Source organism: Pipistrellus hanaki (assembly GCF_964339955.1).
Source record: "Pipistrellus hanaki genome assembly, chromosome: 19".
Taxonomy (NCBI): Eukaryota; Metazoa; Chordata; class Mammalia; order Chiroptera; family Vespertilionidae; genus Pipistrellus; species Pipistrellus hanaki.
The window spans coordinates 19,808,235-19,930,130 of record NC_140521.1 but is presented as its reverse complement, the minus strand read 5'-3'; the positions used below and the strand labels follow the sequence as shown (position 1 = coordinate 19,930,130).

Sequence of the window (121,896 nt, the reverse complement as noted above, 5' to 3'; positions counted from 1 at the left end):
AACATCGGAGAAGGTCTTCCCCTGTCCCCCCCAGCCTCCCCCCCAATAATCCTAGAGACCCCCCCGTTCATCCCCCCAGCAGGACCATGCCACACTTTCTGGTCCGGAGAGGGGCTGGAGTCCCTATGGACACCCTCGCCCTGGCCCCCGCCGACCCCTTAGGGTCTGCACTGCCATGGATTGGGGTCGCCACTAGCCCTGTAGCCCAGCAGCAGAACAGTATCCACCAAGGATGCGGACAAAACAAGTAACTTCCAGAGGCTCCCGGTGAGGGCACTGGGGGCGCGAGCACGGGGCGCCCAGAACACTCGTCTCCGCGCCCCGCGGGGACCAAGGACCGGCCCGCGCACCCCCATCCCGCCGCCTCCCCGGGTTCCCAGCTGCACGGGGGTGGGGGGGGGGAGGGGAAGGGGGAGGGAAGGGGTGCGTTCAGCTCTGCCCGTTCGGCCGCAGAGTGCTGAGAGGGGTGGGGGCCGCATCGGTGTGCCCAAACCCCAGCCTACAGGTGCCGAGCCAGACCTGGACGTAGGCAAGTTGGGTTGCATCTGGCTCTCTCCTCAGCTTCCGAACCAACCTACCTCCCTCAGACACAACAATGGCCCCGGTATATGTTTTTAATAATACAGCCGAATCCTATTCTGCTTCATCCTGCTTCCCCTGGCCACATCGGAACCGGAGCTGGATTTTGGGGGGGTGGGGGGAGGAATGAAGGACAAAACCTTTCCTGGAGCTCCACGCCTCTGCGGGGGTCCTCCACAACCCCCCCCTAAAACCTGGGACCCCCGCGGCGGGGCGCCCGGTGGCCTCCTAGCGCGCCCCGATCCGCCGCTCCAAACCGCCCCCCCCCCCCTCGGCGGGTGCCGGCGCCGCTAGGGTTAAAAGTTACCTCTCGGTTCCTTCTGCCGGCAGCCCCCCCCCCCTCCCGGGGCCGGATGATGTAACCCCCCTCCCGGCCCTCCCCGCCCCCTCCACCATGTGACACTTTAATTAATAATAGCGCCGTCAGCACAACAAACGCGCACAACACACAGGGAGAAACTTGGTGTCCAGGGGAGGCCCCGGCGGCGGGAGCGCGGCGGCTGCAGCGCGGAGGAGGCCGGAGGGAGCGGAGGGAGAGCGGCGAGGGCGGCCCGAGCCCGGAGGGAGCGCGCGCTGCGGGCGGCCATGTGCCCGTGCCCCCTGCACCGCGGCCGCGGGCCCCCGGCCGTGTGCGCCTGCCCCGCGGGCCGCCTGGCGCTGCGCTCGGCCGCCGCGCAGCTCACGGCCGCCCGGCTGCAGGCGCTGGGCGACGAGCTGCACCGGCGAACCATGTGGCGGCGCCGCGCGCGGAGCCGGGGGCCGCGGGCGCCCGGCGCGCCCCCCGCCTTCTGGCCCTGGCTGTGCGCGGCCGCGCAGGTGGCGGCGCTGGCGGCCTGGCTGCTCGGCAGGCGGAGCCTGTAGGAACGCGGGGCTTCTTGGTGGGGCCGGAGCCGAGACCCAGCCAGAGCGGAGCAACAGGTACGCGAGCCCCAGCCCGCCCGCCCGCGAGCGAGCGAGCGCCGGGGCGCGGCCGCCGGGGGGCTGGAGGCGCGGGGCTGGCCTGGGAGCGGGAGGACCCCAAGTTTAGCTTTCATTCCCTTCCCCTCTCCTTCTCCCCCTGCTGCCTTCTCTGCTGGAGAACCCCAAGTTTAGCCTTTTCCCCTTCCCATCTCCTTCTCCCCCTGCTTCCTCCTCTCGCAGGGACCTACGGGTCCCTCCTACCCAGTCCCCATCTCTCTTCCCGCGCGCCAGGCCCGCCGTTTCGGTCCCCTTCCTCCTCTCGGACTCCTTTTACGCATCTGGCCACTGACCACCTCCAGAGGGAGGACTGGGGCCTCCGCATCCCCCTCCAGCCGCCCAAATACACACACCATCCGCGTAAAAAAGTGTGCTTGCCGTGACAACGCCGTTCCCAGCCCCGCCAGATAATCACAATCTAGCGCTGTTTCAAGACAAGTTCCCCGTCCCCTCCCAGGCCGCCGGGCGGTCCTGAGTCTCCGTCCACAGCCCCCCTCCCCTCCGCGCCAAACCCGGTCCTTCCCAGTGTCCCTTCTCCGGCCTCTGGGCCCCGTCCTCCATCCTCCCCCCCTCCCGGCCTCTCTCTGCCGCTCTGTCCCCCCGGGGCCCCCGCGCTCCGCGGTTTCCCTTCGCGCCCGCAACTTCTCCGCTCCTTCCCCAGCTGGGTGTCCCGTCTGAGGACCGTGGCCCACCCTTCCTCCATCAGACGGCTGGAGCTGAGATGTCCCCCGAAGTTGGATCGGAGGCTCTTAGGGAAGGCCCCCTGGGGGAAGGAACCTTAACGAAAGCGCACTGAGTGAGCGCCTCTGGGGGTGCCGTGCCCAGATCAGGAGGGGGATCTTGGAGACCTTGCCCAGCGCTCGGCTCTGCGCAGTGGTGGAGGGCGGGGAGTGAGTATTGAGCACCTAGTGTGCTTGGTGCTGGTGGGATAGGGGTACTGACCACCTACTGTGCGCTAGGCCCGCGGGGTTGGGAAGTTACTGGGGACCAGCTGTGCGCCTGGCACTGACTTAGGCACTTTGGGGCGGGGGGGGGGGGGAGACAAGGGTGTAAGGAACGTCTTCTTTTCAGATTCTGGAGTAGAGGGGGGGAGCTGCAGAGAATGGGGCGGGGTAATCAGGCCGAGCCCACCAGAGGGGAGCCTAGAGCCAGAAGGTGAAGGTGGAAGGTGAGAAAGCCAGCGGCTCTGGGATGCCGCGCCCCGCGCCCCGCGCCCCGCCGCGCGCTGGCACTCCGGGAGCTGGCGCGGCGCCCTCAGCGAGGCTGAGCGGCTGCGCCCTCGGGGGGAGGCGGGGAGAGGCGGCAGCCGGAGCGTGGGGGGCGGCAGCGCCCCGGGGGCTGCGGGGGCGCGCGGGGTGTGAGCCGGGAGCGCGGGCGACAGATGCCCCGTGGGCCGCGCCGCCCGGGCGGGCGCTGGGGAAGAGGGGTGCGCACTTCGGGGCGCGCCCTGCCCGGCTCCCCGAGGTCCCGTCCGCTGTTTCTCCTCCGGGGAGAGGGGCTCCCTCAGCCCGCAGCAGCCAGGCCGGGGCTGCCCACTCCCGGGGGATGGGGGGAGGGAGAAACAACATTTTGGGACTGGACGCAGGGAGCAAGTCAACACATAAATAAGTAATGGAGTGGAGAGAGGAGAGAGAGAGACCCGGAGCTGTGAAGCCCAGAGCGTGGAGTTTGGGAAAAGGTGGGCAGGAGGGTGGAGAAGGGAACAAAACTGGCGGCGAGACGGGGAGGGAAAGGCAGGTTGGGGAGCGGGGGAGCGAGTGGGAGCTGGTGGGAAAGTGGGTTAGCGGAAAGGTGGGAGGACCGCTGTCCAGGAGGGAGGGGAGGAGGGCTAGGACACGGCTTCCCCTTGGGGTCCGGGTGAGGTTCTGGAAGGCGCTTCCTTCCCTGGACGAGGCGGTGCCGGATGCTGGGGGCCCCCCAAGGGGCGGTGAACCCCGGAGCTGGGCCTCTGGCTGTGAGCCTAGGGCCGGGGTGCCCCCAGGACTCCACAGAGGAGGCTGCGGGAGCTGTGGCCTCCTCGGGCTGCAGGCGAGGGGCGGAGAGGGGTTTCGCTGGTGCAGCGGGTTAGAGTTTATTTCCCCTCCTCGCCCCGCTTCTGCCCCAGAGTTCCCTGCTGCGTCCTGACTCCAGGCCACCCTCTGCCTGTCCCCCAGCTTCCGCAGCCTCCAGGGATCTCACGCCTGGGGTGCCCTGGCCCCAAGACGCCCCTTTCCCCCAGCTCCATCCCGGCCTTGGATCCTGACCAAGGGACTGGAGCTCTGTGCAGCGCAGACTTTTTTGTGTGCTTCTGGCTGGGGGAACCCAGCCTTTCCCAGCCTCGGGTCAGTTAGGAGAAGTGGAAGGAAATCCATAGGAGAAAGACCGTTGGCTGAGTTCTGGTTGTGGTCCTCTCCACTTTTCCTACCCTCTGGAGAAGTGGGGGCCCTCCTAGGATAGTGTCGGGGGTTCAGGGCGCCTGAGCCAACCATATGAGGCAGACACGCCTTCTCTCAGGCGTTAAGGGTGGGCTTAGGCTTAGCTGTGTTCGGGACAACCGTTTCAACGGTCTTGTTTTGGGTCTGTACTGTGACCCGGCAGTACTTTCCTCAGAAGTCATTATAAAAATGAATCCTGGGGGGAAAAAAACAACAACCCTGAGACTCAGTTTTCCCATATGTAAGATGGGGACAATTATAGAACTTAATGCATAGATGTTGTCAAGAGGGTAAAATGAATCCAGACATAGAAAGGTCTAGAACAGTGCCTGGGGCATAGGAAGGGGATATAAATGTGAGCTAGCGTGATTATGATTGTGTATTCAATTCCCCCTCCCCCCCCCAAAGTACACAACATTTTGCCATAGTCATTGCTGCCAATTCCACCCCATTCCTGCTTACCCCTTTGAAGAATTAGGGCCGGGTGGGGCCAGGGTAGGACAGAGAATTAAGAGCGTGGACTTGGGGATCAGAAGGAATGTGATGTAAGTCCCAGCCCAGGAACTTGCTGGCAGTGTGACCTTGGGTAAGAATCCTAACCTCTCTGAGCCTTTTAAATGGGAGCTGTTCTCTGGGGCTGTGGGGGGGATGGTAGGAAAGCGCCGGCTTCTAGAGCCCAGTGCAGTGCCTGGAGCTTCCATCACTGGACAGGGGACGCTCTGAAATGGTTCAAGCCATCCTGATTGTTTCAAAGGGGAAACTGAGGCAGAGAGAGTCCGCCTGAGTCATTCCAAAGGATCAGAGGCAAAGCCAGAAGTGGAACTGGAGTTTCTATCTTTGAGGGCTCCCCTTCTCCCTCCCCCCCCCCCCACCTCCAAGAGGACGTGTGGGTTGCAGGGGATGAGGAGACACTGGGGAGCAAGTGGAGGGGGTAGTGAGCCTTGAACTCCTGCAGTAGAGAGAGACCCCTTTCCGAGGGAGCCTGGGTGGGGGGGTGCTCCTGGGAGGCCTGGGAGGCCAGGATGAGGGGGGTGTGACTTAACCAGTCGTGGCTCTAAGATACAGGAAGGGGAACAAAGGGTGCTTTATGGTGAGCACCGGCTGGGGGTGTGGGAGGGGAAGAAGCGGGCCCAGGAGGGGGCAGGGGTGGAGAGAGTGAAGCCCAGGGCTCTGCCTAGGAGAGGGGCCAGTGGAATCTTGCCTTGGGACTAAGGAGGAGGGGAGAAAGATGGATTTTGCAGGCCCAGGAGGCAACAGGGTCAGCTGCAAAGATGATAAGGGGCCAGCAGGAGCCGGCTTTTATGAACCAATGAGGGCCTAGCCCACCAGCCAGATTTGCTAACTGGTTCTTGGCAGGTGCTTTGGTCATTAAGTGGTTAACCCCGCAGGCACACCCCTCAGGCCTCCCTCCTGGCGGGCTGCACCTCTGCCAGCAGTACTTTGAGAGCTTGAAAGCTTAGGAGTGGAGGGAGAGGGCAGAGCTGGAAGAGACAGCTGTTGGGGAGGAACCCCTGGACGGGGCCAGATGTTCAGCCTTCCCGCCCTCATGCTCTCTTGTCTGGTGTCGCCCGCTTGCCTGGTGAGAGGCCAGGACACAAGCGACTGAGCTGTGCCTGTGAGAACAGCCAGGCCCTGGATAATTAAATGCACACTCCCACCCCTATGTGGGCTGGGGGCACCTGGTGACCACACCTCTGGTTTTTGAAAAGTCATCTACATTGGGGGTAGGGAGGAGTGAGTAGAGGCTTCTATTTCCCCTCTGGTCATCATCTTACGTGATGGTAGGATCGCCCCACAGTGTCCCCTAGCCCCCAACGACCTGCTTGTCACATAGTAGGTACGCAAAATATGTAACGAACCCATGAGTCCGTGAGAAACTATGCAAGACAGGTATCATTTTTTCCCAAATTCAGCTCCTCTCACTTATTCACCTCGTGGTTATCGAGTGCCTACTGTGTGCAGGGCGCTGTGGACACAGGAAGGGCCAGGACACAGAAGCCCCTGCAGCACTCCGGAAGCCCACATTTTAGTGGAAATAAACAAGTGAGTCCATAAAGATTTCTTTGGTTACTATTGCTGTGCAACCCACTGCCCCAAAACTGAATGGCCTACAACTACTGCTTGATTATGCTCATAACATATGATTATGCCCATATATTCTTTGGGGTAGGAAATGATAAGGGCATAGCTGGGGTGACTTCTCTCTGCTCCAGGCTGGCTGGGGGCTGGAGCCCTGGGCTGGGGAGGGATCGTCATTTACAGATATGGCCGTTGATGCTGGCTGCTAGCTGGGCCTGCCAGCCACGGCACCTGCACCCAGCCTCCTCTTGTGGCCTGGGCTTCCACACAGTATGGCAGCCTCGTAGTTAGTAGTTGTTGGATTCGACACGGTGATTCTGAGCTCCAGCAGCAAACGTCTTGGGGAGCAAATGGAAGCTGCATGGCCCTTTCAGACCCAGACTCAGAGGTCACAAGCCTGCCCATCGGGGAGCGGCAGAGTTCAGGAAGTGTGTGAGCAGGAGATGCTGCTGAGGCCATCTTTGGATCATGCGGTCTAACACAGAGATCATTTCAGGAAGTGCCGAAGGCTCTGAAGGGGATGTAATAGGGAGGGCCCAGGGGACCCCCACCCGCAGTGGTTAGGGGTGGTCTCTTTGAGGAGGAGCTAGGGTTCCACTTATTTATGCATTCACCGGTTGATTTTTGTAAGTGACCTGACTGGGGATCGAACCTGCAACCTTGGTGTATTGGGACGACACTCTAGCCAACTGAGCTACCCAGCCAGGGCCCAGTCTGCTCTTGTTGGATGTTGAGATGATTTCCAACCTGATGAAGAGCATCCTCATGCGTAACTCTCTGGGCACACCACCGATGATTTCCCAATAAGCCCACCAGTGGGACTTTGCTGTCAAAGTTTATGGGAACATCCTTTTAGCATGAAGGTTGTCTAGAGAGCAAGTTGTGTGCTAACGGTGCCGGAGGGCTTACTAGACACACATGGTCCTTTGTTCCCCTTTCTCATTCGTGTCACCGGCCTCTCGGCGTACTGTGGTTATCGGCTTGGCTCTCGAGTTGGCTGTTACCGTCCTCAGCTAAGCCCGTGCTGTCCTTCTGTAGAACGTTCTCTCTAGACACGGTTGCCGTGCAGATGAGTCAGAGGACTCCTGGCATTCCTGTCCCCACGTCAGCGACAGGCTCCACGCCACAGCCATGTCACTAGGGTTCGCAGAGCATCCCCGCCCGCCTGGCCATACCTGTCATCATGGGACAGCCATGGGCCACGTTCACCTGATGGCCTTGGCCCCGGCACCTGGTACTTAATAAATACTACAGGATGCCAACCTGCTGCTGAGGGGGAAAACTCAGACAAGGAGGGCGCGTCTTCAGAGTGGGGATGTGTCAGGGGCAATGTGATGGATTCAAGAATTGATACCATTTGCTAAGACAGCCCGATTGAAAATGTGTAGCCTGTTGGCACACCAGGAGGGCTAATTATTTTATTTCATTTTATTTTATTTTATTTTATTTATTTTTTAAAATATATTTTTATTGATTTTTTACAGAGAGGAAGGGAGAGAGATAGAGATCTAGAAACGTCAATGGAAGAGAAACATCAACCAGCTGCCTCTTGCACACCCCCCACTGGGGATGTGCCCGCAACCAATGTACATGCCCTTGACCGGAATCGAACCGGAACCTTTTAGTCTGCAGACCGACGCTCTACCACTGAGCCAAACCAGTTTCGGCTATTTTATTTTATTTTATTTATTTTTTACCATTTTCCCCATCTTATGGGTGGAAAAACTGAAAAAGAGAGAAGAGGCCTAATTCTTTTTTTTTTTTTTTTAATATATTTTATTGATTTTTTACAGAGAGGAAGGGAGAGGGACAGAGAGCTAGAAACATCGATGAGGGAGAAACATAGACCAGCTGCCTCCTGCACACCCCCTACTGGGGATGTGCCCACAACCAAGGTACATGCCCTTGACCCGAATCCAACCTGGGACCCTTCAGTCCCCAGGCCGATGCTCTATCCAATGAGCCATACCAGTTTCAGCGAGGCCTAATTCTTGATTCAGGGTTGGAAGTGTTTTAGCCTGTTGGTACACCACGGGGCCCAATTTTTGATTCAGGAAATTGAACCACTGGTAACTTATTATTTATCTTACCCAGAGTGTACGCTGAGGCAGGGTCTCTGGGTGGGAGGGACATGCACTTTGGAGTCAGGCTGACTTTTGGACTAGGCCCTGCCTGCCCTTTCCCAGCTGTGTGACCTGAGGCCTGGCCCTTCGCTTTCTCAGCAGCTTGAGGGACATCACTGATGCTCAGGAAATAGCCAATGATAGCGTTGTTCTTATTCGGTGTGAAATTCAGTCCACGGGTCCAAAGGGACAGTGTGGTGGGAGCTCATAGGAGACTTTTCTGGACCTTTTGCATGAAGCAGTTGCTAATTCTGCTGCTCCCACTCCGGGGCTGACCAGCAGCCTGGCTAAGCCACTGATCCAGGGCTGCAGACCCTCCAGGACAGCACTCCTACACTGGGAGACTGGCCTCCGGTCCCATCCCAGCACTCAGCGTGGTGACCAGCACAGTGCGGCCATTCACTAACCGCTGGATGAAGGGGTGGATGGATGTATTTGGGGAGGCCTCAGGGAATTGGGGAAATTACACATAAACTTGGCTAATTTCACATTCCTCTGTTTGCCCTCACTTGAGAGAGAACCATGGCTGTGGTCTGATTCCTAAAAGATCTATGACCCAAAAGGTCACCATTCTACAAACACAGCCGGAGCTACACAGGACTTTAGAGACCAGCTGGCCCCACTCCCTTCCCTTACAGGTGGGGAAACCAATGCACAGAGATAGCTGCTGAGGGGAAGAGGAGGTAATTTAACTCTACAAGTGTCTGAGTAGAAGCAAGGGTCTGTACCTGCCGATCCCCCAACTGAATTGGACCTGCAGTTGAATTTTGTTCAACTTGCAAATTCCACCCCCCAACTCCCTGCCAACTCTTACAAACCAGGCAGGTGTCCAGTACGGATTTTCATGGAGAACACTGTACTTCCAGTTTTTCTTGGAGAAATGGAAAGATCTGACAACTGTGCTACGTGGCAACAGAAGACTGGAGATGATGTCCCTTTAAATGGGACATCAGCGCCCCAGTTGTCCCGGTCTCTCCTGGTGCACGTTACTGGGCCCAAGGCATCCCAATGTGCCACCTGACTTAGGTACCACCCTGCTGGACATCCCTTGATGGCACCCACACCCACACAGGTATCCTGTTTTAAAGAAATGAGATCATCCTGCTTATGTTTGGTCACCTGCTTTCCACCCTCCACTGATAGTAGGTTGCTGAGATCTTCCCATGTCAACAAGGAAAGGTGATCACCGTCCCTTTTCATGGCAGCATGGTGTTCCATTGTTGGCCACACCCTTAGGGATATTTGCCTGTTTCCCATTTTCTGATAGTGTAAACGAGGTGTAGTGAACATTGTTGTTTTGGCAACATTGCCAAAAAGAAGAAGAAGGAGGAGGAGGAGGAGGAAGAGGAGAAAGAGGAGGAGGAGGAGGAGGAGGGCGAGAGGGAGGAGGAGGGCGAGAGGGAGGAGGAGGGGAAGAAGAAGTAGTAGTAGTGAGGTTCCTAGAAGTGAAATTGTTGGGTCAAAGAATGTGCATGTGATGTGATACGGATGGCAAGATGACTTTAGGAAGGGTCTGCCCGCTGGACCTGGTGCCCATTCTGTGCTGAGCTGCTGCCTCCCCTCTCCCCTCTCTCAGTGCTTACCCTCCAGAGTCAAGTGTGTTTGGCATTCAAGGCCCATCTGCCATAGCCTCCTATGGGCGGGAGCCATGAGTTCTCTCCATAGACTTTACGTAATCAATAGCTATTCATGATAGCATTGACAACTATTTACTGATAGCACTGATAACCACTCACTGAAAGTATTGATAACTGTTTATGATAGCACTGCTAGCTACTCATTGATGGCATTGATAATTAATGAGATGGCAGGGGGCTGGGCAGAGGGGAGCAAATACTTCTTCCAGGAACTGCCGAACGGCTCCCCCCCACCCCCCTTACACACCTGGCTTCCGCTCCTCCGGTCCCCTCGCCACAGCCTTCGCAGGCCCAGCTTCCTGACTGGACAGCATGAGCTGCACAATGGAGATGGAAGCAATGACACAGGCCCGGGCAACTTCTTCCCTCCAGAAGATTCTACATGGAGAGCTCTGTCCCCCTGAGTCTTAGGACCAGGACCCACCCCTGGTGCCGTCAGAACTCTATGGCAAAATCAACCCACCGAAACCAGAAGGGAGAGGGGGGAGTTGCCACCATTAGTCATGTGCTCACTTACTCTCATTCTACGGGTTGAATTGAACACCTACTACATGCGGGCATTATGCTGGGCTCTGGGGAATTATCAATGGGGTGGGGAGGGACATGGTGTCTGTAAAAGCTCAGAAAATACTCTGGGAAGATTAGAATGAAGGGGACTTCCTTTTATTTCTATCTCCTCTATTGTTTGAATGTGCAACAAGTATTATTGTGCAAAAAATAGTATTTTTTTTTTAATTAAAAATTGTGGCCTCTTAGTGGGGAATGCAGAGTCCTGACTCTTCTCAGGTACAGGGAAAGGGGAGTGAGCCTCCTGCCGGGGGGTTCACAGATCTGGGCTTCACAGATCATTGCTGTCAGCGCCCAAATGCAGTCCAGGGAGGCAGGACCTCGAGGCTCCCCCCGACTCCCACCCTCTGCCCGCCCACTCCCTCCGTACTGTGGTGAAAAGTGGAAATGGGGACACTTTTTAAAGGGGTGTCATGAATGTCCTCAGTCATGAGCTTTGGTTGTGAGTCAGCATTGGGGAAAGTTCTTTATGAGCCAAGTTTAAGGGAAAACATCCCAGGGGCAGGACAGTGGTTCACAGGGGGCAGTGGACTGCATATTTTGAAAATAGTTTCAAATTGTATAATTATTATTTGTTCCTTGCAACAAACAAACAAAAATAACAGAAAACCCAAAACAAACAATACAGAAATATAGAAAGTAAAACTCTCTTTACTCTCCTGGGGTCACTTACAGTCCAGATTATATAATAACAGTGACAACAAAGGCAGGCCTACTATGTGCACAGTTTCATATATATATATATATATATATATATATATATATATATATATATATATATTTTTTTTTTTTTTTTTTTTTTTTTTCAGAGAGGAAGGGAGAGGGAGAGAAAGATAGAAACATCAGTGATGAGAGGGAATCATTGATCGGCTGCCTCCTGCATGCCCCACGCTGAGGATTGAGCCCACAACCCGGTCATGTGCCTCAACCTTAAATCTAAACATGACCTCCTGGCTCATAGGTCGATGATCAGCCACTGAGCCATGCAGGCCGAGCTAGCCTCACATGTGCTAATACTTTCAGTCCTCACATCAACACAATGAGATGTGCTATTATTCTCTCCCCTTTTCCATAAAAGAAAACAGAGTCCCAGAGAGGTTAAATAATGGGCCAAAGTCACACAGTTTTTCTGGGTCTGAATCAAAACTCCAACTTGGGCGTCAGACTCCAGTCTGTGCTCTTAACCATTACAGGATTCTGTGTCTCTGCCACACCTTTTTTATGTGGACACACACACACACACACACACACAGTAAACCCGTTTTTCTCACCTCTCCTGGTGCCATTGTAATGATCCCTTCATCATATGCATTTAACTCACACTTGCCTCTTCTGGACATTTCATTGAATGGAACCATACAACCTTTGTCTTCTCCTGTCTGGCTTCTTTCCTTTAGCGCATTGTCCTCAAGGTTCATCCATGCTGTCGCGTGTGTCAGGACCTCATTCCTTTCAGTGGCTGCGTCATATTCCGCTGTATGGACATACCCCAATCTATGTGTGCATTCCTCAGCCGATGGACCCTTAGGGTGTCTCCACTTTGGGGCCGGGGGTGTCTCCACTTTGGGGCTGGTGTGGATAGTGTTATGAATGGTTGTATACAGGTCTTGGTGGGGCACATGTTTTCCATTCTCTTGCGTATGTGCTGGTTTTTTTAAGGTTCGAAGTTGCTGACTTGGACCCCCGTGATGGTCAGCTCATGTAGATAGTGAGGCCCACTGCTGCTCATGTAGATGGTGGGGTCTGTGTTTAGGACTCATCTCTTATGTGCAGTCACATGTATTTGGTTGGGGTCCAAGGAAAAGGCAGAGAGCACCCCCCACATGGAGTAATCAGAGGAGAATTGACCCACGTGTGGGCAGAGGTAAGAAACCAATGACGGGTAATGCAGTGCTCACGGCTGAGCTGGCAACACCCCTGACTGAAGGGGGAAGGAAGGTGAGGGAATAGGACTTGGAGCCTGGAGAGGGGTTGGGGATGAACCTGAGAACCACCTGGCAGGCAGGCACTGCACCTGCTGCCCCGTCACTGCCTTCTGCTGGCGAGACCTGGCAGGAAGCCAGAGGCCAGGGCGCCTGGAGGTGCAGTCCTAGAGTCCGTATCCCAGACTTCTTCCAATTGGGAGAACACGGGTGATCTCTCTCCCACTCTCTCTTCTAAACCACTTGCTTGGCATGGCTCACATGGCAGTTCTTATTCCACCTGCTTTAGAGTAATGTGTGAAATGTGCTTTTTTAAAAATGTTTTTATTGATTTCAGAGAGGAAGGGAAAAGGAAAGAGAGATGGAAACATCAATGATGAGAGAGAATCATTGACCGGTTGCCTCCTGCATGCCCCCCCCTCCCCTTCCCAGCCTACTGGGGATCAAGTCCACCACCCAGGCATGTGCCCTCACTGGGAATCGAACCAGGACCTCGTAGTTCATAGGTCAACTCTCTGCCACTGAGCCACAGCGGCCCAGCTGTATGAAATGTTTTTATCTCCTCTGTTAATTCGAAGCTCCTGCTAACTCTCCAAGCTCTTCTCTCCTCTTCTTCCTCTCCTCCTGCTCCTCCTTCTAATATCATTCACCTACCACAAAACCCACCCCTTCAAAGTACACAAGTCAGTGGTTTTGTTATATTCACGGAGTTGTACAACCATCTCCATAATCAATTTTAAAGCATTTTTGTTTCCCCAACAAAAACCCTGTACCCATTAACAGTCACTCCCAATTCTTCCCACTCCCCCCAGCCCTGGGCAACCACTAACCTACTTTCTGTCTCTAAACACTTGCCTCTCCAGGACATTTCATTTCATGGAATCGTGCAATCTTTGTCTTCTCCTGTCTGGCTTCTTTCTTTTAGTGTCACGTCCTCAAGGTTCATCCATGCTGTCGCGTGTGTCAGGACCTCATTCCTTTCAATGGCTGTGTCATATTCCACTGTATGGACATACCCCAATCTGTGTGTGCATTCCTCAGCCGGTGGACCCTTAGGGTGTCTCCACTTTGGGGCTGGTGTGGATAATGCTCCTGCGAATATTTGTGTACAGGTCTTTGTGGGGCACCTGTTTTCAGTTCTCTTGCTTATGTGCTATTTTGTCTGCCCTGCCTGGCGTGCCTCATCTCATCCTGGCCAATTCCCTGGCCTCCTTCAGTGCTCAGCATGCGCCTGCCTCTTTCCCTAAGGAGCTTTCTCTGGTGTGTCTTACATGGACACACACACACACACACACACACACACACACACACACACTCATGCACACATACATATTAATGGAAAACCAATATGGGATTGTGCCTTTTGGCCATTTGCTCTTTTCAATGAAGAATCATAACCCTGTTTCTGTCTGGGCACATTTATTAATTTACTTTTAAAATTTCTACTTATTGATTCCTCCCTCCCTCTCTTCCTCCCTTCCTCCCTATGAGCTCCCTCTCCTCCGGGCTCCTACGTTTACCCAGATTGCATGCTCTTCACATGCACATGACATTCATTATCAGCATCTTCCCATCTCCATCTGTGGGCCTCTGAGCCCCTCAAGGGCAGGAACTGTCACTGGATCTGTAACACTTAGTATGGTGCTTGGCCTGTTTAGCAATGAAAGAATGGGTGGATGAACGAATGAGTGAGTGAGTGAGAGCAGACAGTCCTACCAGTCTGCCTTGAATATGGATCTGTGAAATGAATAGGAGACCCTGTTCCCCATCTGGAGCAGCACAAAGGTAGCCCGACAAAGCGGCCTCTCTTTGAATCCCAGTAGATACCTGTCTAAACGTTTAGTCTGAAAACGAGGGATGTGTGCGCGCAGACGTGTGTTTAGGGAAGGCTGCTATGTGGACAGAGCATGGCGGGGGCTGGGGGGGAGCACCAAGACTAGCTTTTGGGGAGCCTTTCCTCCAAACACAGAGCCTTGCATCTAGCAGCTCTCACCCCTCCCCCTCCCCACATCCAGGCTGGCTGAGCAGCAGCCCAGGGCGCTGACGTCATCCCCAGTGGCTGGCTGCACGTGCCTGCTGACCCACATGCCCATCTCTGTTTCTGCAGGTTGGCGAAAACCCTGTGTCCTTGGAGAAAGCTGGTTCCCGTTTTCCTGAGGGGGAGCCCAGCCCTGAGAGGCTGCGCGCGCGGTTGGCACTTCGAGAAGGAAGTGGGGAATAAAGACAGCGCCTGGAGCACTAGAGCATCGCGCGGAATGGGACGGGGAAGAAGCCCTTTGGGGATCCAGCTGCAGAAAAGACACCCCAACGCTATTTACATACAGCTCTCTCTCTCTCTCTACATATATATATATATAAAAAGAAAATATGAATATTGCTACTCAGTGCATGCCGTGTCGAGGACGTGGTCCCCTCCCTTCTCTGCACCTTCCGATGTGAACGTGACTCTTCCATGTCTGGGGCACCGGAAGAGAGATGCCCACCGTGTGCCGAGGAAAAACTGCCAAGACTGGTGGGAAGGAGCCTCGGCGCCAACCCACCGCCTGGGGAGGGATGCTGGTGGAGTCAGAGGTGAAATGGCAGAAGGCAAAAGAGAAAGGCAATAATAATAATTTTAAAAAGTGAGGAGGACCGGAGGCCAGTGGGTATGGGGCAGTCTGGGATACATCCACTTCCCAGTCGTGACAAGCCCTTGCCCCTCTCTCTGTCCCTACGATAGAGAGCGAGCCCCCTGTCTCATCAGGACAGCTGGGGTTTCCCGCTCTGCCCCTGGGCCTCTGGTGCTTCGCCTGAACCTGGCTGGTGCTAAGCGTGCGTTCTTGCTGGTGCTGCTTGGTTTTCTGTCGCCAGACCTGCGAGGCCAGGGGACAAGAGGGGTTTCTTTTTTTGCTGTTTCGGATTTTTTTTTTTTTTTTTTTTTTTTTTTTTTTTTTTTTAAAAAGGACGAGGGGAAAGTGCAACTTGAGAGTCCCTTTCTGTTTGCAGGGACCACTATCCTTGAGGTCAGGGCAGGAGGGAGGGAGGGAGGAGGGGAGGGACGGGCTGGCAAGGAGTGGCCTGCCGGGCTCCGGGTGGAAAGCTGACCTCATCTATTAGGACTTGTTTGCTGTCCCCTCCACCCCGGGAAAAGGATCCTGGCAGTTCAGCCCACGGTCTCCCCCACTCCCCGAGGGGATTTCCAGGCTTGGGCTTTATGGGTTCAAAAGCCAAGAAAATGGCTACATTCTAGTCAAGGATAACTTATAATAAGCAAGGCGCGTTGGGGAAGGGTGCGGGTCATGTAAATGCAATGCACCAGCATCTCACTGCAGACTGACAGAGGGTCTAATCTCACCCCCACCCACCCCATAAGCTCCTATTTTCAGAAGTTTCTAGAAGGGCTAAAAAAAAAATAATGTGTGCTGGACTGAGACTTGGCTGCAAAGACTCTTCAGGAAACAATGCTTGTTTTTTTTTGCTTTCATTTAAAAAAAAAAAAATCCAACAAAAACAGGTGTTCTTCCTCTGTGTATCACACGGCCGATTTCAAAGCTGAGACGGCGAGGGGCCAGGCTGCCGGCGGAGGCATTCTCCGAGGCTGGGTTTGTAGGTCACCACCCAGGGCCCGCGGATGGGGTGCGCCGGGCCGGTTCACAGACACGCTTCCGGTTCGAAGCCGCCGGCAGAGGGACCAGCCCTTGTTCACGTTGACACGGGCTGAAAGGGAATCACCCCCCATAGACTTTGCTGAAAGTCACCAGCTCTTTAGCAAGGCGGGACCTTTGCCCGCTGCTGCAAGCTGGGAGCTGTCTTTCTTTAAATAAGAATTTTTTATTTTATTTTTTAAAAATCCACATCTGATGTTTTCCTAAACTCTTTAAAGAAAGATCAAGGCGAATTGCTGAAGGGGAGGGCCCCTCCCACCCTCACCCCAGACCTGTTTGCTTCCAGGGCTGGAGCCCTGGAATTCTTTACAGGATGGGTATGGCTGTGGGCATGGTCCGCAGAGAGTGGCAGGCGACGCTTCCACCAAGCCGCCACCTCAGGGAAGGCAAACGCATGAGAACGAGGGGAAACACGGCCTCTGCTTTTGTGAGGACACCAGGGTCTGTCCCGCTCATCCCTGTGGCGGAGGGGTTTTTCATTATTCTAGTCACAGTCAGTGCAGCTCTCTGCCGTTTTCTATGCTGTCCCAGAGAGGGGGCGTGTGACCACCTAGGCACAGGGGGAAGGTCAGAGGGTCCCCTTTTCAACCCTGACTCGCCTCCTAGCTGACGGCATGTCCGCTGGAGGATCCGCACTCTTAAGTGCCGGGGCCGGCCATCCGGGCCGCTTTGATTTCGATGAAGCCACATTGCTGAGAGAACGGGGCACCCATTGCCTCCTGCTGGAACTTTTGCAACCAAGTCCCTTGTACATACTCTCCTGTATTATGAGAAGCCGTGTATTTACCGAATCCTGGCTTTTTTCTTGCATATCATCCATCCATTGGAGTGCACTTCTCCGCGGCCCCGGCTTTTGACAAGGGGTTGTTTTTAATGCTTGTTTTTTTTTATATGAGATTGTACTTCTCGATGGACATTTGTATTAGGACATTGAAGCATGGCCTGTGTGTATATATTGTCTCCACCGTCTCTCCTGTTGCATTACTGGGATTGCATGAGATAGTGGGGTGGTGTTTTGTGTGTGTGTTTTTTTTTTATTTCTTCTTTAAATATTTCCACAGTGCGCAAAGTGCTGGCACCATTTCTCCCTCTCCCCCGCCCCCCTTTTCTCTGGCTGCCAAGGAGTCATTGATTTTGATTAGTTTCACTGTAGAGCGTCTGTGAAGAGAGAGGGAGGGAGGGAGGCTTTGGAATAAATTTTGAAAAAGACCTCATATCGGGTTTCAGCAGACAGCAGTGTGTGTGTGTGTGTGTGTGTGTGTGTGTGTCCAGGCAAAGCAGAGGGAGGCCTGTGAGATCATTGTTTAGGTAGCTAACTGCATAATGAGGTGAGGAGCCGGTGGTGGGGCCTCCTCCCTCCTGGCGGTGGCTGGGTGCTCTCCGAGGGTGGGGGCCAGGAGCCACGGGGATCGGAGCCTGCTGGGACTTCAACGTCCCAAAGCTGTTCCATTCCCTTCTGGAAGGTTCTCTCCCCTACCCCTCCCGCCTCAATACAATAAGACCTCTTTCCCCCTTTTCAGATTTGGGGTTCCTTCCGTTCCGAATTCCCTTTGGCATAGATGTGGCTGGAGTAACAGGTTTCTTGGTGCCCATGTGCCTCGTTGGCCGCTGTCCATGGTCCTGCGCCATCAGCGGCTCGCAGAACCCAATCCCCCCCCCCCGCCGCCCCCCACACCTCTTTCATTGGGATACTGAAGACTCCTTTTCCACGTCTTCCAGTGGTCTCGTTTTAAAATTCTTTTCTGTTTGGGTGAAAATGGTGGTGGAAAAGAATAGTGTCACAGAACAATGGAGCTGTGACTCTGATTTCACAATTGATGTATCTGATCTCAGGCACTCCTGGCTCTCTCTCTCTCATCGCTTCTCACAGTGACAAAGCATGACACCCCCTCGCTTGTGGCCTTGGGGGGGTCCTTCCCTGACCCCACACAAGCATCTTCTGGGGACACTGGCTTGCCACTGTGGACTTTCTGAGTGTCCAGCGGGTATCAGAAGCCGCAGTGATCAGAGTATATGGGCTTTGTTCCCTTGTGTTGATAAGAATTCTTCTTCTAAATGTTCCCTTAAGTCCCCCCCTGGACCAATCAGAGGGTCAGAAGCTTTGGGGGTCAAAGAGGGGACAGACTAGACACCCTGTCCTAGTCCCATGGGAACTGGTAGAAAGAGGACGTTGATGTCCAAGTGTCCTTTTAAAACTTAAACCTAAGGTTTCTTTTTGTAATTTTAATCTGTTCACTCAACACCTATGTATCGAGCACCTACGATGTGCCAGGTGGTAGCAGCCCTCCATCTGGGAGGGGACTTAACTCATCACGGAGGGGCAGCCCTGCTTGGAACGGATGATGTTCCATGTCCCTTCCCAGCCTGGTCCACAGCCTTTAACAGATTTGTCGGGTCGTCATTGTGATCCCGAGCCTCGCTGGCAGATTGTCCTATAGTATTTTTATTTACCGAGCGGCCACACCATCACGGAGGCAATTAAAAAGCCCGTGGTCTCAACTCACTCTCAGTGCAGAGAGATTGGTTCTGGCTGCTTCGCTCAGCAATGAAGTGAGAGCCACCATTTATAGATTGCTGAGTGCTTTACACATTCCCCCCTCGGCGATGCCTCACTCTGGGAGTCAGTGGTCATCATTCCCATTTTACAGGTGAGGAAACTGAGCCTCAGAGAGGTTACACTGAGAGTGAAACGGCTGAGCCAGAATTTGGACTCAGGTCTGTGTGACGCCCCCTTAGGCCTGTGAGCTGAGTGCAGGTCCCAAGGTATTGCTAGTTCAAGGGCAAGCCGAAGCTGGGGCCTGTGCAGGGAGCGGGGAGCCTGACGTAGGCCCATGGTAAAGTGATGCATTTGGGGACCCTGCAGGGCAGGCTGGGTGGCTTAACCGGGGTTTTATGCATTTGTCCCCTGCTTTTTGCGTTCCTGGTTTCTGTCAGGTCGCTGGGAGGAGCATCTGATTTGCAAACAGGGCCTGACTTATTTCCTAGGACGTGGGAAGCTTTTCTTACCTCCTTTCTGCCCCCACCCCTACCCGACCCCCAAGTTCCTCCCAAGGTCCTTTGCACTATGAGCGCCGGAGCCTGCGTGTGTGGAGGGGACGGCTGTGGGGTGTGGGAACCTCGGTGAGGCCTGCGGCTCGGCCGGAGAGGCAATAAGCTTGGGGGTGTTCCCTTCTGGGTTCTGACCTTGCTGGTTCGTTTGCTCTTTTGTAAGAGGAATTTCGTACCTTGGAGACGCTTTGTACATATTTGTAATGACTTTATTAAAAAACTGGTTGTGCGCTTCCAGCCAAAGGCCTCTGCGTTTTCATTTCCTGTGGAAGGCTGGTCCCCAGAGACGATGGGAGGACCGGGCTGCACACCCCAACCTCCCCAGGGGCGGAGGGAAGGTCACAGTCACTTCCCTTCTCTGCCTCACATTCCTGAGAACCCACCCAGGGGAGGGTTGGCCCAAACAGTACCCCTGGGCTGAGCAACGGGTTGGGGGAACTTGCCCGGTGGTTCATGTTCAAGGTCACGCACAGAACCATCACTAAGCATGTCATCATGTAGATACACTAATGAGCCTGCACACTGGTATCTCTAACGATGGCCAAATGGGGCCCCTCTGGTGGGGCACTTCCCCCTGCATTTACCTGGTCTGAGTGAGATGTACCAAGAGACCAAGTTCGAGTCTCTTCCTAGGAATGGTGGGCTGGGGACAGGTTGTTTTCTAGATACCAGACCCTCTCTTTTCCTTTAGGGACCTACCCCTCTCCCACTCTCAGCCAATGTGACTTAGAGCCACAGCCTCCATCCTCCCGCCCACCTCTGTCCCCACCTCCTGGGCTCACAACCCTGGCCAACCCTCCAAGTCCCAAAGGCTAGAGTGACAGGTGTGGAGTCAAGTTCACTAGTCAACCTTGGACTGGAGACTTGGGAAGCTGGTAGAACATGAGCACAAAGCCGCTGGAGGTCATTCTACTGCCACGTGGGACTGTACTGCCTGCAAATCCAACACTTCTGAGGAAAACAGCATGGAGGGCCCGGGAGACATGATTTTATTTTTAAAAATACATTTTTTATTGATTTCAGAGAGGAAGGGAGAGGGAGAGAGAAAGAAACATCGATGATGAGAGAGAATCATTGATTGGCTGCTTCCTGCACGCCCCCCACTGGGGACTGAGCCCGAAACTTGGTCATGTGACCTGACCGGGATCAAACCGTGACCTCCTGGTTCAGAGGTCGAAGCTCAACCACTGAGCCACGCTCGTTGAGCCGGAAAGACATGATTTTAATATTGTCACCTGAGTCTCTGAATCTCGCTGTACCTGAAGCCCATATTGTTATAGGAACCAAATTAAGTCCTTTTATTGAAGCCACATTGGAGTTCGTTTTCAAGTAACTGCAACCAGAAAGTTCTGCCTGGTGATGTGTTATGGTGGCTTCGCAATGTTGCCCAGAGAGGCGTGAGCTGTCACCTATTACCACTGACCCTTGAACAACTCGGGTTTGAACCGAGCTGGTATACCTATACACAGAAGTTTTTCCCCCCAATATTTTAAATGTACATTCTCTTCCTTATGATTTTCTTAATAACTGTCTTTTTTTCTGGCTTACTTTAAGAAAAAAGTATATAACACATATAATGGGCAAAATATGTGTTAATCGGTTATCTACATTATCAGTAAAGCTTCTAGTCAATAGACTAGTAGTAGTAGTTAAGTTTTATGGGGGGATCAAAAGTTACAGGTAGATTTTCTACTGCACAGGGGGAGGGTTGGCACCCTAAACTGCCATGTTGTTTAATGGTCAGCTGTAATTTACAATGTAAATATCCATCACAATCCATCAATGGAAAAACTCTTCTTAAATCAGCCTACACTGAGTGACCAGGTTATTGTGATCTCTGAACGCATAATAATTTGGTCACTCAGTGTGTATATTAGAGGCCCGATGCATGAATTCATGCATGGTTGGTATCTGGCCAGCCTGGCCAGGGGAAGGGGACACGGGTGATTGGCCGGTCTGCCTGTTGGTCGAACTTCTGGTCGAGGGGACAATTTGCATATTAGCCTTTTATTCTATGGGATATACACTGAGTGGCCAGATTATTATGCGTTCAGAGATCATAATAATCTGGCCATTCAGTGTGTATGTTCTAGGTCCATACAGCCTATATATCAATAGCTAACTGCTATTGGGCACATCCATATCCCTTCTACCAGTTCTGTGTTCCGTCCTGTTCCTTTGTGGCACCTGGCACCTTCAGAGGGTTGGGGCCTCCTTTTGGAGACGGAAAGGTTCCCCCTGCCCCTAATCAACCCATTGCCAAGGACTGAGTGTGGATCGCAAAGACCTCAGGGTGGGACGACTCTTGAGATGCACCTGGTACTCTTAAGGCCCCGCCCCAAACCGGGAGCCGGGCCTCCTTGTAAGGCGCCTTCTTGCTTGGCCTCTCCCCGTTCCCTCTCCTGTTCCGCTCATTCCCTTACTGCTTTCTCCGGAAGCGCTTCCTTAATACATCATGTGTCACTCAATGGGGCTGCTCTGGAGAGACCAACGTCCGATGCCACCCACTGCACCAAGTGCTTCTCTGCGTTTCTCCCAACACAGTCCCACCTGGCTCAACAGGCGGACCGGAGACTCAAGACCGGGAAGGTAAGTTTGGCCGACAGACGTTATTTATTGGCAGAAGGGAACGTAGGAGGACATTCAAAACACCAAAGGCGGCTCTGTTTGGCCCAGAGCAAAAGCACGGAAAGACTCCAGCATCGCGTTACAAGTCCTGCTCGGACTGCCGCTCAGCAGCCTGGAGGTCTCCCGGGCCTCCCCCTCTCCTCTGCGGAAGGTCTGGGACACCCGGGCCCAAAGCTTGCCTTCTCGTCCCCTCATTCCTTATGCCCGAGAGTGTGCCTCAAGAGGCCCGTCTCCGAGGACTTCCTGGGGCTCCAGTCAGTGAGTCCTCAGAAAGAAGAGCAGGTGCTCCCATCTGACTCAGGTGAGTTCCGTTCAAAGTGAAGGAGTTGCAGAGCAAAGACGGGAAGGCAGAAGCACTGCTCTTCTCTGCCGAGAGCGATGTGTGCCAGGTTTACTCTGGTGCCGGGCAGCACATGTGGCCTGACATTTGGAAAACCCTGCCCTGCCACTCTTCCTCCCAAGGGCTGAAGTGAAATCCGCGCCCCCCTCCCCCCACAAAGGAAACCTGAGACAGGGTTTTCCCTGGAGGGTAGGGGATGAATAAATAAAATCCTACGCTCAGTCATCCCACCTGCCCCTGAATGTCCCCCACATGTGTCTGACACTTAAAAAAATTTTTTTTAAATTGATTTTTAGAGAGAGAGGAAGGGAGAATGAAAAACACCGACTTGAGAAACATCGATCGGCTACCTCTTACATGCCCGCCCCCCGGGGATCGAGCCTGCAATCCCAGGCATGTGCCTTGGCTGGGAATCGAACCTCTCAGTGCACGGGGTGATGCCCAACCAACTGAGCCACACTGGCCAGGGCCACAGGTGACTCTTTACAGCGTCAGGGGTGTGGCTGGTTATTTGCAGACTGTCAGAGAAGCTTTGTGTGTGCGTGGCAGGAGTGTAAGTGACAAACCAGTGTTGTATTCACCAGCTATCGGCATCATCAGTTTCCCTGGTCCTGGTAGATGATACACTAGGCCAGTGGTCGGCAAACTCATTCGTCAACAGAGCCAAATACCAACAGTACAATGACTGAAATTTCTTTTGAGAGCCACATCTTTTAAACTTAAACTTCTTCTAATGCTACTTCTTCAACATAGACTCGCCGGGGCCGTGGTATTTTGTGGAAGAGCCACCTACACTCAAGGGGCCAAAGAGCTGCATGTGGCTCGAGAGCCGCAGTTTGCCGACCATGGGGCAAGGCTTACTCACTCTGGAGATGGCTACAGGGAGAGAAAGTGATTTCCCAAAGGCATGCAGAGCTTAGTAAGTAAACTAGCAAACAACATAGAAACAGACTCTGAGGCAGACAACAGACTGACAGCTGCTAGAGGGGAGGGGCTGGAGGCTGGGCGAACAAGGTGAAGGGATTAAGCAGACACCAAAAAATCAACTCCCAGACACAGACGACAGAATGGCGATCACCAGCGGGAGAGGGGCAAGGAAGGCAGAAGAGGGTGCAGGGAGCTAAATGGTGATGGGAGGAGATGTGGTTCAGGGTAGTGAACACACAACACGATATACAGATGACGTACAATATTATAGGACCGTACAAGGGAAACCCACATAATTTTATTAACCAACCCACCCAATAAATTAAAAATAAAATATAATAAAATAAAATGAACAGACGGCTCTGTCTGCTCTGTCACATGCTATCACTTTAACACCTCCTCCAGCTCCCGTTTCCCGAGCCTCTGTGCTGGCACCTGCAGACAGGGACCTCCTCCCGATAAAAACCAGCTGCAGAAGACTGTGTTCCTTCCCCATGGTCCCTCCTCCAGGCGGAGGGAACAGAGAGGCCGCCTCCACTGGGCTCTGCTGCCCTCCACTTCCCTTTCTGACTTGATTATCCAGGCAAGTGGGATTGGAGCAGCGTGGCCATCGCCATAGTAACAGAGCTTGAAAGATGCCATGCTCTGTTACTGGAAGGGATGTCTCGCTGGCTAACAGGAAAGAGCCGGGCACGTCAGGGAGAAGAGGGTGCTGGCTCCACAGCGCCCAGGGCCCCGTGCCCGGAATCTGCTGGGGACGGGGTGGGCACGCTCACACTGGCCGAGGTCAGGGGGCAGCAAGGTTCCCACCAGCTCCCCTCCGGCTTTCTTGCTAGTCTGCCCCCTAGCCACCCAGATGGCTTGCTCTGAAATGCCGCTGGCACCAGCCCGCTGGGCTGGGGTGGCCAGTGAGAGGATAGGGGTGGGAGAAGGGTAGGACAGGCCGGGTTCCAGTGGCATCTACATGACCGCCCGGGCCGCCTCCTCCCAGACCTCCAAGCAGGGAGGGAAGTGGCTCTGCTACACAGATTGGGAGCCCTCACTTAGAGATTGCGGGAGCCCGGTGGCCGCCATGCTCTCCGCCGCCACCCTGGCTGTGTACAGATCCATAACATGGATTGTCCCTTTTGCTCTGGAGGCGACCAGGGGAGAGGGAATGTCCTCAGGGGCTGTTGACAGGTCTGAGGCGGGAGGGAGGGAGGGAAAGAGGGAGGGTACAAGACTGGGAGGGAGAGGAGAGAAATACAGATGGGTGCAGAGACCCAGCTCGGGAAGGAAGCAATTTCAGGACCAAGTCTTTCCTTCTCAATGCAGTCCAAGTTAAATAGGCTACGCACCTGGGCCACCCGTGCCCATCAAAATCTCCTCTTGTGGCTTTAAGGAACCTTGTCTGCTGGGCCCCACGCCGCAGGGTCTGAGCAGCGGGTCACGTGGTGGGTAAGCGCAGGCGCTGACGCCAGGCGGTGACCACGCCGAGCCCTGTGCCGCGTCTCCTCCGCGGTGCCATGGAAGCCGTCCCGGCGGGATGCTTGACGCCATGCCTGGCTCACTCGAGGCGGGGCTGGGCATCTGAGTTTGGGAAAGACTTCACCGTGCCCCTCACCTAGACCTGGGCCACTGTGGGCAGGCGGTGACCTCTAGGCCCCTCCTTAGCGTGCAGCTTCAGGCGCTTGGTTCTCTTGAGTAAAATAACCCACAGGCGGGACCTTGTCTAGTCCCGGTTCCCTGAGGAGGAGGGGATGGGAGGCCTACCTGGGCAGAGACAGTCTGAGTTCGGGGGCTTCCCCATGTGAAGGGACGGATGCACGCACTGAGCCAGGGAACACAGGAGGCCGGGGAGGGCGGGGAGAACGGAAAGCTTTAGGGGAAGACGGGGAGGAAGGCAGGGGGCAGGACGCTGAGAGCCTGCGGCCTGTTTTCCAGGAAGGTCCCGGAGCCGGACCCGCCGTCCTCTCCCTGGGCGCGCCGGAGCTCCGGGGCTAGTACACCTGGAAGTGCGCCGACGTGGCCCCGTCCTTCCAGCAGCGCACGGTGTCCACGGCCACGGAGCGGCAGAGCGGGCAGGTGCGCTCGCGGTCCAGCCAGAGGCAGAGGCACTCCTCACAGAACACGTGCTGCGGGAACAGCAATCGGGGCCACCGGGGCGCTTACCCGGGCGCCCCCCCCCCCCCCAACTCCGTGCCCACCTCGGTCCGAGGCGCGGGGGACCCAGCAGCCAGCGAAACAGACAGCTCTGCCCTCCCGGAGCTCGCACTCCGGCTGAGGAGACAGCTGGCAAAATGAATCTTTAAAACGTAGAGAACGTCAGTTTCCAGTGCTAGGATGGAGACGCAGGGAAGGGGGCCTAGGGTAGGCTTGGGGGGTGGGCGTGGGGGTGGGGTATGCAATGTTAACCAGGGTCCCCTGGGAGGGCGGCACTGAGGTGCTGACATTGGGGTAAACCTTGCAGGAGGGTGAGGCGTTAGCCCCGGTGGCATCTGGGAAAAGAGCGCACCAGGCAGAGGAAACAGCCGTGCAAAGGCCCTGAGGCAGGAGTGCCCGGAGTGCTGGAGGGCCAGCGAGGGCGGTGGGGCTGAGCTTGGCGGCGGGAGGTGGGAGGGGGAGATGAAATCAGAGAGCTGATGGGGTGGTGCAGATTATACAGGGCCTTGTGAGCCAATTCGAGGACTTGGGCTTTTCCTCTGAGAGAATCAGGGAGCCATGGCAGGGCCCTGAGCAGAGGAGTGACTTGATATGATTGGAATTTTTAAAAAGATCCTTTTGGAAGGCAGTCAGAGAAAGATAAATATCACCACATGATGCCACTCATATGTGAGATATAATGATCTACATAATTTGATGAACAAAAATAGGCCCAGAGACAAATGGCAGAGAGGTGGGCGGGTTAGAGAGCAACCAAAGGACTTGTATGTGTGCAGATCAGCATAACCAGGGGACACAGACACTGGGGCAGGTGGGGGCTTACCTGGGTAGGAATAGTTGTGGGAGAGGGGGTGTCAATTGGGGGAAAAAGGGGACATATGTAAAAGTTAAGATAATAAAAAAATACAGCTGGGTGGAGAACAGACCACAGAGGTGAAGGGAAACACAGGGATACTGGAAACTTAACAAGTTCCGCTACTTTCTGGCTTTAACTTGGACCAGTGATTTAACCTCCTGTGCCTCAGTTTCCTCATCTGTAAGATGGGGATAACAGTGCTCCCCCCTTAGGAAGATTGAAAACACTTAGATGTGAGAATCAAATGCAGTATATGATTCTTGATTGGATCCTGAGTGGGGGAAGGAAAGGGGAACCCTAACTATGAAGAATGTTTTGAAGACAAATGGGAAAGTTTGAATATTGGGATTTTATATCAATTTAAAATTTCTGGGATGTGCTAGTGGAATTGTGGTTATGGGACAGAATGTCCTTGTTCTTGGGAGATGTATGCTGAAATATTTAGGGATGAAGAATCAAGATGTCAGCAACTTATTCTCAACAGGTTTAGGGGGATAAATTTATATCAAGAAAAGCAAACATAGTAAAATGTTAATGGTTAGTAAATCTAGGTGAAGGATAAAAGGGTGTTCATTGCCTTATCCTTCAACTTTTCTGTAGGCTTAAAATGTTCAAAATAAAGAGTGTAGGGGCAATAATATAAAAATCTTAACAAAATGTTCTGTAAAAAGAGAAGAAAAAATAAGGCACTTAGAACAGTGCCTGGCCAATAATAAGTATTTTATAAGTGCTGGCGAATATTCAGTAATCGTTATGATTATGTTCAATTTTTTATTCTCTGTCTCGCGATGCCAGGCTGGAAGGGGAGACAGGATCATCCTTTAGCCTAGTGGGCTCTTCATCCAACTGTCCCTGGATCCATCCATCCATCTAGCCAACTATCCGTCCTGCCACCCATCTAGTTCCCCATCCACCTACCTATTCCCCCATCCATCCACTCACCTATTCCCCCATCTGTCTATCCATTTCCCCAATCACCCAGCTACCTACACACTTTTAACTCTATCCACCCATCTTTGCATACTCACTCACCTACCCCCACACCTGGTCACCATCCATGTCCATTCCAATCATCCATCACATTTCATCTACCCCATCCATCCATCCACCCACCCACCTATCCATCCATCCATCCATCCATCCATCCAATATTTACTAAGTCAGTACTGTGACTGCATTTGCAAAAGATAGGCATGGTTACCACTCTCAAGTTGCTTATAATTTGACAAAGAGGAGACAGACCTTGCACAGCCAGCAGCCTAATCAGCTACTAGCTGACAACTGGGATAGTAAGTGCTACAAAGGAAAAACATAGGGATCTATGAAGCCATAAATCCAAAGCATGAACTAGTCTAGGGAAGGGAAGTCAGGGAAGCATTTATTAAGAAAGAAACATTTCACTCAGACATTCAATGCATTTGGGAATTAACAAGGCCCTTTCAAAAAAAAAACAAAACAAAACAAAACAAAAAAACAAGGCCCTTTCACCAGCAAAGCAAGCCTAAACCATGTGCTCAACCTGACCGGCCGTGCTGGTGGGCTCCAACCACCACTAGCTGTGGTGTGGCTCCCGGATCCCGGGCAATGGTTTTTTTGTCTCTCTTCCGGGAATTCTCACCCAGCTTCAGGAATTCTCACCCAACTTCGGGGAGACAGCAGGGTACCAGGAGAAGAAAGGGAGAGAGACAAACAGCCTAGGGCCTGGAGAGATTGCCAGAGCGGAAGAAGGAAGCCTTTCACCTTGACATCAGGCCCAAACACTCACTGTGGCTGCTGCGAAGGCAATGCAGATGGCTCAGCAGCACATGAAAAGATGCTCATAATTAGGGAAATGCAAATTAAACCTGCTCCGAGACAGTGTGAGTCACCTGTCAGATTGGCAAAGTGGGGAGGGGTTTGGGATGGGAATGGGGGGATGAGGACAATTATGTGATACCATAATCAATAAAGAAGTTAAAAAAAAAAAAAAGCTTGATAACACAGCGGGGTGGTGCGAGAGATCAAGTCACACTCGGCCCTCGGATACTCTCTATGGAGGGCAATGCAGCAATAACCTCTGCCCTAGTGAGGCCGCCACCAGGAACCTATCCCACCGAGAGCTCGCACATGTGGGAAAGGGAAGGCGTGCCAATAAGAGCTGATATATATTTCCCCCCATTGATTATTAGAGAGTGGAAGGAAGAGGGAGAGAAGCATGGATGTGAGAGAGACACATAAATTGGTTGCCTCCTGCACATGCTCCAACCGGGGCCGGGGATTGAGTCTGCCACCAAGGTATGTGCCCTTGACCGAAATGAACCTGGGACTCTCCAGTGTGGGCTGATGCTCTAACCACTGAGCCACCTGGCCAGGACAGAGCTATTATTTATTGAACCCTGAGCATGTCCCCGGTGTGATTCTACATGCTTCCCTTGAATTAATTCACTTAGTCATCACCATGGGCCCAGGAAGGTGCTGTGAGTCTCCCCATTTCTGAACTCCCAGGGCAGCCACATTTGTAACAACGAAAGATTATCCGCTACTCAGTGCCCACCCAGAGGAGAAGGGTTAAACACACCGGGGTCTATCCGAAAAGCAGGGTGACAGGCAAATAAGGGGCAATTTCTTAAAACAGAGTATCAAGTCCAAACGGGGAGATGCAGGATGCAGCCTGGGTAGAATATGCTGCAACTTATGTCGTTTTGAAAAAGACGTGTTCAGTGTGTCTATAGGCGCTTACAAAGCACCTCTGGAAAGACAGGGAGGAAACCGGTAACAATACTTGCCTGTGGGGTGTTCAGGGAATTGGGGAGCTGGGGACAAGGGCAGGAGCCGGCAACCACTTTCCTTTTTCCTTCTTGAAAACGTTGTTTAGTGCGGTTTTTGATTTTGGGATAATTTTACACTAACAGACAAGTGGCCACGGGTACAGAAGGCCCTCACCCAGTCCCCGTTTCCCGTAACATGACCTTGCATCTCCACCGTGCATTTGGCGAAGCTAAGAAGCTACAGAGGCACGGCTGTTGCCCACACGCCAGGCCTGATCAGGAGTTCGTCAGACCGCCTTTCCCACCCGTGCCCTTTCTCCGTGCCAGGACCCCGCCCGGGGCCCACATGGCATTCCGTTGTCATGACTCCTCACTCATGAATTCCGTAGTCAAGAATGTTGGATCATGCAAATATATTCTCAATTTTTAAAATAATGACAATGAAAAAAAAAATATTAAAAAACAAACCCGCTACAATGCCCAAAAATCAAAAGCAAAAACAAAAATTTCTACTGATGCCAAAAGAGGACCCCCCCGCCCCCACCTCCTGTCTTTTCACCCCGGAAGGTGGTGGTGGGAGGGGCCATATGCTCCCGATTCCTTCTCGTCTGCAGGCGATGCCTCCTCCCCAAGGCCTTTCCAACCTCGAGCTCATCGCTATCTGCCCCGGTCCCCGGGGACGCTGCATGAATCTCTCTTACACAGCACTTATCCCGGCCTGCTTTGTTTCATAGTTATTTATGTATGTGCCTGTCTCCCCAGGGGGACCCCGAGCTTCCAGAGCAGGGGACAGGGGCTGTGTGCCCTCTGCCTCTCCTCCCTGCTGTCTGGTAGGATGCTTGACTCATACACATTTGCTGAATTGACATCTCAGCCCCTGATGTCGGGGTGGGGGAGAATGGAGGAGGAGGAGGAGGAGGAGGAGAGGGGATACACGAAAGAAATGAAAGGGACTAACTAGTACTTACTGCTATAGGTTGGTGACCACAACTAATCATAATAAAAACAAGTGGTAAGTATAATTTTATATATATATATATATATATGAACAACTTTTATGACTAAGTAATTCAAATTTAGATCTTTCCAGAGATGATCTCATTTAATTGTAATATTAGCTTTACAAAGTGGATGTTGGTGTGATACCCATTTTGTAAATGAGAAAAACCAAGGCTCAGGGAGATGGAATGACCCATCTAGGCTCCAGAGCGCTGCTGGGTTTCACAATTACGATGCCTGAGTGAATTTTTCATTTTCGACACTGAAACTGAGGTTCAGAGAGGCGAGGTAACCTGGTCCAGGTCCCCCAGCGAAGGACAGACAGAGTTGCGATCAGAACCCAGATCGGACTCCGGTCTGGACCGCACTGTTCCCAAAGACCCATCCCAGAGCCTCGAGGTTTGGTGAAGGGAAAGGCACTTGAGACGGATGCCCGGGGCAGGGCCTGCCGGTCCCCCAGCCTCAGACTCCGATGCCCCTGCCCGGCCTGCTCACCTGGCACAAAAGGATGAGCGGCTCCCGGAACTCGGCCTGGCAGATGGCGCAGATGTCACCAGCCTCTGTGCACTGCTGCCCAGTGGCCCGGACTCCGTAATTCTGTGTGTGGGAGGAAGGGAGGGAGAGAGAGAGAAACACAGCTGTGAACCCTGAGAAGCACACTGAGACCTGCTTCTGGCTCTTGGCTCCTAGTTCCTGTGACCTTGGCCAGGACTACATGAAGCCGACTCACCTGAGAGGTACAAAGAAGCTTCAGGGCTTTCCTGACCCCACCCACGCGGCCACAGATGTCGAAGGACTGGAAAGAGAGAAGGGTGATGGTTGAAAAGCATCCAAGGATTGTACAGGATCTCGCTTACCACTCCCGAGCCACCCACTGCCCCCACCCCTCGTCTTTGCCTCTGAGCATTTTCATGGCATGTCCTCCCATTTGAAACCCCTGCCCCCCCCCCCCCCCCACACCAGTTCTGCTTGGCTTCGGACTTCCTGCCTTCCATCAACAGCCTCCCCTGTACCTGGGCCAGGAGAGCATACACATGGCATTGCACACTGCCTCTTCCTCTCCCAAGCCCAGGGCAGGCATTGCTAATCGATCGCAACACTCTTCATCTGAGCCCAGCCAGAGCCCATAATCCTTCTCCATCTAGCACTCCAATCAGCCACTTCCAGTTGATCAGATCAGTAGTCTAGGTAAGCCCCATGGTCTGACACTGCCTGCACTGCCTGACTAGTCCTGCTGGGAAGAAGGACCTAGAAGAATACAAGCATTTCCCCAGGAGCCTCTAAGACAGGGGTCTTCAAACTACGGCCCGCGGGCCACATGCAGCCCGCAGAGGAGTCTGATCTGGCCCGCCAGGTTTTTTGGGCAGTGAGTGCAGCCGAGGTGTTACAGTAGGAATTAGTAGTTCATATAGTCCAGCCCTCCAGCTCTCTGAGGGACCGTGATCTGGCCCTCACTTTAAAAAGTTTGAAGACCCCTGCTAAGATCAAGAAGGGGGAAAGTGATTTGTACTAATGATGAGAAGGACTGAGTACTGACTGCAGAGCTGACGGTGTGCAATGCAGCAGGAACAGAAAGCGCGTGCAGAGGCGGTGAGGGCTGTGGGGTGAGAGTGGCATGGTTTGGAAGCAGGCTGCCTGGGTTGGACGCTCACACTGTTATCTCTAGCTGAGTGACCTGGCAAGTGACTTCTCTCTGAGCCTCCGCTTCCTCGCCCATCAAATGAGAGCAGTGATGGTGCACACTCTGAAGAGTTGTGAAGATTCTGTGTAAGGCTAGCATGTGGGGAGCTTTATGGACAAGAAATTAGGGTGGCCCTGGCCCGTTTGGCTCAGTGGTTGGAGTGCTGGTCCTCGGACTAAAGCGTCGCAGGTTCGATTCCCGGGCAGGGGCACATGCCTCGGTTTTAGGCTCAATCCTCAGCCCCAGTTGGAGTGTGAACAGGAGGCAACCAATCGATGTACGTCTCTCTCTTTCTCTCCCTCCCTCCTACCTCCCTTCTGCTCCATCTGAAATCAATGGAAAAGATATCCTTGGGTGAGAATTACAAAAGACAAGAAAATAAACTAGGGTGGATGTAACCATGAAAAGAATGAAGTCCTGACAGGCCGCAGCCAGGAGGAACCGTGGAAACACGCTGCTTAGTGAGAGAAGCCAGACAGACAAGATCGCACATTGTGCCGAAACCGGTGTGGCTCAGTGGATAGAGTGTCGGCCTGTGAACTGAAAGGCCCTAGGTCCGATTCCGGTCAAGGGCACGTACCTTGGTTGCGGGCACATCCCCAGTGGGGGGTGTGCAGGAGGCAGCTGATTGATGTTTCTCTTTCATCGATGTATCTAACTCTCTATCCCTTTCCTTTCCTCTCTGTAAAAAGTCAATAAAATATATTTAAAAAAAAAATCGCACATTGTGTCCGGAATAGGCAAATCCACACAGGTGGAGAGGCTGGTGATTTCCAGGGGCTGGGGCTGGGGCTGGGGAGGGCAGAGGAATGGGGAGCGACTGCTTCGTGGGTGCAGGGCTCCTTTTTGGGGATGAAAATGTCCTGGAGCCAGACAGAGGTGGTGGTTGCACTCAACACTGCGAATCTGCTCCATGTCACTGAGTTCTGTGTTGTGTGGATTTTGCCTCAATTTGAAAGAGGTGAGGGTAAGCCCCCGCCCTTAGGGGCAGTGAGTGAACAGGGGCTCACCTTGCAGAGGCTGTAGAGGACCATCAGGACGCCGCCCAGGAAGTGGCTGTTGGCGGCGTCGTCGCCCATGATGTACTTGTACCACAGCTGGATGGGGACCAGCGACCGGAACAGCTGGCTCAGCTCCTCGATGACCAGATAGAACTTTCCCTGCAACCACACGAAGAGCATCAGTTATTATTAGCAGTAAAGACCCCAAGGACCCCGCGGGGGCCCCCGGCCCGGGCAGTAATGACATTCCAGGTCACGGGCAGGCCATTAATCAGCTTTGGAAAGCACTCAGGCCCGCTCCTAATGGGCCTGAGATACGGCCGGGGAGACACGGCCCCTGCCCGCTGCCCTCACCCGCTGCCCACCAGCCCCGAGGATCAGGGCTCCGCGGGTCACGTTTCAGGGAGGGAGAAACCAGACACCGCGGCAGAGGGCTGGCGTGTGGGTCCCTCCCCGGGGTCTGCTGTGGCTTGGAGGGCTCAAAGCCCCCTGCGGGGGCACAGTCCCTGGGGCCCCGCACACAGATCACCCTCACCTCTCGAGGGCTGGCCCGGGCATCAGGGACAGCCCTCAGAGCCACGGGCAGGATGGACCACAGGAGGCAGGTTAGGAGGGACGGGGGTAAGATATGTGCTCTCCTTCCCGGCTCATCAGCTGCTGTCACCAGGGGTAAGAACATAGACTCGGGGACTCAGACAGGGCCAGTTTTTTTTTTTTTTTTTAATAATATATTTTATTGAGTTTTTACAGAGAGGGGTAGAGAGTTAGACACATCGATGAGAGAGAAACATGGATCAGCTGCCTCTTGCACACCTCCTACTGGGGATGTGCCCGCAACTAAGGTACATGGCCTTGACCGGAATCAAACCTGCGACCTTTCAGTCCGCAGGCCGACACTCTATCCACTGAGCCAGGCCAGTTTCAGCAGGACCAGGTTTGAATCTTGCCCTGCTGAATGTTTGTGAGCCTCTGTTTTCACATCTGCAGAATGGGAGTCCCACTCCCACCTTCTAAGGCTGCTCTGAGGATTAAAGGGGACACACCCGGAACGCATGCAGCACTGTGCCGGGCGCAGAGCGGTGCTCAACAATTCTGTTTCCCGCCCGCTCTTTGCTCTTGGACAAGGCCCCCGAGCATAGGGCGGCCTGTGCTCCAAAATGGAACTGAAAATAACCCTGCCCTGTCCTGTCTAATAAAGTTAAACTTACATCTACGAATGACCCAGCAATTCCGCTCCTAGGTGTGCACCCGAGGGAAATGAACACGTATGTCCATTGATATGCTAATGATCATAGTAGCTTTATTCATCATATCCCCAACCTGGAGACAGCCCAAATGTCCATCAGTGCGAGAGCAGATAAACAGATTGGGGTGCATTTATACAATAGGGTACTACTCAGCAAGAAACATGAACAAATGGCTGATACATGCAACATTGATGACATTAGTTTGAATCAAAGGAGACAGTTATAAAAGAGGGCGTACTGTATAATTCCGATTTATCGACCATCCTAGAGTAGGTAACACTAACCTGCAGTAATAGAAATCAGGTCAGAAGCTGCCTGGGGTGTGTATAGGGAGAGGACTGACTGCAAGGGGCATCAGGGAACTTGGGGGAGTGACAGAAATCTTTTATCTTGTGACTGGGTTGGCAGTTTCACGGATGTATATATTTGTCAGAACTCACTGAAATATAGCTTCAAATCTGTGCACTTCCCTGTATTTAAATTATACCTCAATAAAATGGATTGAAACAAACGGAGGAACAAACACAGACACAAACAAATAGCCCTGCCCCAGGCATGCCTCGCCTTTACAAAAATGTCAATAATCTTTGCTCTAACAATTCTACTTCTAGGAATTTATCCTAAGAACAATTACAGATGTGTGCTAAGATGTGCCAATAGGAATGGCCAGTGTAGCATTCTTTGTAACAGTACAAACCAAAACCAGTTACACTCCAAATGAGGGACTGATTATAGTAGAGAACTAGGATGCAAAGCCAACAGCCACTCAAGGATTATCCTAAAAAACAGGCCCTTCACAGTGAAGAAATCCAGCCCATAGCACATTCACCAAGTGAGCAAGGTTAACACCCCCAGTCATAAATCAAACGGACAACAGAAACCCCCTGATAGGATGCACTGGGAAGGAATCAGCATCACTTCTGATAAACACACACACACACACACAAAACAAATTCATAACCTCAACAGAATCATGAGGAAACAAGAGACAAATCCAAATCAAGGGACATTCTACAGGGTAACTGTCCAGCCTCTTCAAAAAAGGGTCAAGGTCACAAAAGACAAAGAAAAGACCAAGGAGCTGTCAAGGAAGAAGAGGATTAAGGAGACATGACAGAATAAACGCAACGTGGGAGCTTGGATTCGATCCCAGAGTTAGGAAAACGAGTGAGACCATTGGTGAAATCTGAGTCAGGTCTGTAGTTTAGTTAATAGTAACGGTATCCATGTAAATTTCCTGGTGTTGCTAACGGTAACACGGATCTATTGCACGTTAATGTTAGGGGAAGCTGGATGAAGGATATAAACTCTACTATCAATATATATATATATATTTTTACAACTTTCGAGTCTAAAAGTATTTCAAAATAAAAAAGAAATCATCCTGACCACAAATATTTATTGGCTCAGGGGAATGCTCATATAGGTCTAAGTAGAAAAAATAAGGTATGCAGAAACACTCATTTTCCTTGTGTTTTTGTCTTTTTTTTTTTTTTTTTTTTTTTTGTACTGAGCATGTGATATGAGAGGGGGGAGAAAAAGTTATAAAAACATGCTGTGTATCCAACTACTGGGTGGTGTGCAGGATGTGAACAGAGACTTTTTAGCCATCCTGTTACAGCCTGTCTTGATGGGCTGGGCACTGGTCACACTCGGAAGGGGACTCCTTGAAATGGGTCCACTTCTGCTAAGGCATCCAGTGGTCCACTCATCCCCCAGTCGGACCTCTGTGACTGTTCAGCTCTCTCCCCATGGTGAGGTCATTTCCTTGGGGGCCTTCTTTCCCCCTCTGGACTCCCACCAGCCCGGAAACATCCCCTGGAGGGGAATGCTGGTTTCCTTCTGGAGCCTGTGGGAGGGTGGTGGTGACCACGGAGCAGAGATGTGTGTGGGGGGCAGGGGGCATCATGTTTGACACGCCAAAGGTGCGATCAATGTTGGAGCAAAGTGACGTCTAGGGCTGCCCACACCCTGACAGCAACTCCAGGCTCTGCAGAATACCCAAGCTGTGGGCTCTGCTTTCCTGCACCACCAACCACAGCTGCCCCAGGCCTCCCTCTGCTCTCGGCTACTGCATGTTCCTTCTCATTCTGGACCAATAGCCCAGTCTCTCCCAACATTCAACCTTAACTTGCTTTCATCACTCCTTGAACCTCCAAAGAACTCTCCTTTCTTCCTACTTCTCTGCCTTCCATCCATTCATGCGTCCATCTATCTGTCCCTCCCTCCCTCTCTCCTTCATTCCCTCTGCTCCTTCCATTACTGATGATGGGGACTCCAATACATCCCCAGAATTTCAGAGCAGGCTCAGGTACCAGCATCCTGGCTCTTCTGTCAGTGACTTCTCTATACAGACCCAGCTCTTCCTCTGCAGATGGCACACTGGTCCCCTGATCTTTACCGAGTTAACACCTGTTCCTCTTTTGGGTCTCAGCTATGAGACACCTTTCCCAACTCTTTAATTAAATTAGGTTCTCTTAATACACCCTTAAATCACTCCTTTAGAGTGCTTTTCAAAATATTTAAAAATTTATTTCCTACCTGTCTTTTCCAGTGGACCATGAGCCCCATAAGGGTAAATATAACCTGGCTCCTAGTTGTATCCCTGGCATCTAACACATAGTAGGTGCTCATTTAGTAACTGAAGACTTCTGAAGCTGAAGATCCTTCCCTCCTTAATGTTGAGGGGTCGAACCCTGGGTTCAAAATAAGACCACCAGAGGCTGATGATTTATTTAAAAAAAGCAGGCAAAGATTTATTGAAATATCTGGCCAGGACAGCCGTAAGAGCACCATACGCAGGCGGACTTCACAACAACTGCACTGCTTCAGGGGCAGGTAGTTCTTTTTAAAGGTTCTGAGAAGGAAAACCCCTATTTTGCAACAAACTGTTGTTTGGAATTTTCTGCTGTTCTTCCTAGATAAAATGTTGCTTTAGCCCGTTTGAAGAATGATGAAGATAAACCTAGCTGTCTGACCTTGTAGGCCAGAGACCAAATATGCCCACAATCTTAATACCACGCCAGGTGCACTTTTTCAATTGGATAGAACGGTATTGTTTTCAAGGCCAGCATTGAGATAACCACTAAGTGCACATAGGGCTGGCTCTTTAATTAAAAAAAAAAAAAGGAAGTTCTGCCTGTAACCTTGCTTAGAATTTGAATTCATCCTCCCCAAGCCCATCGCCCGATGAACAAAGCAAGTCTCTCCAAACTCTCCCCCTGCACCGTCCGACTGCTCAGGAACTCTGCAACAGTTCAAACAACAGGAATTTTCCTTTGTTCTAAATTCTAAATCCTAAAGACTATATTCTAAAAACTGGGGTCAGCCCGCAGGGTCGTCCCCAGTCACATCCTGCTGGACATCCTGCTGGCTCTATCTTACAGAAGCAGAACTCAGTGGTCAATCTCCAAAGATTATGGTCCCAAGCACAGGAAAACTGGCTTAGCAGGTTTAAAATTCAAACAGCAGTTTTTGCCAAAGTATGGTTGCCACCATATTTCACTTACTGGCATCAGCCTCCTAGAGTTTGCTGATGAAGAGGGAGAGTTGGAACATCCAAGAGGGAATGTCTCCTTATCGCCAGCACCAATGTCACAGGAAGTAAAGGGAGTGACTGTGTGCGCAGCATCATGCTAAAGGTAGCAATTAGCTGCGGGGGGGCGGGGGTGGGCAGGCCCCTTGGAGAAGGAGATAAACCACGGGGGGGTTGGGGGGGGAAACTGGGCATACCCCAGGGAAACCGTCTCTCTCTAATTAAGCAGTTTGATAATTCTAGGTTTCTTAAGAATGTTATCTCTGATGACCACCAGATGGAATGTGTGGCTCTCCGGGGTGTCAGAGAACAAGGAAAGCCATCAGATTAGGGGCTGTCCGGCCTCCCAGCCACCCGTGAAGGGGGAACGGGGCTGGGGTACCCAGAGTTCTCTCTATATGCGGGGCTCTGGTGAAGGGGGCGGGAGCAGTCAAGGCAGAAGGCAGATCCTGCTCTGACTTCCTTACTGCTAGCTTGGGGGGCGGGACAAAAAGTGAAATGGGAAACAGGGAAATAACAGAGGGCTGACTCGAAGCGGGTGGTAAAAGAACCAGAGAGCGATGCTGAGAAATAGACAAGATGAACAGAGAGGGAGAATGTTCGAGGACGCACCTACATGGGAAAGATGATTGGCAGTATGGGGTGAGGAGCCAGGGAGGGGAGACATCATCAAATCGTGGTGAGCCATGTGAATGGATAAAGAATGGAAAGACGGGGACGGAATCTTATTTCCGCATTAAGATTAACAACAAATATTTATATAGCTTTGCCTGCATCCAGATGCCATTTTAGTCTCTCTGTCTCTCCTCCATGCCCCCATCTTTCAGCTCAGGCTGCCTCTGCTCCTTTTCCTGTCTAAGCTTCATTCGCTCCTGCCAAGGGCAGGCTCCCTCCCGGTCACAATCATGATAATGATGATGCTAACTTACTATGTGCTGGGCACCACTCGGTGCTCCACACTTTGAGGAAGTGGTATCATTGCTCCCATTTTACAGATGAGGAAACCGAGGCACACAGACGACAGGCAACCTGTCCCAGGTGACATGTCTAGAAAGTGCTGGCTCCACCTCCATGTGGCAGGAAAGATGGCCACTGGCAAAAGTCTCAGGCCAACACCCTTATGGCTTGGACTCCAACCTAACAAGTTTGGTTAAAGGGCCTTGTTTCTCCTTAGGCCCTTTAACCAAACTAAATGGCAAGACAAGGCTCAGATGGCCCTACAGGAGTCAAGCCTCCACCCCTGTAATCCAATCAAAGAGGCTAAACGCAGCCTTGGAGGCCTATGATTGGTCGGGCCTGGTGACATAGCCACAGGGATGGGCGGAGCACCGTGACTGGCAGCCTCATCAGAATCACAGGGAGAGGGTGAGGCAGTTCCCCCAAGAAAAGGAGGCCGCAAAGTTTCCTTGACCCAAAGTAGGAAAACAAAGGGAGGTGCCATTGCAAAGGCCTAGGCTGAAAGCGCAGGGACTGCCGTCCAGCCCCCCTGGGTGCGCTTTCCTCATTTGTTTTTCTCCCACCGCCATGACACACACACACACACACACACACACACACACACACACACACACACGGCCTCACTTCCAGCTCCGAAATGGCGGGCTGGAGCAAGGGGCTGAAAACAAAGCCTTGTTTTCCAGGGAAGGCGGCCTGCTGGTCTGTTATGATTGGAGGCTGCAGCTGACAGAGCCCTTCAGAGCAAAACAGCTGGGCAGCGGCTCACTGGTGCTGCGCCCGGCCTCTGAGGGGCCAGCGGGCCAAGCTGGGGCTCCACGTTGGGAAGGAAGGCTGGGGGTGGGGAGCTGGATAGCCGACCTCACAGCAGTGTGGCCAGGAGCGGTGGGAGGAAGTGTGGAGAGGTCTGGAAATAGGAGGCTAGAGGAATTCAGGCAGGGAGAGAAAGAGAGAGACACAAGAAAGGGAAGAAGGAAATGTAGGCAGAAGAGAGGAGAGAGATGACGGAGGAAAAAGCCAGAAGAAAAAGGGCACCCAGGAGTGAGAAACCTGGCAAAGAGGGGGACCAGGAGGAGAGGAAAGAGGAAAGCCACCCCTTTATGGTCACTGTCTAGGGCCAGGGACTGCGTATCAAACGCTCCCCTGGTGGGGTCGTGGTGGCCATTCCCGTGTTTCAGATGAGAAAGCTCAGCAGAAGCATGGGAGAGAGGCATGGGGTGTGGGAGACGCAGGGAGAGAACTAGGGTGGGCCCACAGTTTGCTGATGAAAGTTCTCCGTGTAAGACCTGCCTGCTGTCCCCCCTCCCCCACTCCAACAGCCATAGGAGATGGACATGTTATGAGCTCCAGGTTACAGGTGAGAATAAGAGGCTCAAAGAGGCGAGGCAGGTGGTTTTAAGTCCAGGATTTAAGTCCAGGCTGACTTCCCACCTCGTGCTTTGAGCACTGTGGCAGATAAAGGGAGACTAGGAGATTAAGTGAGATGTGGGGAGAAGGAAAGGCAAAATACAGGTGTGTGTGGGGGGAGAGAAGAGACGTGAGCGAATTCAGAATAATGGGCACCCTTGGCAGAGGTACTGGCCAGAATGGTGCTGATCGTCTAGACATTAGAATGATCTATATCTGCACTGCCCGATCCAATAGGCATTCATCACACGGCTACTGAACACTCGAAATGTGGCTGAATCCCAGTCGAGATGCACCGAAAGCACAAAATACACGGGGAATTTCAAAGTCTTAGAAAAATAATAGCAAAAAGGTGAGATATCTCATTAAAATGCTTCATCTTGATTACATGTTGAAATGATGATACGTTGGACATACTGGGATAAATAAGACATATTCTTAAAATCAATGCCACCTGTTCCCCGTTACTTGCTTAAGGTGGCTACTCGGACATTTTAAACTGCCTATGTGGCTCGCATTACATTTCATCGGAGGGCACTTTTTTATCTTGGAACATATGGACATGCATTGGTAAATATTCATCGATCTCATATACCTATAATTAGAACACTGTACAATATGCAATGTATACCTCCATATTAAAAAAAAAAAAAAAAAAAAAAAAAAAAAAAGGAAAGAGGAGAGCCAGCCTGGAAGGATAGCGGTTGACAGTACAGCAGGTGGGGGGCGGGGCAGGCGGGGGCGGGGCCAGAGGCAGGCGGCCGCCCGTTACCTGGCAACGGACAATGCAGGTGACGTCACCGATAGGCGGGGGCCATTCATCTCCCCGCGGGCGGCGCGGGCGGGCCGGGCTGCCTGCCTCCCCCTCCCCCGGGCCCGGATGAGATCACCGTGGCGGGCGGCCGGCTGTCCCCGCGCTCCCAACAAATCGACTCCGCGGCGAGCGCCGGCATCTCATGATCTCATGGCCCCGCGGGACGGCGCCCGCCGGTGAGGTCACAGTCCCGTCCCCGCCGCTGGGGCTGCGGGCTGCGGGCTGCGGCTGCGGGCGGCCAGCTGCGGGCCAGGGCCTCCGGGAGACCCCCGCGCTGGTACCCAGCACAGGTCCCGGGGCCGCAGATTGTAAGTGGCAAAGCTGCCTCTTCCATTCCTTGGGCCCATCTTCATTCGCCCTCCTCTTTGAACATGGCCCCCCCACCCCAAGCCCACGTGTCCAGCAGAAAGTGACCGCATCGGTTCCCCTGGACCTAAGGTCAGGAGCCCGCGAGGGGACCTGTCTGCAGGGTTTCACGGGCGCGGCGGGGCAGATCTATTCTTAGCTGTCCTACAGCTGCCAGGGACCTGCCCGGGCTGCCCAGGTAGGAAAGAACAGAGCAAGGACCTGGACCCAGACGGTGTGAATTGGCCCTTTGACCCTTTTCTTCATCCCCCGCCTAGCTGTACCCCACACCTTTGCACCTTTCTCCCAGTCTCCCCTTCTGATGGGAACAGGGGGAGTGGCCCATGCTTGTTGGTGCCCATGATGTGCTGAGCAATTTACACATTAAAAGTTACTGTTCCACTGGAGAGGTATGACATGGATTAGTTCAGAGGAGGTGTAGAGAGGGGAAATAATTTGCTGGGATTTGATTGTATAGCACAGCCTTTCTATTACTACCCTCCTCTCCCCCAGTCTCCCCTTCTCCAGAAACTATGAAGGCTTCCTGTTGGCAGAAGACAATAAACAATCTCCCTTAGGGTCAGCCATCAAAAGCCGTCAAAGAGGCCAGTGAGACCCTCTGAGAGGGCTTCACAACCCACTTGCCAGCAGCAAGATTCTCCATCACTCACCAACTGCTCATTAACCCAGCTCCTCCGGCAACGCAAGTCCAAGGTGGAGGGAGAGGGAGGGACATGACATTACTGAGCGGCTGTGATGAGCCAGGCACTGAGTCAGGGCCTATTACCAAGGGCAAAGGGGTCATTTCCAGTTCCATGCTATGGATGAGAAATCTGAATTTATTCTAACCAAAGTCTGGTGGCAAGGAAGCACACGTGTCAACTCAAATGTTCCCACAGAGAAAGCCCTTCCCATTCCCTTCAATGAGTCCTCCATGAATTGTTTTACTTTCTTGCCTAGTGCTCTTCACAGTTTGAAGTGGTATGTATGCTTATTTATTTAATGTGATCTACCCAACAACATGAAAGCAGGAACCCCGGCCATTTCATTCACCACACCTGTGCAGTGCTGGTCACAGCAGTAGACAATGAAATATTTTTGGAGTGAATGCAGAGAATTAGTGGCTTAGGCTGGTGGGCAGTGCTGATACTCAAACCCAAGTTTGTTTGAGCAGGAAGCTTGGGCTTATTCCATACTTTCTAGGAAGTCTAAGCCTGTTGGTACCTGTGCCTTTCAGTAACATCCCTCTCTGCTCACTCAAAGTCTACTAATTTATAAATAAATGTTTTTATAGACTTCAGAGAGAGAGGAAGGGAGAGGGAGAGAAACATTGAGAGAGAATCATTGACCGCCTGCCTCCTGCACACCCCCATGGGAGATTGATGCCCTGGCCAGGGATCAAACCAGGGTCCTCCTGCTGTATGAGATGCCTCTCAACCAACTGAGCCACGCTGGCAGAGCCTGGCAAGTTTACTGCAGTGCCGACCAGCTTAATGTGCTGGTTTCCCAAGCAGCAGTGCCTTTGCTTGATAACCAAGAGGAGAGGGCAGAAGGAGGAACTAGGAAGTTGGGTGCGGAAGGGAAGATGTTATACATGCTTATGCCTGCTCTGTTTTTTAATAACAGCTCAGCAAGGAAGGAAATGTAAAAACTACAAAAAGCAGACTGAAGGAACATGAGGGACTGGAAACCACAAAAACTCCGTGGTTTCTTAGGAGCAAAGAGAGGAAGGGAGATGGCTGGAACTAATTTTTCTACTTTTTAAGCTGGGTATGTATTCGTTATAATTTTTTAAATACATCACTGTGTTTTTTATTTTTGTGTATGTGTTTTGTTTCCATCTTCACCAGAGGGTATTTTTTTTATTGATTTCTAGAGAGAGGGAAAGAGGGAAAGACATCGATTGGTTGCCTCCTGCATGAGCCCTGACCAGGGTCTGGGCCAGGGAGGAGCCTGCAACCGAGGTACGTGCCCTTCATCGGAATCGAACTCAGGACCCTTTGGTCTGCAGGCCAACGCTTTATCCATTGAGCCAAACCAGCTAGGGCCATCACTAGTTACCACAAAATAAACACGAGTTGAAAATTTGCTTGCCCACTTTTTTGTTGTTGCTGTTAAATCCTAGCTTGAGGATATTTTTCTCATTGATTTTTCAGAGAGAGTGGGAGGGAGGAGTAGAAACAGACAGAAACATCATCCATTGGTTGCCTCCCATATATACCCTGACCTAGGCTGGGGATCGAGCCTGCAAATGAGATACGTGTCCTTCACCAGAATCAACCCTGCAACCCGTCAGTCCTCGGGCTGTTGCTCTAACCACTGAGCACATGGCTAGGGTTGCTTGGCCACTTTTTAAAAACGATTATAACAACTCCATGAGCCAGGGGCCAATTAGTACCCCCAATTTGTCTATGAGGTTCAGTTTCCGAGAATTCCATCATTCCATCGAGCCCACAACATAGGCATGTGCCCTGACCGGGAATTGAAACGTGATCTCCTGGTTCATAGATTGACGCTCAACCACTGAGCCGCCACAGCTGGGCTGGATACTCAATTTTAAAGACCAGAGTCGGTGAAGAACCTGCCATCCTCTCCCTCCCACCTCCAATTCCCTGTTAGCTTCCATGCCCAGGACCAGGAGGACGGCAGAGCGCATGCCGTTAGCTGGGATAGGCCTCTGGTGCTGAAGCCCTGGGGACCAGATGGCAGAGTCCTTGGGGCCAGGTGGAGCCCCAAAGGAGTCAGCGGCTGTGAGAAACCTGCCCTTAAACAGCGGCCATCTGGCGCCCAGTTTCAACGGCTGTGGTCCCCTGGATTTCAGGGCCTCGGCCCAATGCACGAGGGCCCAGGCCACGTGTCCCAGCAACAGGTACATCAGGAGCTTCCTTACAAACAGGGCTCCGCTCCCCCGGACCCAGGAGAGGCCTCATTATGCGGTGTTGATGATTCAGCCCGAAGCGGCCTGGGACCCTGTTAGCTGTCCCAGTCCCAGGGGAATAGACGTGCTTATCTGTCCCCATGCCGGCTCCAACCGTAGGCACAAATGCTCGGCCACAGCCGTCCAAGCCTGTCTGTCTCCTAAAGCACTGGGGCGTGGGTGCCAGGGAGAGGGGCAGAAGGCACCTCCTTTCCAGCGGTCTAGAGCCCAGGACAAGTCTGTCCTTTTCCTCGGAGGGGGACTTTGCCCAAGGATATGACTTCTGGGGCCTCAGTTTCCTCACCTGTGAAGTGGGGGAATGTGGTAGGCTGAATCATGACCTCCCAACGATGTCTACATCCTCATCCCCGGAACCTGGGAACATGTTACTTGGCACAGGTTGAATCTTGTGCATGAGCAGGTGTGAGTGAGACAGGACTTGGAGATGGGGAGATTACCTGGGATTATGTGGGCGGGGCTAAGGTCATCATCAGGGTCCTGGGCAGAGGAAGGCAGGCGGGCTGGAGTGAAGGGGGCAGAGGTCCGGGACATGTGCTTTTGTGTCTCCCTCCCCCACCTCTCTGTCAGTCCCCTGAAGGCAGGAAAGGGCTTATCCTTACAGCACAGAGTTAGCGGGCGCCGAACACCCTGTGCTGCCTTCTACATCCATGACCTCGTTCGCTCTCACCGGCTGCCTCCTCGGCATGGTCATATGACCTATAGTTCCACACACAGACGTGGCGATGGAAGCTCGGAACTTTGAACTCACTTACCTGAGGACACACAGCTAGTGGCAGAGCCAGATCCAAACCCAGACCGCTCAGGACCCAGCCCAGGGGCGGGCACGTGCAGGTAATTAGGTCTGACCTTGGCACTTCGGGGCCCCAAAAAGAAGAGCCAGAAGGTCTGCTGAGCCTTAATGAGTTCTCAGCCGCTGAGCAACATGGCCTGGTTTTATCGCCGACACCCAATCTGCAACCTCCAGCAGAGTCCTGACCCTGCGGGTCATGGGGAGGCACAAAAAGAGAAACACCTACGGTAGTTTCCCACCCGCGGACGGGGCATCCATTCCCAGACCCCCAGCGGATGCCTGAACAGTGGACATGATGTCTTCTCCTAACACATATACGTATGATAAAGTTTAATTTAAAAATGAATCAGTCCAGTCAAGGGCACATGCCCGGGTTGTGGGCTTGATCCCCAGTTGGGGGCGTGCAGGAGGCAGCCCATCTGTGGTTCTCTCTCATCTTTGATGTTTCTCTCTCTCTTCCTCTCCCTTCCCTTCTGAAATCAATAAAAAAAAAATTAAATAAAAATAAAAATGAATGAGTTTCTTACTGCGAATGGGGTCTCTCTGTGTGTGGATCTGATAACCAAGACAACTACTGAGAGACTAACGGGCGGGGAGTGTCTACAACACGGACACGCTGGACAGGGGTGACTCACGTCCCAGTTGGTCAGAGCAGGATGGCTTAAGACAGGGGTCCTCAAACTTTTTAAAGTGGGGGCCAGATCACGGTCCCTCAGAGAGCTGGAGGGCCGGACTATATGAACTACTAATCCCTACTGTAACACCTCGGCTGCGCTCACTGCCCAAAAAACCTGGCGGGCCGGATCAGACTCCTCTGCGGGCCGCATGTGGCCCGAGGGCCGTAGTTTGAAGACCCCTGGCTTAAGATTTCATCATGCTGCTCAGAATGGCATACCATCTAAAACTTATGAAGGGTTCATTTCTGGAATTTTCCATTTAATATGTTTGGGCCACACCAACTGCGGGAAACAAACTGCGAAAAGGGAAACCGTGGGGGTGGGGGGCTTCTGTATGCACACGTCACATCTCTGCTGCGCGTCGGGAATTACTGAAAGTGCCTCCATCCGCATTGTCCGAACTTATCTTTTAGCTCACCTCAAATCTCCCCTACAACGCTGAGAGGCAGACATTACCGCCTTTACAGACGAGGAGACCGAGGCACAGAGCGGGGAGGTGACTGGCCAGAGACATCCAGATGGGAAGGGCAGAACTGGGGTTCAAACTGGGATGCGCCTGCCCCTGGAGCTCACACTCTCATCAACTCTGGAACCCTCACGGACAAGCTTGGCAATGTAAGCGGTGGGCTCCCTTGGGCCTAATCTCAGTTCCAAGGCCCTTCCTTCCCCCCAGGGATAAGGGAACTCCTGGGGGAAAGGTGAGACGGGACAGTCCACCCGCAAGCAGTGAAAGAGGAAACCCGCAGAGCGGCCACCCACCCAGCACGACTCCAGCCCCCACTCGGGGGCGAGGAGAGGAAGTGGCCGCCTCCGAGGCCGCCTGGCTGCCTCCCTGACCATTCAGCTGGAGAAGAGCAAATAATCACCGCTTAGATCAGTGATTCCCAAAGTGATCTATATCGACCCCCAGGGGTCTATGACAACCTGCAAGGGGTCTACGTCAGCGAAAAAAAAATTTGGGGGTCCATGAAATGAAAATGGGGGTCCACGATAGTGGATCTCAACATACACTGATAGTACCTATTTACTTACATCATATTATCTTATAATATAAAAACATATAAATTATTTATAAAAGTACCTATGAAGTAAAAAATTTATTATATATGTTTATAAAATTGTGTAAGTTGTAGGATAAAAACCTGCACATAATGATATACCAGTATCATCTTGTTACAAGCATACGCGCAGTAAACATTCTTGCCAATTTTTGTCTCAAAGCTTCGCGAACTTGCACCGACTTGTTCAATTCGTCACTCTATAAATATGAATGTGAGAAAAATACGTTCATTCATTTCCTGAATCTTGAATAGGAAAGTGCTGAGAAAATATTTAAAAAAATATAAACTGGTAGTTTATCATACAAATTATAGTGAATCAGTGTTATTTTGTTTGAGAATGCCGGAGAAAAGTAGGTACATTATTTTTTATTAAATTTTAACACTAAACTTCACTACAGTTAGAAATTTACAAAAAAATCAATATCAGGTAAGTAGGGGGTCTACCCAAAACCGAAAAACATGGCAAGGGGTCTACGGCACAAACAAGTTTGGGAACCTCTGGCTTAGATGATTGGATCCAAAAACTATGGTACATTTACACAATGGAATACTATGCAGCCATAAAAAAGAAAAAATTCTCATCGTTTGCAGCAACTTGGATGGAATTGGAGAACATCATGCTGAGTGAAACAAGCCAGTCAATGAAAGAGAGACACCACATGACCTCACTTATTTATGGATGATAAAGAACATTATAAACTGAAGAACCAAAAGATAGATATAGAGACAGTAAAGCAACAGGCAGACTGTCAAATGACAGCGGGGTGGTTGGGGAGATCTGGGGGAGATAAGAGATCAACCGAAGGACTTGTATACATGCATATAGGTACAACCAATGGACACAAAACTCTGGGGAGGGAGGGTATGTACGGGAGGAGGGGAGCATTGGTATATGTACAAAAATAATAATTTAATAAAAAAAAATAATCACCGCTTAGCTGGCTAATGACTCCCCACGGCACCCAGGGGAGGCGTGGCCACTGCGCTCCCCCAAGGTGGTGGGAACGGTCCAGCTGGGTGGGTCTGTGAGCCAGGAACTGGGGTCTGCCTGCCTTGCCCCGTATGCAAATTTGCACCAATCACTGTTCATTTGAGAATAACCACACACCTACCGGGTGCCACGGTGCCTAAGCAAGAGCACGGCAGACGTCACCGTTGGAGATGTTCAACAGTTGTCATGCACATGCCTAACTGTTTCCCACTCTGTGCTCTGGGCCCGACTTTCCCCTCTTCCTGGTATGTCCGTCTGGCTTTATTTCGCCTGACTAGCTCCCACCCATCCTTTAAAACTCAGTCTCAAGGCTGCCCTATTTGGGAAGACTTCCCTGGAGGCTGGGGTAAGGGCTCCATCTCTTCTCTGTTTTCCTGCAGCCCCACTGGACGTGAGCTCTGAGCTGGGAAGCCATGGGTCTGGGTAGCTCCCATGCCTGGCAGGATGCCTGGCACTCTATTGTTGCCCAATAAATATTTGTAGAATGAACACATGACTGGATTCAATCATGAGACCCGAAACCAGTAACTTTGGGGCTTGACTCTTCGTCGGTAGACTAGGAAGGTCTTGATGGGTCTAACAATCTATGAACAAGAGGGCGGGGGTGTAGCCCCGCCTCTGAGGGATGGAGAGGCCTCTAGAATGTCCAAAGTGGGCATTAATCACCACGGTTCGGCCCCCATCAAAGCCAGGCCAGAGCCTTGTGTGTTTCTCCAGCCTCTGCCCAGGGGCCGGTGTACACATTCAAGGTCTTGACCTGCAGGGAACGTGAACTGACTCTGGCCCCCCTGAGCCCAAAGTGGACTTTGGAAGAATGGCTGGCCTGTTGCAGGCGTCCAAGGCTCTTTGGACCGCCAGGCACCTCACAGCCCGAGTGGGAGACCTCCCCTCTTGTTGGAGCTTCTCCAGCTTTCACATGCACTTGAACCTGGTTACAATGCAGACTGACCCGGATGCTGCTTCCAGGTGCCGAATGAATGAATGAATGAATGAATGAATGCCCTCAACCTCTGTGTTCCTGGGAGAGGTTCCAGGTGTCTTCCTGGATTATCAATGATGGGCAGGGAAGTAGGGGCACTGAGAAGAGCCATGGATCCCTGGGCCTGGTGGGTCCTGGTCCTTCCTATCCATTTATTCCCACAGAAGGGCGGGTCTTGGGATGGGTGGCCACCCTAAGAGGGGTTGAGGGGGGCAGCTCTCCACTGTGACCATCTGAGCTGGTGAAAGGTATCATCTTTCAACCTGGAAAGTGATTTGCAAAGGCCCAGAGCTGGGGAGAGGCGGGCGGCCGGAGAGTCTAAATAGCAGCTGTGTTCCTAATTTCCCCAGGAGGAGGCATGGCCGCCCCTCCTCCGTGCTGAGTGTTTGCCATTAAAAACAAACAGTATCATTTGGTTCAATATAAAATGAATTAAAGGAAATTAAACCGAGGGGGCCATGTGGCAAACCTTGTCTCCCATTGTCTGAAGCCGTTTTTCATCTTTCCCCAGTGGGGAGCAACAGCTTGGGGGGTGTGGACCTGCGCAGAACTCGATAAATAAATAAATAAATAACGCAGAGCCTCCCCGACCCCCTGCCAGGCGGAAGCTGGGGTTTGGGAAATCCCAGGCGCCTGCTCAGGCCCTGTCCCTTCGGTATCCCTTGGAGGCAGAATGTAGCCTTTGAGAGTCTCCCAGGGAACGCAGGAAGGGAAAAACAAAACAAAACAAAACAAAACAAAACAAGATCCACAACAAAAAAATGATGTACGGCCCTGCAACAGACAGGGGCAGAGTAGAGAAGATTCTGGACCGGAGGGCCCTGGAGGCGAGGGCATGTGGCACCTGGATTGGTGAGGAGTGATTCTGACCGTCCCTCAGCCACACAGGGAGTAGTGCTGTTGCCATCTGAGTTGGGGTACATGAGTCGGAAGAGCAGGGGTGGGGAAAGATGGGCAGATAGGACTGCATAGCAGTTCAGAGTAAGGGTTCTGGAACTAGACTGCTGGAGTTCAAATCCCAGCCCAGCCATTTCCCTGCTGTGTGTCCTTGGCAAATCACTTACCCTCTCTGTGCCTCATTGGCAAACTGAAGATAATGGGAATATCTACCTCACAGGGCTCTTGTGAGGATTAAATTAGTTCATGTCTATGAAGCACTTAGAATGGTACCAGGCACATTAGCTATTTGTTATTATTCTATTCCTAGTGGCCCAGTGCATGAATTCATGCACATTGAAAGGAAATTAACTAAAAGAAATATTTTAATATCACTATTTGCTCTTTCTCTATAATAGAAGTGTCAACCAAATTCACGATCGACAATGACAGATGGAAACACACATGTGCAACTGGCACCAGTGAGAGCCTTATATGATCATACATGCACGAGTCAACTTAGCTTCATATATATATATATATATATATATATATATATATATATATATATGTATATATATAAAATAAACTTGCTTAATTAGACCTCTTTCTGATTTAGCTAAACTTTTTCCAGCCCAGTGAAACACCCCAACTTCTCTTTCAGGTAATTGTCAGCAACACAGTAGAAAATATCAACAAGAAGCAGATTATTATTGTAGCTCACGCAGGGAAGACAAAGGATAAAATATTTAACTGCAGCAGTGTTTGACTATATTCTGTGCAGTGAGAAAACCTGAAGTCATTTTTAAGGTCCACCATTTCTTACTTCTTTTTCAGTCGGGTCAGGTTTCTAAATTTTCTAAATCTCCATTTTCTGAATAATGAAAAGAAAATAGGATTCTACCGAGTCTCCTATCTACCTACTCCAGAACTTCTGTCAGGATCAAATGAGAGAGGCATGGGAAAATGCTTCACAGACATTTGGTTAAAGTGTAAAATGTTTCCACCTGGCTATAAAGCAAGTCATGTTCCCAGGCTGAAGAAACTCCAAGGAGGCTAGTTGCTAGGGAAAAAAAGCCAGGCGTTGCTATGTGACGTCATTACCCGGAACGCACGGCCACCATTTCCTGGCTGGGCTGGGCTAGGTGGGCCACATTTTGCACCATGGGGTCTGGGCATCGTTGGCTGCGATTTGGTGACGTGTTGCTCCGGGTGGTAGTGGGGCCTGTATCCCACGTGAGGGAAGCTGAGTGTTGCTTTGTGGGTGCCAAATCTGCGGTGCCATTTCTCTGTAAATGGCCAGTGTGTGTCACTGCAGCTCCTGTGTTGAGCGTCTGCCCCCTGGTAGTCATTGCGTGTCATAGCAGCCAGTCGAACGGACACTTAGCATATTTGGCCTTTTATATGTATAAATAGTATCATAGAATATTTTTTATATTATTATGGGTCCCTTGGCAATCTGGACAACCTAACTTAAGTGAGAGCTCTGGCACAGCCTTGCTGTGTGACCCTGAGTGAGTGAACAAACCTTCCTGGGCCTCTGGTCCCTCATCTACAATCGTCCTGGGATGGAAACTCTTGGTGCTTCCCACATCCATTCTCCCCTTCCTCCTCCAATAGAAGAATCCTGATTTTTGCTCAGGTCCACTTTACACAGCAAAAAAAGCTGCTCCCACCTCTCCATGCAGCCACTGTGACTAAGTGGTGGCCAATGAGATGTAAGTGAAAGTGATAGGAAGTCACGTACCAAGGGAGAGAAGCACTTATAACAGCTGATGCAAAAATCCTCAGTAAAATCATAGCTCAGAATCCAGAAGCCTATCAAAAGGATAATACACCATGATCAAGTAGGGTTTGTTCCAAGAATGAAAAGCTTAATAGAAAATCTAATAATGCAGTTCTTCATATGAAGAGCTCTGAGGGAAAAAAATCAAATGATTTTTGTGAAATTCAACCACCGTTTTTTTCTTTTAAATTTTTCAATAAATTGGACTAAATGAATATTTCCTTGGTCTAGACTCCCAAATCGGCATCTGGTTTAATGGGGGATCATGATGGTTAGTTTCTATTGAGGCTATCCAGTTTTGCAATTCAGGTGTTGCTTCAAAGTTATTTCGTGAATGGGATTAACATCTATAATCTATGGAGTTTAACAGATTATCCTTGATAATCTGGGTGAGTTTCAACCAGCCCACTGAGGCCACAGAGCTCTGCAGATGCCAGAACAGTCCATTTTCTCTACATGGAAGAACTGAAGTTAAGGCTTAGACTTCATCTTACACTCTAACACTGACTGGTAGAGGCTGCCTGGATTGCTGCATTGAGAAGTGAATTTGGGGGAAGCAGGCCCATGATAGATTAGTGATGCCTGCCATAGGCACAAGCTAATAAATGGCTGCTCCTAGACTGTTCGCCATTTCAGACTTCAGCGCTTCTCTAGGGATCAGTTTATATCACCTGGCTACAAACTTCAAACAGAAAATTACAAACAGAAAACAGAAAGAACATCTTCGGGATGAATGTGATCGTAAGAGACCTTGCGGCTTCAGGGCAGGGGTGGGGAACCTTTTTTCTGCCAAGGGCAATCCGTTTGGACATATAAGATCATTCACGAGCCACACAAAATTATCAATTTAAAAATTAGTCTATATTTGGTCAAACATTTAATAACTTACCCCTAATGCCTTGGCAGGGCCAGACCAAATGACTTCCCTGCCTTATATGGCCCATGGGACAGGTGTTCCCCATACCTGCCTTAAGGGGACCTGGAGGATGAAACATCTAAGCTGAGCGCTCCAAAGAGGGAGGTCACCTGTCCAAAGTCCCACAGGAAATAAGGCCAGGAGCCAGGATGTGAACCTAGTTCTGCTGACTCAGGGTGAGGATTTTTCTACTCCGCAGTGCCGTCTCCATTTACTGGGGATCCACCCGAAAGTTCTTAGAGAAGTGCCTGCTTTTATTTCTCTCTGTTGGAGAAATGCACAGAATGACAGGTGCCTGCTACCCCCTCTTTGGGAGGCTGAAGCAACCTTGCCCTGAGAATGTTCTAGAACAGGGCTGGCCAATGGAATGTTCTATGATGATGTTGATGTTCTTTCTCTGTGTTGCCCAGCATGGTAGCCACTAGCCATGTGTGGCTGTTGAGCATGTGAAATGAGGAACTGAAATTTTTATTTTTATATTTTGGTCAATCCTCACCTGGGTATTTTTCCATTGATCTTTTAGAGAGAGTTGAAGAGAGGGAAACAGAGAGAGAAACAATCGATATGAGAGAAACACGTTGACTGGTTGCCTCCTGCATGCACCCTGACCAGGGCCAAGAGCCTACAACCAAGGTACATGCCCTTGATTAGAATCAAACCCGGGACCTTTGGTCCACAGGCCGATGGTCAATCCACTGAGCCGAACCAGCTAGGGCCCAAGGGACTGAATTTTTAATTTAATGAATTTAGACTTAAACAGCCACAGGTGACTGGTGGCTGTTGTACTGAACAGTGCAGCTCTAGAACCCTGCTCCAAGAGTAATTTTCACAAAGGAAGGAGCAATGTGGACGAGTTAAGTTTTTAATTACTACTACCACCATTTAAAGTAGGGGCTGGAGTATATGATTCTGGTACAAGAGATTTGCCTTCTTTAACCAGGTTTGGGTTAGGTTAATATAAAAACAAGCTTTACTCGCAAAGAATAAAGGAAGAGGATGAAGATCAGGATGGCCTCCTGCTCATTTTTACACTCTCAGGGTCTAGCATTGCCCCATAAGCAAACCGGTCCTCAGTGACTTCAGTGGCATTGGTGAGCGAGAGGAGGCCAAGGAGAACTCTACGTGGTGGGGAGCAGCAGGCCTGGCTTTAACCCCTCGATCACTTAACACGAGCCTCTCCATTCAGCCCATCACAACTATTGTGCATTGACTCCTGGGAGTCAAGACCGACCTAACGGTCCTCATTCCCCGGAGTCCACATCCTCGCTGGGAGACAGAAAATAAACACACAACGATCCGGTCATTTCAGATACTGGCACATGCTGATCAAATGGAAGTGTGATAATGCAGGATGGCGACCGCCAGTTTCCTCGGGGTGTTCTGGGAAGGGACAGGGTCTCAGAGGAAATGACACTGGAACGAGGCCTGACTGATGGGCAGGAGACGGCCATGGAGCACAGGGAAGACCTCCCCAGGCAGAGGGAGCAGTAAGTGGACAGGGTCTGAGAAGGAAGGCGCTCTGGGGGGGGGGGGGGAACCAGAAAGCCACCAGCAGCTGGTCCAGCGTAAGCCAGGGATAGAGTCACGGGTTGATGAGATCGGAGACGTGGGCGGAAGCCAGATGAGGCAGGGCCAAGACGTATGGGTTATATACGTTTTCTCGATTTACAATGACAAGTGGCCGCCCTAGACACCTAGCCAGCGTGATGGTTTGGCTCTGAGGTTGAAGATGAGTGGTCACCATTGTTAACCCCGCCCCCATGTTGGCTGGCCAATGGCCATGGCTCTCCTGTGAGGCCCAGATGTGAGAGGACTCGGTGTCCCAAGGCACCTGGGAATAGGGGGCTCGCTCAGCCTTACACATCGGGGACCCTGGGACCATCAAGCAAACCCAAATACCAGGAGCCCTTCCAGGATAATAATTACGTTAAAAACCAACCCACCCTCTCAGAGGCTGGCATGGAGGCGCGGCAAAGAGCATCTGTGCTGTGAGCCATTAGGCATCCCTGACAGATGTGCTCCTCTCCCCCTCGCCCCCCAGCTGCAAATGAAGACCCGTCTTTTCTTCCGCCCCGACAAGGATTGATGAGGATTCGGGAGAGCACTCAGACAGGCAAGGAGAGGCTGTGAACCTTTTCCAAGCCTGCAATTTATCTTGAGAAGACTATTCACATCACTTTCTACAGGCTGGATTATGCTCTGACCTGGCACATTAATCTCGCCGAATAAAATAATAATAATCAGAAAAAGGGAGCTGGACAGTTGCCAAGGGGACATTAATAACTGTCGCCTACACCTCGGTGGATCAGGGGAAAGGTGTCAGGTCCCGTCCCTGCCCCTCGCCCCCCAGAAGTGTCCCCTCGAAGGAGAAGGAAATGAGGTAACCATGGCGTTTTATATAGATGGTGCACGGCCCCCCCCCCCCCCCCCCCCCCGCAGTCTTCAGTCCACTCTGCGGGACTTCCCTAACGAATCCAGGGAACTGAGATGGGAGGGAGGACTGCCTGGTAGCTCAGAGCATGGGTTCTGCAGTTGGACCGCCTGAGTTCAAATCCTCGCTTGGCCACTTACAAGCTGTGTGGCCTTGGGCTGCCTTCTTAATCTCTCATTGTGTTTGTCGTCTCCTCTGAAAAATGGGGATGAAAACAGCACTTGCCAGGAAAAGCAAAATGGCGCAGCTGCTGTGGAAAGCAGATGGGTGGTTCCTCAAAAAAAATGAAACCCTGCATTTCCACAACCCAGAACAATCTTGTTCCAACAGATACTTGTCCACAAATGTTCAAAGCGGCATTATTCACAACAGCCCCAGAATGGAAACAATGAAAACGTTGATTGAGAGATGAATGAATGAACAAGTGGTGGTCTAACCACATAATGGAATATTATTCAGCCCCAAAAAGCTACATGCGAGTGAACCTTAAAAACATGATGCTAAGGGAGGAAGCCAGATACAGAAGATCATATAATATCTGATTCCATTTATATGAAACTAGAGGCCTGGTGAACAAAATTAGTGCACAGTGGTGGGCAGGGGGAAGGGGTCCCCTCAGCCCAGCCTGCACCCTCTCCAATCCAGGACCCCTTGGGGGATGTCCAACTGCCGGTTTAGGCCTGATCCAGGACTGCTGGCTCCTAATTGCTCACCTGCCTGCCTGCCTGGTCACCCCTTACTGCCCCTCCCCCTGCCAGCCTGATTGCCCCCAACTGCCCTCCTCCCCCTGTTGGCCTGGTTGTAGGCAGCCATCTTGTGAGGGTGTGAGGGTTAATTTGCATATTACCTCTTTATTATATAGGATGTCCAGAGCAGGTACATCCATAGAGACAGGAAGGAGATTGATGGTTTCCAGGGGTCATGGGGAGGGCAAGTGACTGTTAATGAGTGCAGGGTTTCCTCTTGGGGTGATGAAAATGTCTTGGAACCGATAGTGGTGATGGCTCCATGATACTGTGTGTTCAGTGAGTGCCACTGCATGGTAACTTTAAAATGACTGCTGGGCCATCTTATGAGAACTTTGCCTCAATAAAGAAACCCACAAAATGGCAGCACGTGCCTTGTGAGACAGTTGTCAGGAGGAAATGAGTCCGAACCTTTCTGCCCCATACACAGGGCTGACTCCATGTTAGCGGCTCCCAGTGCTCTCCATATTGTGACTATGAGGTTTGCAATCTTTGGCAAGTTATTTAACTCAGCTTCTGCTCTCTCAAAAGCGGTATTCCCAGCATCATCTCTCCCGGGTGTGTGAAGATTAAACAACAAATTCCACGAATTCATGGATTTTTGTCTCCATGGTTCGCTGACGCATCCCCAGTTCCCAGGACACTGCTTGGCATATAGGTGGCATCCAGCAAACGTTTCTCAAACAAATGGCATTGCCTCACACTGCCTGGCTCAGGCCACTGCTCAGCAATGCTTAACCTGTATTTATTATTATTGGTTTGGCTGCCAGATCTCTTTGGTCCTTTCTAGCACAGAGAAATTAGTACCACTTTGCCTTGTGGATTTTTGCATCTTTGTGACAGAGGCGTTTGAACACCTACCAAATACAAGAGATTTGAGCTGAGCTGAGAGTAGATATAAGCTTTCCCTGCTGCTACAAGGGGCAATGGTAAGAGTTAGTGTAGCTGACTAGACGATCAATGCATCCATCTATCCATCCATCCATCCATTCATCCATCCATCCATCCATCCATCCATCCATTCATCCATCCATCCAATCACTTACCCACCCATCTATCTTATCCACCAACCTTCCTATTCAGCCTCCTACTTCATCCATCCACCCACCCAACTCTAATGCATACATACAATGAACACTTCCGAGTGCATACCAGATACTGGTGATCCATCAACAAACAAGCTAGATGCATTCATTTCCTGCTGTCACAGAGGTTACACTCAAGCAGAGAAGGCAGACAACTAACAAACAATTACAGTCAGGGTGGTGAGTCCCGGAATAGGGGAGGGTAGGGTGTGGAGTGTCCTCAGTAGGGGCACCATTCCTAGTCTGAAGGGAAGATTTCTAAGAGGCTGTGATCTGCAGGAGCAGGAGTTAGTCAAGACACGTGTAAGGAAAAGGGTCTTTAAGGCAGAAGGATCAGAGGTGTAGTGGGTAGGAGACGGGTAGCCCACTATGGAAGCTGTACAGAGTGTGGTTTGGTCAGATGTCACTCAAGATGAACGGCCAATTCCAAACCTCTTCTTCCACCGACCAAATTCTAAGCTTTCTGAAGTTGAAAAGATGGCATGAAAAGCAGGAGTTTTCAGAGATTGTTGAGTCCCATCTGCCTTCGCTTCGGGTCTTCTTGCAGGCGCATTGGCATTAATTATATCCTAAAGGTGCTGCTCTGTCCTAGTCCTGCTCAGTCCTCTGAATTATGACGGTGGTGCCTGTGTAAGACCTCTTCCACCCAACCTTCATCTACAGGCCTTTCCCAACGGTACTCTGCAAAATATCACTACCTGCATTCCCCATCCTATGCCCACAGCAGACATCACTAATCAATCACAGAGTTCTTTCCTCATGAGCCTTGGTTCCCTTTACAAATCATGCTCCTGATGCCAGAAAGCATCAAAACTTCTGTGAGCCATCCTTCCCTGGGAGAAACACAACCAGGGCATGTCAACATGCTGTCTTTCCTTTCTCAAGCGAAGCTCAGATGAAAACTGCACCCAGGGCAGCTTTGAACCATGAGACTTAGGAAATGCACTTGGAGTAGAGGCGGCACAGGCAGGTGCTGACACCAAAGAACCAGGCTCAGCTTCGAGGCGCCGTAAGAGCTGAGTGACAGGACCTGCCGGCTCAGGCTCTGTCCATTTGATATGATGACATCGGCTCTGCCCAGGCCCACTCTTTCCTCCTCCAAAGCGTGCCCTGAATCCCCCGCATGTGTGATTGGGGCTGCCTGGGGGCCACAGCCAGTGCCTACCTTGGACTTGACGGCTAGGATGATCTTGGGCAGGGCCACGATGAGGCACTTGAGGGCGATAGTGATGTACTTCAGTACGAAGTCTGCGATCCCCACAATCCACAGCAGGTCGAAGAAGTCCAGGGTCTCCAGGTTGGGCTTCAGAAATATGAGGCTGTGGGGAGGACTCAGAGAGTCAGGATGCTCACGTATGACCATGGGCCCACAGCAGCTCCTTCTACTCACTCTGGGACCTTATAAACATGACCAGTAGGAAGGGCACTGAACTGGGAATCAGGCATCTGTGTCCTGTGTCTGAATCTGCTAGTAACTTGCTGTGTGACCTTAGGTGGGTAACTTAACCTCTCTGAGCCTCAGTTCCCTTGAGGGTTAAAAGATGAGATTGGCCCAGAGCATCATTAGTTAAAGTCCCCTCCAGCTTTATGAGTCCATAACAGGCTTCACAGAGGAATCAGAAGAAAGGAACAAAAGCCAACACCATAAAGGAGGGAGGAAGAGAAGGAAGAGGAAAACGGATGGGCCAGACACTGCGCTAAGCTCTTTACTCCCTGTATGTCATTGTCCTGTGCAGTGAGCACTGCTCATCCCCACCTTATAAAGAAGGCTCTAAAGTCTGGAGAGGTAGGATGCTCGAGGTCACACTGCATGCTAACGGGCATTAGTATCAGACAGCCTTGAATTTGAATCCAGGCTTCTTCATTTGTTGAACCCTGGGAAAATAATGTTCTCTTTGTCAGGCTCAGCGTTCTCATTAATAACATGGGAATTGTACTCTCCCTCATCGTGTTATTGGTGGGATTTGATGAGATTATGGACATACTACAGATGTGCCCTGCAGCTGTGACGATGATAACAACAGCAACTCTATGGGGCGGGCACTATCACCTATACCACTTTGCAGATGAGGAAACTGAGGCACAGGAGGGCCTCAGCTCTGTTGCTCCTCTGCTAAGCCTCTCTGTCTTTCTCTTTCTCTCTGTGCTGCAGATTTGACTCGACCCTGGTCTGATGGGGGTGCAGAGGGCTGGGCCCGGGCCTGTGATCATGCCCAGAGGAAGACATGAGCTGGAAATGCACCCCTGGTTCTGGGAAACTCCCCCTCCTACAGCCTCCACCAGGATCTTGATATTCTGGGCCAGACAACAAATGCCGTGTGTGAGATGTGAGCTGATGCCTTGGCACTAACTCCCCAAAACACTTTTACGGAGTGGCACCAGAACGTGGCAAAACGGCTCACTCCTCACCGTCAATGTTCAAAGGAGATGTACACGATCAGAAAGCCTGGCTTGAGTTTTTCTTTTCTTTTTTTAAAAAAATATTGATTTTTTTACAGAGAGGGATAGAGAGAAACATCGATGATAGAGTAACATTAATCAGCTGCCTCCTGCACACCCCCTACTGGGGATGTGCCCACAACCAAGGTACATGCCCTTAGACCGGAATCGAACCTGGGACCTTTCAGTCCGCAGGCCAACGCTCTATCCACTGAGCCAAACTGGTATCGGCTTGGCTTAAGTTTCAACCTTATCCTAGAAGCCCTCACTGGCCAGCCCTCCCGGACTATATGGCTACTAGAAAATTACACAGGCATGTGTGTTTACAACAATGTGACACAGAAGGTTTGTGCATCCTCACCCCACGTCCCCTGCTCACCTGTTGTACAGCTGCTGGGAACTGAACGTGTAGAGCACATACAGGGTGTTCCCCGCCAGAAAGGCCAAGATCCACAGGATGACCAGCACCGACCTCTTCTCCTGCAGATAGAAAACAAACCTGTGCCGAAACCGGTAGGGGGTGTGCAAGAGGCAGCTGGTTGATGTTTCTGTCTCATCGACGTTTCTAGCTCTCTCTCTCTCCCTTCCTCTCTGTAAAAAAATCATCAAAAAATATTTTAAAAATAAAAAGTAAAAAAAAATAATAGTAACGGTGGAAAAAAAAAAAAAAAAAAAGCAAACCCGTGAGGATGCTGCGATGCCAAAGGGGCACCTGGCAGAATATTCCAGAACATTTTATGACAAGTGACAACTTTTCCCTTTCTCAAGGGTCTGGAGGAGCAGGGCAATGGTGAAAGAAGGGCACTGGCCTCTTTCCTTCCCACTGGGACCCAAGAGACGGTTACAGCGAAGGCGACAGAAATGTGGAAACCTGCTCGGAGAACTCCCTGGAAAGGCAGGATAGCAAAGTGGTTAGCAACAGAGTCTGGAGCTAGAAGTCTGAGTTCAAGTCCCCGATCCGCTACCTGGCGACTATCCAACCCCGGGAAAGCTACTTAAACTCTTCGTTTGTCTTTCCTCATCTGAATATGGGTCTATAGTGTATCTGTCTTGTAGGGTTGTGAGAATGAATGTACATACATGCTTAGAACTATGCCTGGCATGTAGTAGATGTTGTTCACATTTACTTTAGGCACTAAGGTAAAGAGAGGTTAAGTAACTCTTTAAATGTTTTTTTTAATTGATTTTTTTTTTTTTTAATAGAGGAAGGAAGGAGAGAAACATCCATGAGAGAGAACCATTCATCGGCTGCCTTCTGCACGCCCCCTACTGGGGATTGAGCTCCTAACCCGGGCATGTGCTCTGACCAGGAATTGAACCTTCAACCTAGCTAAGTAACTCTTACTCATTTAAAAATGGGTGTTTTGTTAAGGATGAGGTAAAATTCACAAATGTCAACATTCAGTCTGGTACGGGCTCAGATTTCAGGCTGGCTGAATGGCAGGACCGAGTGTTCAGACTTTTACAACCCAGTAGGCAATTAACCGCGATACACTGGAAACTCCCGTTCTCACTTCTGCTAGCATGGCCGGCCCTCAGGGCTACTGCCCTAGCCTGCCCGGCCGTTCAATGCAGGGCCACATTTACAGGACTACCTTCAAACCCGTACCCTTGGCCGTGAAGCCCTTCCCCATCCATCCCACCCCCCTTTCTGCAGCCTCACCTCTGCTTAGTCCCCAGGAAGACACGCTGGAAGGCGCACTCGGCTTGCGGTTTCCCAGCAGCCCCCCCCCCCTCCCGGCCCGAGAACAATCCCAGGAAGTTTCTGGAGGAGGCGCCGGGCTGGCGTGTCTCCGCCCAGGACCCCGGGAGACCAGCGCAGACCCCGGTGCTGCTGATTCTCAAAAGCCTGTCTCTTCCTGGCCCGGGCGGCTGCCTTGCTGGAACAGGATGAGGTCATAGCTTTCCCAGTGTAACCTTCCCTGCGGTTTCGGTAAATGCTCCACCGTCTCCAGACACAGCTCCGCGCCCCACACACCCGGACGGGGCTTGCTTCCAGAGTAGAGCAAAATAAATGCATCTCCATCCACCCATTATTCCAGGAGCGGGGTCAAGGTTAACGACCCTAGAAACCACCTCCAACCGACCAGCGGCTCTTATCAGTGTGATTAACCCACTCGGCAGCCCTTTTACGCCGATAAATAATGGATTCCAGTGGAGTCCCTCTGTAAATCTAAACCGAAGGTGGAGGAGAAGGAGGGGATTGGCAATGCCTCGAGAAGCCACACTCTGAAGGTCAAAGCAGGTAGTGCTCTAGCAGTTACGTTGAGATTCCTAAGCTTACGAAGGGTGATGGAGGTTCTCTTTCGCAGAAAATATGTCACCTGTGTCTTCATCTCCTAGGTCTCAGGGCCCCTAGAAGCTTGTCCACGGACACAGGTGTTCTTCTACCCCCTCAGAGTCAGGCCGAGGCACCCTTGGGAGGGTAATGCCTTTGAGAGACAGCCAGCCCCCAAAGTCTGCCATTCTGGTGTCAGCCAACCTGTTGTTCTAAGAGCGGCAGAAAGGGCTCGGCCTGGAGAAGAGGAGACTCAGGCTCAGAAAGGACCTCTGGCTCCATGCCCGGCTCCGGACCTCAGCGGCTTGTGTCAAATGGAGACCGACTGCCCTTCCCGCCTCCTGGAGGCCCAGGAGCTTTTTGAGAAAGCGGATGGCCCCGAAGAAGGACCAGAGAGAGGACGGTGGCTGTCATGGGTCACATGCACAGGACAAAGCCCGGGCTTGTTAAAATAGCTCGGTTTAGCCGAAACTGGTTTGTCTCAGTGGATAGATCGTCGGCCTGAGGACTGAAAGGTCCCGGGTTGGATTTCGGTCAAGGCCATGTACCTTGGTTGCGGGCACATCCCCAGTAGGGGGTGAGCAAGAGGCAGCTCATCGATGTTTCTCTCTATCCCTCTCTCTTCCTCTCTGTAAAAAATCAATAAAATATATTAAAAAAAATAAAAATAAATAGCTCGGTTTAACATTACCTGTATGCCAGGCCCCGCATGCCAAACACCTTCTCGGCGCTATCTCACTCAGTCCCCTCTCTGGGTGTCAGAAGTTCCTTTTCCAGGGGTGGCACCTGAGGCTGAGGTTACCACAGTAACCTATCTAAGAGCTTCTTGGGGGAGAAGCTGGAATTTGAACCAAGGTGAGCACAGCCTGTGGGCCCAATGCCTGGGCGCCTGTCTTGATGCCACCATGGGCACTGGCGGCTATGTGACCTCAGACAAGGAACTTAGTATCTCTGAGCCGCTGTTTCCTATTGGAAGAATGAGATACGAATGATGCTGTGTCCCTCCTCCCCCAGGTCCCTGGGACAGATTTACAGGATGAGCTGAGCAATGGGCCTACCTGTGCTGGGCATGGCGAGTGCTCAGCAAATCTTAGAGGGCAGTTAGGATGGTGGTGGTGAGGCTGTATGGCACCCGGCAGTGCCAGTGGAATGGCCTTCACCATAAGAGTGGGTTGGAAGTGAGCTAACAGGTTGAATGCCAGGAGGGTAAAGGGACTGGGCTGGGAAGGCAGTGCAGATGGCTGGGCTTGGCAGAAGGATGGAGATCAAGGGCTCTGCCCAGGGTGGCAGGCAGAAGAATGACCCCCCCAAAGGTGCCCCCATCCTAATCCCTGCAGCCGGTGACTATGTGAGGTAACATGGCAAAGGGGAATTAAGGCTGCAGGTGGAATTATGGTTGCATATCAGTTGATCTTGAGATGCGGAGCAACTGTGGGTTATCCAGATGGACCCGATATCATCACGAAGGCCCCTAAAAGTGGAAGAGGAGGGTGGGGGGGGGGGGTGACTATGGAAAGATGGTCACAGAGATGCAACAGTGCCTGCCGGCTCCAAGAGGAGGAAGGGGCCCGGAGCCAAAGAATGTGGGTGACCTCCGGAAGCTGGAAAAGGCAAGGAACCCTTCTCCCCCAGACCCGCCAGCAGGAACACAGCCCTGGTATGCCTGGATCTTAGCAAAGAGAGACTCACTTCAGACTTCTGATCGACAAAACTGTAAAATAACCAACAGATGTTGTTTTAAGCCACGAAGTTTGTGGTCCTGTGTTACAGCAGCCACAGAAGACTAATTCACCAGCGGACTCACCTTCAGAGAGACCTGTTCTCGGAGGGTGGAGTTGGCATAGGCGAAGGTGGTGGCCATCCCGATGCACACAGCAATGCCTGCGGGACAGAGGGGGACCCAACACCGCCGCTTAGACTCATCAGGCCTGGCCTGGCTTACTGGGGTCGGTGAGCAACATTAAAAAGACACACCCCTGGCCCTTTGAGTTTACAGACTAACCTTAGAAGAGAGAATATCCCACTTCTGGGGGATGTGGGTCTAGTCCCACTTTAGAGACCTTTGAGCCACTCTCAGTCAAGGCCTCTGCCATAGGGATGTGACTGATGCCTCTCTGGGGTATTTCATAGAACAGAATTAGGAGCACGGGCTGTGCAGCCTGGAAGACCTGGGTTCAAATCATGGCTCCACTACCTCCTCTCTGTATGAGCTATGGCTAGTCATTGTACCTCTCTGAGCCCCCCTTTCCTCATCTATAAAATGGGTAGAATAATAACAGTACTTATCCTATGGAGAGATAATGCTTATAGAGCACCATCTCTAGCAGTGAGACAATGGTACCTATTATTATTTCTACTTTCAATAAGAATCTGAGGTGTGTTACTTGTAATAAAAGCATACATAGAAAAAGACCATGGCACCATCTGACCTAATAATCTAACCTAATAATAGAGTAATATGCAAATTAACCATCACTCTGCTACACAAGCCACGCCCACCAGCCAAACAGAGCAAGTATGCAAATTAACCCAACAAAGATGGCGGCTAATTTGGATATGTGGAGGGAGGGAAGGAGGAGTGAAGACTGAAGACAGCATAGAAGGAAGATGGAGGGAAAGTGGAAAGCAAGGCGGCTGAAGCGTGCGGGGGCGGGGCGAGGTGAGGTGCCCAGTGGCAGCATGCTGCCATGGAGGCAGCAATGGGGGTGGGCATGGTGGGTTGGGTGGGCAGGATGGGGCATGCAGCAGTGGTGTGCGAGGCCCCAGAGGCAGTGGTAGCAGGTGCAGCCACAAGGGCAGTGTTAGTGGCGGGCGCAGTGGGTCGGGTATGCGGGGTGAGACGCACTGCGGTGGTGGCAGCTTGCGTGGCCATGGAGATGGTGGCAGAGGTGAGGTGTATGAGGGAGAGAGGTGGAGGGGTGGGAGAGGTGGGGGTGGCAGGAGGGAAGCCTGCCAGAAGTCTTGCAGGAATATTCCTGCAACAGGTGCCTAGTCTATAATAATAAAAGCATAATATGCTAATTAGACCGGACACCCTTCTGGATGAAGCTGGGGCTGCAGCCATGGGATCCAGGCAGCTGCTGGCTGCAAAGGCCTACTCTTGCAGGAATTTTGTGCATCGGGCCTCTAGTAAGGAATAAAAGTTTAATGTTAAGTCCAGCCGGTGTGGCTCAGTAGTTGAGTGTCGACCCATCAACCAAAAGGCTAACGGTTCAATTCCCAGTCATGGCACATGCCCGGGATGTGTGCTGGGGCGTGCAGGAGGAGCCGATCACTGTTTCTATCTATCCTTCTCCCTTCCTCCCTCTCTCTCTCTCTCTCTCTCTCTCTCTCTCTCTCTCTCTCCTCTCTCTCTCTCTCATCAATAAAAACATTTTCCAAAAAGTTTAATGTTAAAGGGAAAAGAACTCCTGACCCTGGCAGAGGGGGGACTAGAACTGAATTTTACTCCACTTCATTCAATTGCCACTGTTTGCCAAGCCGCCATCCTGGAGTTCTCCCGGAACAGGGATTTGCAAATCCTACTTTTCTTAACCTGCAGACAGGATTCTGCTTTCACATCAAGTGCACAGCTTCTCCTGCTCGAAGCTCACCTTCACTTTTTTTTATATTTTTTTCACTTTTTTAATAGTTCGTGTAATCCAAGTCCTTTTCTGGCTCTACTTTGCCCAAGATGCATTTCTTCACTGGAAACATATAAAATAAAAACTAGTAACCCTACAGTCCCTTCTGTTTTCCTCTTTGAGTAATAAGCAAACCCGCCAAATGAGAAAGACACTGGCCATACTTGAGAATAAAATTGAAGTTGTGATTACGAGGGAACTCAGGATAAAAGGGAAACATGCTGGCTTTCATTTCCAGGAATGAAAAGGGAGGCAGCCATGGGAGCACCCCAACAAGGAAGGTGGGGGGATGTGAGTCAGCTAGGACCTCCAGGAAGGGGCGAGTAGGATACACAGAATGGCCTTCTCTCCTCCAGATACTGTCTATGGGACGCAGTAGGACATGAGATCGTTTGTACCATCATTCCTGCCCAAGGACCAAAACAAGAGCCCAAACTCTCCCAGGCACAGCGACACCATGATGTGTGATAACAATAAGTAATAATAATGATGATGATGATGATGACGACAGTGTACCAGAGACCACTTATTGAATGTGAAGTCCGTGTCTGGTTCAAGGCTAAATCATTATCTCACTTCCTAATATTACTAACCATAGGGAGCATTTATTGAGCACGTGCTCTGTGCCAGATTCTATGTGAAGTATCTTCCATATGTTAATAAGAGAAATAATGAAAGTATAATAACCTATCCTTGCACAGCACTGTCCTAAGTGCTTTAAACATATGAATTCATTTAACCTCACTGCAACCTCATGAAGCGTGTTGTACCGTACCCCTCATTCTATGGATGAGGCACAGAGACGTTAATAACAAATCCAGCGTCACACAGCTAGGCAGGGGCAGAGCCTGAGTCCGGACCCAAGGAGTCTGAGCTCTTTATTACTACTTCACAACCAACCAACCAACCAGCGAGGGAGCTCCTATCACAACTCCCACAGGACAGAGGAGGTAACGGAGGCTCAGAGAAGGTGAGTGACTTGCCTGACGTCACACAGCGAGACTGCCAGGACTCAAACCCAGGTCTGACTCAGAATCCCATACTCTGTCTGTATGGCATGGCGAGGGCCTCTGCTGCCCTTCCCTGGCATTTGGGATGGAGAACCCCCTGCCCGCTGCTGACATCCCCGTGCCCCTGGGACTCACCGAGCTTATGCTGGAAGCACAGTTTGGTCAGGAGGATGAGGATGAAGGGCAGGCCTTTCTGGAGCCAGCAGACCACCGCCTTCAGCTCGGACAGGGCGGGGGCGGGCGTGCCCGGGTGCTCGTCGCCCACCTCATCGGGGTGCCCGCGGTGGTCCCCGCCCACGTGCTGCAGCAGCGAGCTCCCGCGGTGGCCTCCGTGGTGGAAGTGGTGGTGGGGCTGGCGGTGGTGGTAGGCGCCCCCCTCGCCCCGGCCGCCCCCCTCCTCCCTGGACGCCGGCATCTGGAGGAACACGTCCCCGCCGCTGGCAGAGGCCCCCAGCACCAGGCTGGAGGGGAACGGGGCGGCGGGAAGGCTGCCTGCCGGGAGGCCCGAGAGGCCGGAGAAGAGGGCGGGCGGGGAGGCGGCTTCTGCCTTCAGGCTCCCGAAGACGCCCCCTTCATCCACGCTCGCCTCGGGGCTGAGGGCTTGGCTGCGATTTCTAGGCCAGAAGGGGAGAGAAAGCCCCACCAGGTCAGACGGGTGGAAAGACAGTCACCCAGGGGGACTGGGGGCCCCATAACAGCACCAATAATGTCCTACTCTGAATTACGTCCCCCCCAAACTCCCAGGGGGAAGCCCTGACCCCAGGACCGCAGAGGGTGACCGTCCTTTGGAGGCAGGACCTTTGCAGAAGTGACTAAACGGAAACGGGGTCACGTGGGCAGGCCCTCATCCAGTGTGAATGGTGTCCTCACGCGGCCGCACGCAGGAGGGGAAATGATGTGAGGACATCTACAGGCGAAGGAGAGAGGCCTCAGAAGAAACCAGCACTGACAATGTCATCTCCTTGGCCTCGGACTTCTGGCCTCCAGAACCAGGAGGAAGTAAATTTCTGTTGTTTTAAGGCCCCCATTGTGTGGCACCTTGCCACGGCAGGCCTAGCGAACTCAACCAAATAATAACAGCAACAGGGTTGTAATCTTCATAGAAAATTTACTATGAACAAGACCGTTTTCTAAGTGCTTTTCACGGACTAACTCATTAAATCTTACCAACCCTGAGAGTTAAGGTCCTAATAATACCCCCATTTGACAGATCAAGAAACTGAGACTCAGAAAAATAGAGAGAGATATCTTGTCCAAAGCTGCACAGATGGTCAGATAAAGAAACTGAGGCTCAGAGAGATGAGCATGTCAGACACCTGGATCCGTGATCTGCAAACTGAGGCTCTTGAGCCACTTGTGGCTCTTTGGCCCCTTGAGTGTGGCTCTTCCACAAAATACATGGTCTGGGCGAGTCTATTTTGAAGAGGTGGTGTTAGAAGAAGTTTACATTTAAAAAATGTGGCTCTCCAAAGAAATGTCAATCGTCGTACTGTTGATAGTTGGCTCTGTTGACTCATGAGTTTGCCGACCACTGTCCTGGATTGTCTCGCCCCAAACTCCAATCTAACTGTGTGCCCTTCCCTCCCGACCCAAGGCCTCCTACTGCAGGGCCTTTGCACAGGCTGTGCCCTGCACTGGATGTCACCCTCGCCCTGACCCGCCTGGGTACCTGCGCTCACCTTCCTGGGTGGAGCCTGCCCTACCGATTCCCAGAAAATGACATCTTACTCCTCGTTCTCACTGCATCCTGACCTCCGCTGCACGGGAGTGATCGCAAACCATCACTCACTGCTGACCCGTGGCTCTCAACCCCAGCTGGGCATTATAGTCACTCAGGGGAGCTTTTGAAAAATGCCTGGTACAGGTGGCCTGGGACCCAGTGCTGCCCTACTGAACCAAAGTCTCTGAGGGTGGGGCCTGGCCTCTCTCAGGTCTTCAGAGCCCCCTGGTGACTCTCATGTGTAGTACGCACCGAGAGGAGCACTTCAGACTGGGCCCTGTGCCATGAAGTCTGATTGCCCCCACTGTACATCTTTCCTACCTGGCACAATGCACCTGGTACAGAAAACATGCTCAAGAAACAGTGTTTGAAAGAATGAATGAATGAGCTTATTAAAGGCTCTGGCAAGACCTGCAATTGGAAAAATTAATTATGCCTAAACTTAGTGTGTTCTAAGCTTACCTCACCGTGGAATTGTGTGTGTGTGTGTGTGAAACCTATGAATGTCTTAGAGCAGCGGTCACCAACCTTTCGGACCTCACGGACCACCAGTGGCCCGCGGATCACCGGTTGGCGACTGCCGTCTTAGAGAACACCTGTGAAACCCAGCAGGGGTGATGCGGGTCTGGAGAATCTCAGGGTTGATTACTCTGGCTTCACAAACTTGACCCGGGAGTAAGTTATCACAAACCTGGTGCAAGGAAGGGGAGCTTAACGATGGCTACTTACTTCCCTCCCCCCCAACTTGGTGCATCCCTGCTGCCTCCAAAATCCCAGGAAATGTGTGGTCCCACCCCCTTGGGTGTGGCATGATAATAAAGATAATATTGATAATGACAACAACAGCGGGCACCATGGCTATGATCCTCAAGGGATCCTCGAGCTTTTTCTGCACTTTAAGAAGCTAAGAAAGACCGAGTCCTGGCAGGTGCCCACATTGGCCCAGTGGGGGCCACTCTCTCTCCCCCGCCGCCGCCCCATGAGGACCTGGACAGTCTTCCTGGCCTCCTTCAGCTCACCAACACTCTGAATTCGCTGGGCTCATGGGACCTCACGCACAACCAGTGAAGACTCAATCCACCAGGCAGCTTTTTATAGCTGGGCCCTAGCATCCAGCCGAGATTTCAGCCTAAACGGGAAAGAATATTCCTTGGGGAGGTGGAGGCTGTGCTTCTAGCTTAACCACTTACGGGCTAGTGTGGGAAGCAACCCAGGAGAGGAGTGGATCTGCCCACAGAGGAGACGCCAAAATGTGCTGGCTCGAGGGGCAGACTCAGGGTGAGGTTGGGGGAGACAGCTGGCAAGTGGACTGGGATCCCAATCTCAGCCCTGCCGCTTCCTGGCCGAGTGACTTCAGGGAACTCACTTGGACTCTCTGAGCCTCAGTTTCCTCATCTGTAAGAATGGTGATAAAAGCAGTCCTGACCTCAACAATGGCACAGCGTGAGTGCAATACAGGGGGCCCGTTCTCCTGCCCCCAAAAGATCTCTTGGTTCCCTAGAGAGCAGACAGCCATGCGGTCTTCAGAGGCTGGAAAAGCTCCAATGTGCATGCTTATTATCTGGATGTTGTGTTTGTGCATCTTCCTGTCCATTCACTCCTTCACAAGAAACCTGAGGGTCACTATCTGCCATTTAGGGGAGGAGACACTTTCCAAAGGCATCATAGCGGGGAGGTGGCTGAGCTGGGATTTAGCCAAGAGTCGTCTACTTTAAGGCCAGAGCTCTTCCCTGCAGAATAGGCAGGCTTGATGCAAACCTCAGTCCCAATGCTAGGACCGGTAGGTTCTCTGATTTTGCAGCCAATCTCCGAATTGGAATGTGATCCGAGGGAGGAAAAGCTTGGTTGCCTGCCTACTGCATGCATGTGCTAGCATGTTGGGGGTGGGGGAGCAGAGGGGCAGGAGACTGGGGCTGAGATACTGTCACAACCTAAGAACAGGTCGCATGGTGTGTTCTCTCTTGGGCTTAACTAGAGAAATCCTAGCTCAGAGTGTTTTAACTGTGTTTTCTTAGAGTCTGTGTTTGTCTATTTGGCATCCACTCCTTACAGGGGCAACCTCATGGCCAGAGTTGTTCACAACTTCCTTGCAACCCAGAGCCCGTATCCCCGGCCACCTCCTTGATCTAATGCTCATGTATCCAGCCAATATTTCTCCTGCCTTGAATCATCCAGGACCAGGTACCAGACAACCAGGGACCACTCTAGAGCCCAGAGCCCGCTGACATTGCTCAAAGCAGGCCATGCTAAGCTGAGTCCTCTGCCCTGGTCTGATTAGTGTGGAAAACACAACCCAAGCTGTGGCCTAAGCTTTCCCTGTGCTCCTTTCTGCCTCCTGAGCGACCCTGGTGCTTCCCTGTGTGGCCCTAGGTGGTGTAACATGTCCCCTCCTCTTGGAAAATGTAAGTAGCCAAGATCTTCTTTCAACGGCATCAGCCTCTCCATGTTGTCACTCAGTCACCTCCATAAATTAAAATCTCATGGGCACCATCATTGATACAATGAGTCAAGTGCATCACCTGTCACACAGGCTGTGAGAATTACCATAAGAACAACAGCCAGCAGTTATGCATGGAGTAGTATGTGCCATCACTGTGCAAAGCAATTTATAATTCCTCTGCTCCTCAAACACGTAACCCTGAGATGCAGGTGTTATTACTCAGTACAGTTTGGAGCTGCCCCTGAACCCTCAAAGCCCAGAGCCCCCCAATGGGATGGAACCAGAAGATGCCTACCTTTCAGGTGGGATGTTATCCGTGTTACTGCTGTGGCGTCTCTGCATCTTCCTTAACACCTGAAAGCCAACACACGGCATAAGCCAGAGTCTCCCGACATCCCCACTGCCTGTCAGATCGCCATGGTAATCATGAATAAGCACCACTCCTATCCCATGTCCCTAGAGCACTCTGACCTTTTCCAAACCTTGTTTCCATCTGCTGTGCCAGTCAACACTCAGTCCTATTGAGTAAAGTGTTATCACCCCATTTCACAGATGAGGTTGTTGAGACCCGGACGTGGAGGAAGTCCTCATGGGAGAGAGGAAAGCACTGAACTGTGCAGCAAAGAGGTGATGGGTGAGGTGAAGGGAGCAGCAGACTGGCAATAGAAGATGTGGATTCTAGATTGGGGATGCCCCTAATTTGACGTCTGACTTTGGACAAGTCAGTCACCTCTCTGTGGGCCCAGATTCCTCCTCTGTTAAATTGGAGGGGGTGGAGTGGCTGAACCCCAAACTTTTCAGCGCTCGCAAAGAGTAAAGTGGTAATGAATATGTGAATTCTCATGGAGACACGTCACCTTGTTTACCGTGAGGAGCCACATGGACTTCAGAATTCCATGTTCACGACAGCTGAAGCGGGCATTCAGGGATCCAGGTGGGGATGTGATCACCGGATTGCAGCAAGGGCAGGCCTCCCCTGCCTCGTCCTCTCCAGACAGGTGCACAGGTCAGGGGGGTTTACGAGAGACTCCAAACCCTGGTGGAACACAACCCTTACATGAATAGTCCATGGGTGCCCGAACCTCTGAGTAACCTTGGAGCATCATGGGCTATAGCACACGATTCCATCTGCTCCAAATCTCTGACTCGCTCCTCACTGATCCCTCTTTAGGGCTCCTGAGAATGCTCATGATCTCAATGCATTTTGTCCTGTTGTGAAACTCAGTCCTAATCGGGGAACACAGAACATAGGTTTTAGAACCCCCAATGGCTTTCCATTGTAGTCAGGATAAAATCCAACTTCCATGCACAGCCCCACAGGCTCTATCTGATGGAGCTTACTGTTTCCAGCCACATTTCCCTCCACTCTCCGTTTAACCACTCCCCTCCAGCCTCAATAGCTTTTCCGTTCCTCAAACAGGCCAGCGGTCCCTGCCTCAGGCCCTTTGCATTTGCTGTTCCTTGTCCCTGGAACTATTTTCCTTGTGGCTAATTTCTTCAGGTTAAATGTCACCTCCTCCCAGAGGCCTTCTCCTCCAGACCTCCTGTCCCACCAAACATTGTCCAGTCTGACCTTCTTCATAGCACTTGTTTATTTACATGTTTGCTTACTTATTGATGATGTATCCCTTAGTAGAAGGCAAGTGCCACAAAAGCAGGGAGCCCCTCTACCTCAGCATCTAGGATAGCTCCTGGCACAGAGTAGCACTCAGCAGGACTTATTCAAAGAGTAAAACATCCATGGGTTTCTTGGTAGCTTTTCCTGCATCCCTTGCTCCCTCCCAGACTTTTTTCTTTTCTTTTTTTTTTTTAAAAATATATTTTTATTGATTTTTTACAGAGAGAAAGAGAGAGAGGGATAGAGAATTAGAAACATCGATGAGAGTCATCAATCAGCTGCCTCTTGCACACCCCCTACTGGGGATGTGCCTGCAACCACAGTACATGCCTTGCCTGGAATCGAACCCGTGACCTTTCAGTCCGCAGGCCGACGCTCTATCCACTGAGCCAAACCGGTCCCGGCTCCCTCCCAGACTTTTCACCCTAGATGAGAAATAAAAGCGCTAGACTTCCCATTGAAGGTTTAGCCTCCTTCAATGTTTTTTTCTATAACCCAATATGCTCTCTGAGTCTTTTAGTTCAGGCCACCATAATTGGCTGTTGAATGGCTTCTCGTCCTGGACAGCTTTTTCAGAGGTCAGCATTCGCATTACTAGGACCAATGATTAAAGAGAAAACCCACTAGCTTTTGGAAACTCAGTTAAGAAATGGGTCAGTAGTTCCATTTTCATATATGAAGGAAAGCTCATTATGTAAATATTTCTTAACTTTCGCCCTTATCCAATTTGGCTCAGTGGGTCCTGGGTTTGATTCTGGTCAAAGGCACATACCTTGATTGCAGGTTCCCTGGCTCTGATTGCAGGTTGGGGTGCATACAGGAGGCAACCAATCAATGTGTCTCTCTCACACCGGTGTTTCTCTCTGAATCTCCCTCTCCCTTCCATTATCTCTAAAAACCAATGCAAAAATATCCTTGGGTGAGGATTAACAAAAAACAACAACTCAACTTTCAGAACTTGCAATGCCAGCTTAATGTCCTCATCTGAAGATACCCTATCACCGGCGAATCCTTGGGGGAAATAAAATATAGTATCCTAAAGCTTCTATCCATAAATCTGACCCAGCCTCTTAAATGAAATGCCCAAGATTCTACTTTCATATGCTTGCCTTTCCAGGAGCTCCAAGTACTCTGTTGGAAGCAGACCTTAATTATTCCAGTATTGAATTCTGGAATAAATTTTTTTGCACGGTGGGATGCATCAGAATCGTACTACTGCCCTATACAGAATTACAATACATGTCATTTTTTAAAGTCGGGCCTCGACTGCAGCGAAATGCATGCAAGAGAGCATCTCCTGCATTAGTTGCACTGGAAGCTGGCAGGTGCACTGGGTACAATGCCGGGAGCGTTTTTTCATTTCTGCAGCCAACGTTCAACGCAAAATGCCTTAGGGATTGCTAGGGCAGGAGTCTACACGGACCGCAGGGGAAAAACAACAACAACAACAAATAGCAAAAGAAAACAAAACCAACGCTTTATCTTTTTACCTGCCCAGACGATTCAGCAATCACAGCGGCATCATTCATGTCCTTCCAAGCCAATCATTCTTGCAGCCCTGGGAGCACGTGACCTTCGAGGGCTTCCGGCCTCTGACAGGATTCTCTCACGGGTAGACTGGCGGGTCGTACCAGCCCCGCACAGCGCTCACGCCGCACGCACAGGAGTGCCCGCCTCCTTTCAGGGACTCAGCCAATAGGAACCCGCATATCTGCAAGGACCAATGACAATGAGGCCGGGTGAGCTTGCAAGGCTCGTGAAGGCGGGACCGAGGCCGCGGTCACGTGAGGCGGCGCGGGGAGGCTGCCGGGAGCTGGCTGGGCTGGGGGCCGCGGGGCCGGCGCCCGGCGTGAGGAATGGGGCCGCCCGCCGCGTAGGGGCCATGCCGCCCGGGCCCCGGGCCTGCCCCGTTCCGCGCCCCGGCCGCCGCGCCCCGCGTCCGCGCCGGCATGGTGAACCTGGCGGCCATGGTGTGGCGCCGGCTCCTGCGGAAGCGGTGGGTGCTCGCCCTGGTCTTCGGGCTCTCGCTCGTCTACTTCCTCACCAGCACCTTCAAGCAGGTGAGTGGCCGTTCGCCGTCCTGCGCTCGCTCCGGGCGCCGCGGGCCGCTCTCCCGGCCGCCGGCTTCCTCCCCAGGTCGGGGAGCTGCTTGCCTCGTAGCCGCGCTGCTCCCGGGTCCGGCCGGGGAGGCGGGCATGCCTGCCCGGGACCGAGGACGGGCGGGGGGACCTGCTCCCTCCTGGGGACCTGGGTGAGCAGGCGCTGCTGCTAGGCCGGCTCCTGGGACTCGAACCCGGGGCTGTGGCCCTGATTGTCCCCTCCTCCTGCTTCCTGCCTGCCCCGCCGGCGTGCATTTCTCGCTGCATCTTTGGGGCTGTCCTGGGGGATGGAGGGCGGCCCCGTAGCCGAGCCTCCGAGAGCGGTTGTCGGGGCCGGTAACAGCCGAGCTCCGGGGCCAGCGCGGCGTGTCTGCCCAGGAGGTGTCCTCTCGGTGCACAGCTCGAGCGCAATGTTCTTCCCCCCTCCCTCCTCCCCGCCTTAGATTTAAGTCCACGTGCGAATTTATGGGAGAAAAGACAGGGTGCTTTGGTAGGAAATGTTCCCCAAAGCAGTGATTTGTTTAAAAAAGTCCGACTTAAGCGTTAGGGTTTTCAGAAAGGATGAACTTACCCCAAGGTGTTCTGGTTGTCAAAAAAGAACCCCCTTTTCACTCTCCAGGGTCAAGTTCATACATCAAACATAGCAACGAGCCAAAACCTGTTTGGCTCAGTGGATACAGTGTCGGCCTGCGGACTCAAGGGTCCCAGATTCGGTCAAGGGCATGTACCCTGGTTGCGGGCACATCCCCATTAGGGGGTGTGCAAGAGGCAGCTGATGGATGACACTCACTCATCGATGTTTCTAGCTCTCTATCTCTCTCCCTTCCTCTCTGTTAAAAAAAAAAAATCAATAAAATATAAAAAAACACACAAAACAACACATAGCAATGAGCAGAAAGTAAATAAACGTTGTGGGCAGGGGAGCCTGGAAAGGGGGAGACAGGGAAGTGTAGGCAAACAGGCTGGGTGTTTGTTGTGTCTTTTTTTTTTTTTTTTTAAATGTATATTTTATTGATTTTTTACAGAGGGGAAGAGTGAGGGATAGAGAGTTAGAAACATCGATGAGAGAGAAACATTGATCAGCTGTCTCTTGCACACCCCCTATTGGGGATGTGCCCGAAACCAAGGTACATGCCCTTGACCGGAATTGAACCCGGGACCTTTCAGTCTACAGGCCGATGCTCTATCCACTGAGCTAAACCAGTTTCGGCTGTAAGCGTCTTTTGTTGCGGGAGACGTGTGGGTGACATTCGGGTGCACTTAGATGTTTCCTGCCACCTCCTGGCAGCTTCTTATGGTCCAGCGCTGCCCCTTCTCCGGCCGGTGGGCCTCTGAGTGTTGTGAGTGAGCCAGAACTCCGACCTCGGCCTTCCTCCCCACCTGGCCCAGGTGATCTGTGCCATCATTGTTCAAGTACAGGCTGTGTGCTCTTGAGATCCCAGCTCTTGACTCCAGTCTGGATCTGTCCAGAAAACCCCAAATTCTATTACCTTCTGCCACCACGGTGTCTCCTGAATTTATTCGTTTCTCCTAATTGTCACTGCTGCCACCTTAAGTCACGCTACCTTCATCTCTGTCCGGACCATGCTGTAGCCACCAACAGGTCTATGCCTCCTTTCTCGTCCTGCACTCAGTTCTCTACCCAGCAATAGGGGTGATAAGTTCTTTGGGTTCTTACTGCACTCCACAAACCCCAGATGTTCCAGAATAATGGTGACTCTTTTATGTCACTTCAGGTCAGACTAAATATTACTGCCTCAGGTGACACGGGGTGACACAATCTGAATTTCTTCCCTGTTGCCCATAGTCCTGCTTTATTTCCTTTGTGGTAGGAACTGAACATTTCTTGTTCATTTACTTGCTGATCTGTGCCTTTTAAAGTGTAATTTTCTTGAGAACAGAGAATTGTGTTCTTCATAGAATTCCAGCCCATAGACTTCTGCCAGGCACTTCAGGGGGACTCAGATATTGGAACAAATGAGTCTTTTTAAAAAAAATATTTTTATTGATTTCAGAGAGGAAGGGAGAGGGAGAGAGAGGTAGAAACATCAGTGATGAGAGAGAATAATTGATCAACTGCCTCCTACATGCCCCATGCTGGGAATGGAGCCTGCACCACCACCCTTCCTCATCCCCAACCCCAGTTTATGCCCTGACCAGGAATCGAACCATGACCTCCTGGTTCATAGGTTGGCACTGAACCACTGAGCCATGCCGGCCAGGCTGAGTCTTTTTAATTGGGATGACTTTTCCTTTCTTTTCAATCTGGCACATTTTCTACTAGTCAGATGCTGTCCACTCTGACCTTCTTTACAACCTCCTTTTAAGTACTCCGGTGCACCTTGTTCATTTTTGTAAAAATATGTCTTAATTGATTTTAAAGAGAGAGGGAGAGATAGAAAGAGAGACATCAATGTGAGAACACATCAATCACCTATCTCCTACATGCCCACTCCGGGGATCAAGCCCACAACCCTTGCATGTGCCCTGACCAGGAATTGAACCCGGGACCTTTCAATTCATGGGACGACTCTCAACAGAGTCATTCTGGGCTGGAGCCTTGTTCATTTTTTTAAAAAAATTATAATGTGTCTTTTTAAAACCTGTAAATTATGATAAGCTGAGTTTTAAAAAAAAATTTTGATGGGGTGATGATTGTGGTTTCTTTAAAACTATTGGCAAAATTTTTGTTTTGCAGATTTCCCCTGCAGCTTAACAAAAACTAAGTAAAACAAACACGTGTGTGTGTGTGTGTGTGTGTGTGTTTGTTATAAATATAGATTTCAGAGAGAGAAACATCAATGATGAGAGAGAAGCATCAGTTGACTGCTCCTGCACGCCCCCTCCTGGGGATCTGCAACCCTGGATGTGCCCTTGACTGGAATCGAACCTGGGATCTTTCAATCTGTAGGCCTACACTCTATCCACGGAGCCAAACCAGCCAGGACTAAAACAAATACTTGAGCTGTAACCTTCTATGCCTGCCTGTTAGCCCCTGGCAACCACTCAGTCAACTTTCTGTCTCTATGAATTTGCCTGTTCTGGACATTTCACATAAATGCACTCCTACAATCTGTGGTCTTCTGGGCCTCGTTCCTTTCGGTTAGAAGCCTGTGTTTCAGGACTCATCCATGTTGTAGCATGTGCTACTACTTCATTTTTGTGTCCGAATAATATTCCCTGGTATGCATCTACCATATTTTGATTTTTTCCATTTATCAGTTGAAGGACACTTTGGTTGTGTCCACCTTTTGGCTAGTATAAATAATGCTATTATGTGCATCAGTGTACATGGTTTTGTTAGGAAATACGTTCTCAGTTCTCTTGGATTTGGTCCTAGGTCATATGGGATTGCTAGGTCATATGGTGACTTAGTTTAACTTTTTGAAGAACTGTTTTCTAAAGTGGTTGTACCATTTGCAGTGAACTTTTAAGAAGCTACTATGCTTGTCAAGTTCTGATGTAGCATCAAAGAAGATTGTCATATTGTCTGGAAAAGCCATTAAAATGCTCCTCCCATTTCCAGCTGCACAGCTGTGTGAGGTAGGTTTTCCTCAGGTGCTTCAACCTGAATGCACTGCACAGACTGAATGCAGTGCGCCTGTGAGAATCCAGCTGTCTTCCGTTAAGCCAGACCCTGAAAAGGCCTGCAGGAATGTAAAAACATTTTCTCTTCTCACTAAATTTCTTTACACAACCAAAATGGTGGACATGTAATGGGTTCATCGTTATTGTTAAATGAGTAAAAAATAATGTGTTGAAAACACGTATTTTAGGAATTTGTTTTAATTTCCAGTATGATAAATATCAACGGCCATAACCCCTACAAACCCACATATTGGGGGTCCTCAGTCATTTTTAAAAGTATGAATGTTGCTTGGGACCAAAAACTTGACTCACGTTCTCCCATATGCGTTTTCGTGTGTGCTGCTCCTGCTTCGCTCCGCTGCAGTTTCAGTGTCTGCCACCCAGAATTAGGTGACTTGAGGCGGGTCTGCTTCATTTGGCCTCGCCGCAGTGTCTTCGTCTGGAACATGGAGATGGGGCCAGGGAATGAGGGGGTGGGGAGAGGTCAGGACACCTTGAGAAGAGGCCACGGAAAACTTCCGAGCTCCCTAGGATCCGAACTCTGCTTCAGTGAGACCGGGAACTCTGGAGCAGGGGTGGTGCCTGTGCCTAGAGAATCGTTGATTGTCCTCTACTGCTTTGGATTCCTCATTTCTTTGGCTTTCATGTTAATTAATGCTTTGGGGGATAGTTTAAATTATAGAGATGAGAGCGCAGGAGAAATTAGTGACAGTGGCAGGGGTGCCACTGGGGGAGAGGATTGGGAATGGTGAGTGGTGCCGGGTGACTCGGGCCCATTTATTTAACAGATGCCAGTGAACACCAGCCATGCTGCTAAGGCACTGTGAGCAGGATGATGGAGAAAAGCCTGCCTTCCTCTCCAAGAGCCTCTGTTCCGGGTGGGTCAGGGGGAGAAGTGGCAGAAAAGCCAAGTAATTTCAGACAGTGAGGTATGATATGAAGGAAACAAAACAAGATGCCGTGAGAGCAGCAAGGTGGGCCTAATGCTGTGGGGCGTGTGAGCTGGGATGGCAGAAACCCCAATCTTGGAGTCAGAAGGGCCCTTAGGGGTCCTTTCTTGTAAGGAAATGGTCTCAGACTTGTTCAAGCGGCACAGTTTCTGAATATCTCGGCTATTTGTGTAACTCCTTGAAAACATTCATGCTTTCAGCTCGAAAGTAATTAACTGTGTAAATTGGTGCCAAGTTAGATACTTTCTGAAGTGAAGTGGAACAAATCATAAGAGAGAGTTGCTGCTCTGTTTTTTGTTTCCCCCTGATCAGCAGAGCACATACATTTTTCAGGAAGCGTGTGGAGTACTGTGCAGGGCAGGGGAGGAAAACTCGCAGTCTCGACAACCAGAGGCCGTCGCTAATGATATCTGGGCGTATTTTCTCCCTCCATTTTTCATATTTTTAAAATATAATTGGGCATACTGTTTCTTCACTTTACATATATGCACCGTATCCATCTTTAAAAGTGCTTTGTAAGGACAGTTTTTTATAACTAAAATTTTCCTTGATTAGGCCACATCGAGGCATTCATTCCCCAAATATTAGACATTTGGGATGCCTCCTGACCCTTACCCTCCACCCCCACCCCCTTCTTTTCCTTTAAGAATCATAAGCAAATCTTTTAATGGCAATGCCTTCTGTTTAAGTGCTTCACTACTTAAATGGAACATTTATCTCATTTGACCCTATGATGACCCCTGGAAAATAGGACAGTTCTTACTATACCCCCTTTAAAATCAGAGGTTAAGTAACATACATGAGTAATGAAAACATTTCTATAGCTCCTTAACAGGTGATGAAGGAAGTTCTTTGTGTGCATGCTTGTTCCTTTTTGTCCCGCTCTTTTCTTTGTGCCCCAGCGTAGTCCCTGTGGACCTTGGTGGTGGTCGATTACATTGATTTCTAAAACCTCTTTATCAACTGCTCTGGAGGCTCTTTGGGAATAGAGAACCTGGCTACCTTTGTCTCTATTTCCTTAATGCATTGTATGATCTTGAAACCTTTGAATGAATCAAAAAGTGTGTGTGTGTGTGTGTGTGTGTGTGTGTGTGTGTTTGTGTGTATGCATAAAATTGAGACAACCTAATAGAGAAGGTGGAATACTTGGAAAAAGGTCTAAAAGTACTTACCCACTAAAGGAATTCCATCAGTGCCCCTTCACCACACCCTTTGCATGACTAGACTTCCACACACGTGAACATGTACTAATTCATTACCATTGCTATCTTCCACAATCTCTGTGCAATCTTTTTGATTGTACAGCTCTTATCTAATCCTTTTGGCAAGGTCTTGAATATTCATGTTTGAAAACAATTTCAAGTGCTGGGAGCATTGCCTTCCTGTTTACCAGGAACGTAGTTATGTGGAAGAGGTCCTTCTGGGATGCACTTGCCCATGAACTCTTGTGTGTTTTGTTTCCCTTAGGAAGAATAACAGGATAGTTTGAGAGTAATGTTAAGAGCACTTTTAACCTTGTGAGAGCCAGTTTACTGTACTTTTGACCAGCCTCTTAACAGTCCTTACAGCTGTTAATATATCTCGGGCAGCATTTGACGCTCAGTTTAGTTTGCACGTCGCTTGATTATGCAGTTAACTGATAGGTCCCGCAGAGCAGGGGAGTATGAATTCACAGGTAGTTAAGCAGTGTGCACCTAAGTGATTTGCCCTGATTCCCAAGGCTTCTGCACTTAGCTCCTCTTCTTGCAGATGTTGTTTTTGCATAACCCATCCTGTTCCTGCTGGCGCCAGTTCTTTCCTTTAAAAGAAGCAAGAGGGAGGGGCAGAGCAGAAAGGAAAGCCACCTTGAAGGCTTGTTTCACACTAGTAATTTAAAGAACACAGTCCAGTCCTGGTGCGGCGGTGGTAAATTGTGAACATTGTTTTATGTAAACGCAGGCATATTACTAATGGTGTATGTATAACTTCAGGGAAGTTATTTGGCACTGTATGACATGACTACTTACAATAATTACTGCTACAAATTATTCAAGAGAATGAAAGCTATATTTTATTACATTGCTATCTGATAACAAGTCTAGAATGGGCTAAATGTTGATCTGTAGAGGATATGTTTACAAATTATGGCACATCAACATGATGGATTATTATGTAGCCTTAAAATGTGATTCTTGAGATAATGTAGATGCTTGAATGGTTTACCATCTAATTAGTGTCAAGAAGGGCTGAATGCCAAGCATCCTCATTTGTAAGTGTAAATGTTAGGGTCAAAAGGCTAGAAGTTAATATGCAAAAATAGTACTTTATGTAAGTGATGGGATTGTGGGCAATTTTTGTCTTTAATGTTGGTAATTATGTTGTTTGGTTATTTTTGTTGTTAATCCTCACCTGAGGATATTTTTTCATTGATTTTTAGAGAGAGTAGAATGGAATGAGAAAGATAGAGTGAGAGAAAACATTGTGGTGAGAGGGATACATTGATTGGTTGCCTCCGACCAAGGCTGGAGATCAAGCCTGCAATTGAGGAACATGCCCTTGACCACAGTCGAACCCAGGACCCTTCAGTCTACAGGCTGACACTATCCACTGAGCCAAATCAGCTAGGGCAATTATATATTTTTTTTAATAAACTTTTTATTTTGGAATAATTACAGATTTATAGGAAACTTTCAAGGCTAGTATAGTGTTTCTTTAGATCCCTTAGTGTCTCCTATTGTTAATAATAATTATGTTGTTTTTTTTGTGTGCTTTTTATAATTATGTTTTTAAATAATGTTTTTATTTTAAAAACAAAAATATTCCAAAAATGCTAAAAGCTGTTAATAGTCACTTATGTTCCTTCTGTGTTAATAGCTTGTAGTATACCTTGCCATACCATTATCTCAGTTCTAACACTTTTATACCCATTTATAATGTGCACATAATCAAGGGGCATTCATGTAAGAATTCCAGTTCTGAAGCATAGCATAGCCTTAATTTATTTTTCTGCTTTTGATTTTGTGACTTTGGCTCAGATTTTGCTCATACCAGGGGAATGCAAGATTCCGGTGCAAACTTTTTAAAAATTGTGTCTGTCCTATTGCTGTTTCTATGAAAAAATTGGTGAAAATATAAGAAACGATACTCTAACCTTTTCTTTTATGGTCTCTTTGTAGGAGGAGAGGACAGTGAGAGATCGGAATCTCCTCCAGGTTCAAGACCATGATCAGCCCATTCTGTGGAAAGTGCAGTTTAACTTGGGCAATAGCAGTCGGCCCAGCAACCAGTGCCGGAACTCCATCCAAGGAAAGCACCTCATCACCGACGACCTAGGCAAGGCGGCCTCTCCTCCTCCTCCTCCTGCAGTCAGTGAAGTGCTCTGGTGCCACCGGTCCTGGGTTTTTAAATAGGATTTTATATGCTGCCTTTCCCTGCGCTCATTTCCAACATCTCTCACGCCTTCTTTGTCTTTCAGACCTAACTCACTGTTCAAGGTTCCCCTCAGCATCAGAGAAGCTTGGTTTGATAATTCTAACTCTGAAACTCCTTGTGCCTGTAACTTAGAGTTTTAGCATTTTATCACACATCCATGTGTCTGCTACTTCCTGCACACCCGTCTTTTCTTCCCATCTCGGTCACTTCTATAGGCTAGGAGCTCAGTTTTCTTTGGTAACTTGAATAATAATTGGTACTTAGGAAATGCGTTTGTTAATGACTGATTGGGCAATCTCAAGTGAATTATAAGCAAAATGTGTTACTCTTACAGTTAAAATAGAGTCTATCTGTTTTGGTACTTTCTCCCAGAGTTTTCTGTTTCCTTTTAGAGTCTAAAAGGAATTTAGATAAAAAGGTGATTCCTGTGGTGAGGTGGTTGGATTGGACAGCTGCTAAAGTTCTTACAAGGAGATACGCAAGCAGCTGAATATTCAGTCTTCCCACAGCGAGACTCCCACTAATCCTCAGCCTGCCTTAATGAGCTCTTACTCTGTGCTGGGCACTGTGTTAAAGCTTTCCATTTGATTTTAGCAACAGCCTATCAGGTCTAGCTATTGCCGTAATACCTATAAAGGTATTGTCACTTTGTAGGTGAAGACACAGGCACTGAGAGGTTAAGGAACTCAAGGAAAAAGCAAATAATATTGCAAATAACCTGTGTTTTATTTTTTAATAGAATAAGGTTTCTTACACAAGATGACACAGCTAGCCAGCACGCAGACATGGGACTAGGACTAAACTTGGAGTTCAGTGTTTTTTCTCTTATAAACTATTTTTTTGTTTTTTGTTTTTAATTAAATGCTTTTTAGTGTTTAAAATAATATTTACACAGAAGCAGCTCCATTCCTGTCCAGATGCCCTCTGACTTGATACAGTATCTACACCGCAGACACGAGAAGTATCCACATTGCAGATGCAGGCCAGCTCACTGGGAGGAAGTGTGTGTGTGTGTGTGTGTGTGTGTGTGTGTGTGTGTCACACTCATAGGGAGAAAACATGACATCTATGCCTTGGCTTTAATATTTAATATTAGGTTATGTGCTCGCTTCGGCAGCACATATACTAAAATATTTAATATTAGGTTATGAATGACAATTTGTCATTTTGTAGTTAGCCAAAGAAAAATTTTCCTCTGATTATTTTGAGTGAGACTTAATCTCCATGAGTGTAGGGAGAAGGCAGAAACAGTTTAATGAAGAAAACTTGCAGGAATTTATGCCTTTTGGGAAGCAGATGTCACAATGAATATTGCCAGGATAACACCTTATTAAATAAGACAACCAATTAGAATTTCAGACTTCCAGAGGTTAGAAGTTAATTTCTCAGTCAATAGTAACACACTCTGTGGTTGTGACCTTACAGAATTCCTCGTTGGAAATGACGTTTGCATGCTTAGATTTATGATACAAAAGGTGAAATCTTGGTGAGCTTTCTTTCACCAGAAATTAGAAAGATCTGTGGTTTCAAGGCTGCTGGCAGTTAGCACTGGGGAGAGAAAGAAGGCCTGATGTTGACACTGAGAATGTGAAAAAGAGAAAAGGGCAGAAAGATAATTTCAACAAGTGGAGTGTAGGTCACATGATATGTTACAACTTCCTGACCCAGAACTGGTAAGATTGCTGTGTATTTATTATTTGGGGCAGAATTTCAAGAAACATTTTGGGTTCCTTGTTTTTTTGTTGTTGTTGTTCTGTTTTTTTGTATGTTTATAATCCTTGTAATCCCAGAAACATTTGTGATGGCATTGGAATTATCCTCTCTCTCTCTCTCTCTCTCTTCATCTCTTTTTTTGTTAATCTTCACCTGAGGATATTTTTCCATTTGTTTTTTTTTTTTTTAGGGAGAGTGGAAGAGAGGGAAAGACAGAGAAAAACATTGATGTGAGAGAAACACATCAATTGGTTGTCTCCTGCATGTGCCCCAACCAGGGCCCGGGCCAGGGAGGAACCTGCAACCGAGGTATAATACATGCCCTTGACTGGAATTAAACCCGGGACCCTTTGGTCCGCAGGCCGATGATCTATCCATTGAGCCACACTGGGATCATCCTCTCTTAGTTTAGAAGACAGAATGGCACAGTTAAAGTAACAAAAGGCACCAGTTCCCGGGTAAGCCCTAGTTTTCCAAGTGGGAAGGAGGGCTTTTTTAATTTCTTCCATTGTGTTCCCAGTGCCTCCACTTTTGCACTGACTTTGTTTTCCAGAGTATTTCTGAAAACAACAGTATACTTCACCAAGTCTCATTCTCTGAGGATTAAGAAGCTGGGGTATTTGGATGGGCAGCTGCTCTGCACCTGTGGGCCTGGGCATAGATACCTGTGGGCTTGTGCGTGCACCTGTGAGCTGTTTGTACACCTGGGAGCTTCCCAAGGGCCCAGTGGTGTCCCTCAGGCACTTGTTCTCACCTGTTCCTTTCCCACTCCCAGAAAGATGTAGAGAAATGTTTAGCAGCTCTGACAATAAATTAACTTTTGCAAGGCGATTTATTCCTTAAAGTTGAGCATGAATTGGCTGGGTTGGAGGAAGTGTGTGAACAGAGATGATGGGATTTATTTATCATTTTTTTATTTATTTTTAAAATGTATTTTAATTGATTTCAGACAGAAAGGGAGAGGGAGGAAGGGAGAGAGAGAGGGAGAGAAGCATCAGTGATGAGAGAGTCATTGATCGGCTGTCTCCTGCACACCCCCACACTGGGTATCGAGCCCACAACCCATGCATGTGCCCTGACCAGGAATCGAACCATGACCTCCTGGTTCATAGGTTGACACTCAACCACTGAGCCACGCAGGCTGGGCGAGATGATGGGATTTATGAGGAGTGGAGGGAATTACGAGGATTTTTCTTTCTGGGTATTTTTCTTTCTAGAGGGTTTCCTTTTCCTAATGCTGAGGGGAAGTTGAATACTTGGCATGTATACTCGAATACAGCCTAAATCAGTTTGTAAAGGTGAGGTGTGACTACTTCAATTAAAAAAAATCTCCCAGATACTTGCAAAAAGGAGGGGACGGGTTTTTGTTTTTTATCTAGTAGAAGGATTTCACTTTGGGGATTAATGCCTTGGCTTCTTCCATTTTCAGATTTTTGTGTTGAAAAACAAGGCATTTTTCTGCAGGTGTAGAGGGGAAAAATAGCTTTCTTTCCTAGGTGAGAGTAGGAAAGCACAGGCGTGGCTTACCATGGAGATTAAATCAAACACGCAGCAGCAGACTAACAGGTTGTGTTAGGTAGGTAAGGCTGGAGCCTACTTCTAACGTGGGAATTCGTGTGTTTTAAAGGACGGCATGGCCAAAACCGGTTTGGCTCAGTGGATAGAGCGTCGGCCTGCAGACTGAAGGGTCCCGGGTTCAATTTCGGTCAAGGGCATGTACCTTGGTTGCGGGCCCGTACCCAGTGTCGGGGGTGCAAGAGGCAGCTGATCGATGATCTCTCTCATGGATGTTTCTCTCTATCCCTCTCTCTTCTTCTCTGTAAAAAAATAAATATTAAAAAAAAATGATTAAAGGACTGCACGTACGAAGCAAGCCCTCATCACATAGTGCCGATCTACCCCTTTGGTGCTTAGGATTCTCCAGACTCCATCTCTGTTCTCTGCACCCAGTGCATATGGTGCTGGGTCCAGATCACTAGTGAGTTGGGATCCCTGCTGGTTTAATACTCAGGCCAGTCTCTGACTTGCAGGATACGTTTGTGAAAGGAAGGACTTGCTGGTGAACGGCTGCTGTAATGTCAACGTCGCGGGCACCAGGCAGTACTGCTGTGATGGCTGCTTGTCCAACGGCTGCTGCAGCGCTTACGAGCACTGCGTTTCCTGCTGCCTGCAGCCCAACAAGGTACGGAGAGCTGCTCCTCATTCTGCATCTGCTCCTGTCTTTCTTCCTGCCTTTATTTTATGATGAGCATCGGATTCTTCTGAAAATAGAACTCAGAAGGGAGCTTTGTAGGTGTCAGAAATGGCTGCTGTGAAGTAGCCTTTGTCTCAGGGAAGGAGGTGGCTCCCAGTTACTTGAATGGTTCTTTTGCAGAATGGGCCATTGTTTTGCTAATCAGTTATCTAATGAATAAGATACCAGTGCTTTTCCCCCTTTGAGCTGGCTGCCTCCCTCACTCTTCCCCCCACCCCTACCCCCCCCCATCAGCAGTCTCCTAGTTTAGGAGAAATATCCAAGGTTACCTTGTGCTGCTGAGTCTGGAATTTATTATAGGCACTAACTTTTGTTTCCATAGCAACTTCTCCTGGAGCGCTTTCTCAACCGGGCAGCTGTGGCATTCCAGAACCTCTTCATGGCAGTGGAGGACCACTTTGAATTGTGCTTGGCTAAATGCAGGACCTCATCCCAGGTCAGAAGCTCTGCTGTTTCTAGCTGGGGGATGGGTGGGTGGGAAAATACGATAATGGAGGTTTGATTATCATATGTCGTATGATATGAGTGATAATGGAGAAGAGATTCAAATGAAGCTTTGGTGGAATGAGTGTTTAGAATGTCAGCATGAGATTTATACAAGTTAGAGAAGTAAAATGTTTAGATTAAATCAAGGTCTAATCAACTTGCATCTCCCCATCTGATTGGCATGTCTATACTTTTAAGTGGGAGCCTAATCTGGGTGGAATCCTAATAGTCCAGTTTCTGAGAGAAGTTCTTTTGTCAGAACTGAGGCTTTTCAGCAACCACTCACTGAGGATAAATAGTAATTTGTTCTGGGACAGAGTTACGGTTCATTTCAGGATTCAAGGGGAAGGGGCAGGTGGTGTTTAAAAATACATGCGTAATATGTAGGTCGTCAAGCTCTCAGTACTCATCAGCATGCTGTCATTACACGCTTGGCTCTTTGGGCACTGGACGCCGCACCTGCTGCCGAAAGCGTCTGGAAGTCCATCGCTGAGTGCTTGGCTCTCGGCTTCTGTGGTTGGGCTGTGGCGGGGGCTGCCTCTTTAAAATCTCCTGGCCTCTATTCATGGTGTCTCCAAGATTGCACTGGCTTCGTCTGAGATCACTGACTCATTTGTCCTTTTCTGGAACTCTGCACTCTGCCAGATGTCTGTCTGTAGTCCACCTTTTGATTTTACGCCACGTTTTATGTCTCTGGTCTGCTCTTAGAGCACTCGGCGTCACTGGGTACATGTTTCAGGGATGATAATGAGCACTTGAAAACACGAGAAATTCCTGGTGGGCTTGCTTTGTAGGAAGAGCTTTCCACTTGAATGGGCCTTAAAGGAGACGTGGAGGAAGGCCGAGCACGTGACTCACTTTGATTCAGATTCTCTTTCATTCCGAGGGTTGCCAGAAAAGTCGAAATATTTTCTTTCTTTAACTGATGAAACCCAGAAGTTACTTCCAGTTGTGAGTGAAGATGCTAAGCCTTCTGACTTAGTCTTTTTATTGTAAAGAGACATTTCCCAGTTGTCAGTTTGTTTATATAGCAGCATCCCAAGAAAGAGAAGCTTTTGGCTACACGTCTGTAAGTTGGATTAATACTGACAGTGTAGATGTTTAGTATTGGTCTTGGGCTAATTAATGAACTCTAGCCAAAACTCAAGTTGCCTGTATGAAAACAAATTGCTGAAAAATTAGCCATTGGGATGTTTGTCTGTTTTAAATCATACTTTCCATTTCTCCTCCAAATAAGGCTTGTCTGGTATTGTGGGTTTTGGCCTGAGTGCCAAACCAAGAGATACCTAAGACTTTATGAAAGTGATTTGAAATATATCTCCTCCATATTTTCAGGGTTCAGTACCAGCTACTGAAATTTCTTGGAAGCACAGGATCAGATGTAAAACACCCTTTGGACTTTAATCTAAAATAATTTGAGAAAAACTAGTGGTCCCGAGCTGCAGTGAGGTGGTAAAAACTCACCGTGTACATAAAAGAAACAGCCATGCGGTGCTGTTATGTCCAGGTTCATGTTTTTCACTGCATTCTGCGTTGAGCACTCACCTTTGTTCCAGAACATGCCCGGAGCCTGAGAGTGACGTTTGGAGATGGATGTGGCCAGGCTCCTGCAGGGAGTGCCCGACAGCAGCCCTGCTTGGACCCCGGCAGCTCTGAAGGGAGTGTGTGCGACTGCTCTCTCACGGAGCTCTTGTCTTCCCTTTTGCCAACAGAGCGTGCAGCACGAGAACACCTACAGGGACCCCGTAGCCAAGTACTGCTATGGCGAGAGCCCTCCCGAGCTCTTCCCGGCGTGACGGGCGCAGCCACGGGCACAGAAGACTTTCCAAGCGCGTGCGGCTGAAGCACTTAGCCTAAAGCCAGGCCCCGCGGTCACTAGCCCCTGGAGGAAGAGAGCCGCCATGCGGAAACCGTGGCTTTGACCCCTTCTTGGGCTGTCCTCTGGGCTGCTCCCCGCCGGGCTCTACCAGATGGGACTCGTCTATAAAGCAGCTGGGAAACACCAGCGGGTCCCGTTTGGAAAGGACCGAACTGCAGGCGACCTTGCGGAGGGGCTGGTGCTGTGGGCACCTCCGCCACTGCAGCTGCTCGGGGACCCAGGTCACTCAGTGCTCCTCGGGGCCCTTCACTGTACAGTTATTTATTGGATTTCTTTGTAGTAGTGGGGAAATTATAATGTTTTATACTGAAAAATGCCTTGCCTCGATAGTTGAATATATTCAAGGAAACTGTTGTGGTTGTTGTTTTCTTATGTTCTTTAGTCTCATGAGTTAAATCATCCCTTCACCCAGATAAAATGGCCTCTTAGAACATGCCTGTTCCCTCAAGGTAGTTATTTTGGTTTTGTTTTAACAGCATCCTCAGGAGTGGGCCCTGCACACCGTATGCTGACATCTAAAACTGTCTGAGATCTCAGAGATACTGTTCCATTCTAATACAGCGCCAGGTTTCCAGCAGCTGCCACCGAGTGCTCGCAGGTTTTTTCCTAGGTGTTTCTGGGATACGTGTGTGCCTGTGGCAAGCATCGTCTTAACCTGAGAGTCTGACTAACTGGTCCGGAGGATTTTGTTCTCATTTCCTATGAAGTGGCTGGTCGTCTTGGCTGTGGTCCAGGCAGAGCCTCAGAAAAATCCCCACAGCCTCCTCCTCCCCGGTCACGGAAACTCTGTGTTAAGGCGACCTGGCCAGAGCGGGCGTCCTTTATTGCTTTCAGCTCCATGAGATGTAACAGGTACAGACATCCAGGTCCCCCGTGATTCGCAAAGAAGGAGAATAAAACCCAAGTTGCTAGGAAGGAGCTGGGAGAGACTCACATCCGCCCTCAGTGGGGCGAGGGAGTGAACGCAGGGCATGCGGTGGCAGGGCCACACGCTCCAGGGGTGCCCCTGTTTCTAGAACAACACTACACCTCGCTGGCCTCGGCTGGGTGTGTTCGGTGCTCAGACCACAACAGCCCCTGGAGGAGGATCCCTCTTCGCTCTCGGGAGTTCCGTTAACGCACAGCTCTTTCCGGAGTCACTCACTGACCCCCGGAGTGGCCAGGGTTTTTTCATTTTATTGGTTCAAGTTGTTGACCTTGGAGCAGAGCGCTAGTTTTATAATCTGCTTTTGACTTTTTTTTTTTTTCGTTTTTCTTTGGGCCTTGTTTGCCTTCAGTATGTTTCTGCTATATGTAGTGGCCATGTCCCTTCACTCCTTCCTATTACTTCTTATACGTATCTTCCCAAAGTGGCTTGTCCTGATGAATATGTTTTTTTTTGAGGGTAAACTGTGTGTCTGGCATTTGTTTTTAAATGTTAGATCCCAAGAAATGTAATCAATGTGCAGTGGACTTTTTTGTGTTCTCTGTGTATTCGTTGGTGCTAAATCATACTGTACGTGAAAGAAATGGTGCATGTCTGGGTGTTTTACCGTCTTGGGGTGTTTTTTCTGTAACTCAGTGTGAGATTTGAGTTTGTTTTCTGTGGTTACTGGTACCAGCCTCTCCTTTGAGCTTATTTTAACTCTTGAGAAATATAACTTAGATTTAATGTGAAAAGAGTTTCCTCACAGGTTAACCCATGGATGTTGACTTTGTACTTGAATATTGACTTGGCATGCTTTGCATTTTCCATGCTTCCGCAAACAGTATTTATAGCCTTGCGATAGAGAATTAAGCTCACTTGTGTTTGCACCTCCTGGATGAGGCAATAGTCGGGGGTGAAGTGATTTCCCAGGATCCCTGCTGAGATTTAACGACGAAACCAAAACAAGAACTTCATCTGGGGCCAGGGTCCTCCACTGTCCTTCCCACCAACTCTCACCAGCTTCAACGCTGACTCATCTGTAACACCCCCCGAGAGCATATAGATTTCATTCGTCCAGGCCAAAAAAGGGGAGAGGTGGCATAAATAGCCAAATTGGGCTGAGAATCTAAAGGTCATTTTCACTTGGCCTGGAAGATGTTTGTTGTACTTAAGTTCACTGTTTTGGCAACTCCCAGTGCTGTAGAGGACATAATGAAGTCACCCAAAGGACCTGGACTGGCCTTCCGACCCAGGACCTTTCACCTCTCTCCAATCCCTGGTTGGTTTTTGGTTCCCCTGACTGAGGGTTTCTAGAATTAGAGGCCTCATCTTGGCAAAGTGCATGATACATAATGGAATTTTTGGAAAAGATCAAAGAAGGGACAAAAACACCTTTCGTTTAGAAAAATATATTAAATATGGAGTGCTTGGGGCTAAAGGGAATTAGGTAATTTAAAGCTTTCCCCCAATTCTGAATCTTAATTTCTGTGCTCCTTGCTGAGGCCATGAGGATGAGATGTGTCAGCTGGCAAAGAAACAGCCAGTAAAGTGAGGAAGGGCGCTGAGATAGGCGTGTGAGGGGAGAGATGACCTGCCTCCACGGCGCCAGGGACGCTGGGCGGCCCGGGACCCGGCCGGGCTGGGGCTGGCATTGCAGGGTGAGCTCAGTAGCTCTTAGGAAGCAGAGGACAGGGCTTCAGAGCAGGGAGTGTGGCCTTCAAACGGCTGCCCCCAGAAACTGACGTGGAGGGCCTCGGCTGGTGTAGCTGCAGAGGAGCTCTGGGGAGGATTACATAATATACTTTTCCATCGTTGAGATTTATAGATAAACTAGAGGCCTGGTGCATTACATTCCTGCACTCTGGGAAGTAGGGGGGATGGGGCGGGGGAGAGGTCTTTCAGCCTGGCCTGCACCCTCCCTCAGCCTGGTTTCTGGCTGAGTGATACTCGCCCTGTGGGAGCACACTGACCACCAGGGGGCAGCTCTTGTGTTGAACATCTGTCCCCTGGGGGTCAGTGCACGTCATAGCAACCGGTCGTTCCACCATTCAGTCGATTTGCATGTTACCCTTCTATTATGTAGGATTGTAGATGTAGGGTGTGGTGTCCTCACAGGCAGAATTCTGCCTTGTGGTTAGTAACTGCCTCTTACTGATGGCATGACCTTGGGCACTCAGGCCTTTCCTCGTAAAATGGGGTCACATGTGCCTGTCCCAGGGTCACAAGAATTCTGTGTCTGCACCCAGCAGGGAGGGATGTCGCACGTCTGCACAATGGGGATTAATTTGCCCTCCAGGGGGCAGGGTGGCAATGACAGGGCTCTTAGTGTTGATTTTATTTCTGTTTTTTAAAGAACTCTTGGTAAAGATAAAAAATTTCAGATAACTCAGATAAACGTAAAGATGAAAGTAATCTAAAACTATGCTTCCTAGAGATAAGCCCCCGTCTTTTTTCTCTTCCCTCGTGACTTTCTAGGCAGGAGTGAGAGCATTTTTTCCTCTTGAAAACAACCCCATAATGGACATCCTAGAGGGTGACAAAAAGGCCCATATACTAATGTGTAATGACCACATGCGGTCAAGTTCATGGATATGCAGTGATGTTATGAATCCCCTGCTGAGCATGTTTAGCTTATCTTTTTTTCCGCTATTGCGAGCAATACATTGATAAGCTTTTATAGATACGTGTTTATATTTATCTGATAACTTTTCACCAATTTTTTTTTTAAATTATGCATCCCAGTGGCATTTTTTTATTTTTATTTTTTATTTTATTGATTTTGTACAGAGAGGAAGGGAGAGAGATAGAGAGTTAGAAACATCGATGAGAGAGAGTCATCGATCAGCTGCCTCCTGCATACCCCCTACTGGGGATATGCCCGCAACCAAGGTACATGCCCTTGACCGGAATCGAACCCCGGACCTTTCAGTCCCCAAGCCGACGCTCTATCCATTGAGCCAAACCGGTCCCGGCAACTTCTCACCAATTTTTACTTTCACCCGCACTGCCATATCCTTGAGAACCCTGTGTTACCCATTTTTTGACTCTTTGCTAATGGATCTCAGTGTTCTAATTTGTATTTTTTTAGTTTCTAGTGAGGTGAACCCTTTCCCATGCTTTGATTGGTCACTTATCATTCCACGTGAAGTGCCTGTTGGTGACCCTTACAGAGCACCTACATAATAAAAGGCTAATATGCAAATCGACCGAACAGAGGAATGACCGGTTGCTATGATGCGCACCGGTTGCTATGATGCGCACTGACCAGGGGCAGACACTCTATTCAGGAGCCAGAAGCTGGGCTCGTGGCTGGTAAGCGCAGCACGGTGGCGGGAGCCTCTCCTGCGTCCACGCAGCACTAAGGGTGTCCGACTGCTGGTGGGGAGCGGGTGGGGAGCGGGCCTAAGCTGTCAGTCAGACATCTTCCGAGGGCTCCCGGACTTCGAGAGGGCACAGGCCGGGTTGAGGGGACACCCTCCCCCCCCAGCAGTGCACAAATTTTGTGCACCAGACCTCTAGTTTAAAAAAAAAAAAAAGCATACCCCCCTTTCTCTCTCAGCCCTATGATAACCTCCCTACTGCGTGTACGGAAACAATTGGCTCATGTGTCAACAAACTAACTTTTCCAGTTGATTTAGGGCAGTGAACAGGGGCAGTTTTGTCTGGAGATATTTTTGTCACAACTTGGGGAGTGTGGCGCCCTGAGTGGTGGAGGCTACGGATGCTGTCACTCACCCTGCAGTGCCCAGGCGTGCCCCCGTGACACAGTTATCATTCCAGAAGGAGCCCTGTGAGGTGGAGAGGCGCGCTCCGGTCTGCCGTATTTGCCCCTCGGGCTGAGCAGAGAGCTGAGGAGCTGGTGCTGACTTCATTACGCCTCTGCCCTTGCTTTCTGCGGTGCTGAAGTGCCGCTGATTAAATTACCCCGAGTCCCCCGGGACCGCTGCTTCCTCGCCGGCTGGCCTCTCGCAGCCCAGTGCTGCCTCCAGGAGCGAGGTTATTACTCTGCCGCGGTGTCCTTCGCTCGCACTGACAGCCCAGGTGCGGACACCCTCCCCTGTGAGTGACCTGAGGGTATACACAGGCCCTCCCCTCTGTGAGACACCCCCCCTGTGAGTGACCTGAGGGTATACACAGGCCCTCCCCTCTGAGACACCCTCCCCTGTGAGTGACCTGAGGGTATACACAGGCCCTCCCCTCTGTGAGACACCCTCCCCCGTGAGTGACCTGAGGGTATACACAGGCCCTCCCCTCTGAGAGACACCCTCCCCCGTGAGTGACCTGAGGGTATACACAGGCCCTCCCCTCTGAGAGACACCCCCCCTGTGAGTGACCTGAGGGTATACACAGGCCCTCCCCTCTGTGAGACACCCTCCCCCGTGAGTGACCTGAGGGTATACACAGGCCCTCCCCTCTGCAGCAGAGCAGTGGGCCCCCCCGCCCCCCCCTCCCGACCCTGCGGCAGCTCTTTACATGGAGAGGCTGTGGTGATGGTGGTGGTGGTCGTGGTGGTTGTGGTGGTGGTGGTGGTGGTGGTGGTGGTGTGTGTGTGTGGGGGGGGGGGGGGGTGCGGGGGAACACCACAACAGATTCTATTTGGAAAACTAGTGGTTCTGCTATAAAAAGGTGCCACAGAGTACATAGTGATCGTTATTTTAAAGAGCCAGTGGGATTATGGGAGTTCTTTTCCTGTCTCTGTCACGTCAGTGATGCAGTCCCTCCTCGGCCTTTCCCCGGGGCATCTTTCCTGCATAGTTTGTTCATGGCGGGAGTGCAGTGTGGGTACCAGGATCCCTGTTTTCGCCCAGCCAAGTGTCTGTGACGTTCCTTGTCCAGTCTTGCGTTCACACCAAGGGAACAGGTGGCAACTGAACATCTCAGCTGTCTGCTGTGAATGGGAGAACACGTGTGGCGACTCCGTGTTCCAGCAGAAACGTGTCCCTCACCTGTGCGTGTACACCTTGGTTCCTGCCCGATGATAAAGCCTAACTGATGCCAGTACAGCCTTTAACACTGTCATCAGCCAAACAGCGTGACCAGTGACAACCAAAGGGCAGACGGTTGATTCAGGTATTTGGACAGGAGTCCAGTTTTATTATGTCTCGGGACTGTGTGATCTGTGGACCCCCAGGGACCAAAACACATTGCCGCTAGAAATGCATTTTTTGTCAGTGGGTGCCTTTGGAGTTTTTTAATACTGTGAGTAGTTTTTGCCATCTTTTTCATTCATAAACTTTTTATGTAGAGTAGGCTAGCTCTGGTCAGCTTGCATTCAGATTATCACAGAATCGAAGTGGTATTGGCTAAAGGAGTTATCAGTGAAGTTCAAGATTTCAGACTATTGCCCACACCTCCCTATTGCTAAGGAGGGTGTGTGTGTGACAACAGCAATATGAACGAGGTGAGTAGCATTCTGATATCGTTGACAAGAGCACAGGCATTAACCTTGCGCGAATGGACCTCTCCTGGCGTTGGTTTCCTCTCGCTAAGGTATCTTGCAGAGCCCAAATTCTGAGTCTTTGTGACCGGCCAAAGATCCCAGGTGTTAAGGTAAGACCAGGGCCCGTGTCTCCTGGCGGCTGGTCCTTGGCTTTGACTCTCACAGGGTGCACGGAGACCAGCCATCTGGAGCCCGTTTTCCTCAAACCCGAGCTTCCCCTTCTCTCAAAGATTACCACTGGGGCTAGCCATTTTCCGCCTCTTCCTCCTCTAATTTTAAATAGACACCATATTCTTCTCTGCTGGGACCAACTTATCATGTATTGCTGCTCTGCACCTGTGCAAACAGCTGCTGTGTTTTCCATCATGAAAACAGCTGCCTTTTGGCAGGAAAGCACGGAACTGTACTCGGTCGCTGTACCTTCACCCAGTGCTCAGTCGTTTAGATGTGCTTAACCTGAGATGCCGGAGTGTCTTGGAATTCCTTTTGTTTTGTTAATCCTCACCTGAGGATATTTTTCCATTTATTTTTGGGGAGAGTGGAAGAGAAAGGGAAAGAGAAAGAAACATCAATTGGTTGCCTCCTGCACCAGCCCCGACTAGGGCCTGGACCGGGGAGGAGCCTGCCACCAAGGTACATACATGCCTTTGACCAGAATCGAATCCGGGACCCTTTGGTCCGCAGGCTGATGCTCTAGTCCACATGTGTCAAACACAAGGCCCGCGGGCCAAATCCAGCCCGCCAGGCCTTGCAATGTGGCCTGCACCGCGCTGTCATCACTGCACTCTGCTGTCAGTTTATGACATTGTCAGTTTATGACTGTTCAGTAAACCATTCGGCCCACGATTTAGGCTGGATTTTAGATTTTGGCCCCTTCTCTGATTGAGTTCGACACTCCTACTCTAGTCACTGAGCCAAACTGTCAGGGCTGAAATTCCTAATAGGGGCTTCTGTGGCCATTGCTCAGTAAAAGGTCTTCCTTTCATTTGTGATCACAGGTCAAAAACCTTTCAGTGTAGCAGATTACATTTTAAAATGTATGACATTACAAAAGAAAGTAAATTGTGCCAAAACAGATTCCCAGTCCCCTCAGATAACAACCACTAATTAAAGTTTTGATGTCAAGTCTTGCCCATATTTTGTAGATCAACGTGTACTTTGTGTTAGTGCGTAAATCAAGGTAGAATCCTGTGTGGTATTTTTTTAAGTCGACAGTTCTTACTAAATTGACTTAATCCAATTATAGCTAATGAGTTGACAAAGCAGGGAAGTGCACAGACTTATGTCCTCCTGCCTCTAACATTGGAGGTGAAAGCCCTTTCAGAGTTGCACTCGATCTCAGCTTTGCATTTCTGCACCTCGTGCTTGTCTGGTTTTCACTCAGGGAAAGAAGCCCTTTCCTTCACGAATAATTCCACCTCGGCCAGAGCTGATGTGCGTGAGGCACGCCGAGGATAAAGCCGGTCACAGCCGAATTCCACCGGGCTGCGGGAGCCGAGAGAAAGACGGGGAAACCCTGCTCCAAATGTAAGCATGCCGTTCGGTTAGTGAGCCCCTGGACGCAGACATTGGTTTTTAAAAATACGTGAAAAGGGAGGACAGTGGACCGTCTTGCTGGACGGCCGGTGCGGGGAAAGGTCCTGAGCTCAGGCCAGCCAGGTTTCCCCGAAAAGCAGATCGTCTGCCAGGTGTCCGGTTACAAGACGGTGTTTGAGGTTTTGAAAGCTGTGCCCACGTGCTCCGTGGGCCCCCCAGCGGGCACTCTTTAGAAACCCGGGTGCTGTCTCCCTGGAGGCTCAGAGGCCTGGCGTCGCCCTCGCGGCCTGGACTCAGTTTCCCCTGGGAGTTTTCATCTGGGCTGCCGTGCTCCTGGAGCTCGGGCCCTGACACCACCCCACCCTTCCTGAGCGTCGCCTGCAGCCTCCCAAGTGCCAGCGTGGAAGCCCGAGATAAATAATCGTCTTGCAGCAGCTTAGCAGTCAGCTGAGCTTACCTGATTCAGCTCGGGGAGGAACGTCAGAGTGGAGTCAGATGTGATTCTTAAAGCCTGTCCTTTCCCTGCAGCCTCTTCAGACCTGCGAGGTCAGCCGCCTGGTCACGTGATGCCTGTGGGCACTGTGTCAGGCGGAGACGGGGAGGAGGATGGAGCCATAGAAGAATGAGGTGCTGGTGGCACGGGCACCAACAATTGCTTTCTGTGCCACTTGGTGGCACCAATTCCACAGGTTTTTCTGTCCTCGGCCTAGTCCTTGTCAAGAGACTGTGGGACCCCTGCCGGCATGGGTTCTCTCTGCCTAAAACAAGGAAGCTGCTCTATAGATGGTGATGACAAGCCAGACCTCTCCGGGGACCCGTCCAGTTTATGCTCAGGGGCTCCAGGAATAGGCTGCGGCCCTCTGTGGTGCTGTTAGACACCCCGGCGGACCAGGTGTCCACGTCCACCCCTCCCTTCTGCCTCCCGTTCACTGGATGGAGGGAGGGGAGGTCCCTGACCATTCTTGCCCAGAGGAAGGAAAGCTCTCCTGCCGTGCTTACCATGTGCCACGCTGCCACGCGTGGTCACTTACACCGGCCCCTCTCCTGAGGCGGGTGTCCTTCCGCATATTCACTTCAGAGGGAGGCTCTGACGCGCGGGTTAAATCTTGCTCGAGGTTCACCGAGAGATGGGGACCCACATGCAAACTTCAGCGCTCTTGAGGTTCATGGAGGCAGGCCCAGGGGGCAGTTGCCTCTTCACACTGTGATTGACAGTGACCTTCTGCCAATCATGTCCTGTGGGCAGGTGCTGAGCCAAAGGCTTCCTATTTCATCCCACGAGCCATTCTTGGGAGGTAGGTAGGTCTTTTTTATCCTCATTTCAAGGAAACAAACTCATCCGTATATTGCACTGTGTGTTTACCTCCCAAAGTCAAGTCGTCTTCTGTCACCATATATTTGACACCTGAAGACATTCTTTTTAAAAATATATATATTTTATTGATTTTTCACAGAGAGGAAGGGAGAGGGATAGAGAGTTAGAAACATCGATGAGAGAGATACATCGACCAGCTGCCTCCTCCACACCCCCCATTGGGGATGTGCCCGCAACGAATGTACATGCCCTTGACTGGAATCGAACCTGGGACCTTTCAGTCTGCAGACCGACGCTCTATCCACTGAGCCAAACTGGTTTTGAATGAAGACATTCTTGATGGTCACCAGTGTGCTACTGGCATCCTGTGGATCGATGGCAGGCATGCTACTCAGTATGGGACCCCCTTCAGAATGAATTATGTAGCCCCAAATGTCCCTAGTGCTGCGGCGGAGAAACCTGGGTTTAACTCTGTTACCCTTGGATAGCAGTGACACTGAATGACCAGCCTGTGATTCAGTCAGCAAGTTTTTACTTAGCACTTGCTGGGTGCTGGGTGCTGCATGCTGGGAGATAGCGAACTGAACGGTGGCCTTCTGGAATTTAAATGGCATCTGCTCAGTGGCTGTACCACGTTCCCACCAGCAATGTGTGAGGATTCCAGTTTCTCCACGCTCTCACCAACACTCGGTATTGTCCGTCTTTTTTATTGTAGCCATCCCAGTGGTCATGAAGTGCTATGTCACTGTGGCTTTGACTTGCATGTTTCTGATGGCTATGCTGTTGAGCATTCTCACATTCATTGGCTGTTTGTATGTTTTATTTGGAGAGATGTCTATCCTAATCCTTTGCCATTTTTAAATTGCGCTGCCTTTTTTGTTGAATTGTTAGGGTTCTTTATGTATCTTGGATAGAAGCACCTTATTAGATATATGGTTTGCAAATGTGTTCTCCCATTCTGTGGGTTGTTATTTCCCTTTCTTGATAGCATTCTTTGAATCATAAGAGTTACATTTTTGTGAAGGTCAGCTTATCTAATTTTTCTTCGGTGTCTGTGCTTTTGGCGTCATATCTAATGCCACTTAGAATGGCTATAATGTAGGGAGATAATTATTTGGTTGTACATTGCTTAGAGCTCTTTGTTTCAGATGCCTTTGGCACCTTCCTTCCCACCACCACTGATATCTTTATTCTGGGAACATCTGGAATTAGACCAGGAGTCATTTGCAGATTTTGTCAGATCCCTGTGGCCTTTAGAAACACGCCATGTGGGTGTCTGTTTCTCCCCCAACGGATGTGTTTAAAAGCGCTCACACCTCTGCGCATACTTGACAAGGTGCACAAGTGTCCCAGAACCACAGCTTCAGGTGCCTTCTGTCCTTGTCATTTCCCTGTCAACAGTTGCACTAATGCAACCTCGCAGGACCACGTCGCCATCTGCTGGTAACGATGGGAAAGTGCAGTGCCAGGAGCGAAGATTCTGCAGGTATTCTTTTCCTTTTTTTACTTTTCATGGCAGATGGTCAAGTCCCGCCAATTCTTTCCATTCTGGCCTACGCTTGTTGCCTCGAAAAGTCTTTCCCCTTTGAAGCCAGTGTTAGATATTAAGGCACTTACTAAAACTGAATCTCCCTCTACAAGGCAAGGAAGCATGTGGTTCTTGTTCCACGGGCAACTCCTGGTACATGAAAACTGCCCTCCTGGAGAGGAGAGGAAAACGGATACAGGCCGTTCCATGTGCGTGTTGGTATTGTATGGCCTCTGGCCCCGGAACCTCCTTCGGGGTGTCACTACGCCTGCACCGCCCAGCCCGCCCAGGAAATGTGTTGTGATGAGGAGAATGTGGCTCCAGAGAGATAAGTGACGGACCTTTGTTTTCTAAAACTGCATGCACAACAGCTTTATATTTTTATAATGAGTGACAGGACAGTCAGGGTGTGACAGCATTAGTACCTAGCATAAGGTCTTACACTCTGTTCTAATAAGTATTTATTTAGTGGCCCTGGCTCCAAAGCTCGTTTGGTTAGCGTGTCGTCCTGCTATGCCAAGGTTGCAAGTTCGATCCCTGGTCAGGGCACATAAAGAATCCACCAATGAATTCATGAATAAGTGGAACAACAAGTCGATGTTTCTCTCTCTCTCTCTCTCAAATTTTTTAAAAAGGAAATAAAGTATATATTGAATGAATGAAAAAAGTAAATAACTTCTGTGTCCTGATGACTCCTAACCCCCCTTTCTTTATACCACACTTGGATGCTTCTCCTGTCCTAAATAAATATTTTTTAATATTTATAATGTGCCGTGAGAGAACATATCTTTTTAACTTTTCGTCTTTAATAAAATGAGTCAAAATGTGATTTTAAAATAATGTGCAGAAGAACACGGACAGGCGTGTTCACAGCAGCATCTTCACAACAGCCAAAAATGGAAACAAAGCAGATGCCCATCAAAGGATGATGGATCAACAAAATGTGGCCCATCACACAATGGGATGTAATTCGGCCATGAAGAGGAACGAAGGTCTAGTGTGTGGTACAACATGGATCCCTGAAAACATGATGCTCACTCAGTGAAAGAAGCCAGACACAGAGGCCACATCCTAGATAATAAAAGGCTAATATGCAAATCAACCAAACAGTGGAACGGGTGGTTGCTATGATGTGCACTGACCACCAGGGGGCAGGCACTCAATGCAGGAGCTGTCCCCTGGTGGTCAGTGTGCTCCCACAGGGGGAGCACTGCTTAGCCAGAAGCTGGGCTGATGGCTGGTGAGCTGGCGAGCCTCTCCCACCACTAAGGATGTCCGACTGCCTTCAGTCAGACATCCCCTGAGAGCTCCCAGACTGCGAGAGGGCTCAGGCTGGGCTGAGAGACCCCCTCCATCTCCCTCGCACCCCCCTCCCCCCAGTGCATGAGTCTCATGCACCGAGCTTCTAGTATTATTCTATGTTTATGAAATGTCCAGAATATGCAAATCTATAAAGATGGAAGGCAGATTAATAGTTTCATTGCTTACTAGTAACTCTGTTGTCCTAGCTCAGGAATAGCCACAGACAATATGTACACAAATGGGCATGGCCGTGTTACAATAAAACTTTATTTACACAAACAAATCGAGGTCTGGATTCATCTGTGGGCCTTAATTGCTCATACTTTTTTGTTGTTGTTGTTAGTGTGGCCTCCTTTTTAGAGACTTACGTGCTAGAAAAACTGGAGTCTTTTCCTCAGTGGTCCCGGGAAGCTTGCAGAAAACAATGAAAAGCCACCTTCAGAGAAGGACTGCAACCAAGCGGCAGCAACAGGGATCTGGAGTTTTAATCCCGCAGCAGATGCTGAGAGATGAAAATTATGCTCTCTTCCCATTGCCCCTCCATGGAAGGCTGGTGTTTTAATTAGCTAATGTTGGCAAATTGCTTTGAAGAAAATTGTAAAATGTTTCGTGCCACAAGATGCCAAGAATCCTAATTAGCTTTCCTTAAAGACACCACCTGGAAGCGTGATGCTTTGTTGCTTGAGGTCCAAGCCAGCCAGAAAAACCTGCAGATCGAAAACCGGTTTTTAAGCAAACAGTAACAATATAAACGGATCTCGGCAATCCACGTCACATTTCCTTCCTTCTGTCTAATCTGATTCCTAGCAGCTTGGATATTAAACCCCGCAAATGGAGGTTGTTTTTCTGTGTGTGTGTGTGTTTTTTTTTTTGTGTGTGTGTGTGTTGGTTTTTTTCTTTTCTGTAAGAGCCTGATGGCAGCAGGGCCATGAAACAAATTAACCCATCCGTTTGCTGCCGCTGCTGCTGCCTTTGGATTGTTCGCTTGTGTACGGAGGCCCTGCCCTGGCGTGTCAAGGTTACAGGGAGGAGGCGGCTGGCAGCCACTCAATCACCCGGCAGGGCTGGCTCCCAGGTAGAGCGCCCTCCGTCCGGGAGAGCGGTGTGCACGCTCTGTCACCGCGCTGAACAGCTGGATAATGAATTTGCTCTCCGACATTCTGGTTTCATGCGGTGGCAGCGGCGACAGCAGCAGCATCTGATCTGTGTCACTGGCAGGCGCAAGTGAGATGTAGTTAATATGGACCTTCGCTGCCGACGTGCCCTGGTTTGGAATCTCCGGGCCCGGTGAAGTCCCTGCTAAATTGGCGGCCAGGCCCCGGGGGAGAGGAGGCCGCAGGGGTGAGGGGTGGGCCAGGATCCCTCCGCCTCCGCCTTGGTGACACTCGGGGCCAGATGATTATTGGTGACAGGAGTCGGGGGCACAGCGAGGGGGGCGGAGGCTGCCCTGTGCACGGTGGGATGTTGAGCGGCTAGAGCCGCACTCCCCCGGGGGTCCGTGTTTCTTCGGGAGGCGCTTGGAGCAGGGACCGAGCTGCATTCTCGATTCCTCTCAGTGCCCCACGCCCACATCTAATCCATCAGCTAACCCCAAAGGCTTGCCTTGACGGCACGTTCTAAGCAGACCGCTTCTTGTCACCCGACCGCTCCTGCTCTCGCTCAAGCCCCATCTACATGTGCTGGACAAAATGTGACCAGGCTCAATGGGTATGATCCGCCGTGAAAGGGAATGACGTACTAGTGCACGGTACAACATGGATGCCCTGAGAACGTGATGCTCAGGGAAAGAAGCCAGGCACAGAGGCCACGTATCATATGACTCCATTTCTGTGAAATGCCGGAATAGGCAACTCTGTAGAGACAGAAGGCAGATTAATAGTTGCCACTACTGCCGAAACCGGTTTGGCTCAGTGGATAGAGCGTCGGCCTGCGGACTGAAAGGTCCCAGGTTCGATTCCGGTCAAGGGCATGTACCTTAGTGCTGGCACATCCCCAGTAGGGGGTCTGTAAGAGGCAGCTGATTGATGATTCTCTCTCATCGATGTTTCTAACTCTCTATCCCTCTCTCTTCCTCTCTGAAAAAAAAAAAGTCAATAAAATATATTTTTTTAAAAATAGTTGCAAACTCTTAACTCTGTCATAGCTCAGGAGCAGTCACAGACAACATGTATACCAAACATGTCCAACTCAAAGGCTAACAAATAAATGAGGCATGTAGCCCATGGACCACGAGTTTGACAGGCTTGCTGTACACAAATGGACATGGCCGTGTTACAATAAAACTTTATTTACACAAACAGGACAAGAACTGGATTCAATTGTGGGCCATAGTTTGCTAACCTCTGGCTTAGTGGACCAGCTTTAATTACTCAGATTAAGCATCTGTCTAGATCAGTGGTTGGCAAACTCATTAGTCAACAGAGCCAAGTATCAACAGTACAACAATTGAGATTTCTTTTGAGAGCCAAATTTTTTAAACTTAAACTATATAGGTACGTACATTGTTATTAACTTAATTAGGGTACATGGTATTTTGTGGAAGAGCCACACTCAAGGGGCCAAAGAGCCTCATATGGCTCAAGAGCCAAGGTTTGCTCTTGGTCTAGATCAAGCATGTCAAACTCAAAGGCTAACACAGGCCAAACAAACAAGGCCACGAGTTTGACATGCTTGATCTAGATGATGCCAGCAGCCTCCCCCAGGTCCCCCCGGCCTCTGGGCTCCCCACAGGCCCCCGCAGCGGCCAGAGGGGCCTGAGGGAAGGGGAAGTGAGAGTATCCCATGTCCAGGGCACTCAGGCTGAAACCCCCAGGTCTGCCAGGTGCGCCTCCCCGGCCTCTGTGCCTGCCCCTCTGCCACAGACGCCCTTCCCTCCCCGTCGCTCTCTGCTTATGCACCCTCTCCAGAGGCCTTTCCTGACCCTACATTGAGGAGCAAACACCTGTCTCCTCTGGCTCAGGGGGCTCAGCCTCGGCACTTGGTCACATTTAGGGACAGATGGTTCCACGGGGTGGGGCTGTCCTGGGCATTGAGCAGCATTGCTGGCTGGCTGTCCCTACAGTTAACAATGGTGCCCTCCCACCCGATGGTGACCACAGGTGTGTCCCCGGAGGGCAGCACTGCCCTGCCTGAGACCCTCAGGTTCCTCAGGCCCTCTGTCAGCACAGGCGTCTTCCTGGTTTGTCTCCTTCCCTGTTAGAAAGCAGGGGCTCGGCTTTGTCCCCTACTGTGTTTTCAGGGCAAGAAATAGAGCTGGGTGCATAGTAGATGCTCAGTCAGTGCACTGAGTGTTATGAGCTGCAGCTTTTACACAACCATGGGGCCATGGGTCATGCAATTGGGGCAGGACTGGCTGGCAGGTTGTTTTATGCTTCTAGACAAATTGAAATGCTGGGCCATGAACTCTTGCAAGCCCTTTTTTTTTTCCCCCCCCTCACCTGAGGATATTTTCCTACTGATTTTCAGAGAGCATGGAAGGGAGAGAGACAGAGAGAAACATCGATGTGATAGAGACACATCGATTGGTTGCCTTTGCACAACCTCAACCAGGGCTGGGAATCTTGCTTGCAACTGAGGTACACGCCCTTGACCGGAATTGAACCCCGGGCTCCTTCAGTCCGCAGGCCGATGCTCTTTCCACTGAGCCACACTGGCCAGGGCACCTGCATGTTGTTTAGAGCAGCTGTCGCCACAGGCGGCCCATGAGGTCCGGAAGGTTGGCGACCGCGGCGTTAGAGCACAGAGAAGCCCTCGGAAGCCCAGGCCAGGCGTTAAAGGGCAGCCAGGCCCCTCCAGGAAGTGCTCGTTGGGCAGGGCAGGGCAGAGCCCAGAACACCCAGATCCCCGCAGAGCACACCTGGAGGGGACACTGCCCTTCCTGCAGGCCTGGCACAGGGAGGGTCTGGGTAGCCTGGGGCGTCACAGACACGCTAACCTGTGCTCGTGGGCGCCTGGAGGGTTTCCGCCCTGGCTGCACGCGGCCCCCAGAGGGTGGTGGATGCTGGCGATGTCTCCCTCTCCTTCATCCCCAGCATCACTGAGACGTCATACAGGCGGCCGCGGTGCAGCGTGCTGAGCCCCCGGGGCCGCCGCGCACGGTTGTGGGCCCACATACGGAGTGCTTCCTCCTGCTTCCCCTGCTGCCCTCCAGTTCCCGGCGTTTGTTTGCACGTGACTTCTCCACCTCTGCCCTCGCCGAGGCGGAGTCCCGGACAGTGTAGCGATTCGGAGAACTGGCTTCAAGCCGAGGCTCTTCCACTCGCTGGGTGACTCTGGGCCAATTCTTGGCTAAAAACTCAGTTTGGCCGAACCAGTTTGGCTCAGTGGATAGAGCATCGGCCTGCAGACTGAAAGGTCCCAGGTTCGATTCCGGTCAAGGGCATGTACCTTGGTTGCGGGCACATCCCCATGAGGGGGTGTGCAAGAGGCAGCTGGTCGATGATTCTCATCGATGTTTCTAGCTCTCTATCCCTCTCTCTTCCTCTCTGTAAAAAAAAAAAAAAAAAAAAAAAATCAATAAAACATATTTTAAAAAAATTATTTTTAAAAAAACACACCAAAAAACTCAGTTTGCTGATCTACACAATGGGAATAACACAGAGCTCTCTTTTTTGCCAGGAGAGTTAGATGAAATGAGCCGTGCTCTTCACCCAGCCTGGCGGAGGTAAGCCTTCACAGAATTGCTGTTACTTCCTCCTCATCGGCTCCCACTTAACCCGGGGCCGGGGTCACCTGCCTCCCCTCTCTTCCCCGAGAGCTTTGCTCCAGCCACCTCTCCTGTGACTTCTGTCCCCAGGCGCGTGGCTTCCTCCACCCCCTTTCCTCTCCCCCCTCCCGTCCCGGCAGCATCTCACCTCTCATCACTGTGATTACGCCGTATTAGCCGCCGTGATTGCTCTACGCCTGGGCACCTCATTACGGAAATAAAGTTCCCGTTAATGGGAGTCCTGCAGCTACGCCCTCTGCTCACCTCTCCGGAAAACGCATTCCGGTGATTAGCAGGAGACACACATGCATATATTCATTGGAACGCTGTCCCCTCAGCCCCCTCCTGCCTCCCCATCTCCCCACAGCCACGCGGGGTGGCGGCCAGGGGGCCTTTCAGCCGCTGGCCGGCCGGGCGGAGGAGGCACTGCAGAGTCTCAGCCGGGCCGGGCAGGGCAGTGGGAGCAGCCAGCTTTTCCCTGGAAAAAGGAAACGGATCCGTTTCCGCTGGGCGGGCGCAATAACAAACAAACCAGCCCCCAAACAAAAGGCCGGGGTGTGTGTCTCCCTGTGAGTGTCACTCCCACTCTCCGGCAGGGACACCTTGGCGGGGTTGCTTTAACCTTGAAGTGCAGCTTCCTTCTCTGCAGGAGAGGGACGCCGGCCAGCACCGGGCCATCAGAGGGACGTGGAGGAGCCGGCGCTGTGCTCCCTCCCTCCTGGGCGGCTCCTCCCTCCCCTGGAACCAGAGGCCAGGGGTGTCCAAGGAGCTCCTCCTGTCAGGCTGGCCTGTTTCCCTTTCCACTCCAGAGCCATGGGCACCGAGCACAATGAAGACCAATTGCTCCGTGGAGTGTTATCGTTTGTAAGAACTTGGGAGAAAGTCACTCCAGGGGCCCCGGGGGAATCCGCAGGCCGGCCAGCTTCCGACCTGCAGACAGACAGACGATCCTCCTCCACTCCATTCTGGAGCGGGGCTCCCCGGGGCCACTGGGATAACCGCAGCCGCAGCCCAGCAGCCCTCGTCCCGATTAACCCGGGGCCCGGACGGCCCCCCTGCAGCCACCGCTGGGCCTCGGCCCAGACCAGGGGCCTGAGAACAGCAGAGGCAGGCGCGGGGCTGCACCGACAGCAACGGGCGCCCACACCCACCCTCAGTGTCAAGGAGACGTTTTCAAAAAGGTTTGACACGGCACCCTCGCCGAGCCCTTTGCCAACACGCGAGGCGGAGGCCCCGGAGTCCTCGAGGCCGGCTCCTGTTAAGAGGGCAGCCCCCATGCATATTGTAATCAGCCGCGCCAGCTCCCCGGCCAGCAGCTGTTCCCACAAAGAGGGACAATGGCCCGGCCCGCCCCTGCCGGCGCTGGTTTCAGCCTTGTCTTTGCCAGTGCCAGCGCTTTGATCAGGCCTCACTCAGGATCTGCAGGGCACGGTACAAAGTGCTTTGGGCTGGCTGCCAGCCGGCGCCTCACCGGAGCGTGACAGGGGCCTGCGTGTCAGCGCCGGGAGAGAGGCAGAGCTCGCAGGATTGCCTTTTAAGAAGTAATTATATCTGAATTTTAAAGGCAATCTTCATATAAGGGAGTGGATTCATTTGTATGGAAAGCTATGCTGGGCCCTCCGTCCTTTTAATATTTGATGTGGCGTCAGCTCCCCTCACGGTTGGGACGAGCGGGCTGTGGCTTCTCGGGGACTCTCTGGGCTCGGGGTTCAGGCAGACAATGAGAGGGCTCGGCGCTGTCCCCTCCTCCTCAGCCCTCATGGGGCCCCGTCCTCCGGCACGCCAGCCAGGTGCTTTGTCGCTAAGTTGATTGTAGAGGATTTGAGGGGCGAGGTGGGACACCGGGGTGCGGGAGACAAAATAAATTTGGTTCGTTGGTGGTGGCAGCGGTAACAATATCATTTATTTCATTTAAAAAAATATATATATTTTATTGAATTTTTACAGAGAGGAAGGAAGAGAGATAGAGAGCTAGAAACGTCGACGAGAGAGAAACATCGACCAGCTGCCTCTTGCACACCCCCTACCGGGGATGTGCCCGCAACCAACGTACAGGCCCTTGACCAGAATTGAACCCGGGACCTTTCCGTCCGCAGACCGACGCTCTACCACTGAGCCAGACTGGCTTCGGCTATTTCATTTTTTTATTGTGCAATGAAATATGCAAAACACAACTTACCATTTTAACTGTTTTGGAGGTACAGTTCAGTGTCATTAAGTATACTCCTGTAGTTGTGTGGCCCTCACCATTACCCATCCCCAAACCCTTTTCATTTTCCAGAACGGAAACTGTCCCATCGAACACGAAAATCCCCCCAATTCCTCGTCCCCCCCCCCCCCCCCCCCGCCCCTGCCCCAGCCCTTGGTAGCCAGCCTCCTAGTCTCGGTCTCTATGGGTTTAACTACTCTCCTCTAGGGACCTCATACACTGTGGGGTCCTACAGGATTTCTTTCTTGGTGACTGATTTCTTTCCCTTAGCACAGTTCCCTCACGCTGCAGCACGAATGTCAGAACTCCCTCCCTGTTTATGGCCCAGTAATATTCTATTTGTGGATGGTACACGTTGGTTTACACATTCATCAGTTGATGGACATTTGGATTATCTGCCATTTACTCAGTCTTACCACTTGCAGCCAGCCACGCTGGGCGTTTCCCTGCATACGAACATCTGATTCCGTTCTCGCCGGTGCCATCGTATGTTTGAGGACAGGAAGCCTGGGGAGATGAGGGCCGTGCTTGGGCTCACCTGCTATTAATTAGCGGGGCTGAACTTGGGTTTTAGTGCTGTCGAACTCTAAAACAACTCTTCTCCTCTCCTCTCCTGTCCTCTCCTCTCCTCAGATGTTCCAGGATTGCTTAGGGCCGTGGTCGGCAAACTGTGGCTCTTTGGCCTCTTGAGTGTAGCTCTTCCACAAAATACTACGGCCTGGGCGAGTTTATTTTGACGTTAGAAGTTCAAGTTTTTAAAAATTTGGTTCTCAAAAGAAATTTTAATCATTATACTGTTGATATTTGGCTCTGTTGACTAATGAGTTTGTGGACCCCGGGCTTAGGGGAATCTGTTAAAAATAAAGACTCCTGGGCCTTGTCCTGAGCTGCTGGGGTTTGGAAGGTCCGGATTGGGGTCCGGGGTTTTGTAGCTTAACTAGTACCCACTCGGTGGAGTCTATTGGAACCTGAGCTTGCTCAGCCTGCTGCCGAGCCTAGGGTTTTGACTCCTGTCCTGTGTGACCTTGTTCCTCAGCTTCCCGGAAAACATGTTAAGATTTAAAAGAACTTTCCTGGTAAAGGGAGTCCACACACAGGAGGGGGCGGAGGGCCTGCGGTTTGGGCTGCCTGCTCGCCACCGAGCTTCCTAGCAGCCCAAGCGAAGAGGGAAACCGGATCGGCCGCAGATGTGTCCCTCTCCTAATGGAAACCGTACCGCCAGCGGCACAGCGATCGGAGGCTCCTCAGTGACCAGACCCAGTGCTTTCACGGGAAATAGCCAGTAGCCAGGACCTTCCTGGGGCTGTGTCTTCAGGACGCGCCCAGGGGCCTTGCCAGCGCACAGCTGGGTAGAAACAGAGCAGGAGACACCTGCCCGGAGCCCGCTTCCCGCTCTCTGTAGTTCAGGGTCCCTCTGGGGGTGACCGAGTTCCCACACAGGCCCCGTCGCTCCTCGTTAGCCGGCCGGCTCTGGCCAGTCGCTCCGTTCTCCGCGGTCTCTCTCTCCCGCGCCCGCAGGTCCCCCTGCCCGAGAGGAGAGCCCAGCGGGGCCTCTGCCTTAATGACCAGACGCTCCTCTTGACGCCCTGCAAAGCCCCCGGCCTCCAACCGGTGGCCGCCCCGGCCCCTCTTCCCCCGCCCGGCACGCGAGAAAAGCCGCTGTCTGCTTGAGTGAGCTCTGCTATAAATCAAAGTGTCACCACTTAGCCAGGAGAAGTGATTTAATTAATCCGCTGTGTTGTCCCCAGAGCATCACTCCACCTGACTGCTAATCAACTCCCATCAGCGGGAGGAGAACGCGGCCCCGCCTCCGAGCCGTGTCGCCGCCGCCGAGATGGAGGAGGCGAGGGCGGGAGGGAAGCTAATTGCGGCCCAAACTGTCACGGGAAGAAAGTCTCTTGTCTGGCACCTGCCTCTCCCCGCCCGGCCGTCCCCGTCTCGGCTGAGCTGCGGGAGGGGGCCGCGTCCCGGCGGCATTAATACAGACATGATCTATTGTCCATAGCTATTTATCAGAAATCATAGCTTGCCCGCAAACCCATGACAGCTGGCATATTGCAGAAAAGGAACCATTCTTTCATCATGCCCCCCGGTATTTAGGCCTTAAAAACAGACAAACAGAAGCCCCCGCCAGCCCTCCTTGGGAGATCAGATTAGACGGCGCGTCTGCGTGGGGGAGTCCCGGGTGCCGGACGTGGTTGACGGGCGACCACGCCAATGTCTGTCCCGTTTCGGCAAAATGACTGCGAGCCGTCTCTCCGCGGTGTGATCGGGCAGAGCTGGTGGGTGCCGTGCCGCGTGGAGGGTGAGGCAAGCTCCTGCCATGAGAATCCCTGGCCCAGGTTCCTCAAAAGCTGCTTCTTCTTCTTCTTCTTTTAAAAATGTATTTTATTGATTTTTTACAGAGAGGAAGAGAGAGGGATAGAGAGTTAGAAAGATCCATGAGAGAGAATCATCATCGATCAGCTGCCTCTTGTGCACCCCCTACTGGGGATGTGCCCGCAACCAAGGTGCATGCCCTTGGCCGGAATCGAACCCGGGACCTTTCAGTCCGCAGGCTGACGCTCTGTCCACTGAGCCAAACCGGTTTCAGCCGAGAGCTTCTTTGAGAGCCTCGGTTTTCCTCGCGTCTCGTCGTGAGTCGCAGCGGGTGTGGCCCCGTCTTACAGACAGGAGAAGCCGAGGAGGCAGGCAGGCGCAGGGACACTTACAGGAAGTCGCAGGAAACGTTCTGGAACTGGGATCCATCCTTTGTGGGGGCGCGGGGAAGGGGCCCCAAAACTCCGTTTTTTGAAAGCGTGGGCTTACCTGGGAATGGTGTTCTTTTCGGGTGACTGCGCATTTCTATTATAAAAAGAAACTTGTTGGAAGTCTCTTCAGTGGGATGAAGACCAGAAAAATCTTTTATCTGATCCAGAAAAGTGACATCTTACATCGATTACACAGGAACCACTTGAGGTAGCCCCCCCGCCCCCCCGCACCCCCAAGCGGACTGGAGCTCCCGCCCCAGGCCTGAGCCACTGGCTCTAACGACGGGGTGGGGCCGCGGGCGCCGGCCCAGAGCATGGTCTCCAGTGCAGACCAGCCCGGGAGCAGAGCCTCTGTTCCCCGCCAGGTGACGGCCGTGCCTGACAGGGAGGATTGCCCCGAATCTGATCCCGCTGGTTCCCAGGACCCACAGTTCCCAAGGACGGGCGGGGCTTCCCCTCAGGGCCTCTTCTGTGCATGGTGACTGCGGGGCCGGGGGGCTGCCTCCCGAATTCTGGGGGACGACAGGGTGAGTGACAGCATGCTCCTCCATGATTAAGTCGAAACCTGGCTAAAGTGGATATGCAGGGCAGCCTTGGAGGGAAAGAGCCATCCAAAGAGAGCCCAGGCCCCCGGAACCTCCGGTGCAGAGCTGGTGAGCTGCAGAGGGGCGTGTGGCTTGTCCAACACTAGGGGGCAGTACCGCCTCCTCCCCTGCCTTACGTGGCTGCTCTCGGGCAGCTTTGCTCCTCCTGGAGGTAGCACACAGGCTGCCTGTGCAAAGGCAGACGGAGAGCAGCTGGCCTTCCCCGAACGGAAGCTCACAGGCGCCCAGAAGGAGAGAGCCCCTTCTTGCAGGGCAAAGTCCGGCCCCTGCCGCTGCTGGGGGCGGTATGAAAAGGGCAGGGATGGCAGCCACATGGAACGGGGGGGAATTCTGACCGAGCTGCTGCCTGCCTGTCTGTGTCCTCCACATGTGTCAAACACAAGGCCCGTGGGCCCAATCCAGCCCGCCAGGCCTTGCAATGTGGCCCGCACCGCGCTGTCATCACTGCACTCCGCTGTCAGTTTATGACATTGTCAGTTTATGACTGTTCAGTAAACCATTCGGCCCGCGATTTAGGCTGGATTTTAGATTTTGGCCCCTTCTCTGATTGAGTTCGACACCCCTACGTCTGGACTCAGTTTGCTTATCTATAAAGTGGGAACACCCATCTCGCAGAATGAACCAGGGCGAAATAAGGTCATCTATGAAGAAGCCCCCTGCCCAGCACCAGACACCACCTCCTTTCACCAGCCCTATCATCTATGCCCCCAAAAAAATACTCGATTAGGCCCAGCCGGTGTAACTCAGGGGTTGAGCATTGACCTAGGAATCAGGAGACTGTGGTCTGATTCTCAGGGCACAGGCCTGGGTGACAGGCTCGATCCGCAGTGCGGTGTGTGCAGGCGGCAGCTGATCAAGGATTCTTTCTTATCCCTGATGTTTCTATCTCTCTCTCTCCCTCTTTCTTCCTCTCTGGACTCAATAAAAATATGTTTATTAAAAATGTTGGATTGGATAGTGGAGACCTGTGCCCCACAGTTATGCAAAAACCCCAAACCTGCCATACCTCCCTCCCGCCAAGGCAGGCCGTAGAGAACGCCTGACCCCGAGCTCAGGGCTTTCGGACCCACTGCTCTGCCCCACTCCCCCCTCCCCCGCCATGGGCTCTTACAGACACAGCAAAGCACTGTTCCCACGCCGACCGCTCACGTCAAGGGAGGGACTGCACTCGGGCTGCCCTTGGGCAAAGCGGGCCGGCCGGGGGGCCCTTTACTGTTTAGGTTCAGACGCAGTTCAGCAACATCTGCTCTGACATCTGCTGGGGTCGCAGACAGGAAGGGAGTGGAGCCGATATGTCTCAGGTGCTGCCGCCTCAGTGCGTCTGTCATTGGAAAGCTCAACGGGCCCCTCCTCTCCGAGTCGTCCGTCATCAACGTTTCTTCGAGAGAGAAGGTGGCGGTGTTGTGCCCGGCGGGTCCACTGTCCACAAACAGGCACGTTAAAGGGAGTCTCCTAAGTGAGCAATGGCCAGGCGCTAGGAAACCTAAGGCCAAGGTCTGGCGGACTCGCTCTCAGACAACAAACCAGCCCCCGGGACTGGACGGCAGAGCTTTTCTGCTTCTGTGGTTGGAAGCATCGATTCTTTTTTTTTTTCCACCCCCAGCGAATGCCCTTCTCGGGATGAAGGTGATAAAGTGGGGGCCCCAAGGCTCCCTGAGGGGCATTTGCTCAAGGAACGTTGGCCGAGCACCTGCCACCTGCACTAGGTGATAACAGACACGGTCCAGGCCCTGCCACGTGATGGCCACACAGCGTAGCCGGTGTCACCCAGGAGAGCGAATTAATGGCAGGGGAATGCCGAGGGAGTCAGGAGAAGCCTGCCAGGCTGGAGGAGGAGGAAGATCCGGGAGCAGAAGGAGGAGCTTCTACCAAGATCAGGAGCGGAAACGTGTGCTGGAGCCACGGAACGGCGCCGTCTGGTGACGGTGTTTCAACCCCCAAACCAAACAGGGTGCTTGCTGCGGGAAGGTACCCCGTCTCATTGAAGTCTCCAGCGTCCTGCAGGAAGTGGGGGTGAGGGGGGGTTATCCCTGCTATTCAGATGGTTGCTAGGCGAGGCTGCACTGCTCGGCCAAGGTGGAGAATTGAGATGTCTCCCCTGGCCACCAACCATCCCCGCCCTCCTGTGCGCCACCCTGCTTCGTATGGCTGGGATGTAGAAGGGGGCGTTGGAGAGGTGGAGGGGAGAGATTGCAAAGGACTTCTCCCGCTGTGCTACGGAGTTCGGACTTTCTCCTGTAGGCGGTGGGGAGCCAGCGGAGGATTTTAAGTGGATATTGATCCCGTTACCGAGGGGAGATGGATGGGAGGGACGCTGTGTCAGACCGCAGCCTGGAACCCGCTGAGTGCTGCCCACCCAGCCAGCCTGGCTCCCTGCAGGGCCCCCTGTGCAGGGAGGGCGGTCTGCCCAGCCAGGTGCAAAGGGAATCGTTTTCTTTTCTTATTTTATTTTTGGGGGCTTGGACATGCTTTGTTTGTTTGTTTGTTTTGCTATAAAGCTCGTATAAGCATATACGTTTAACAAAATTAAATGGCATGCAAAGAGAAATGAAAGTAAAAGTCTCCTTCCAACTGATGTCCCTCCCCCGATGTAGCCACTGCTACCGCGTTTCCCCCGAAAATAAGACATCCTCCGAAAATTAGACCTACTTACAGGTTTCCTTCTGAGTGAAATATAAGGCATCCCCCCGAAAATAAGGCCCCCCCCCTAGGCTAAACAGGAGAGATTTGGTCCACTGATTCTGAAAGAAATGGAATCACAAGAAATTCACCAGGAAATTCAGGAATTGGATTGTTATGATGATGTTCCAGAAGATGATGACATGATTGTCATTGAATAAATGAGTAAATTCTTGATACTGTAGGGTTCACAGTTTGTCTGGTTTGTGTTGACAACTACCATACTACCGTACCGTATACAGGTAATAAATTTCCTTTATTTTCATTTAACAATAAATGTGTACCGTATTCTTCTTCATGGAAAAATAAGACATCCCCTGAAAAGAAGACCTAGCGCATCTTTGGGAGCAAAAATTAATATAAGACACTGTCCTATTTTTGGGGAAACAGGGTAGCAATTTCTTGTATAGAAGTTTTTTGTTCATATATGAGGATGTATGTGGACAACTTTATTAATGTTATCTATTTCTGACTGGTGAATGCATGCACATGGTTCACCATTCCAAAGGGTTTTGCAGTGAAAAATCTCTGTCCCACTGCTGCCCCCACTGCTGTGTTCCCTCCCAATGTCACCATTTGCTTGTGTTTATCCAGAGAAACACACGTGCAGACTAATTTTTGCATGTGTTCTTTCTCTTTTTCTTTTAAATACAAAGCTATATCCTAGAGGCATGTTATCTGCACTGTTGATTTTCTTGCTCTTTTGTTTCATAATAATAATTTTTAAAAATTTATTGATTGATTTTTAGAGAGAGAATGGGGACAGAGGGGAGAGAAACACCAATTTGTTGTCCTATGTATTTTATGCATTCATTGGTTGCTTCTTGTATGTGCCCTGATTTTGGCTCAAACTCATAACCTTGGTGTATCAGGATAATGCTCTGACCAACTGAACTACCCGGCCAGGGCTCATAGTAATAATTTTAAAAACTATAATATTTAGCCAAAACTGGTTTGGCTTAGTGGTAGAGCGTCGGTCTGTGGACTGAAAGGTCCCATGTTCGATTCCGGTCAAGGGCATGTACCTTGGTTGCGGGCAAATCCTCAGTAGGAGGTGTGCAAGAGGCAGCCGATCGATGATTCTCTCTCATCGATATTTCTAACTCTCTATCCCTCTGTCTTCCTCTCTGTAAAAAAATCAATAAAATATATTTTTAAAAAAACACACAAAAAACCCTATAATATTTAGATAGTATTTGCTGGTACCACGAACTCTTCTAAGTGTTGCCTATGCCTTAACCCATTTAATCCTATAATGGGGGCGCTGTGTTCAGTCTCCATTCACCAGAGAGGAAACTGAGGCACGGAGAGATTGAGTTCCCAAGGTCACTCAGGTCCTGACCTTGGGCTGGAAGGGGGGGAGGCAGGAGAGGAGGTGCCACTGCCCGTCAAGGCCAGCTTGGTGACGTTCCTGCCTTGCCTTGTTTTTCCTCTCATATCCGGTGTCTGGGAGATCTTTTCAGATTAGCATATGCTGCTGTCTGCTTCGTTTTAGTCACTCCGTCATTTGCCTGCTGATGGGTATCTGGGTTGGGTCTAACGCCTTCTTACCAAGAGTGACGCTGCCGAGGCATCCACGCATGATGTCTCGGCGTGCTTGAGCAAACGTGTTAGTAGAAGGAATTCCTAGAAGTAGACCCGCTAGGCACGGGGCACGCATACTTTAAATTTAGTAGATGCCGTTACATTGCACTCGGAACAGCTGCACCAATCTCCCCTCCCCCAGGGCCGCACAGAAGTGCTGGCCTGACAGCTCCCCGCCCTGGGCCCCATCCACCTGTTTAAGCTTCGCCAATCCGGCGGCTGAAAAATTGGCTCATTTTAATCCGCCTGCATTATGAGTGCATTTTCTCGTGTGTTTATTGGCCATTTATTTTCCTTTTATGAGCTGTTTCTTTGTGTCCCTTGTACATGTTGTGTTTTGGCTTCGTCTTCTCCACAGAGGTAACAGACGAGCTCTCTGAATACCGGAGAAATGTGTTACAAATATTTTCCAGTTTCTTGTTTGCATTTGTAATTGTTTTCACCATAGAGATGACTTTAATTTTTATGTAGTTGGATCTCTTCATTTTTTTTTTTCCCCCTCCTGGCTTTTGTTTTGCCTTCTCCTCGCCACAATGATATATATTTTTAATGACCAATATTTTTCTCCTTAGTCTTTTTATGGTTTTAATTTTGAAATTGAGTGCTAGTCCATTTGGAATTTATTTTGGTGTAAGGAGTGACACAGCGGCCCAGCTAATCTCTATCGAAATCCCAGCTGGAATTTTTTGCAAAAATTGACAGGCTGATCCTGAAATGCTAGCCAAAACAATCTTGCAAAAGAACAAAATTTGAGGACTTCTGATTTCAAAACTTACTACAAAACTGCCATAGTCAACAGTGTGGGTCTGGCTAAGGATACACACATAGGTCAGTGGGAAGAGTGGAATGTCCAGAAATACATGTCAATTAATTTTTGACGATGGTGCCAAAACAGTTCAATTGGGGGAAATAGTTTTTTCAACAAATGGTGACAGGGCAACTGAATAGCCAGCCATATGCAAAAAAAAAGTTGAATTGGTATTCCTACCTCACACCAGACATAAAAATTAACCCAGCCGACACCAGTTTGGCTCAGTGGATAGAGCGTCGGCCTGCAGACTGAAAGGTCCCGGGTTTGATTCCGGTCAGGGGCATGTACCTTGGTTGTGGGCACATTCCCAATAGAGGGTGTGCAAGAGGCAGCTGATCGATGATTCTCTCTCATTGATGTTTCTAACTCTCTATCCCTCTCTGTAAAAAATCAATAATATATATATATATATATATATATATATATATATATATATATATATATATATAAATGCAGCGTCTTCATACATTCATACAATGGACTGAATGATACATGGACGTGAGGACGAGCGGGTGGCACTGAGAGATGTGACGCCCTGGATGGACCCGGGGAAAGAGGCCGGTCCTGGAGGCCCACGTGACGCCTTCCTGTTTTCAGGAAACGCATAGAATGAGCAGAGCCGGAGGGACAGAAGGAGATCAGTGGTTTCCAGCGGACGGACGGAGGGAAGGGGAACTTGGTACTAACTGTTATTGGCTCGGGGCTTTTTTATAGGGAAGACGGAAACATTCTAAAATTAGCTTGTGGTGAGGGTTGCACAAGCCTGCGCACGTACCAGAAGCCATTGAACTATGCGGCGTGCGAGTGCTCTCTCCACAGCCTATTGAAAGGAAAAGATCGTGCGGTTCGCTCTTCGGTGATCTCTGCCGTAGGCAGGGACAGCGTCAGTGCTCCCCTCCTCCACAGAGGGACGGGGACATAGCTGCCGACAATTGGGACCATTAGATGCAGAAGCCACGGAGAGCCACAGGCAAACGTGACTGCAGTTCAGACCACGGGTTTTTACTATATTATCCGCCGCTAGGATATTCCAGATCCACACCCGCTCCATAGCAGTCGGGTTGATGTCAGGCCTGCGAGGGGAGTTTTAAGAACGCGGGCGTCTTCCCGTCCTCTGCCTGGTTCCGGCGGAGGGAAGCCCGGCTGCTGAGCCCGCGCCGAGGCCCCATGTGGGCCCTCGGCCACCTGTCCATCCTGTTTGCTACCGGTCGAAGGCTCTGCGTTTGTGGTTAAGTTTTCTTTCTGGCCCCCAGCCAGGCCTCCCTGTTATCCTCACGGCCCTCCCGCAGCCCCAGCGACAGAACCAACCGGAAAGCCACCTTCTCAGTGAAACCCTCTGAGGGCGGCCAGGTGACACCCGCCCCGCACCTGGTAACGGCCCCCCTGTCTCCTCCTCTTGGTCTCCTCTGGCCTCTCTCTAGGGGCCGTGTCCGGGGAGGGGAAGGGGGAGGCCGGCCTCTCTCTAAGGACTGTGTCCTGGGAGAGAGCCAGAGGCCGTGCAGCCTGTCCCATGGCGGAGGCACCAGCCCTCCCTCCTCTCGCCACCTCCCTCCAGAGCCCCCGGCAGCCCCTCTCCCCTCTCCCCCGGAGCACCTCGCCCAGGGCGGCCCCTGCATGTGGTTTGCTCCTGTCCTGGTCTCCACACCCTGAGGTCGGGCTCCTTCCTCTCGCTCTCTGCTGGCTCCGGTTTGCTGGCTCCGGTGTGTGGCCGTCGCTCAGCACGCCTCCTGCCCGCACAGGACAGGACCCAGGGCAAGTCCCCTCACTCCGGGCCCTCCGGTGCTCATGGCCCCTGGAAGCAGATATTGTCTGACTTCCGGGAGTCTGAAGCACTTGACCTGCACATAATCACAGAATGACCTGCCGGGCCAGGAAATGTTTGTTTACGCTCCCGCGCTGGGCCCCTGGCCTCTGCTCCCCGAGGGGGTCAGTTTGGCACCGTCCTTTCTCCTGTGTCCATTGTGGGCCTTTCCTCTCGACTTCCGTCCTGGCCCTGTCCCCTCCGCTCAGACCTGCAGGCGAGGTGGGGGGTGTGCGTGTGTGTGTGTGTGTGTGTGTGTGTGTGTGTGTGTAAGTAGTCGCTGTGCGTGCTCTTGCTTAGAAAGCAGGTCACTGGGCAGGTGGACTGCCTTCACGCAGTCAGCACTGACTGAGCCTGTGCTGCGAGCCAGGCCCTGCATGAGTCAGAGGGTGTATGGACAGAAAGTCTGGCTCGGTCCCTGCTCTCATCGAGGTTGTGGTTTAAGGGACCAGTGCGAAACGGCACCTGTGGTGAGGGCTCCGAGGGAAGAGTTCAGGGCACCATGAACTGACCCAGTGGTGCTGGGAGGGCAGGGGAGGGCGGGAAAGGCCAGGGTCCCATTATTCTGACTCATGGGCCCTGTCCTTACTTATTTATTTTTTACATTTTAATTGATTTCAAAGAGGAAGGAAGAGGCAGAGAGAGACAGAAACATCAATGATGAGAGTCATTGATTGGCTGCCTCCTGCACGACCCCACTGGGGATGGAGCCCACAACCCGGGCACGTGCCCTTGACCGGAATCGAACCCGGGACCCTTCTGTCCGCAGGCCGATGCTCTATCCACTGAGCCAAACCGGGTAGGGCACTGTCCTTATTTTTTAACAATGACGTTGACAACTGCATTAGAATAAGTCCAGAGTGGGTTCATCAGTGTATATGTGCTGTGTCTACGGGGAAGTCAGTCCTGGGAAGTCAGTCCTGGGGAAGAGACGGCTGAGTTGAGATCCGAAGACTAAACAAGAGTCAATTCGGCGGGCCAGGGGGGCGTGGGGTCCGGCAGTGAAAGCAGCATGTGCAGAGCCTGTGGTTGCGGGAGCGGACACGGGGAGTGTCAGTGCGGTGCCGTGCAGAGGACACGGGACATGTGGGCAAAGTGAAGCTGGAGAGAACGCAGGGCCATCGGGCTCTGCAGCTCCCTCTGACCTCTACCCCAGAGCAGTGGGAGGTTTTTTTTTTTTTTTTAATTAATATATTTCATTAATTTTTTACAGAGAGGAAGGGAGAGGGACAGAGAGTTAGAAACATCAATGAGAGAGAAACATCGACCAGCTGCCTCCTGTACACCCCCCACTGGGGATGTGCCCGCAACCAAGGCACATGCCCTTGACTGGAATTGAACCTGGGACCCTTCAGTCTGCAGGCAGATGCTCTGGTTGGGCTCCTTCTTTTCTTTATGGAGGAACCAACAACCCCTGCCCCACTCCCTCGCTCCCTTCCCCCCTCCCTTCCCTTCTGTGCGTGTACCGAGCAGCCCTGCCCAGCTCTGCCCTGCAAGGTGTCCTAATGCCAGGTGGCATCACAGGCTGGTGCCCACGCTTCCCGGAAGTAGCCTCCACGTTCTCCCAAACGAACGGACACGCGCCAGCCACCCTCCTCTCCCCAGGCCCCCGGGATGCAAATCACCGCGCAGCCCAGAACGCGCAGAGGGGACTGGTGGTCTCAGTTCGCCACCCGAACACTCGCAAATACCAGGAAGAAACTAATCCGTAATAATAAAAGGGTAATGTGCTAATTAGATGTAGAGGGAAGCCCAGGTCCCAGGTGCTGAGGGGAGCTGGTGCCGGCTGCTGGGGGACGGAAGGCCTACTCTTGCATGAATTTTGTGCATTGGGCCTCTAGTAAAACATAGCACATCCATCTTGAATTCCATCCGACTCCGACCTCCCTCCTCTGCAAGTGCGGGTCCCCCTGACTGAGCACGAGGCTCACCCCTGTGGGCTGCTGTTTAATCAGAGGCGGGAGGACATGATCGGGGCACGCGTGGGAGTCCTCCGTCCTCCGAGGGCTGCGGTCACACCGGCCCTCGGCTGCCGGCTCTGGCCCTCGGCACAGCGCAGCGCGGCCACTGCCGGCATCTTCTCGTTTGCAGTGCCCTTTAGCGAGTACACTCCACCCCACCCTGGTCGTGTTTCGTCCGCTTTCCTTCCTCGCTTACACTGGAATCGTTCCAGTTATCCTGGGAGCAAAAAGGTGTTTCAATCTGTCCCCCAAGGGGCGGCCTGGGTCCCCAGTGTCAGGACGTCTCGTGACCCCGGCACAGAAAGAGCTGGCCAGTCTCGCCCGTTTCCAGAGCCTTCGTAATAATTCCTTCTCCTTCCACCTGCCCACCCAACCCCTGGGCTTTGCAGACATTTGAGTTCACACCTCCCACTTGTTGCCTAAGCCGGTTTGGGGGGCTTCGGGCACTCACAGCGGGAGCCCTGGTGGTGGGAGCTTCCCCGGCCGTGTGGCAGGGTGGGCACGGCAGCCGCTTCTCATCCGTCTTCCTCTCCTCTGTGACTCCCCGCCCGGCTCTCCCGCGCACACACACACACACACACACACACACACACAGCTGAGTGTGCGCTGAGGGAGGGAGGGAGGGAGGGAGGGAGGGAGTGAATGGAGGATCCTCTCTCACTCTGCAGGCCTCGGCCTGCCTCCAGCTCTCTCCAATCCCAGCCACAGGGAACTCTTGCTCCAAGCAGAATTCTTCCAGCTCAGCATTTGCCTGCATTCATTGCAAAGTCCTCCCCAAGGACGGGGTCCAGAGGTCCCGGCGTCACGTGAGTTGAAGGAATGCTACACACTCTCTCCTCACTCTGACTTCCAGCCCCTCCACATTCAGAGACCCCCCCCACATTCAGAGACACCCCCCCCCCCATTCAGAGACCTCTTTAGCTCTGTTTAACCCCAGATTTCTCACTCATTTGGCCTTGGAACTCTTTCCCCAGAGCACTGCTCAGAACCAGCCTTCCATGACTTGGGAGGTGACTCTGTACCCCCTGTGCCCTTCGTTATAAAACAGAGCAATGGAACTTCTGGTGCCGGAATAGAATTATCTCAGCTGGCAGCCCCTGAGCACCTATTTAGGTCATCTCCAAGAATAAACGGTCAGTCTACAGAAACAGGCAAGCGTGACGCAGACATGCACAGAAGAGGTCATGTTTGAATGACACAGACAGAGGGGCTCCTTCTCACAGATCCCCATGACGCAACACTCACCGGGAGGTCCTTTCACAAGCTCATTCATTCACTCATTCATTCATTCAGCAAACGTTTCCCGAGGGCCCACTTCGGGCCAGGATATCACAGTGAGCAGCGCAGACAGCCCCTGAGCGGAGGGAGGGGCCTGTGCTCTCCATGCGGATACAGAGAAATGAACCGATGGAACTGTGCCTCCCAACATGCACGGGGAGGGACCAGCCGATTCCCCGAGTCCTCGTCCTTATTGAGGGAGACTGTAGGAATGGATAAAGGTCCCTGCCTAGTCACAAACAGGTTCCTCTAGGAAATAGAGCTACATCTGTGGAGGCAGGAGCATGCCTTAGGTGTTTATGGTATTTTTAAAATATTTCCATTGATTTCAGAGAGGAAGGGAGAAGGAGAGACAGAAACATCAATGATGAGAGAGAATCATTGATTGGCTGCTTCCTGCATGCCCCCCACTGGGATCGAGCCAGCAATCCTGGCATGTGCCCTGACCAAGAATCGAACCGTGACCTCGTGGTTCATAGGTTGATGCTCAACCACTGAGCCACGCCAGCCGGGTGATGTGCAGGAGTTTTTGAGTTGGATGTGGTGCCATATGTCTGTTTTTGCTTTTGTTGCCTGTGCTTTTGGTGTCAAGTCCACGAAAGCATTGCCAAGTGCAATGTCCTGAGCTTGTCCCCTATGCTTTCTTCCAGGAGTTCTATAGTGTGAGGGCTTGCTTAGGCCTTTCCTTCATTCTGAGTTCACTTTTATCCCTGGCGTAAGGTAAGGGTCCGGCTTCATTCTTCTGCGCGTGGCCATCCCAGTGCCACCTGCTGGAGAGACAGTCCTTACGGAGATGCACAAGGACAGCAGTGGCGCGGTGGAGGAGGGATCTGCCCGCACTCCCTGGCTCTCCAGCCGTCTCTCAGGAATTCCGCGTCTGCTCTGCCTGGGCTTGGGCAGCATGGGGACTGGACAGGCGAATGTCGGAGAAGGTCCCGCCACCCAAACACGCGCACCTCTCCTGGGTAAGAGCCTAAGCCCGAGGAGGAGAGGAGTTGCTCAGCTGGTCCGAACGGCCCCTGAGCGGCGCAGACAAGTGCTCACAGGCGCCTGCTCTGGGCCGTGGACTCTGCTCACTGGGGTTTCATGGAGCAGGGCCCGCCTGTGAGCCATCGGGTCTGGCTGCCCGGGCACTGATGAGTGCTGGCTGCCCTGCACCTGGACCGGCAGGAAGCGTCCTGAACATCTGCCTGCAGTCTGCACACACCTCGCCCCACCCCTTTAAAAAAAAAAAAAAAAATATATATATATATATATATATATATATATATATATATATATATATATATATATATTTATTGATTTTACACAGAGAGGAATTGAGAGGGATAGAGAGTTAGAAATGTCGATGAGAGAGAAACATCGACCAGCTGCCTCTTGCACACCCCCCACTGGGGATGTACCCGCAACCAAGGTACATGCCCTTGACCCAAATCGAACCTGGGACCCTTCAGTCCGCAGGCCGACGCTCTATCCACTGAGCCAAACCGGTTTCGGCTGCACACCCCTTTCAATGACCTTCTTGGGGGCGGGGGAGGAGCAGCTGCAGGGGAGAGGGGAGGAAGGACAGACAGTCCGTCAGACAGTCCGTCTGCAGGGAAGGCAGCAGGCCCAGGGGTTTGCAGCAGCGGATGCTTTGCAGGCTGAGCAGAGCCCTCCCCGGCCCCCGGACCCCGCGAGGGGAAACGAAGGGGCGGCCAGGCTCCTGTGAGCGCAGCGTCCAGCGGGGGCGGCGGCCTCTGTGGCCTTGGGGTGTGCCTCTGCCCCCCCTCCCGGTACTGACCCGAGGCCGAGCCCGCAGGCATGGGGAGAGCCCGTCTCGCTGCAGGCTCACTCGCGCTCCTAACTGTGGCTGCCAGGGCCTGTGCTCCTGCAGTCCTCAGCCCTGGGAGAAGCCGTCAGGCCTTCCAGCTGTCCCGGCCCCGGCGCCCTGAGAGGCCCTCCTCTTCCTCTCCGGCCGAACTTGGAAGAGGCGAGTGGAGAGCCGCAGGGCCGTGTGACTACTGGGTCAGAAGCCCAGAATCCACCGCTCCCAGCCCTTTCCCAGCATCCACCTGGGCCCCGGGGAACACAGGAGACCCTGTACACGGGATCGGAACGGGAGGATG

At 51.2% G+C, this 121,896-nt stretch overlaps 3 protein-coding genes across 4 annotated transcripts; 2 read left to right on the top strand and 1 right to left on the bottom strand.

The window, feature by feature from the left end:
- The first annotated feature begins 1,036 nt into the window (after positions 1 to 1,036).
- Positions 1,037 to 15,185, top strand: HRK (harakiri, BCL2 interacting protein). Its single transcript, XM_084868401.1, has 2 exons — positions 1,037 to 1,497; positions 14,386 to 15,185. Exon 1 carries the CDS (start codon positions 1,165 to 1,167, stop codon positions 1,438 to 1,440), a length of 276 nt encoding a protein of 91 aa, XP_084724527.1. The 5' UTR covers positions 1,037 to 1,164; the 3' UTR covers positions 1,441 to 1,497; positions 14,386 to 15,185.
- Positions 15,186 to 20,809: 5,624 nt separating this feature from the next.
- Positions 20,810 to 72,641, bottom strand: RNFT2 (ring finger protein, transmembrane 2). Its single transcript, XM_084868491.1, has 11 exons — positions 72,488 to 72,641; positions 70,237 to 70,415; positions 69,675 to 69,733; positions 65,355 to 65,833; positions 62,391 to 62,467; positions 58,688 to 58,788; positions 57,035 to 57,188; positions 32,301 to 32,450; positions 30,340 to 30,405; positions 30,105 to 30,206; positions 20,810 to 24,979 (listed from the first exon to the last, which is right to left on the bottom strand). Exons 2-11 carry the CDS (start codon positions 70,258 to 70,260, stop codon positions 24,845 to 24,847), a joined length of 1,347 nt encoding a protein of 448 aa, XP_084724617.1. The 5' UTR covers positions 70,261 to 70,415; positions 72,488 to 72,641; the 3' UTR covers positions 20,810 to 24,844.
- A 127-nt stretch (positions 72,642 to 72,768) lies between these two features.
- Positions 72,769 to 87,730, top strand: SPRING1 (SREBF pathway regulator in golgi 1). Of its 2 annotated transcripts, XM_084868492.1 has the most exons (5): positions 72,771 to 73,057; positions 80,790 to 80,946; positions 84,789 to 84,940; positions 85,335 to 85,448; positions 87,211 to 87,730. In XM_084868492.1, exons 1-5 carry the CDS (start codon positions 72,947 to 72,949, stop codon positions 87,292 to 87,294), a joined length of 618 nt encoding a protein of 205 aa, XP_084724618.1. In that variant the 5' UTR covers positions 72,771 to 72,946; the 3' UTR covers positions 87,295 to 87,730. The 2 variants fall into 2 exon arrangements, with proteins under 2 accessions (XP_084724619.1, XP_084724618.1); XM_084868493.1 differs by lacking the exon at positions 80,790 to 80,946 and having other exon boundaries at positions 72,769 to 73,057.
- Positions 87,731 to 121,896: the final 34,166 nt, after the last annotated feature.

Excerpts from the sequence above, each read along its gene's own strand:
- HRK (XM_084868401.1), top strand. The coding sequence starts at position 1,165 with ATGTGCCCGTGCCCCCTGCACCGCGGCCGCGGGCCCCCGGCCGTGTGC.
- RNFT2 (XM_084868491.1), bottom strand. The coding sequence starts at position 70,260 with ATGTGGCTCCTCACGGTAAACAAG. Across the intron at positions 62,468-65,354 it reads GTGCTTCCAGCATAAGCTCG|GCATTGCTGTGTGCATCGGG; the intron begins GTGAGTCCCAGG and ends TCTGTCCCGCAG. Across the intron at positions 32,451-57,034 it reads TCCTAGCCGTCAAGTCCAAG|GGAAAGTTCTATCTGGTCAT; the intron begins GTAGGCACTGGC and ends GTGTGGTTGCAG.
- SPRING1 (XM_084868492.1), top strand. The coding sequence starts at position 72,947 with ATGGTGAACCTGGCGGCCATGGTGTGGCGCCGGCTCCTGCGGAAGCGG. Across the intron at positions 80,947-84,788 it reads CCTCATCACCGACGACCTAG|GATACGTTTGTGAAAGGAAG; the intron begins GCAAGGCGGCCT and ends TCTGACTTGCAG. Across the intron at positions 85,449-87,210 it reads AATGCAGGACCTCATCCCAG|AGCGTGCAGCACGAGAACAC; the intron begins GTCAGAAGCTCT and ends TTTTGCCAACAG.